We start from the raw sequence: 144,179 nt of genomic DNA, 5'->3' as shown, positions 1-144,179 counted from the left end.
CACCTGGGAGTGCTTTTGGAAGCAGGGTTCCAGGTTTGCAGGAACAACGTGGCATGGCTGAGTCCTGGAGACCATCCTGCTTTTGCTGAAGTGAAAAAAAAAAAAAAAGAAAATCTCGGAGAGAATATTGCCCAAGGGTCAGATAAAGGTGCAATTTAATTTTTTGGCAAAAGGAGGCACTGCAGTTTCTAGTTAACTCAAAATATCCAAATGTCCATTTCTCCCTGGAATTGGTTGGTTTTATTTATTCCGAGGTCTCCTTCCAGTCTTTCTTTTCTCTCCTAACATATTTGGCTGTGCCATGTTTGATGCTTGCACAGAAAAAACTTTGAACTTCAAGATGGGATGTCAAACAGTAGAGCAGCACCATCCCAACACTTTTCTTTTCTGTTCATCAAGAATTTTCTGTAATTTTTAACTGAGGACTGAAATCAAAATCTGAAGGAAATAAAATATGTTCTTGCCAAGGAGAAGAGTTGCATAAAATGGTTGGGTGTGTGTGTGTGAAAACAGAGCAGCATTTTTGGTCACCTTCTCCCCTCTTTCTCTGTTCCTTCCTCCCTCTACCCTCCCCCCCCACCTCTCAGTCTTTCAGCAGCAACTGAGGTCCAAGGCAATGTCCAAGAATACAGTGAATTCCCTGGAACCGCTGGTGTGCTGCCTGCAATGTCTGTTTGTCAACTTGGAAACTAGAGAACAGGCTGGAGGTAAACAAGATGAAACACAATCTACAGCACGAAAGGTGCCAATTGGCAGAAAATTACTGACAGTCAGTGAAACATATACACACACAAAAAACCCACAAACATCAAACAACAGCCAAAAAACCCCCAAAACAAAACACACACACATCACAAACAAAAAACAACAACACACTTACACACACATATTAAAAGACCTGAAATAGCATGCATGTAAAATATAAAAATAGTAACATAGTAAATGACGGCAGATAACGACCTGAACGGTCCACCCAGTCTGCCCAACAAGATAAACTCATTCTACATGGTATGTGATACTTTATACCCGAGTTTGATTTGTCCTTGTCATTCTCAGGGCACAGACAGTAGAAGTCTGCCCAGCACTGTTCTCATACTAAAAGTTCTGAAGCTAACATTGAAGCCCCTTAAAATTTACACTCCAGCACATCCATATCTATTCAGTCACGATGAAGGAGTAAACCGTAGAAGTCTGCCCAGCACCGGTTTCGCTTCCCAGTTACCAGTGTCGCCACCTAATAATTTCATGACAGGATCTTAGCTGGATTGAAATGTGTGTCCCACTTCTGTTTTAATATGATAAAGTTTATCCAAACACTGCTGGCTGAAGATGGCAGAGGGCTGATCCTTCGACCATCTGGTACAGAAGAACAGGCCAGTGTTTACTGTTCCCCTCACTTCAGACAGCAGGACGTGCTGTACCTCCAAACAGGCAGCAGGACAAACAGATAGGGACAGAGGGCTTTTTCCAGGGGTAAAGCACAACTTTTCCAACACACTGCCAATAGGGAGAGCAAAAAAAATATACATATATAGCAACGACATATCCCATATCATTGAATGCCGTTACTAAACAAAATCGAGCAGAAAGAAATAAGTATTGCCATACTTGGAAAGACCAAGGGTCCATCAAGCCCAGCATCCTGTTTCCAACAGTGGCTGATCCAGGTCACAAATACCTGGCAAGATCCCAAAAAAGTACAAAACATTCTATACTGCTTATCCCCAAAATAGTGGATTTTCCTCAAGTCCAGTTTAATAATGGTCTATGGATTTTTCCTTTAGGAAGCTATCCAGACCTTTTTAAAACCCCACTAAGCTAACCGCCTTTACCACATTCTCTGGCAACGAATTCCAGAGTTTAATTACACGTTGAGTGAAGAAAAATGTGACATTTCGGATTAGATTCAGTAAGCGATGCTCAAAAAACGGCTCTGAAAAGAATCCACGTGAAGCACTATAACTAGCGCTTAGAGCCGATTTCTGTGCCAAACTTTGGGCAAGTGGATTCACGCCAACCTAAAACTGGTGTAAATCCTGGTGCATAATTTAGACGTGGACCACCGGTATTCAGTAATACTGTGTGCATTTTTTAGTGAACGCTCCTCCTGTGCCCCTCCTGTGGCCACACACCCTTTTAAGTTGCTCGCTATAAGATTCGCACACGGATTGCTATAGAATAGTGCAAGCAAATCCAAACTGCTGCCAATTAAGGCCAATAACTAACTGTAAGCACCCAATTACTGGCACCAATTGGCTCGTTAGCTAATTTAGGGCTCTGTTTACTAAGGTGAGGTAGTGTTTTTAGCGTGCGCTAATCTTTAAGGCATCAGTTGCATGTGCAAGTCAGGATAACGGGCAATTTTGCGTGTGAAAATTTACGCCCAAATGACATGTGTGCTCACCCAATGTCAACTGTGGGGTCAGGATCACGGTATCTTTCTGTATGGGTCCCCTGAGAGAGAAGCTCCCTGCCTTTAAAACAGAGATGCCAAGTTATCCAGTTCCAGGCTGGAGATTTTGGGCACTCCTGGTTTTGAACTTGCATCCCAAAGCACTGTGGGATTTGTAGTGCCTGATCCTGCCCAATGAAATCATATAAGTACATAAGTGTTGCCATACTGGGACAGACCGAAGGTCCATCAAGCCCAGTATCCTGTTTCCAACAGTGGCCAATCCAGGTCACAAGAACCTGGCAGGATCCCAAAACACTACTCTACATTTTGTGCTGCTTAACCCAGAAATAAGCAATGGATTTTTCCCAAGTCCATTTTAATAATGGCTTATGGACTTTTCCTTTAGGAAGCCATCCAAACCTTTTTAAAACCCCACTAAGCTAACCACCTTTACCACATTCTCTGGCAATGAATTCCAGAGTTTAATTACACATTGAGTGAAGAAAGATTTTCTCCGATTCGTATTAAATTTACTACTTTGTAGCTTCATCTGTAGCTTCATCGCATGCCCCCTAGTCCTAGTATTTTTGGAAAGAGTAAACAAACGATTCACGTCTACTCATTCCACTCCACTCATTATTTTATGGACCTCCATCATATCTCCCCTCAGCCATCTTTTCTCCAAGCTGAAGAGCCCTAGATGCTTCAGGCTTTCCTCATAGGGAAGTCATCCCATCCCCTAGATCATTTTCATCCCATAATGCACCAGGATTGGTTGTTCAGAAATCCAGGACTGTCCAAAAACCTGGGTAACTTGGCATCTCTGTGAAAGGTGATAAATTGCAACTGGCTGTACTCTTGTCGTAAGGTTTCACAGCCTCCTTTTCCCCCAGGCTTCCTGCTGTCTTTTTTTCCTGCTGAACTGTTTGTGTCCTCATTACCTAGGGTGTGTCCCGGTTACTGGGACATCTGTGTGCCAGAGCCTAGAATGGGCTGAGCCGCAGGAGCAGACAAGCTTTCTGAAATGTGCCAGGGCTGGGATGGAGTCACAGCAAAGGAGACAGAAAAGATGATGGCAAAAAACTTCTACTGAACTCTACAAAGTTCACAGCATAAGTTTAATTCTAAAAATGTGGACTCGACACGAGTCGTGTTTCAGCCGCTCAGGCATGCCTCAGGAGTCCCTGTATGTTGTTGCTTAAATAATTCCTGGAAGACGTAACAATCTTCTGAAAAAAAATGAACTGGTAGCAAACCAGACTTGGCTGTGGAACTTCCTACCTCTGTGGTACGCTGTCTTAGAGAAGACACTTGTCCAGTAGCGACAGCATACCACAGAGGTAGGAAGTTCCACAGCCAAGTCTGGTTTGCTACCAGTTCATTTTTTTCAGAAGATTGTTACGTCTTCCAGGAATTATTTAAGCAACAACATACAGGGACTCCTGAGGGAGGCCTGAGTGTCCGAGTCCACATTTTTAGAATTAAACTTATGCTGTGAACTTTGTAGAATGCAGTAGAAGTTTTTTGCCATCATCTTTTCTGTCTCCTTCGCTGTGACTTTTTCCTTTGGCTTGACCAGTGCAGAGGATTGTTTTCTTCTGTTTTTGTCGCCCAAGGCTGGGATGCACATGCAGGAGCGTTATCCCATGGAAGAAGCCCTGGCACCCTGAAATATCCGCATGCCTGCTTTTGAAACGCTGGGGGGGGGGGGGGTCTATGGACATGCCCAGGCATGTGTCTGCTGCTGCAAATTTTGAAATGCAATTGCTGTGAGGCGGGATAGGCAGGGTCTATCTTTAGAGTAAGGTCAGTACAGTAGAAAGAAAGGCATGAGAATCAGCACCTGCACACATGCCGAGTTCTCAGTTCCAGACTGGAGGTGTTTCAGCCAATCCTGGTTTTGAATTTACATCCCAAAGCAACGTGGGATTTGTAGTATTAGCTCTCTCCTCAAGTCACTTCACTGGCTTCCTATCCGTTTCCGCATACAGTTCAAACTCCTCTTATTGACCTATAAGTGCATTCACTCTGCAGCTCCTCAGTACCTCTCCACTCTCATCTCTCCCTACATTCCTCCCCAGGAACTCCGTTCACTGGGTAAATCTCTCTTATCTGCACCCTTCTCCTCCACTGCTAACTCCAGACTCCGTTCCTTTTATCTTGCTGCACCATATGCCTGGAATAGACTTCCTGAGCCAGTACGTCAAGCTCCAATCTCTGGCCGTCTTCAAATCTAGGCTAAAAGCCCACCTTTTTGATGCTGCTTTTAACTCCTAATCCTTATTCACTTGTTCAGAACCCTTATTTTATCATCCTCACTTTAATATTCCCTTATCTCTTATTTGTCCTGTTTGTCTGTCCTAATTAGATTGTAAGCTCTGTCGAGCAGGGACTGTCTCTTCATGTTCAAGTGTACAGCGCTGCGTACTTCCAGTAGCGCTTTAGAAATGATAAGTAGTAGTAGTAAGTAGTAGTATCTGATCCTGCTCACTGAAGTCAGTGCTGCAAATCCCATAATGCACCGGGATGGGGCGGTCAGAAATCCGGGATTGTCCAAAAATCTCCAGTCTAGAACCGGGTAACTTGGTGTCTCTGAATCTGTAGCTCTTGCATATTCCAGCCAGGCGTAGCTGAGGCTACTGCAGATGACGGTGAAGAAATATCTGTAATTTATATGAAAACAGCGATTGAGAGCCAGGGTTCTCTCTCAGATGGATACAGTCGAGTCTCTGCAATCCTCTCTGACCTTGGATGAGATTGCTGACTGGCTACAGCCAACTGGAACTGAACTGGCCCTGTCAGACCACGCGGTGAAATGCTGGACCAGAAGAGGTAGAGCATTCTTCAGCTGCGAATGTTCAAACAGCACGCGTGACCCTTCATGTTATCTGAGGGTTCAAGGCTGGCCACATTTTCTGCAACCAAGAGATAGTATTGCCTCAGGGCTAAGCAGGTACAGTTCTGCCTAGTGGCAGATTGAGATTTATGGGTACAGATCTACCAATGCACCTCATTTCTGTCCTACATCACCCCCTTCCAGTACTGAGCATCCCCCCCCCCCCACACAGACAGCTGTCAATGCACCTCACTCCTGCCCTGCAGCACCCCCTGCTATTCCACTACTGAGACCCTCACACAGCTCTGCCAATGCACCTCACTCCTGCCTGCATCACCCCCTGCTATTCCAGTACCGAGACCCTTACACACAGCTCTGCTATTGCACCTCACTTCTGCCCTGCAGCACCCCCTGCTGTTCCAGTATGGAGATCCTCATTCACAGCTCTGCCATTGCACCTTACTCCTGCCCTGCAGCACCCCTCTGCTGTTCCAGTACTGAGACCCTCACACACAGCTCTGCCAATGCACCTCATTCCTGCCCTGCAGCACCCCTGCTATTCGAGTACTGAGACCCTCACACAGCTCTGCCAATGCACCTCACTCCTGCCTGCATCACCCCCTGCTATTCCAGTACCGAGACCCTTACACACACCTCTGCCATTGCACCTCACTTCTGCCCTGCAGCACCCCCTGCTGTTCCAGTATGGAGATCCTCATTCACAGCTCTGCCATTGCACCTCACTCCTGCCCTCCAGCACCCCTCTGCTGTTCCAGTACTGAGATCCTCATATACAGCTCTGCAACTGCCATAGTTTTCATGTGATATCCAGTTTCCCTGAGGGATAAAAACTAACCCTGGTGTTAACCCCTGGCAAGAACGGTTATATTTTCCTAGTTCAGCGCCTCTCTTGCAGTTTTCAAATGATCAGACCATCATTATTTCAAGCAGCTAGGTCCAAGGGAGGCTCTGAGGTGCATAATCGGCGCAACAGCTGGCCGGAACCATATTTTCGAAAAAGATGACCGGCCATCTTTTTTTTCCGATAATACGGTTTAGCCCAGCCAAATGCCAGAGTTCGCCGGGGTTGAGATCGCTGTTTTTTTTGTTTTTCAGTGATAATGGAAAAAACTGCCGGCCATCTCAACGGCGACATTTGGTCATGGGAGGAGCCAGCATTCGTAGTACACTGGCCCCCCTAACATGCCAGGACACCAACTGGGCACCCTAGGGGTCAGTGTGGTGGACTTCAGAAAAAGCTCCCACATGCATAGCTCCCTTACTTTGGGTGCTGAGCCCCCCACCCCCCCCCCAAAAAAAAAACCCACTACCCACAAATGTACAACACTACCGTAGCTCTTAGGGGTGAAGGGGGCAACTACATGTGGGTACAGTGGGTTTTGGAGGGCTCCCAGTTACAGGTAGGGGGGGATGGGCCTGGGTCCGCCTGCCTTAAGTGCACTGCGGTATCCACTAAAAGTGCTCCATGGACCTGCATACACGCAGGCCTCTAGGACTTGTTGCTGCTGTATAACCTTGGCACAGCAGTTCACACCTGAAGACTAATCTCTTTGAAAAAGTCCTTTATTTGAAAAAGTACGTTTACTTACAGTTAACTACAGATCCGAGGTTGTGCCCCACTGGCAAAGAGTCTCCCTGGTACTGAGATTAGCAGTAGGTCAGAGCTGGCAGAATGGTGTACAATGCCCTCTTTCAGCAACATTCAAGGTAATAACTAAGTTCTCTAACGTGGGTAACACATGAAAGGGAACTAAAACTGGCTTACAAAAATGGCCACTACCTCATGGACTACCGGAAACAAAACTGGACACAGTCTGACCCAGTTAGCAGGGGGAAAAGCACCATGGGAGTAGAGCCCACTACCCTACACCCACCACAATGCATTACTGATGTGACTCTGCAGTGCACCTAACAGAAAAGGTATCACACTCACTCGAGAGCCACATCACAACCAGGGAAAAGCTGTCAGAGGATAAAACACATTATGCTGTCATGGAGGTGGGTACGGCATTTGAGGCTGGCATACAGGCTGGCAAAAAAGGTTTTTAGTTTTATTGTTTTAGTGTGGGAGGGGGTTGGTGACCACTGGGGGAGTATGGGGAGGTCATCCCCCATTCCCTTCGGTGGCCATCAGGTCAGTTGGGACATCTTTTTGAGGCTTGGTCATGAAAATAAAAGGACCAAGTAAACCCGGCGAAATACTGCTGAACGCCGCTTTTTTTTTTCCATTATCTGCGAAAGCTGGCCATCTGGTAGCCACACCTATGCCCCGCCTTTGCTACTGACACGCCCCCTTGAAATTTCACCGGCGAGGCAACGGGAAAGCGGCGATGCTGTCAAAAAAGCCGCTTGTGATTATACCCATTTGGCCACTTTTGAGAGATCACCGGCCATCTCCCGATTTATGGCCGGCGATCACTTTCGAAAATAAGCTTGATAGTCACCTGTGAAAATACATTTTCAAATATAGATTGAGAACTGTATGTTAGGGGGAATAGAGAGGTGGATTTGAGGGAGTAAAGTAACAAAATTAGTGTTTTACATGCTTGTGCTCACTCTGCTTTGATCCGAGCAGCAGGCTGATGTGTTTTAGACAGGGATGGCTCAAGGGTATTGGATGCCTTACACAAACTTTCAGCCATGCAGCTCCCTCTCCCCCAGGGGGTGGCTCAAGGCCCTAAACCCATAGTTCCACATTTCCCATTCCCTCTCTATCCCTGCCAAAGGTGTTCAACATCTCTACTTTCCCAAAAGTGTCAAGCATCTCCCCTTCAATCTCTACCCCCTGCTCCCAAGGTGGCCAGCATCTTCCCTTCTCCCCACCACCCCCCCGTATGTGCACAGCATATCTCCTTCCCTCACTACCCCTCCCCCCCCCCCCCAAAGTAGTCAGCATATCTCCTTCTTCTCTAACTCACCATATGGCTTGCATCTCTCCTTCCACTCTCTAGCCCCATCCCAAAGTGGCCAGCATCTCTCCTTCCCCTCTCTACCCTCTCCTCAAGGTTGCCAGCATCTCTTCTTCCCCACTTATCACTTCCCCCAAGGTGGCTAGTATCTCCCCTTCCCCACTCTACTCTCCTTTAAGGTGGATAACATCTCCCCTTCCCCTCTCTATCAATACCAAGGTGGCCAACATTTCTCCTTCCCCTCTTACCTCCCATATAGCTTGAATTTTTCCTTCCCCTCTCTACCCCCACCCCCAAGTGGCCAGCATCTCTCCTTCCCCTCTCTACCCCTCCCCCACGGTGGCCAGCATCTCCCCTTCCCCTCTCTATCCCTCTCTTTCTAAGGTAAACATCCTTCCTTCCCCTCAACCCACCCCTCTCATCAGTTGGCCAACATCTCATCTCCCCATCCCTTCCCTAACCCCACCCATTGTCCAGCATCTCCCCCTACTTCCCTCCTTGCTTTGGGGTCTACCGCTGCTGGCACCCTCTATTTTCTCCAGGTACACACAGTGGATCCAAAAAGAGTCCTCTCTCATGTGATGTCTTCCCAAACAATGTCTTTATTAAAATCAATATTATCAATAGAAATCAAACAAAATAAAACATGGAAAAGAAAATAAGATGATACCTTTTTTATTGGACATAACTTAATACATTTCTTGATTAGCTTTCGAAGGTTGCCCTTCTTCCTCAGATCGGAAATAAGCAAATGTGCTAGCTGACAGTGAATATAAGTGAAAACATTCAAGCATTACTATGACAGTCTGACAGGGTGGGAGGATGGGGGTGGGTAGGAGGTATGCATGGGGACATCAAAGCATATCATTGATATTCTAACAGGATGGGTGTGGATAGGTGAGGGGTGGGGTGATCAACAGAGAAATACAGCTTTATGGTTTATAATGGGCTAGGAACCCCAGATCCTTGTTAAGTCCTTTCTGTTGGGTGTTAAAATATTCAATCATTCTGACTTCAAAGGTCTTACGTTCTTGTATGGTTTTAAAGTTACCTTTCACCACTCTATATAAAAAAGAACAGCTAGAAAGCCCGCAGAGGATTAGGAGATATTTGACACAAACAGGACTCCCTAGGCTGACAGCTGAGGAACAGCAAGCCCTAAACGCTCCTTTGACGGCAAAAGAATTGCAGGCAGTAATAAAAAAACTGAAGTCATACTCGGCGCCAGGGCCAGATGGATTTTCAGGCGAATTTTATAAGATGTTGCCACTGAAGGCAAGAGGGGCATTGATAGACTATTTTGAAGAGGTGATAGAAGGTGGCCAGTTGCCCCAGTACGCTAATACATCAACAATTACTTTAATACTAAAACCAGGTAAACCAAAAGAATTAGCAGAGTCGTATAGACCCATATCGTTATTGAATGTAGACATTAAAATACTAGCAAAAATTCTGGCGGAGCGCATGGCCGATGTTCTTCCAAGACTGATAGGACCGGACCAAGTGGGATTCGTTAGGAATAGGTCATCGGTTTTAAACGTACGAAAGGCCCTGGTAGCGATGGCTAGATGCCAGGAAAGGAGAGACCCCGCGATGCTCCTGAGTCTGGATGCTGAGAAAGCTTTTGATAAAGTGAGTTGGGATTTCCTCTTCCAGACTCTGGAGCATCTGGGATTTGGGGAATGGTTTGGAAAAGCAGTAAAAACCTTGTACAGCCAACCGAGGGCGGCAGTATTGGCAAACGGGACTTTAAGTGAAGAATTTCAAATAGAACGTGGCACGAGACAGGGGTGCCCCTTATCTCCGCTATTGTTTGTGCTCACTTTGGAACCATTACTGAGACAAATAAATGAAGTAGAAGCCATTAAAGGAGTGAGTTTCGATAAGTACCAACTAAAAGTGCTAGCATACGCCGATGACCTTTTGGTGATAATTACAGATGTTGGGCGCTCGCTTAACCCCCTTTTAGAGGTATTAGACAGGTACAAGAGGGTGGCCGGGTTCACCTTAAATCTGGACAAATCCATGGCTCTGTCAGTTTTCTCTACTTTGGCAGAAAGAGAGGGGCATGGGCTCCCCTTTAAACAAGCAGATGGGGTACTCAGGTATTTGGGGATATGGTTATCAGCAAATCTGGCACAGGTTTATACACTTAACATACAACGATTACTGAGGGACACCGAACAGAACCTAAGGGGGTGGGAATCATTGCCACTAAATCTATGGGGAAGAATAGCTCTGTTTAACATGTGCATTGTACCTAAATGGTTGTATGTATTTCAATTGTTGCCATTATTTTTGAGAAATAAAGAAGAACGCAGTCTGAATAAAATGTTAAGAAAGTTTTTGTGGAAAGGGAAAAGAGCTCGTCTATCTCTAGGCACTCTGTGTACCCCAGAAGAATATGGAGGTATGGGATTAATTAGTATTAAAAATATAACAGCTGCCAGCGGGATGCGTCACATCAACGATTGGTTCCGCCAGACCTCCTATTTCTCAAATACAGAGTTGGAACTCAGCTTGCTTCCACAGACTCATTTTAGTAACTGTCTACATTCAGGAGGAGGGGACATTCCAGAGATACTGAAAGTTACGGGGATCATGAGCTCAGCTAAGGCAAACTGGAGATGGATATGTCGGAAGTACCAGTTCTCGCCCAAAGTAACACCTTACCTTTCTATTGTGAACAACCCTAATTTCAGGCCAGGATGTATCTACCCAGCTTTTAGTAGATGGAAACTAAAAGGAATGACATATTTGTTACAAGTGTTGACGTTGGAAGGCAAGCTTAAGTCATTCTCAGAATTGAAGACAGAGTTTTTAATCCCTCCAAGAGATTATTTTCATTATGTACAGCTGCAACACTACATTAAAACACTGCCATGGACAGACTTGACGGAGGACGTACAAGAAGAATTGTCCTCAGCGTACTCTTTAAGAGTGCAGGATAAAGTACCGTTGGCATTCCATCATCGCCACATAAAGGATATGACTCCGGAGGTGGATTATGGGTGGTTGGCCGAAGTCTGGGGAAAAGATTTAGCCACAGACATTACTGAAGACCTGCTCAAAGACTATATTTTGTCAATTAAGAGACGCTCAAAATATGCAGTACACTGGGAAATACAGTATAAAACTGTGATGCGAATGTACGTGGCGCCTAGAAGGGCGTTTCATATGGGCATGTCCCCATGGGGGGAATGTCCAAAATGTGGAGTAGATGGAGTGACGTTGGGTCACATGCTGTGGACATGCACAGGAATACAAAAGTTCTGGAAAGACATTACATCCCATGTTTCTAAATTGTGGAAAGTGAAATGGCAGCTAGATGCGAGACTGTTGTTTAACCACTTCGGAGCACCGTGGCGCTCTGTGAAGGGGCTGAAAATATTCTTGGGAAAAACTGTCATAATAGCACAACAATGCATAATGGCCAATTGGATTACAAATAAATGTCCCACGTTGCAGGAATGGAGAGTGCGTATGATTACTCTGATGCGAATGGAGAAGACGGCAATCAGGGATATTTCGTCAAGACACGGGGAAAACTGGCAGAAATGTTGGTGTTTATTTTTGAGTACACTAACCCCAGCGGCGAGAAGCCGACTTTTGAACAGATAACTATAAAAAGTCTGAGTCTCATGTATGGAACCAAGTTGGTTTAAAGGGTTGGAGAACGAAAAGGGGAAGGGGGGGGAGCCAAAGGGAAGGGATAGGGGTGGTCGGGGAGAGGGAAGGGGGGGGGGGGGGAAAAAAGGAATTGGGAACTTGTTAGAAAGAATGATGTTAGCATGGTCATAATTGTACAAGGTTTAAATTATAACAAATGATTGGTTACCAATAATGTTAATGTCTAGTTCCATAATAAAAATGATTTAAATATAAAGTTACCTTTCAGGATTCTCACTGTGAAGTCACTGGTACAGTGTCCTGGTCCTGTAAAATGTTGACCAACAGGCGTGGGAACCCTACTGGCACCAGTATTGTTCATGTGATGTCTATGTAGATTGAATCTAACTATCTAGATTGAATCTAACTAACACGGCTACCACACTCCTCTACTTAAAATCAATAAAAACCCGACACGAATCGTGTTTCAGCCACACCGGCCTGCATCAGGGGTTTATCAGCTTTAGTTGAAACAGATGAAACAGCTGAATTACAATCAAATTGTAAAAGGCCAGGATGTCTTTTCCCCGGAAGCAGTTCTCCTCCAATCCGCCCACCGCGCGGCTTCTTTCGTACGCCGTCCAATTCATCTGTTTCAACTAAAGCTGATAAACCCCTGATGCGGGCCGGTGTGGCCAAAACACGATTCGTGTCGGGTTTTTATTGATTTTAATAAAGACATTGTTTGGGAAGACATCACATGAGAGAGGACTCTTTTTGGATCCACTGTGTGTACCTGGTGTTCTTCATTTCTCCTGTGGAGAGATCACCTTCTGTGGTTGTTTCACCCTCTATTTTCTCCCATGCCGGCCCAGAGCTTAAAGAAGATAAAGTGGCATTAAGGTTACGCTTGGTTCATGGAGAAAGGTGGGGTGGGGGTGGGAGTTTGGAACCCACAGACCCACTTCTCCTAAACCCTATGCCATCACCATAAGGTCACATCTTGGCCCCCCCCCCCCCCTCTCTCCACCCCAGTTATTCAAAACAGAAACTATGCTTCTTCTAATGACTGCTGAGACAGGAACTTCTCATCCAGGACCAGAAAGTAGGAAGGCAACCCATGGAGGTGGTATCGCAGAAAAGTAGTTCTGCATATTTAGATTGTAAGCTTTTTTGAGCAGGGACTGTCTCTTTGTGTCAGGTGTTCAGCGCTGCGTGCGTCTGATAGTGCTGTACAAATGCTAATAATAATAATGGCACTTTGGCCTCCTTGTTACATCTTTGATGTGCAGAAGCTCAGTGTAGTACAGTGGGGGTTAATAGCACCTGTACAAAGCAACAGACACAGTGGCTTTACCAGGCACCGCTCCCGGGAAAAGGTGTGTACGCACATGTTGGTGACTGCACGCTTCCAACACCGCCAACGCCCTTCTCCACACCCTCAACTGGTTTAAACTGCTTCCGTACTATATCTTTGATATACAGAAGCTGGGTGTAGCACCGTGGGAGTTAATTAATTGCAACTCTAATGCACTGAAGGGGTTCATAGTGATATGCATAAGCTCCATACCAAAGGAGTTAATTAACCTCCTTTTCAGGGGTTAATAGCACATGAGATAAACATAAACTCCACAGGGGTTAATGACCTTCATGGTAAAGGGAAGGGATTTGATATACTGCCTTTCTATGGTACAGAATCAAACTGGCTGACATATTAAATGTACAGGTACTTGTTCTGTCCCTAGCGGTCTCACAATCTTTTTTTGTTGGGATAACAGAGGGTTAAGTAATTTGTTTAGGCCATAGGGTCATAAAAAGCTGCAGTGGGAATCAAACCTAGTTCCCCTGGTTATCAGGCCACTGCACTAACCATTAGGCTACTCCTAGCACTGCAGAGGTTAATGACTGCCCTGGTACATTGTGATATACAGAAGCTCAGTGTAGCACTGAGGGGGTTAATAGAACCCGTGATATATCTGTAATATACATAAGCTGCACAGGAGCTCTGCGTGGTGCTGCGGGGGGGGGGGGGGTTCATGGCTGCCCAGGTACATCTCTGGCACAAAGGTGCTGTGCTAACCTTAATACCAGGCACCGCACCCAGGAAAAGATGAATGCGTACATGTCAGTGGTGGATCACTGCCAGCACCACCAGGCCAGCATCCTTCTCCACTCCCCTGAACCAGTTCAGATTGCTTCCACCTATCAGCTTCATCTGAGACATAAGTACATAAGTACTGCCATACTGGGACAGACCAAAGGTCCATCAAGCCCAGCATCCTGTTTCCAACAGTGGCCAATCCAGGTCACAAATACCTGGCAAGATCCCAGAAAAGCTCAATACATTTTATGCTGTTTATCCCAGAAATAGTGAATTTTCCCCAAGTCCAATTTAATAATGGTCTACGGACTTCTCCTTTAGGAAGCCGTCCAAACCTTTTTAAAACTCTGCTGAGCTAACCGCCTTTACCACATTCTCTGGCAACAAATTCCAGAGTTTAATTACACGTTGTGTGAAGAAAATTTTTATCCGATTCGTTTTAAATTTACTACTTTGCCCCCTAGTCCTAGTCTGTTTATGCTTTCCAAAAATACTATGACTAGGGGGCATGCGATGAAGCTAGTAAATTTAAAATTAATCGTGACTCCAAGTTATGGATGTACAGGCTAGCCAAAAATAACTTATTTTATTTCATCTGTGTAACACGCATAGGAAGAAAACACTAGCAAGGAATCCTACACTCCTTTTTTTATTCTTTACAACCAGGGGAGTCTCCAACATCCCCCTGCAGGTCCTTGTGCCCCTGGGCAGAGTCACTTTACCCTCCACTGCCCCAGCTGCAAACTCAGAGACAGAAAAATACCTACTGTACCAGAATGTACACCACCTTGATAACTTTCCAGAGCTGCCCAGTTCCAGGCTGTAGATTTTGAGCTCACATCCCAAAGCACTGTGGGATTTGTAGTCCCTGATCTTGCCCATTGAAATCAATGCTGCAAGGATGAGGTGATCAGAAAAAAACAGGCCTGTTCCAAAATCTCTTGCCTGGAACTGGGTAACTTATTGGCACCCCTGCAGGACCCAAGAAAGACAGGGAGAGGCAAAAAGTATCTAAAATGGCAAAGCTGGGGATCAACGTGGCTCTGCCATATGACAGCAGGAAAGGGGAAAAGGACAGCCTCAAAGGGCCTCAAAGTCATTATTTGCTGACATATTCTACATTTCTCAAAGTGCTTCCTACATTGTTGCTTCTGCTGGGTTTTGCCAGCAGACAACAGGTCTACAAATCAGCAGTCTAAAATCAATAATAATCTTTATTAATCTTAAAAATAAACATCCATCGTGGCTGTTTCATAAGAAGTGCATCAGGGGTGTAGGACAAAAGAATGCAAACCCTCCAACACTATTGCAGGCTTGAAAAGGCTGCACAGCTGTCTATATTTTGCAAGAGTATGTATGTGGGATAACTAATTCAATTACAGTTGCAAAAGTGAGAGACGATTCTAAAAGTGGTGTGATATAAACAGAGTATTTGTGTCCAGTGGCGTAGCTAGGTGGGGCCACGGGGGCCTGGGCCCCCCCAAATTTGATCTGGGCCCCTGAATGGCTGGCGGGGGTCCCCAACCCCCGCCAGCTGAAGACTTCGTTCAGCGCTGGTCTGCTGTACTGGCACTGCATTGCCCACCCTGCTCTCTCTTCCCCTCACATTGGGCATGCTACTTTTAGTGAAATTGAGTTTCACGGTGCATTATGGGATTTGCAGCATTGACCAAAATCTGCCCCCCCACCTTGGGCTCTGGTCCTCTCCCTGTGCCTAAACTGTTGTTGATTTCAGACTGCTGGTTTGCAGATTTGTTGGTTTACTGATTACTGACCTTGCCTCTTGTTTTCTGCTAGTTTTGGAGAGTAGTAGGGGGGTGTTGCTGTCCTGATCATCATCAGCAGCACCATAGCTTGTGACCTTCCTCATCTAAGAACTGTCGAAAGAAACCTTGGGTTGCAATTTCTAATTATATTCATGGGCTCAGCTCTCTCTGTGTGTGGCCAGGAGGGAGTCACTTTATCTTCCTGTGTCTAGCTTTTAATTATAGCATTCCCCTGACTCTATGTGTGACCCTGGGTAAGTCACTTTGGGGCTCCTTTACTAAAGCTTAGGGGCCCTTTCAGAAATGCACGCCAAAAAGTGGCCTGCGATAGTGTGGGAGTATGTATTGGGCGTGCACTGGACCATTTCTCCACCGCGTCTGGAAATAAAGGTGGCTTTTTTGGGGGGAGGGACATGGAAGTGCGGAAACAATTAAAACCAGCGCTCATCTATTTATGGCCTAAGCCTTTAACGCCACCCATTGGCTTAGCGGTAAGGGCTCACGTGTTACCCACGTGGTAACTGTCCAGGGCGCACCAACTGCCGATTACCGCCGGGAACAGCCCCCGTAGTAGAAAATTATGTTCTATCGCAGGTTTTTGCTGTGCACCGAACTCAGAATTACCGCCAGGCGCATACACTAGCAATTTGACACACATGGCCCCTTATATGCCATTATAAAAGGGTCCTTTAGTGCATGCCGCAGGCATTTTTAGTATGCCACTACCCGACTTGGCCAAGTTTCAAAACAATGCCTTAATCGGGGGTTCAGAAAGCTTTTTGATGCTGAAAGAAGCGAAATGTCAAATACGAACACACTCCTTGCATAACGTACTTTGATGATAGTGGGAGTTTTTGCAGCAAGTGGATTATCAAGGAGTGTGTTCATATTTCCATTTTGCTTGTTTCAACATCAGAGAGCTTGCTGACCCCCTGATGAAGGTGCTGGGTCGAAACGTGGTCGAGTCAGGTCGTGGCATAGTAAAATTGCATGTGGAAAAACCTACGTCTCTTCCCTCTCTGGACCACCTCTGCTCTTTACTGCTGCTTGTGTTGATTCTGCAGCAGAGGCGTAACCAGACTAAATATTTGGACATTTTTTTTATATCAATTTTTTATTGATAACACTTAAACACAATGCAGCAAATAAAGTGAACAGCACATAAGAGATGTCATCAGGCTTATAAATTTTCTCCCCTCTTCCCCTAACTCCCCCCCCCCTCAACTCTACCCCCCCTACCGGTTCTGTTAACAGTTCAATATCCTGCTTCTCGCAACAGGTGTCAGTGTCCCAAAATGGAAGCCAGACTTTACAGAACTGGTCTCCTTTTTTCGAGGCCAAGTCTCCCACTTTTTTTTTCCAACATGCAGCATTGCATCATGGCTCCTCGCCATTGTGGTATTCCAGGTGGTTCTGATTGCAGCCACAGTTGTAGTATAGTACGTTTGCCCATCAGGACCACTCTTTTCAAAAACGATTTGAGTCCCCCACGAACATTATAGACATCAAACAGTTGTCCCGACGTTGGTTGCCAGTGTATGTTCCACATTTGTGATATTTGTTGTCCCAGGTTTGTCCAGAAAGGGGTCACTTTTGTGCAGTACCAAAACATATGCCCTAGAGAAGCTCCCACAATTCCACATTTTGGGCAGTCGTCTGTTGTTCTCAGGGTCGCCTTATAAGCCCTGTGTGGTGATATATATACAGCCTCATAATAAATTTGTATTGCATTTCCTGCCATGCCACATTCTCTGACACCCGATACACACTCATCAAGCACAGTTTAATCTGTTCTGGGTCCGGTTTCCACCGCAACTCTTGGTGCCATTGTTGCGACACTTGTGTGTAGTCCAGTGTCCCCTGTAAGTCTCTGAGGTGATGGTGGAAGTACTTAAGTGGTACTTTTAATTGTGCTTCCAGACCCAGCATATCGCTCATGGATTCCCATATCTTTTGAGTGAGATCCGATGCAGGCAATGTTCGTAGGTAGTGCTTGAGTTGCATATATTGAAAATAGTCTTTCTGTCCGAGCCCAAATTCTGCACACAGGGCCTGGAATGTTTTAATGGTCCCTGTCTCAGATACTACTTGAAATAAGTATTTAATACCACAAATCTATTTGGACATTTTTAAAAAAACAGATTTTTTTTTTCACCGCATCTCTCCTCCTCTTCTCCGCGGCATCCCAGCATCTGTGTTTCTGTCTCAGAACCCCATCCTTCCCCGGTGAACCATAGAGGCATCCTCGGCGCCTGCAGAGATTCATTCTTGCTGCTTGCTCTGGCCCTGCAGGCTTCCATGTGTCATGTGCCCATGTCCTGCCTCACCGACGTCATTGCCTGTTTCCTCTCTGACAGGATGCGGCAGATGGAAGCCTGCAAGGCTGGTGCAAGCAGCAAGAATGAATTGCTGCAGGCAGCAAAGATGCCTGTATGCTACACCGGGGAAGGGTGGGGTTCAGAGACAGAAGCGCAGATGTCGGGGTGCTGCAGAGGAAAGAGGGGGGAGAGCAGTGTGCTGTTGGCGCTGGGTGGGCCTGAGCCACGAATGGGTGGGCCTGTGCCCACCCAGGCCCGCCCATAGCTACGCCACTGTGCAGTGTTTTTTTGCGTGGGTCTGTTCCGAGGACTGGGTTTAGAACCCCTGGATTAGAGCATTGGGCTAAGCACAATGAAAGCCAGGGTTCAAACCTCACTGACAAAAACCCTGGATAAGCTATTTTATCTCCCATAACCTCAGATTGATTGATTTATTCATACTTGTACCCCACAATTATCCCAAAATGAGTTTTGGTTCAATGTAGCTTACATTTAACAGGTGTTAGAGATTACATTGATTCAATTACATTTATAAGGTTGTATGATGCTGTGTTTTACAATGGTTGGCAAGATAACTATTAGTGCATATCCACTTTGGGGCTCTTTTACTAGCTACGTAATGTATATAATTAGGATCTGCCTCACCCATTTGCACAGCGGAAGCCATGGGCTCTCTGTACTATCCTAGAGAGAACTGCAAATCCCCTCAAGATGCTTAATTACCCCAACCTTAAATCTGCTCATGACAGGCTTACACCGTCAAGGCAGTATAGACCCTTGTAATTAGAAAGGAACCCAGTATGTAGTAGATATAATAAGATAGTTTATTACAATCTTACCAATGGTAATACAGGTAGGTTAAGCATTCACATAATGGGGCAGCATATCATGACACGTCCTCTCTCTCTCTAGCCTTCTGGAGTCTTCCTTCTCTGGTCTTCTTCTCCTCTCGTCTCCTCTAATACTCCTCAAACTGCTCCTTATATACAATTTTGGCCCTATTCATTTCAATGGACCCCAGCTGTCTCAACAGGGCTCCTAGCCCTTATGAGTTGATCAGAATGACTTCACATGTTCCCAAACCTTCCTGTAGCCCCCCCCCCCTTTGGATGTTCTCACCCGGGGTGCAGCTTACCCAGCACTATCTCTACATAACCATAGCAACTCTTGCTTATGAGGTCTTGCAGGTGCTAGTCTCAGGACTGTTTATAGATTGCCCCCACCCTTGCCAGTTCTCAATTACCTCATTTCAGCACTTGCCACAGTGAAATGTAACTGTGTCAAAGGTGATCTCTGATTTTTACAGGCTAGCTCTCTTTTGTATCAGAGATTATTTTGATTTTAAGAAGCCTAGCTATTATTATGAGCCATTGGCCTGTATTTTACTGAGAGCAAGGGCTAGCATAACTCTTCAGTAAATACATAAGTATTGCTACACTGGGACAGAGCAAAGGTCCATCAAGCCCAGCATCCTGTTTCCAACAGTGGGCAATCCAAGTCACAAATACCTGGCAAGATCCCTAAAAAGTTCAATACATTTAATGCAGCTTATCCCAGAAATAAGCAGTGGATTTTCCCCAAGTCAATTTAATAATGGTCTATGGATTTTTCCTTTAGGAAGCCATCCAGACCTTTTTAAAACCCTGCTAAGCTAACTGCCTTTACCACATTCTCTGGCAACGAATTCCAGAGTTTAATTAAACGTTGAGTGAAGAAAAATTTTCACCGATTCGTTTTAAATGTACTAGTTTGTAGTTTCATCGCATGCCCCCTAGTCCTAGTATTTTTGGAAAGAGTAAGCAAACAATTCACGTCCACCCATTCCACTCCACTCATTATTTTATAGACCTCCATCATATCTCCCCTCAGCCATCTTTTCTCTAAGCTGAAGAGCCCTAGCCGCTTCAGCCTTTCCTACTACTATTTAGCATTTCTATAGCGCTTCAAAGCATACGCAGCGCTGCACAAACATAGAAGAAAGACAGTCCCTGCTCAAAGAGCTTACAATCTAATAGACAAAAATAAAGCAAGCAAATCAATTAATGTGTAGAGGAAAGAGGAGAGGAGGGTAGGTGGGGCTGGTGGTTACAAGTCAAAAGCAAAATTGGCTACCCGCTCTATGAGATTGAGCGAGCACACCATGAACTCATGGGGAAGTCGTCCCATCCCCTTTATCATTTTCGTCGCCCTTCTCTGTACCTTTTCTAATTATTCTACTAGTACTGTACTAGAAAATAGGCTTAGCACTTTCCCTGCATGCTAAGCCTGTTTCTAGCAAGACCATAAATTAATCCTTTTTCAATTTCATTTTCTGGCCAAACATTAATGCACAGTCACTGAAAAAAAATTAATGAGGGAGACCTTACTGCGTCTTATTTCGGAGGTGCTGGGGGTTTCCACATGAAGTCTGTTTTATTCAGTTAGCACATGCTAATGTCGCCATGGAAGCTGAATAGCACTTCCACACCCGTTCCCTGCCCCTTCCTCTAAAAAAAATAAATATTGTGTGTTAGCGTGCGTAAATGCAAAGCTAACGCAAAACGCTTTTTGAGGATGAAAATGATAAAGGGGATGGGACGACTTCAGGGCCGCCGAGAGACTAGGCCGGGCCCGGGGCAAGGCCGACCCGCCTCCACCTCCCGTCGCTCCCCCTGCCGCCCCCGTCACTCCCTCCGCCGCTGCAGTCCGCTTGTTGAAGATCCCTAGTTGCTTTAGCCTTTCCTCATAGGGAAGTCGTCCAGGGCCGCCAAGAGGGGAGGCAGGGGGGCAAAATTCCCTGGGCCGCCGGCGCAGCAGTTCCCGGTCTCACCTGTCTGTCTCCATGGCTACGGGCCCCCTGCATTCAAGGCGGCAGTCGCAGATCGCCTCTCTTCGGGCCTTCCCTCCCTATGTCCCGCCCTTGTCTGATGTAACTTCCGGTTTCCGCGAGGGCGGGACACGGGGAGGGAAGGCCCGAAGGGAGGCGATCTGTGACTGCCGCTTCGAATGCAGGGGGCCCGGAGCCGAGGAGGCAGGCAGGTGAGACCGGGAACTGCAGCACCGGCGGCCTGACCCCGGCGCCGGGCCCCCCCTTAGAAGCCCGGGGAATTTTGTCCCCCCTGCCTCCCCTCTCGGCGGCCCTGGACGACTTCCCTATGAGGAAAGGCTAAAGCAACTAGGGATCTTGAACAAGCTGAATAGCACTTCCACACCCGTTCCCTGCCCCTTCCTCTAAAAAAATAAATATTGTGTGTTATCTATCTTTTCTCTTGGAGAAGAGATAGATGAGGGGAGCTATGATAAAGGTCTATAAAATACTGACTGGAGTGGAATGGGTAGACGTGAATCACTTGTTTACTCCTTCCAAAAATATTAGGACTAGGGGGCATGCAATGAAGTAAATTTAAACAAACCAGAGAAAATATTTCTTCACTCAATGCTGGAATTCATTACCGGAGAGTGTGGTAAAAGCAGTTAGTTTAGCAGGGTTTAAAAAAGGTTTAGATACTTTTCTGAAAGAAAAGTCCATAAAATGGACTTAGGAAAATTCACTGCTTATTCCTAGGATAAGCAACATAAATTCTGTTTTACTCTTCTGGGATCTTGCCAGGTGCTTGTGACATGGATTGGCCTTTGGTCTGTCCCAGTACGACAATGCTTTTGTTCTTATATAGTTTAGTAAACGAGCCCCTTTGACTGTTCCTAAATAATTATCACCACTGTACAGTAGTTATGATAAGCTGTAATAATATGTATGTGATCAGAGAGGTTTCTGGTTGGGAAAAGCTGAAAGTGTGAGGTCAGACAAAACTCAAGACTGTAAGACTACCAATTTTGAGCTTTTTGTTATGGTCGCACCGTTACTATATCGCCTTGGGCATAGCATAGGTGACAACCCCAATATTGCGCAAATGCCTTCATGTAGTCCAAGGAGGGATAATTTGTGATGGGTTTAGTTAGCATCCTGAACTCACTCAGACGAGTTGGCCCCTATGTCAAATAATAATAATAACTAGTAAAAAAGGCCCGTTTCTGACACATATGAAACGGGCGCTAGCAAGGTTTTCCTCATAATGTGTATGTTTTGGAGAGTGTATGTGAGAGTGACTGTGTGTGATAGAGAGAGTGAAAGTGTGAGTGTGTGTGTGTGAGAGAGAAAGTGAGTCTGTGTGTGAGCGTGTCTGTGAGAGAGTGTGTGTGTGAGAATGAGAGTGTGTGCAATTGCGTATGGGAGACACAGTGTGATAGAGAGAGAGAGAGTGTGTTTCACACAGATACAGTGTGTGCGTGAATGAGAGTGTGTGTGTGAGGCACAGATTGTCTGTGAGACTGAGTGTATGAGACCAAGCGAGTATGTAAGTGACTGTGTGACACATAGAGAGTGAATGTGATACAATGTGAGAGAGTGTATGAGAGTGAGAGACAGAAACACATTGTCTGTGAGAGAGAGAGTGTGTGTGTGTGTGACAGAGATACCTCCCTCCCTCCCTCCCTCTCTCTCTATAGTGTCAGGCCCCCCTCTTTCTCTGGTGTCTGAGATTGCTGCCACTGCACCTAAGCAATTGGTGTGCTGGACGAGAGGAAGAGAGAGAGAGAGTGTGTGTGTGGGGTGGGGGGGGATGTGTTGGAGGGGTTCAGCTTGGAAGAAGAGGGGTGTGGGGGATTCTGGATGCGCTGCCAGATGAAAGTAAGTGAGTATGTGTGTGTGTGTGGGGGGGGGGGGGTTCAGGAAGCAATGGCAGATGACAGAGTGAGGGAGTGTGTGTGTGTGGGGGGGGGGGGGGCAGGGGGTACAGGAAGCGCTGCCAGATGAGAGAGTGAGTGTGTGTGTATGGGGTTTCATGAAGCGCTCCCATCCTTGAACCCCCTCCCCACCTCAGTCCCCTTCTCTCATTCAAGAACCCCCTCCCCAGTTTTCCTCATAATGTGTATGTTTTGGAGAGTGTATGTGAGAGTGACTGTGTGTGATAGAGAGAGTGAAAGTGTGAGTGTGTGTGTGTGAGAGAGAAAGTGAGTCTGGGTGTGAGCGTGTCTGTGAGAGAGTGTGTGTGTGAGAATGAGAGTGTGTGCAATTGCGTATGGGAGACACAGTGTGATAGAGAGAGAGAGAGTGTGTTTCACACAGATACAGTGTGTGCGTGAATGAGAGTGTGTGTGAGGCACAGATTGTCTGTGAGACTGAGTGTATGAGACCAAGCGAGTATGTAAGTGACTGTGTGACACATAGAGAGTGAATGTGATACAATGTGAGAGAGTGTATGAGAGTGAGAGACAGAAACACATTGTCTGTGAGAGAGTGTGTGTGTGTGTGACAGAGATACCTCCCTCCCTCCCTCTCTCTCTCTCTATAGTGTCAGGCCCCCCTCTTTCTCTGGTGTCTGAGATTGCTGCCACTGCACCTAAGCAATTGGTGTGCTGGACGAGAGGAAGAGAGAGAGAGAGTGTGTGTGTGGGGTGGGGGGGATGTGTTGGAGGGGTTCAGCTTGGAAGAAGAGGGGTGTGGGGGATTCTGGATGCGCTGCCAGATGAAAGTAAGTGAGTATGTGTGTGTGTGTGTGTGTGTGGGGGGGGGGGGTTCAGGAAGCAATGGCAGATGACAGAGTGAGGGAGTGTGTGTGTGTGTGTGGGGGGGGGGCAGGGGGTACAGGAAGCGCTGCCAGATGAGAGAGTGAGTGTGTGTGTATGGGGTTTCATGAAGCGCTCCCATCCTTGAACCCCCTCCCCACCCCACCTCAGTCCCCTTCTCTCATTCAAGAACCCCCTCCCCAGTCTCTCCCATCCAAAAACCCCAGTCCCCTCCCCACCCGTCCCCTTCTCCAATCCGAGAACCCCCTCCCCAGTCTCTCCCATCCAAAAACCCCAGTGCCCTTCCCACCTGTCCCCTTCAAGCATCCAAGAACCCCCTCCCCCATCCTTGAACCCCCTCCCCACCTCAGTCTCCTTCTCCCATTCAAGAACCCCCTCCCCAGTCTCTCCCATCCAAAAACCCCAGTGCCCTTCCCACCCGTCCCCTTCAAGCATCCAAGAACCCCCTCCCCCATCCTTGAACCCCCTCCACACCTCAGTCCCCTTCTCCCATTCAAGAATCCCAGTCCTCTCCCCATCCGTCCCCTTCTCCCATCCGAGAACCCCCTCCCCAGTCTCTCCCATCCAAGAACCCCAGTCCCCTCCCCACCCGTCCCCTTCAACTATCCAAGAACCCCCTCCCCACCCCCTTCTGCTTCTCCCATCCATGAACCCCTCCCACCTGTCTCCTTCCCATTTGAGAACCCCCTTCCCCCCACCCTTCTCCCATCTGAGTCCCTCCCCACCTACCAGCTCCATTCTCCTGCCGCCCAGGCCCACCACCCTCACTGCCTTAAAAAAAAACCCAATTTGAAGCGCTGGAGTAACAGGCAGCAGCGCCTCGCGTCTGCCCTTCTACTAAAAATCTCTTCCACGACGTCATTGGGCCTTCCCACATTGAGTCCCACCCGCCCTCGCGGTAATTGGAAGTTACCTGAGAGGAGGGCGGGACTCAATGTGGGAAGGCCCAATGACGTCGTCGAAGAGATTTTTAGTAGAAGGGCAGACGCGAGGCGCTGCTGCCTGTTACTCCAGCGCTTCAAATTGGGTTTTAAAGGCAGGACAGCGCCGGGAGCGGACTCGCAGCACCCCCCACCCGCTGACATCAGGGGGCGGAGCGCCTCCACCACGTCGCCGTCGCGCGTTGCTGGGAGAGGACTCGGAGCACCCCCCACCCGCTGACATCTGGGGCGGAGCGCCCCCACCACGTCGCCGTCGCGCGTTGCTGAACTTGGGAGGGAGGGAGAGTGGTGCTCGGGCGGTCGGGGCGGGGCTACCTGAGGCGCGCGCGCGGCGCGGTTGGTAGCCAGCGTTTCCTTGGCAGGGGGAGGAGTAGGGAAACAGCGTGTTTCCCTACTCCTCCCCCTTCCTTGATGCGGTCCCTGCTTTCATTTTTCTGTTGGTTTTCCGCCCTCGACTTCATGACATTTGACGCGAGGGCGGGGCAGCAAGCCGTTCAGTGGCTTCACCACCACGAACTTACGAACCGGAACCGTTCTGGGAGTCTGAGTGACTTCAGAACGTTGTCCTCAGAACGTTGAGGGTGCCTTTTATTATATTAAATAATAATATTGTTATTTTAAACAGTCTTGTCTTAGAAACCCTGCCCCTACTCTCTCAGCCAATCAGCAGCGAGCTTGGGGATTTCCCAGCTCTCCCCCCTCCCTCTCGTCCCTTGGCTGATGCAACCGCAAGGCAATCGGAGACCCATCACAGCCAGTGCACCTCCGCCGAAGCAGGCGAAAAAAATAGCTCTGGCCAACCAAAACATGTCAAAGACCAGGATAACAAATTAAAAATAATAAATAGGCCAAAATAAATAAATGAGCCGCACGCGGCTCACTAACCTTAGAAAAATGAAGAGCAGTGGTGGGCAAAGTACGTTCCCCGCCCGCCTCCCTCCCTAAACTCGGAGCAATGGGCGAGGCCAAGCGGAAGGATCCACGACGTGTGGTCACGCCCCCTGGGGATGAGGTATACATTTCTTGCCCAGAGAGCGGCGTGAATTACATTTTGCTTTTTTTAACCGGAGAAATAAGAGGTGCACGTGTAACGAAGCAACTCTCCGGCTTTTCTAAGGGAAAGAGCGTTTTTCCGTGGGGTCTATTGTTTTTTATCATGGATATTTAAAGTGGCCGCTCTTTTGCACAAGTGTGCTACTGCACTTGTACTACGTACACCGATTAACTGCAACTATGGAGTAAGTACCCCTGCTGTGATCATTTTTTTTTGCATGTCTTTAGATAATGTTTTGTGAAAGCGGTGTTGCATGCTTGTAAACCGAGCCAGCCTTTTATTACAGCAATCCTGAGTGCGTGGAAAATCCCGCAGGACCTGTGTCACAAATAACTATGTTTTCTTCCTAGGTGCTATGATCAGTTTTTAGACAGATGTGGAACTACTACTTAGCATTTCTATAGCGCTGCCAGGGTTACGCAGCGCTGTACAAGTTTAACATGGGGAAGGATAGTCCCTACTCTAGAGAGCTTACAATCTAAACATCATTTTATTCTTTAATAGTAGTAGTAGATCAATTGATCGGTAATTAACGTCCCATGCCCATGAATGAAAAGTGTGGGATTGGTCCAAAACTTGTACTATACCATGAAGCAGCAAACCAGCAGCCCCCATCCAATACTGTACCTTTTGATTCGTTTACCCTGAATTAGTCATTTTTGGTTCTGTTTTAATTGGGCATCGCTTTCTTTCAAAGCACGCTGCCAGCGATCCCCTTGGGAATCCACTATCTAAACCTTGCGGCAGAACCAGTCCAGGTCATGCTTAGCACTTTAGAACAGGAAGCCTGCGCCCTCCCTAAATAAATACATACGTGTACCTGACAGTACTTAAGGCTTTTTTTTTTTTTTTTAATCTGAAGATCACGAGTGTTTTTTGGAGTGGAGCCAGAAAGAGAGTGTGTGTGTGTAATCGTAGTTGCAAGGCAGAAGTTAGCGAGATGACAGATGTGCAGCTTGTGCTGTTGTTTATAGGTTCTTGTTGGGGCTGGGGCATAAGGTAGATTGAGTATTGGTAAGAGAATATCAGAGGATACTGTGAATTTTCCAGGAAGAGGGTGGGGGAACTGGTCAGTTGGGAATAAAGGCAAATGTAGGAGGGAGTAGGGCAGTGATTGGAGCTGCTGCGGCTAGGCTAGTGCTTCTATTATAGTGAGAATGATTTCCATATGGAGTGGGAAGAGCATGGCAAGGAAGGGATGAGGTCAACAGCCCCAGGGGAGGGGAAGCCAGTAGTCTAAGGGGCTAGGTTGAGGTTAACAGCTACCCAGGAGAAAGGGCAGGGAGTGACATATCAGGTGGAGAGCAAGACTGAGGAGGGGTGGGAGTGAGGCAACAAGATTTGTGTGTGAATGGGGATGGATGGTATTTGGGAAGTCTGAAAATGGTAAATAGTGCTATGGATATGATAGATGAGCATTCAGTGGTCAAGTCAGCCCAGTCAAGGTGGATGTGATTGATGACCACACAGGTCTAATCAATGGGAACACAACTGGTACTTGCAGCAGCCCATGACTTCCTTTGCTTCCCCCCCCCCCCCCCCCCAAAAAAAAAATATATATATATATATATCTCCAGATAGCAGTCATAGGCCTGGCTATTGAGGAAGGGAACACTGGAACGGCTATTGAATGTGCAACTCTGACCCTAACTCAACAGTTGAGTGGCTCAATGGAGCAGACTATGATTGACCTAGCAGCTGAAAACAACCAAGAGGAACAGTTTCCAACAGCATGGCAGAAAATAAGTTATTTTTGTGGTTAGTTCTCAAGTTCTTACCTGGTAGCATTAACCCAGGTTCTATACTTACATTTACCTTGTGTGTCATCTTCCCCTTGCAGGTCCTTTACCACCACCTTTGCACCTTCCGCTGTCATCTCCAGCAGGAACAGTGTCCCCAGTTACTCATCCAATCCAACGCTGAATCAACCAGGCCATAATGTCTCTCCTCGCGGCCCTAAACCTAGACCTGGAGGTGGCTATGTTACCAGCTAGCGCTCTCCAGTGGTGGGCGGAGTTGTTGAAGATCCCTGCTCATGGAAGTCACTGTGAACACCTGGTCGGGCTCATGGAGGATGGGGGGAGTCCCCATGGGACAGAACCAGGCAGTTTGGCAGGTAATAGAAGGAAATGGTTTGAACAGGGTGGAGGGGCCTTGAGCGGGTGTCAAAGTAATGCTAAGACCATGGTTCATCTTTAACAGGCCATTCAGCGCCTCTTAATGGAGTGTGTTGATTTATTACATGGCTACTTGAGTGAGCAGGAAAGAGAATGCAAGAAGCTGTATTAGTCAAACCCAACCAATGATGGGCAAAGAATAAGACAACCAAGCATAAAACTTAAGGAGAGCAACTTGCCTCTCTTCTCTGTACCCTTAACATAGTGAAACTAAAGCTAGAAAAAACCTTTTAGAGACTATCATGCTTGCTGTGCCATTGATTTCTGGTTCATGATTAGCTTCCTTCTGTTAGCCAAGTAGGTCCCTCTGAAACCTTAAATAGAAAACCCTCTTATCTTAGGAAAAGTACCTTGACAAGTTGTAGAGGCACAATGGGTTCTAAACATAGGAGCTGTCTCTGTGGGTGCTTGAGCATCCCCAATATTGAGAACATTCCTTGTAAGTGGCCAAGGAAGTGTTATTCCACTGGGCTTAGCACCCCCCAATAAATTTTGAAAAGCTAGCTCCTATGGTTCTAGACTTTTTCTTTCAACATAAGATTCAGTGTATTAAGAGTGCTCTTTTGTACTTAACAAAATTCTTGCACACTGTTCTGTTCCACAGGTGATGGATTCACAGACTGGATGACAGAGAGGGTAGATTTCTCCTCTTATGTGCCTGTAGCAATGGATTCATCACTGTCTGCTCCTCCTGCTCCAGACCTGGAGACCATGGCCACGCTTCTGAAGAAGGAGCTAGAGCAGATGGAAGACTACTTCCTGGAAGACACACTCTCCCCTGGACTCCCACTGCCGCCTGACCAAGTAGCACCTAGCACCCCACCCTCCCAAGAGGCTCACTTCCACTTCACTGTGCCTGAACCAGCACTGGGAGGAAGGTTAGGGGAATTCCAGACCTTTGTTCCAGATGCAGTAAGCTCTGCTTCTGCTTCTCTGGAGACCCTGGATTCGGGAGGCCTGGAGCTCCTCAACCTCTACTGTGATGTGCCCCGGGAATACCCAAGAGAGGATCTGCAAAATCTTGGGATCAGCAATGTCTCCGACCCACCAGCCCAGTCAAAGAGGGGCAGTAGGCCCACACCTTATGAGCGCCCTACAAACGTGACCTTAGGTGGCCCAGCTGCCCCTCCCCAGCAGAAAAGCGACCGCAAGCAGAAGAAGAGGGATCAGAACAAGACAGCAGCACTCCGTTACAGGCAGAGGAAACGAGCAGAGTATGATGCCTTAGATGAAGAGTGCCAGAATTTGGAAGTTAGGAACCGAGAACTGAAAGAAAAATCAGACTCAATTGAGAGAGAGATTCAGTATGTCAAAGACCTTCTGATTGAGGTCTACAAAGCGCGGAGTCAAAGACTCCGAAACACTTAGTTATATGTGTTGGTGGAAGAAGAGGAAAAAAGTACTTTAGTACCACATCTTAGAAGCTTCTCCCTTCCATGAACAAGGGTGAGACTGAATAGGTGGAATTTGTTTTTACTTTGAGTGTAACTATACTTTTTAACCACTGTAAATGAACTGAAAACTGTTTGTTTTAATCTTTGTAAGATATACAAGGAAGTTTAAAAATTAGGATGGGAGCAAGGCCTAGCTCCCTTACCTGTTTGGTGACGGTCCAGGACCTGCTGTAGCAGGTGTAGAGTAACCATAGCTTGGTATGTAAATTTTGATTTATATTATGTCTGTTCCACTAAAACTTGTTAGTAGATGGATCATACCATGGTCAGTTCTGAATTGCTGCCCCTAGGCCTAGTGAAATGACAATAGAGGTTGGAATGGGGCTGTCATCCAGGGCCCGGGGGGGGGGGGAACTGCTTTTGGGTTTACTTTTATTATATGGATGGAGATGTCCAATATAAAAACTTGTATGGAGTACGCTTTGGTGTCCTTTCTATTTTTCTAGGCAAGCAGTGCATGGGTTTGAGTTGGCGTTCAATATCATCCTCCTTTAAACCTACTGTAAGCTACGACGACTAAGCTAGGTTAACTCTAGGGTGCCAGGCTCGACCCACAGCAACTTCACACACAACAGGGAATGATAGATTGAGGTCTAAAATACCCTTGTCCATGATAAGATGTCCATTACCAGCCAAACATTATGGCCACAGATACTACTGCTTCTGGGCATGAGCAACATTGAATGTAGTTCTCTAGCAGAGGCCTACATCCAAGTACCAGACTAAACACAAAAGGGGGAGAGAGGAGGGTGGTGTTCATGGCCCATAGGTCTGAGCCAACAGGGTCCTATGTACTACTACCCCTACAGCAATGGGGCTGATCAAGGATGAAACATGGGCTCACACACCTTAATGGTTATACAAAATCTCCCTAAATTCCACCCATCCCCCCTCTGCCCACATAGGTTCAAAACAGCAGGCAGGACTTCCTTGTCTTTCTACACTTGTACAACAAACCCAAGCATGGTGTACAGTATGAAGGTAATATGTTCCTACTGAATAACAGCCTTGTCCAAGAACTGCTCTCTAGGCTCAAGCCTCAGGTTCTAGGTTCTTTAAAGGACTGAAGCTCATTTGAGGAGATAGAGCCAGAGCACTAGGCCACAGTCGAGGCTGGCTTACTCCTACTCCACTATCTTAAGTTCTAGAACAGTAGTATAGTCTAGTTCAGTATTTTCTATGAGGCTGGAGGTGTTAGCCTAAAATTATTATGGGAAAATATTCAAGTTACACCATCCCTTTTCCCAATGGATGTGCCAGCTGCTGTATATTTGAGAAGACAACAACCGCACCTAGGTGCTTACTCCAATGGAGTAAAGCCCAGGCTAAACTTGTAACATGAAGGAAGACTGTGCTAAGTACACTAGATCCCTTGAACTGGTGCAGTTCTACCACAGGCATATCTTTCAGTAGGTGTCTGCAACTGGGGGAGTGAGCTGTTCACCATGCTTAAACAAAAAGTCTAAAAGCCTTCCTCGCATCCTTAGATCGTAGCAGGTCATGGCCTAACATGGTATCTGTATTCTGCACCTAAGACAGTAGAACCATTTTTCACAACCACAAGGATGATGTTGAGACATATAAGGTTTAAAATCATTGATGGAAGTTGTTCCAATTAGAAGAGGACCAGCTGCCATTGAACAACAGATGTCAAGTACAAGGAGAGGAGCACTAGTATGCTAAAGAAGCCATACTACAAAGGAACACTATTTACAATGTTTAGATTTAGCACATTTTTACAATAGTTCAAAGCTAGAAGGTAGGTAGTTCCCTGTCCCTGGAGTGGAGGGTAGAGTGATTTCGTTTAAGGTAGAGAGTGTTAATAGGATTTGAATGCTGGCTTCTCTTTCTACTACATGGATGCAGCATTGCACATAGTAAGGGCACCTGGGGTAATGGAGGGTAAGGTGACTTGCCCAAGGTCACAAGGAGCTGCAGTAGGAATCAAACCCTCAGTGCTGGGATCAAAGCCTACTGCACTAACCCATAGGCCACTCCTCTACTCTCAGCCCACTGTTCTCTTCAGCTTCTTCTCTCCAATGCTGGTTCCCTGCTGCACACGTGTATATTACACTGTTCAGGAAAAAGAGGGACACCCCCCCCCCCCCCCAAAAAAAAAAAAAAATATATATATTTTTAACAATCTCAAACTTCTGCATCAAATAAATTAAAATTTTATATACACAATATTAATTTGCATCGCTGACACCAACTTACATAGAAATCCTTCTTCCCATTGACGATTTTTTAATTTTTACACACTGCTATCCCAAATCTCAGCTTGTGACATGACTTAACTACCAACATTGTGCATGGTTAAAATGTAAAAAGAATATCACATTTTAATTAAAATACTAACAGCTGAAAGAATACAGCACTAAACAGATTTCGACATGCAGCCTGTTCAAATGTGCAAGAAAATAGGTGGTGGTATTTAAAATTTAACATCTCGGTTAACATTAAGGTGGATTTCTAAATTTTAATTAATTCAGTGCAGGTTTGCACTTGTTATTGCAAATGTTTTAGGGGGTTTACTTTTTTTGTGGATACTGTGTATATGTTTAGGGCTGTACCAAATATTCATATAAATAATTGGGAAATCATTAAATCAGGATTAAACCAAAAAGTAAAATATGGTATTTGGTTACAGCTCAAAAAATATATATGTAATTATTTTTAATGAGCACACAAGCCAGAGATACATGCAGACTATAGCACTTGTCCAAGACATTTAGAAAGTAGATTAGTAAGCAGTTAAACTATTAAAAAATAGCTTTTGCCACTTCAAAATACTATGTTACTGTTTTAGAAAGTGGAGGAGTAGCCTAGTGGTTAGTGCAGTGGACTTTGATCCTGGGGAACTGAGTTTGATTCCCACTGCAGCTCCTTGTGACTCTGGATAAGTCACTTAACCCTCCATTGCCCCTGGTACAAAATAAGTACCTGAATAATATGTAAACCGCTTTGAATGTAGTTGCAAAAACCTCAGAAAGGCGGAATATCAAGTCCCATTTCCCTTTTCTATTTCACAAGGTCTGTTCACAGGCTGGAGCTTTCCACCTAGGTCACTGTACACGTGATCTTTGCTCTCAACAGAGGTAGGCATAGCTGCAAAGAACATCAAAACAGGTCATGTGAAAAACAGATTCTAGTTGAAAGAAGAGATAAGATGTTAAACATTAAATTTTTAAATCAGTATCCACCAGGAGAGAGTATTCAGACAGAACATACACGTGATAGTCACTGAGAAAAGGGGACTAAAATCTCAGACGTTTTGCATGTTATGGGTTCATAAGCACTTTGAAAACGTTACATTTTGACCTTTTGTACCTTTTTTTTCCCCACAAAAAAGGATGGGGTTTGGACTGTTCAGTTACCAAATTCTCCGCGGTATCAGAAAATTAGGTTTGAATGAATTCTGTTTCTGGTAACTTTAGTCACCTTTGATGAAAGAGGGAACATGACACACCAATGCAGGAAGGCTGTTCCCGACAACAGATACCTGAAAGCCCCTTCTCATGTGCTTAGGAGAGACATTTAATATTTGACTTGATGGTGGTAGGGTAGATTTTATAAGGAGAAATTAGGTCATACCTGATACTTTTTGTTCCATTAGTCCAGAATCTAAGGAATAAATGTGTCCATCAATCAGCAGGTAGAGAGAGAACTGAAAACTTGAGCACTCTTGACATTCAAGTCCAGCTCCTCAGTATTAATATTAGAGAGCTGCACGGGAACGGGGACAGCGAGAATCCCACAGGGATTCCCTCCACGACTGCAGATCTGTAGGGTTCTTGTGGAACTGTAAAACTAAGGAGAAATTAGATCTTACCTGCTAATTTGCTTTCCTTTAGTCCCTCCGGACCGGACCAGGATTGCACTGATGGGTTGTGCTCGCCTACCAGCAGGTGGAGACTGAGAAAAAACTCTGACTCTAGAGAGCCAATCGGAGCCCTGGCCATGTGACCTTAGCCTCAGTATTTGAATAACAAAGCAGGAAAGAAAGAAAGACCTTCTGTGCCGTATGGAATCCTAGCAGCCACAAAGCACTCGGCAATGCCAAGTATCAGAGCTCACCAGCAACTCTCACCAGAGAAGTGGTATGGCCCAATATGTATTACAGCTCACCAGCAACTCTCACTAGAGAAGTGGTATGGCTCACTTGTACTATAGCTCACCAGCAACTCTCACCAGAGAAGCGATATGGCTCACATGTAATATAGCTCACCCGCAACTCTCACCAGAGAAGTGGTATGGCTCACTTGTCTTATAGCTCACCAGCAACTCTCACCAGAGAAGTGGTATGGCCCACTTAAGATTTTATATATATTCCATCAACTGAGCTTACCAGCAACTCTCACCAGAAAAGTGGTAAATCATATTTAAGGTTTTATAGATATTCCAGCAACTGAGCTCAGCCACAACTCTCACCAGAGAAGTGGTATGGCGTATTTAAGGTTTTATAGATAGATTCCAGCAATTGAGCTCACCAGCAACCACCAGAGAAGTGGTATAGACCACGTAAAGTTCTGTATATATATATAGTATTGTTCCACGAATCGTAAAGGAATGAATACACTTCCTACTGAATACACTTCCTACTTAATAAAAGAAGCTAAAGAGTAGAGAGAACATGGGAGGGGCCTGGTCCGGTCCGGAGGGACTAAAGGAAAGCAAATTAGCAGGTAAGATCTAATTTCTCCTTCCTTAGCGTCCCTCCGGACCGGACCAGGATTGGACTGATGGGAAGTACCAAAGCAGTAATCTGAAGGGAGGGACCCTATGAAAACTGCAGAGAAATGTTCATGCTGCATAGGCCACCTGGCGACAACTAACATGTAGTGTGTCCCAATGAGCAAAATAAAATGAAACTAGGACTAAGTTGCCAACTTACCAATGTGCACCGAGAGCACCAAAAATCGCCGTAGTAAGAATAGAGCCCGCTTCTGAAGTTGTGGAATATGTTGTAATACGCTGTGGAACTGCCCTCTCAGCGAGAAGAGAAATAGACATTCTCATTTCCTTGATCCTTCGCGATATAGCGGGTTAGAAACAATGAAAAACTTTTAAGCCTACTGGCTAGAAGGACAAAACCAATAAGAAAAAACCGATTGGGAAAGGTGAAAACTTTTGAACTACAGCAGACCGAAAAGAAGTTACCAACCGTAGAAGTATTCCACACATAGATCTACTTGCTGCAATGGCTACTGGGAAACACTGCTTGAAGAGGAAAACTTTATAGAAAAAGTTATGGCTACTAGAAAACAGAACTTTAAGAGTCTGTTCACCTAGTTCACCTAGCTGGTGGACGAAGCGGGAGGTACAGGTTCAGGACTCCTTTAAGAAACCGCTTTGACAGTGGATGCTGCATAAGCGTGCGGTTGTCAACAGTATCATGCATCACTGATAGAGCTGCCAAATGAACTCTAATGGATGAGTAAGACAGACAAGATTTCGCAAGATGCAGAAGATATTCCAAAACATGCAAAATGGATACTGTTTGTGGAATGAAGTGGCGAGAGGAGTACCACAGAGTGAACCGTCGCCACTTTGATTCATAGGACTTTAATGTAGATTTCTGTCTGGAAGCAATTAAAACTTGAAGTACTTCCTGCGAAAATATCAAAGATGTTGCAGACCCAGTAACCACGCCATAAGTTTGAGTGACTGGGGGTCCAGATGTAGAAGGGTGCCTTGGTTCTGCGTAAACACCTAGTGAGATGATGGAAGAAACGCATAAAGAAGGTTGAAAAACCCCTGCTGGACGTTGGCATCTGTCCCTGTCTCCGTCAAGACTGTTGCTGAACGGAAGAAGCAAAAAATGTTCGTGAGCCTGAAGGCAAAAAGAGATAGCCCTGAAGTGTCGCAGTGAGGCCGTAAGGCTGAAAAAAATGAGAGTCCATTCACCTAAACGCAGGGTGACACAACTAAGAAAAAATGAGTACAAACTCAAGAGTATACTCTTAACTCCTCCTTGGCGGATGACATAACCCATTGCCATGGCAAGGACCAACATAGCTCTCTCCGCCTTGTTTGTCAGTAGGGAAAACAAAATTCACCTGAAGGTAAAACGAATTGCTGAGGTCCCCCAGAAAAAAAATATATACAAACAAGCTTCTGCCAAAAAGTGTACTGCACGAAGCATCCCAATGACAGAACTAAGGTTCTTGAGATAACTAGATGACACTTAAATAGCGCGATTGATGACCCTGAGATTCGCAATAGGATGAAGGAAAATTCCTTCTTGGGCATTAGAAAGTAAAATTGCATTCTGCAGAATAGAGCGAGGAAATGGCCGAAGGCCCAAGGTCACCAAGAAAAATATAAACTGGGATGTTTGCAGAGGAGACAAAAGACTGTGCGCCAACCTGACTAAACAAAGAGAAAATCAGAGATATCTGATGAGAGATCAAATGAGAGATCAAATGAGAGGCCTGGCTACAATCACCACCCAACCTAGAGACTGTAAGAAATGCAACACCCGGTGCGTGACCTGAGAACTCTGCTGATAAGACTTTCTCCAATTAGGCAGTCGTCTAGGTAAGAATGAAATGACCCTAAGAGCGCAATGAACATCCTCTTAGATCTATAAAAGAACGGAAGAGAGAGTACTGCTGAAAATGACCGGTTAATGCATAAGCAAAAAACTAGCCATTCTCTGGATCCTGAGGAGAAGAGAAAGGGTGACCAAGGACACCAGTTAAATAGGGCTACAAACTCCAACCCTATCTCTATGGCGTTCCATAGTTGGGTAAGTTCTGAATATAGAAAGTTCTGAATATAGGAGTCCACCAGCTATGGTAGTACGCTCCGGACAGAAAAAAATTGTCCCAGTATGAACGTCTGATTCACCGGCCTGTAATTTCTTGGATCTCCCTAATCCACATACCACTAATCCACGTACCACGGTCATGCGTCCTCCCTCACTGAGATGTAGATTGTAAGCTCCTTTGAGCAGGGAACGTCCTTCTTTGTTAATTTGTACAGCGCTGCGTAACCCTAGTAGCGCTCTAGAAATGTTAAGTAGTAGTAGTACCAGACTCACACCCAATAGATATGAATGTTGAGCTTGTTTCAGGTTAAAACACCGAACCTAGGCCCAGGGTCCCCGGTGTTCCTAGTGGTGAACAGCCATGGCAAATATTGTATGCGTTAGTTTGCAGAATTACTGCAAAGCCTTGCTTTTGGAGCAGAGATTTCTGTTCGATACTCTCGTGAGAGGTTTTTTTTTTTTTTTTTCTTTAATGCTGTTCTGGCTATAGAAAGGTGGACATTTGAGCTTCCCCAGAATGGCAAAACTTATGTACCTATGCCCATTAGATATGAATGCTGGACTTGATGGACTTTAGGCCTTACCCAGCATAACCATACTTATGTACCTATGGTATAAATACACAGGAAGTGAGTGAATCCTCTTCCAATTGAAAGAACACTCTGGAGTGAAGGCGCATAGAATGAAAATGAAAAAGGACAAACTTGGAAATTACCTGTAACGAAAAAAGTGAAGTTGTGCCACAGCCACTTGGTGAAGGCAGTGTAGACAAGACTGTATCTGAATTCAAGAAAGCTTGATATAACATCAGGTCTCTAAGGAAGAGGAAGAGATAGCAGATGGTATGTATAGGCATACTGGACCAAACCAGGATGTTTATAATCTGCCAATGCTGAACTGATAGAGTAGAGACAAACACGAGTAGATGGTTTGAGGACCGTCCACTATCTTTAAGTGAAAGGATGACTTTATTCTCTAAGTGACCATATGTCCTGTAAAAACCAGAAGAAAGCTAAAATGAAATATGAGAGGCTTCAAGGCAGTTGGAAAAGAAGGGAAGACATGAATAAAGCATGCCTGCTAAGGCAGCTGAGTGACTGGGAGCTTGGTAGACAGGACTGTCCCTCAGAGAATATGAAAGAGCTGATATAACCCCATGGCATCTGAACAATATACTGTATGCCTCTAGAGAAGGCTTCTTAAAGTCGGAAAAAGAAAACACTGTATAACACTACAGCCATTGAGAGTGTCTGTTAAGTTCTTAAAACACTATATAACATCATAGGCATGGAGTAAAATGCTTGAAAGGAACTAAGATATTATGGTCAGAATTGCAAAGTACCAATCAATTGACTCTTAGACAATGTAGTCCTATTCACCAGGGAATGAGAAAGACAGAAATTTACTCTATGCCTATAGAGAAAGTTTCTAAAGTTCTTAAAACACTGTATAATACTACAGCTATTGAGGAAAATGCTTGAAATGAATTATGATATTATGATAAGATGTATATTTTCCACCAGGCAATGAAAAATGACTGAGCACCAGAAAAAACTATTGTTAACAGCCCCGTGATACATAGAAATTTAAAAGAAGAAAAGCTTGTTATATATCCATATATGAAAGGAGCCCCCTGTCAACCAAATATTGCCTGCTGATGTGAAGAGCATTTTAGAATACGCCGTTCAGCACATACAAAAGTGTACACATCTTGGAGCCGAACTGCTCTATGAACTGCAGCCTTACCTTCAGCAGAGAGATCCCCGACTGATAAGATGGAGGGAGAAACAAAATGGCCACCGTTCACGCCACTGGCCCTGTGGCGATCGTCGACAGCGCGCCCGACACCTCCGAACAAGCGGAGCCCAGTGGAACGGCGAAGAAACAACAGCCGGCGAAAAAGGCCCCGAAAAAACTGGAGGCAGCACCGGACCCGAAGAAACCTTGAAGGGAGAGCAAAATTTACACGTTCCGGCTGCGTGAACTGCGCAACGCTGACCGACAGCAGCTGTTTGAACTTTTAAGCCATATCGGAAAAAACAGGTGGCCACGCTTACGCGGTTCGCACCTTTCTTTTTCTTTTTTTTTTTTTTCATTTGTTTAAACTGCCGCCGCCAAAACGCAAGAAAATGGAGGAAATTAAATCTGACGAGAAAAATCGCTGTTTAAAGTCACAGATACTGAATTATTTTCTTCTGTTTTTTTTTTTTTTTTTTTATAACCCCTCAATCATAATAAAACACTGGAGCTGCCTGCTCGTTAGAAGTCTGGGGAAAGAAAGGCTGCTTCTTTGAATTTCCTTTTATTTGATTTAATTCTTTTAAAGCAGCTACCTGTTAAAAGTGGCTGCCTCTCCCAAAGACGGTACACCTTTCCAGAGAAAGGGACGGCCCTTCCCTGCTAAGCCAGGGAGATGGGGAGGAAGGGGGGTGGACTCGAGACACCCGAGTTTAACACCCCCGAGGCTGTCAAAGAAAGAAGAGAAAGGAAACCCTGTCAAGCCTCTAAATAAGATTCCAGGCACAGAAGAATTATCACAAATATCTGTAATATCTAAAGAGAAAAGGAGAGACTAATGGGCTCACTTCCTACCTGCTGGGAGACTGAGAAAATACTGAGGCTAAGGTCACATGGCCAGGGCTCCTATTGGCTCTCTAGAGTCAGAGTTTTTTCTCAGTCTCCACCTGCTGGTAGGCGAGCACAACCCATCAGTCCAATCCTGGTCCGGTCCGGAGGGACGCTAAGGAACACCACTTAACTGCCTCCGGAGTCGCCATTCACCCCGACTGTCACCAGCCCAACACGTGTCCCAAGCAGCGAATCAGAATCCCTCCCTTGCACCAAGTAGAACTTGCAGCCCCTCCAAGCCATTCTGAGTTAAACTTACCACTGCTAGCTGCTCCCCCCAAGCTCAGAGTCTCCACAAGTCTTATCACAGTTGAGAAAGGCTCTGTCCCATGCTCTCCAGAAAATGGTTTTCTTTTTTTTTTTGTTGTACTGTGAAGGGAGGGCAAGTAGTAAACTCATGGGGCATCACAGACAAGGATCTGAAGACCTCCATATATAACTGTGTGAACTTAATCCCACCAAGCTCAACTGGTGAGCAAATCACTCGGAACCAGAGGCTGAAAACTGTGTCCATTCACCTACTGGAAAGAGAGAACTCAAAACCGAGTTGTGACATGTCTCTTGGCATCCAGTCCAGCAACTCTGTAATCTTTTTTTTTTTTATTTCCATTTATCATCAAAAATAACATAAAATGTTAATTACAGAAAAAGAAGAAAAAAATGATATCAATTATACATAGGTAAATTTACATCTTTTAGACCACAACTTAAGGGCAAGATACAAGGTAAAGATTTCTGAATAAATTCATAGGGGAAAAAAAAGCAAACCAAAGGGCAGAGGCATGAGGAGCACCCACAGCCAGAGAACTCAGCACTTTCACTCTATTGGGCGTCCTGGGTTAATCACTACTTTCTTTGGCAGTTAATAATTCTCTCAATTTCTTGGGTTCTATAAATATATAATTAGCTGAGTCCAGGGATATTATACAACGACATGGAAATATTAACTTAAACAAGCCCCTTATAGCAAGGGTTCTAGCTTTTAAATTCAAAAACGTTCGCCGACAGGCTGGAGTCTTCGCCGACAGGCTTGAGTCTCCCTGGTTAAATCAGGAAATATACGCACAGTTTTCCCAAGAAATTTATCATTAAAATGGCGAAAATATAATTTAAAAGTATTCATCTTATCCATTTCAAGTGCAAAGGAAACTATAAGATTGTTCTCTCTGTTACCAGTTCTAGAGAGTTTTCTAAAAACTCTGTTAAGTTCATCTCTGGTTGTTGTGGTGAAAGATTCAAAGGATTAGATTTTCTTCCAGTTATGTATTGAAGCCGAACAATAGGGGGAAAACCCTCTGCTGGAAATCCAAGTATTTCTGTATAATATTTACGTAGCATCTCCATAGCTGGAATTAGAGGAGACTTGGGAAAATTGATAAACCGCAAATTATTCTTCCTCCCTTGATTTTCGAGAGATTCTAGTTTCCTAACTAGAACCTCTCTATCTTTAACCACCGTCCCTGCAAAATTCAGGAGTTCAATCTTTAAAGATTCCATTTGACCTTCTTGGATTTGCATTTTCTCTGTAAACTGTTTCTGAACTTGTTTCACATTATTGAGTAAAGGAATTGGTTACCTGGGAGAGTAGAGAATTCATACCCTGGATAACATGCCATATAGAGTCTAACGTTACCACTTGAGGTCTCTTCACCTCCCGAAACACTGGTGCAGCTCCCATTGGAGTGGGGGTAGACATGGACAAAACCCCCTGTTGTTCAATACCAATTGGGGAAAGACCACCGACTAGGCCTCCTGAAGGCGGTAGAATCTTCTCCACTCTGGGCGTTCCATCCGTCTTCTCCGTCGGGGTCATAATGCTTCCGGGTCGAGGAGGAATGGTACTCCCTGGCGGACTCAATGAGATTGCCTCCGCGCTGTTTTCCGTCGATGTCATCGCGGAAAGCTCCGAAGCGGGCGCTCGCATAGCCAACAGTTGAATCCCGAACTGCTCCAAGATTGCTTGGCGAGGAAGGGGGACATTCCCAGGTACCGAGGAGGCCAAGTCCTTGGGTTTTCCCTTCTGTTTCCCCATGACCAGCACAGGATATGTATCCAACTTCTCGTTTCACAGTCTAGTGAGTCGGGAGCTCAAACACGCATGTCTGCTCTATTCGGCCATCTTGTCCTCTCTCCAGCAACTCGGTATTCTATCTTCACCTGCTGGTTGATGGCCACAACTATCCCACAGGTTCTGCAATAGTGACAAGCTACATAATGGAATTATAGTTTGAGAATATTTTAAGTGATGTTAATTATACTAGATTAACAATCTAGCTTCTTTCATTTATAATCCACTTGTATGAGTAGCAGAGGGTTACACTTTATGTGGAAATCAATAGGCAACTGACATAGCAATACCAGGGTATTCAATTGTCACAATGTTATTGAAAGAAGGCAAGCAGCTGAATTTAAGAAAACTACAACAGAAAACAATCTACAAGCAGAACTGGACTATCACTGGGCTAAGCACTCTAGCCAGGCAGGGATGTCAGCCCAGGATTGAAGGCAGGGGTCCCTCCTTCGTGTACAAAATGTATAGGAGCATCTATTGCATTGCTATAAGGCACAGTGTCCTGCTCCTTCCCCAACAGCAATGGAGAATAGTCTAAGGAGGGAATGAGAGAATGGACAAAGGCCGTTTTCTTGTGTGTTCAGAAAGGGAAGGATTTTGGTGACGTTCTAAAGAAAGGACGCTTCTAATACTGTTCTAGATGGGTGCTAAAGAGATGGAGACTAAGGAACAGATAGGAATTAGAAGTCTTTTATTGTACAAATTATACCAACACTTTTACAAAAAGCTATGGAGGGCAGGGAAAATGACACTCAAACGGCAACTGCCTTAATATGACGAGCTCTCCCAAAAAAACAAACAAACAAAAAAACCCCCTCACCCAGAAGTCATTGGTGAGAGAGTAACACTTTTGCTCCCCCAAGGCCAGGGCCTAGCACAGTGTTTTCACAGGTAAAATGAAAGGCGGGGGAGCATCATGATGTCTTATTACACTGTTGCTGACAAGGAGAACTACCTGAGGGCTTAAAAAACGGTCCCAAATGTACCACAAACATGAACCTGTTTATCTACTCCACTAGTCACAGGTGTTAGTTCCCTTGTGAGGAGAAAGGAGGTGTTTGTAAATTAGTATTGCCTATCTGGCATCAAACCTTGCTCTAGCTTCCAATTTCAGATTTATATTATTAAAATAGTTTTTAAGATAAAAAAAAACACAAAAAAATTTCCAAATCCACCCCCAATTTCTCTACCCCTTCTCGAGTTTCCCTTCTTCACAGACGCTCTCCCAACACTCCTTTCTCCACGTATCCTGATCTCAAGAGGAATGAAGAAGAGCAAGCTGAGACCAGAACACACAAGGCAATTTCATAATCCTAGCCATTAGCTTTTGGAAATGAAGCACTTTTCCACAAGGTCTGGAAGCAACTCTCCTGGACACCTGCTCCTTGGAGTTAAGTGCTCAACAACGAATGATGTGGGTTTTTTTTCACCCATCATAACACGGGGAAGCTGAACAGTGAAGCTAGATCACAAAAAGGAACAAGGAGGGGGCAGGGGCTTAGAAAGAAGGCCTTTCTCCACTTCCCAAAGAGAGTGGAAAAGGCTTGGGCTGTGTTTCTTCCTGCTACACAGCACTGGTTTAGGCCACTTTCTAATAAGCCCCTACGGCACCAACCAAATTTGATGCCTGTGTGTAATTTTAGTATGACAAAGAATGCAGTTCACTGCAACTAAACCCTCCTCCGTCCTCTTGCATTCCAGGGCGAGTCATCACTAATAGAAATCTTCCGCTCCCTTCTCAGCTGACAAAGTATTCTGGATTTGCTGTTGCTTCTTGTACAGCTCAGCTACCTGCAGAGTAAATGAAATTTACGTTTATATAGATGTGCTTCAATTTCTTTATGACTGTGTTTATTTTAGTTTTGTTACCTACGGGACAGTTTAGATTTTTTCCTTTGACCAGAACAGTGGATGAACCGGTTGTGAGCGTTTTAAATAAACAAGACCTGCTTACACAGGCCCAGGAAAAGAAGTTGATCAATTTACTGGAAGCCACTGTTCTGTTTCTTAGTCACCCAAACACACCATTAAACACACCAAGTATTCTGGAACTCAGGATATGTGAAAAAATATTACATTGTAATGTTAAATGATATACACACTATCTTTTGTCTCATAAACCTTGTTAAGATTGGCAGTGGGTGGGGGAGGGGCAAAAGGGTAATGGGGATTTAATGTGCAAGAACAAAACTGGGATTTGAGTATTGCTGTTGTGGACATTAGGTTTATGAGACGAGAGTCTATACGTACAATAGGGAGGGGGAAAAATGGGGACATGGGTAAAAGTTTAATAAGATACTAGTGGCTTGATCTGCAGGAATACACAATGGATAATAAATAGGATATTAAGAAGTTTGCTCCTACAAGAGAAAATGACATGAGGATACAAAGGTACATTCTTCCACCCTCACACCCACACCCCCAGAAAGTCATGCCGATAAAAGCATCATATATGTATAGACTGGTCATTGCAATTATGGGCCCTTCATTTAGCCGTGAGTGATAGTGCCCACCCCATCTCATGAGGGTGCTGCAGAAAATGTGTCTGCTGCATGCCTGGCCCTATTATCTTTATGAGGTCTACCCTTGACCTTTGCCAGAGGGTACATTCTCCCCCATCAGGTACCAGAGCTGTCTTTGGTGTCTGAAAATGGCCTTGAAAAGCTAAAAAGAAGGCAGCAGTACCTGGAAGCTGCTGGTTGCCTCCTCTGGTTTCTTGTCATCTCTGATGTGCAGGAAGCGAGGAAAGCGTAAGGAGATCCCCTTCATGTCATCTATCTGATGGAACAGCAAGGACAAATAAAGATTTAAGCTTTTCATTACAAATCACTTCCTACCATTTGTTATGGCTTTGTTTTCATGACTTCATCTAAGCCCCACTGAACTTCCAGCCTCTATAGGAGGCTACAGTTCCCTATCAGTTCCTGAAGGACAGGGAGGAAGAGAAAGGGGGACCCTTCCCTCCCACCAAGCAGCCTGGCCATTAGTGTGCCAGCAAGTCATAAGAGGGCTATAGCTTGTGGCTTCCTCTGGGGCTGCCGAGGGGGGTGGTGTGGGGCAAAATTCCTCAGGCCCAGCAAGCTTCTTGCTGCCTGCTTCCGTGTCTATCTTCCCTTGCTCCTGCGTGCTGCCCAGGACCCAGATGATTGCATTAACGCAATATTGCGTTAATGCAATCATCCAGGTCCTGACTCCTAGCACAGACAGGAGCAGGAGAGGACAAGACCATGGGAGCAGGCATGAAGGGAAGCAGCTTGCCAGCACCAGGCCTCCCCTTGGAGGCGAAGACAGAAAGGTAAGGGGGTGGGGTTGGAGTGGCAGTGCTCGTCTACCCTGGGCTCCCTCTAGAGAATCCAGGGTTGGCCAGTAGGTGTATGTTCTGCTCCATAGCTGGGATTCCCTTCTTTCTCCGCCTCACATGAAAGGACAGGAGTTGGAGTGCAGGAATCAAATCCAGGGTCTCTTGCATCACTGAGCACATGATGGGTTTTCAGAATAAAGATTATACTTGAAACGCCAGCCCCCTAAACTATTGTTTTTTCTCTCAATATACTGCATCCAATGCTGGAATACCAGCTATATGATTGGTTTAGGTCTAGTGCAGCACCACAGCTCTGCTTTCTTGCCAAGCAAAGTACAGTATGGGTACTCAAGTGGCATAATTATCTGTAGTTCTCTGGGGAATCTTTGGCCCCCCTCCTCTGGATCAGAAGTTAGTGTGAAGTGTGTCAGGATGGACTTACCAATCCCTGGGCAGCCTTATGCACGGGAGAGATGGAGAGATCAGCACACTTCACTTCCCACACTTGTGCTGGCTCGAACCAGTGGTCTGGCTCTGTGACACTGTCCCACCGGTAGTATGGACGGGGCTTCTCAATGACATGATCCTGCAGGGTGCAGATGAACAGGCTCAGCAATAGTATAGCACTTTCTCTCTGAGGATAGAACTTCTCCCAACCTCCCCCCTTCCTAAGCTGCTGAGGGGTTCCTATCATAGCCTCGCTAAGCTTTAGGGTTTAGACTATATAGCTAAATCTCAACATATTCTCTAAAAGAGGTGATTATAGCATGTTGAGGATGATGCCATCCCTGCTGTACAGCCCACTACTAATCCCTCTGGAAGGGGGACACCAAGTCTCTGCCTGCATCCCAGTGATCTCCTCTTACCTTAAAAAAATTATAGTGCTTCTCCAGATCCTCATCTGTGAAACCCGTTCCTATCTGTGGAAGAGTGCAAGATTGAGGAGGCAAGGGAGGCATGCAGCACAGAAAGAAATAAGTTAGTTCACAGTATATCACATTTTCATCCTTCCCTTGCATCAAGTCTCCCGCTACCTCGGGAAGGAACACTGCTTCTCCCCCAGAGGCTTCCTCACACACCCAGCATAAACCGATGGCCAGAGACAATCTGCGGTGCACTTAGCAGGGCACCTTTCCCATGGGAGCTGTCATTTGACCCACTATGCGTGAAGCTGAAAAAGTCTCCCCTGCCAACTGCCGATGACTCCCCAATCAAAGTCCCGGGCAGAAACCCAAACTCCAGAGGAGCAGAAGAAGCCTTTTTAGCGAGTCGCCGGTTGCTCCATCCCGCCTGGGGGAGCCGTAAGAAAACCCTCTCTGCTCGGGAGAGGGGGTCGAGGCAGACTGAGACACTGAAATTTGGGAGGGACCCGCACCGTGAAAATGTGCACCTCTGAAGCCTTCAACTGACAAGGCTGGGCCCCACTGTAGACAGGCTAACCCCTGCTCACAGAACCTATACGTCCCTCCTCCTGATGTAATCGTTTTATTTTTGTTTTATTTTTTCTTTTTAGTAGGCACAGCTTCTCAATCTGATAGAGCACAAAAGACAGCAAAACAAAGACCACCCTGAACAGGCTGTTTTATTATTCTTTTTTTTTGGAAGGAAAACCTAGGCAAAGGTCCACTGGGACAGGACTGCACAGACACCTACCTACCATCTGCCGAGAAGACTGAGAAATACCGAGAAACTCGGCTCTACACCGAACTCAATAGAGTGACACCACTGGTAGCTCTCAGTCTCTCCAGCTGCTGGTAGGAGGGTACATACTCACTCATTGAGAATGGTCTGGACCATTTGCTAAGGAAGGAGCCTTTGGGGGATCCCTAAATGCTTAGCCATGGGATAAATGCAGCGTCCCCGAAGGCTCAAAGCAAATAGGCAGTTTTACGGAAGTTGGTCTTGACTCACAGTGTATTCAAGTAAACTGGCCTTTGAATGGTCCGACCCTCAGGAGTCACATAAATCCTCACCTTGCAAATGGTCTGGTACTCCTCATTGTCCTCGTCATATGCTCCCAGCAGGAAGCCACCATAAGTACCAGTGCGCTTCCCCTTCCCCAGGTAAGCACCCATCACCACCAGATCCAATGTGTCTCCTATACCCTCCAGGTAATCCTTCTTCAGCTACAGAGACACAGGGAAAGGGAGTCTGAGCCAGGAAGCAAGTATATGTGCACAGATGAAAAGCCACTTTAAGCTGCTCAAACGAAGCTCTGCTCACCTTCAACCAGTTGTGCGACCTCTTGGCGATCTCATATGTGGCGTCCTGTTCCAGGGTCTTTACCATCAGCCCCTCACAGGAGTCTGGGGCAAGGATGAAACGGAGAGTTAGCCAATTCCTGCAAACTCTTCCCGAGTTAAACTGACAAAGGAATGGTTATCAAAGGCCTAAATAAAAACATCTGACCAAGGCACTCAAGTAAAAGCTACTCAGTCACAAGAGATTTGTGTGACGGGGATAGAGGCAACCTGGACAGAGGCCAAGTAACAGAAAACTACCTTTGATGGAGTTGTCGAGGAACTCTGAAATCTCATCCACGCTGGATGTGTCCATGAAGGTGGAAAACAGGAACTCCCCATCTTTCTCCACAAAGGCTTCCCGTAAAAGCTGCCGCCTTCTTGCAAAGGGTTCTTTAACCAGCGACTGGGATAGGGGAGTACATGGAACAGAAATGTGGCAAGTTTACATGGGCAAAGTGGATAGGACCAAAGGAGGGGGAGAGATGTGTGCACCACAGAACACACACAAGCCTGAGCTGCCAGAGAACCAACACTAGGCCAGATGGGTTGGGAGGGTATATAAAGTGGGAAAAGGTGCCCGATGTGCTGTGCACCTTGGGTTTGTTTCAGTAGCAGCTCCAATTTTTATGGAACAGCATGCATTTAAACAGAGACAAAACATCCCATCTTCCAAAAGAATGATAATATGCAGATCAGATTATGGGCAGCCTTCGGTGGTTTTTGGCCAGGAGTTTGATAAAGAACTTGTGTGTGGGGCGGGGGGGGGAGGGGGTGGAATCCTTCTACTAATCATGTTTGGGTGAGCAGTACAAGTGATCTATGTAGTCTGTGCATACTGCAGGGATTTCTTCTCATTCACATATTCTAACATTATTTGAGATAATACATCTCTGGACAGGACACCCGCAGGAGCAGAGGACCGTATGTCACTACTTGGAGGGAAGCACCAAACGAAAGGAGTAGTGAAGGTAGCAGGGCTCTTCCATAAGACATCTCTAGCACATTTTTAAGGGTATCATCTTTGAAATATCTCTAAGTTAGTGGTGTGAGGATTATGTTAATAGTGACCTGTATGACTATCCTACCCTTGAAAGAGGGCTCAGTGATCCCCCCCCTGTTCTGTTCCCATTCTATTAGGCTTTCCTATTACTAATGGAGTTCTTCCCCTCCCCCCATGTTTTTAATGTGGGAACACTGCTTTGATTTCATTGTGAAAAGCAGTATATCTAGAGCCTGATAAAACATTGGTTTTGGTCTGTTCAGTTTTGTTTGAGGTTTATTGATTGATCTGCATTTCATAAAAGATAAAGAGGAGTACAAACAAAAAGGGTTAAAGTAGCTCATGCCATGTTGGTGGCCTTGGCAATCTGGCACTAGCACACACCACTTTGAGAAGGTGATCCTTGAGGAAAGCAATTACCCTCCCCCCCCCCCCCCATTTTAAATAAAATAAAAAGGTTTTACAGAATTGAGAAGGCCGACATGTCAAAGAGATAAAGTATTTGGGTTCCCTATGTTAATACTTACCTCCCCGTTCAAGTATAACATGTCAAAAGCATACACACACACTTGAACTTTGATATCTGCAGCATCCACATCCTGGAGTCAGGAGAGAAGAGAAAAAGGAAAGAAACAGAAAGGAAGGTTATTTCAGGGTCTCAGCAGGACAAGATTGTATATTTGTGTGTCGTATAAAGGTCGCTAGATTAACTTAAAATTCTTTGGGATGTCTGACAGACACAGATGCACACATCTGTACCCATCGTGCATATCTCTTACAGCCAGTTAGATTGAATTTCAACCTGCCCTTTCCATCTGCTCCTTGTCCTTATGGAGGTTTCTGTGTTGCAGGATATGAACCAACCAGTAGCATACAGGTGCTCTAAAAGATGCCTTTGATTGGAAGTGAATTAAAGGGTCATTCCATGCCAAGTGGTCTAAACCTTCCCACCATCATGTCTCCAATTTTGTTCACATTTTATCTGTTGCGCGAGTCAGGTGTTAAACGAAGTTTCCCAAAATTTGAGGTCTCTAACTGCAATAGTTGCAGATCTAGACCCCCTTTTCTGAAAGGTTGTCAGTCCATAAGCACGCGACATTTACCAAAATGCCATTTTGGGGGTCTAATAAAATCCAAACACATTTATAAGAATGGCTAAAAAATTCAAATTGGCGGAGGAAGTGACGTCACGGAGACAAATGGCTGCCTGAATCTTTAGCTCCGTACTTCCCTGCTTTTAATTTGCTTTAATAGCGGAACCTTGGTCTTGTTCTTGTACTGGAACGGCTCCTGGAGATTAACAGCGACTCAGGGAGCAAGATGAGCAAAATATCTGCGTCCCAGACGCGTGAGGGAGAGCGGAGCTCGACGAGACAGTCGATGAAGAATCGATCGAGACACATGTCACGGGCCCCGGATCACTCATCGGGATCCGAGTCGGCGGCATCGAGTGCTGGTGTGCGGAGAGCTTCCCCGAAAGCAGCCCTGTCTAAAGAATTGGCTAAATGCCTGAAGGAAATCAGGGCAGAGATCATGGCGTCCAAACAAGAAATTCTCGAGCACATGGACGCCATCAGCATTGACCTCCGCGAGCTGGGGGGTAGAGTTGAAACCCTAGAGGAACGGATGGACGAACACGCTGAAAGAGCGGAGGCAGCAGAGATCCGTTTTGTGCAGCTAAAAGAACAGACAGAGGAACTCCAATATAAAATTGATGATCTGGAAAATCGCGGAAGGCGACAAAACCTCAGATTTCGGGGAGTTCCTGAAAACGGAAACATGGAAGATGTGCCTGCAATTGTGAAATCATTGTGTGAGTCAATTACGGGAGAACCAATGGAGTCTGATAGTATTTTGTTTGATCGGGCTCACAGGGCACTTGGTAAGCCTAAAGACAACAAACCCAGAGACATAATTGTAAAATTTTCTTCCTATGCGCTTAAGGAAAAGGTCTGGCTAAAAGCGCGCCAAAATCCATCTGTGGAATACAAGAAAGAGCGAGTGTATGTGTACCAAGACCTATCATTATTTACATTAGCGCAGAGGCGTGTGATGAGACCTGTGCTGGAAATCCTGAGGAAGGAGAAGATCCCCTATAGGTGGATTTTCCCTTTTGCACTGAGCTTTGAGTTTAAGGGTAAGCAACTTCGCTTCCGCAGGCTTGCGGAGGTATGGAAGTTTCTGCAGGAGGCTGGTTTGACAACAATGGCGAGCCCTGTGGGAGATCTGGCTCCCTCTACCCGAGAAAAATTGCAGCAGTGGAAGAGTCCCCCAGAAAACTAAAAAGCAAGGCATCAAGACGTGACTTTGACTGTGATTCTGTTTGATATCCTTTTTGTTCCAATGTCTACTAATGGGGTGACATTCTATTTTTTTGACTCTGTGTGTTTATCTGTTCTCTGTTATTGGGACTCTGTGGAGGTTGTTTTGAAGTGCAAATGGTTTGAGTTTTGATGGTTGGGTGGAGAGACTGGGTGAATGTACTAATAGTGTAGGGGGGGGGGGTACAGGGGTGTGCACAAAGGTTCGGGGGACCGTTTGTTCTCCTGTAGGGCACTTCAGGGGGGATATTCCCAGTCCGGGCCCTGGGACCCGGATTGGTGGGGGTTATGTTTGTGAAGGATGTTTGGGGGTCGTGGGGAGGGTTCTGGGAATACCTGGGGTTTTTATCAATAATGCCTTCAGAAGACCAACACTGTCGCAACCAACTGAGGGGGCTCTAAACGGGGGAGTGCACTGCGAGCAAGGTAATGGTAACAGGAAATATATTTACATGTAGACATGAGTGCTGATCTGAAAGTAATATCATACAATGTGAGGGGGCTAAACATGCCTCAGAAGAGACAGAGGTTTTATAGAGAAATGCAGAGGCTCAAACCACACGTGGTCCTGCTCCAGGAAACGCACCTGAGGCGTAAATACGAGCGACTCCTCTCCTGTCCGGGCTTTACCGGGGCGTACTTTGCCTCTGCGGAGAGCTCCAAAAAACGAGGGGTGGCGATATTGCTGCATTCTTCTGTGGCGGCGCAGGTTGAGCAAGTCAGAAGGGATCCAGGGGGGGCGCTACATATTTGTACACATGATAGTGGACCAGGTGGCCTTAACAGTGGCCTCGATTTATGCCCCAAACAGTGGTCAGGCAGAATTCTTTGCGAGGGTCTGGAGCTCCTTGGCAACATTTGTTAAGGGGTCCCTGATAATGGGAGGGGACTTCAATGCGGTGATGCATACTCGCCTAGACCGATCGGGAGTCCCCAGGGCGGAAGGCAACAAGGAATCACAGGCTCTGGCATCCTTGGCTGCTTCCCTGGGCACACTGGACTTGTGGAGACTGACACATGGGACAGACAGGGACTATACGTTTTACTCCCCAGTTCATAAGTCATATTCGCGTATTGACTACATTTTCCTGGACACAAACTTGGTGGAGAGGGGACCTGAGGCTGGCATTGGAAGTGTGACACTATCAGATCATGCCCCAGTATGGGTCTCCCTCTCCACCATCAGGGCGGAATTGAAAGAAAAGAGATGGGTGTTAAATACTAGTTTACTACAGGAAGGGGAGGTGGTGGAAGGGTACAGGAACATGCTTAAGGAGTACCTTGAATTTAACATTGGCAAGGGACCTGGGATGCCCATAGTATGGGATGATATGAAGGCAGTGTCTAGAGGATATTTCCTACAACTAGCTAGCAGGCGCGCTAAGATACGTAGGGCGCAGATAGCAGCATGTTTGGAGAAAATTCATCAGCTAGAGGGGCAACACAAGAAAAATAGGTCACCGCAGGCTTGGCAGGAACTGAGGAGGGAGAGGCTGCTTTTAGACTCTATATACTCAGAACAACTTAGTCTGATGCAAGCAAAATACAAGGCGGGAACTTAAGAGTTTGCGAACAAAGCTGGACGTCTCCTCGCTACTAGGCTACGTAGGCAAAAAGTTGATCGTATGATTAAGCAGGTTCGGAATGGAAAGGAAGAGATGTTAGGAAAATCTGAACAAACACGTGAATGCTTTGGGAAATTCTACCAGACATTATACGCACAGGAGATTAACCCCTCCCCAGAGGATATTGGACAATATCTAGATGAAAGTGACATTTCCTCCTTAACCAGCCAGCAAAGGGCATTGCTGGATGCACCAGTAACTCCCATAGAAATTCAGAAGGCTATTAGTGGCATGCCCTCTTATAAGTCCCCCGGATTGGATGGGCTCCCTAGCGAATTCTACAAGCGGCTCGCCCCCGAACTGGCGCCACTGCTTGCAGACCTGTTTAATCAGGTGGGAGCGGGGGGGGGGGGGGGGGGGGGGGACGCTGCCTCCATCTATGATGGAGGCCTGGATTGCAGTCATTCCCAAGCCAGGTAAAGATCCTAATGAATGTGGTTCTTATAGACCAATATCGGTCTTAAATGCCGACGTTAAAATCTTAGCTAAAGTGCTGGCAAGTCGCCTGGCGCCCTTGCTTCCAGTCCTGATGCATCCAGACCAGGTGGGCTTTGTGTCCCATCGTAAGTCAATGGACAATATTAGGCGTACGCTTGACCTTATGTACCTTGCAAAGAGAAATCAAAAGCCACTCTGTCTGCTCAGTTTGGACGCTGAAAAAGCTTTTGATAGGGTCCACTGGCCCTACATGTATCGGGTACTGGAGGTCATGGGATTTGGGATGACTTTTCGGAGCTGGATACAGGCGTTTTATAACTCTCCACGAGCATGTGTACGGGTCAACGACAGTAATTCGGAGTTGTTTTCACTCCACAGAGGCACCCGACAGGGTTGCCCTTTATCCCCCCTCTTATTCGCTATGGTCATGGAACCTTTCGCCTCTCGGATACGTCTGGACCCGGAGATGTCGGGGGCTTGGGTGGAGGGTAGAATGCACAAAATGGCCCTTTTTGCGGACGACGTCCTGTTGTATGTGACCCGCCCACTTACCACGTTCCCCAGACTTAATTGTATTATAGATGAGTACGCAGCGGTTTCGGGATTTAAGGTGAACATGACAAAGTCCGAAGCTCTAAATGTAACGCTTCCTGAAGAGCTGGTGGTGTCTTTAAAAACGTCGTACTCTTTTAAGTGGGCTAATCGTCATGTTACTTATTTGGGAGTGAAATTGACCCCGAAACTTTCAGACTTGTTCCAGGCTAACTATAAAGACTTGGCTCGAGACATTGCAGTTGACCTGGAGAGATGGGGGGAATTAGGGGTTTCTTGGTTCGGCAGAATTGCAATCATTAAAATGAACATTCTACCGCGCCTGTTATATTTATTTCAGGTGCTGCCTGTGATGATGCCCAGGCGATTTATAGCTTCCTTGCAGGATCGTATAGTGAGGTTCATCTGGGCGGGTAAGCAGCCTAGGCTCTCACGCGCGCGCTCCTTTACCAGAGTAGGAGGAGGGGTGGGCTTGGTGTCCCTAATCTCACTTGGTACTACAGGACGGCACAGGGAAAGGCTGTGGTTGAATGGTTCCAAGAATACCCAGACAGGCAGTGGGTACAACTGGAACAGTACCGTTAGCAGCGCTTATGTGGCTTCCGCGGTCGTTTCGGGTGAAGGAGGAGGAGTCCTGCCCGTCGGTTGGAGTTACATTGCATTACTGGGATAGTTTGTTCCCCAATCATCAATGCGTTCTGTCGCGGTTATCACCAATAGCATACAATCCTCTCTTCCTGCCAGGGAACACAAAGGGGGTCTTCACTAGGTGGTACAAGGAGGGGGTCAAAACCTGGGGTCAAGTATTTGAAGAGGGTTCTCTGATATCACTTGACGAGCTGCAGGCAAGGTATCCGGGTATGCGGGTAGATGACTTTGGGTACACTCAATTATCTCACTTCTTTAGAACAAAGGCAGTTAGATTAGTTATGCAAAGGGATAAGTTACCACTGGATGATATTTGTGAAAAACTCCATACTTCCCGAGGACTGATTGGTTGTCTGTATAGAAGTGTTGGTGCCCAGGTCCAGTGTTACAGTCGTCACAGGAAAGGATGAGCTGGGTGTTAATCTCGGGGAGATGGAATGGGGGAAAATAGAACGGGCAGTGGCGAAGGTGTCCACTCATGTGCTGTCACAGGAGAATGCAGTGAAGGTCCTATATCGTTGGTATCTCACCCCAGATAGATTGCAGAAGATTTACCCGTCCTCGTCGGGATTGTGTTGGAGGGGATGCGGGCATCGTGGAACAATGGGCCACGTGTGGTGGAATTGCTTTAAAGCCAGAGCCTACTGGAAAGCGATACATAGTAGAATGCAGATCTGGCTGGGTTGCCGACTTCAGTGGGCCCCCGAGATTTTTCTCTTCTCTGTAAGGGCGGTGGGCCTAAATTCCTATCAGCAGGAATTGGTGCGTCATGCTGTTGGGGCAGCGAGAGTGGTACTTGCATCTCAATGGAAACAGAGGGGGGTCCCTTCTGTAACAAGGTGGTGCAATAAACTACGGCATGTGTGCGAGATGGAGCGACTCCGAGCGGAGCGAACACATCAGACAAGTAAATGGCACCTGACTTGGAACTCTTTTCTTGCCGCTACCAAAAGTGGTTAGGAGTAGCAACAGTGCTTGTATAGGTGTGGGAGTTGAGAGCTTCTTTGGGGATTGGTTTGATGGGGGAACTGATAAGGGGTGGGGATGGGGGTGGTAATTCAATAACTATATACTCTTTAAAGAAAAAAAAAAATTCATGAAGTTTACTGCGAAACAAATTTGGATGTCTTCAGAAAAGAAATGTGCGAGACTCCGGTGCTTTTGTTTGACTTGAAAGTTTTGTATTTGTACACTGTTGACCTGGTTTCAGAGTTCATTGTATTTTATTACTGTTTAATAAAGACTTCATATAAATAAAATAAAAAAAAATCAAATTGGCTACTTAATGGTGGCATTGCAAAACAAAAACATATCAGTGTTGTAGAGCACAATTTTCTCTTTCAGATGATACTGTTCACAAGCTGATTCAGGCAGACTCTTTTTTTTTAATAATTGGCTTTGAACTTTGCTACATTTTACTATTTGCGCTGACAATGCCAACTTTGAAGAGATCCTGCAGGGCGGTTATAGATGCTGGTTAGTTGCAAATCTGGCAGTATTATATCCAACACAAGCATAATGCTTGTTCAAAATTTCAAGTCCGTATCTTTGTCTGCATGGAAGTTGTTGCGGTCTGAATATTGGTCCAAATATGTTCCGATGAGTCGTGACCAATTTTGATGCACACTTTGAGTCAACTTGACTGGATTTTGCATCATAATGTTAAAATGTATTTCATTGGAATTAGCATCAAAAACTGTACAGGATTTTAAATTTTTAGCCATTCTTATAACTGTGTTTGGATTTTATTAGACCCCAAAAATGGCATTTTGGTAAATGTTGCGTGCTCATGGACTGACAACCTTTCAGAAAAGGGGGTCTAGATCTGCAACTATTGCAGTTAGAGACCTCAAATTTTGGGAAACTTCATTTAACACCTGACTCGCGCAACAGATAAAATTTGAACAAAATTGGAGAACATGATGGTGGGAACTTTTTTAAATTTTAGACCACTTGGCATGGAATGACCCTAAATCAAAATGATCCTTGTTCCTCTCCTTCCCCTCAGCAACACACAGAAATGTTTTTGCCCTCGGTTTCAGAAACCAGCCCAAAATTCAGGTTTTGATTTAGGCCAAAAATGACAGTGTATTTTTGGCTGAAACTGAAACTTCCCCCCCACCACCACCAGTCGATCACTTTCCACCTTCCTTGAGCTGCCCAACCACCTGAAGACCCTCCCCGGGCCTACCTTTAGTTGACCTGGTAGTTAATAGCCTCTTCCAGGCAAAAGTGATTCCCAGTCACTCTTGCTGGTTCCGCAGCCAAAATTATATTATTTATTACATTTGTATCCCACATTTTCCCACCTATTTGCAGGCTCAATGTGGCTTACATATTACCATAACGGCGTTAGCCAGTTCCGGTATAAACAAATACAAAGTGATATTGTGGTAGAATGAGGTTCATGTAAGGTAAATACATTAGGGGAACATAGAAAGGCAGAGGAGGAGTTAGACTATGTCCATTACGGTCTTTGGTTACGTTATGTCGCAGGTAGCCAGGTTTTTTATGTTGGGTTGGTGGGGTATGCCTTTTTGAACAGATTTGTTTTTAGTGCTTTCCGGAAATTTAGGTGGTCGAGCGTAGTTTTTACTGCTTTTGGCAATGCGTTCCATACTTGTGCGCTTAAGTAGGAAAAGCTGGATGCATAAGTAGATCTGTATTTGAGTCCTTTGCTGCGATCGTGATGATTTAGTACTGTTTCTGGTTGGCAGGTCAATGAGGTCTGTCATGTATCCCGGGGCTTCGCGTAAATAATTTTATGAACTGTCGTGCAGATTTTGAAAGCAATACGTTCTTTGATTGGAAGCCAGTGCAATTTTTCTCGGAGGGGTTTGGCACTGTCAAAATGCGTTTTTCCAAATATAAGCCTCGCTGCTGTGTTTTGGGCGATCAGAAGTTTCTTTATGATTTGTTCCTTGCATCCTGCATAAATTCAATTGCAATAGTCTGTGTGGCTTATTACCATTGACTGTATCAGGTTGTGAAATATTTCCCTCGGGAAGAATGGTTTCACACGTTTGAGTTTCCACATTGAGAAGAACATTTTCTTTATGGTGGATTCTGCTTGGGTCTCTCTAGTGAGAGGTTCCGGTCGATTGTTACTCCGAGAATTTTCAGGCTGTCTGAGATAGGGAGGGTGTAACCTGGGGTGTTAGTATTTGTGGGTTTGTATGTATTGTATTGGGATGAGATGATGAAACAGTGTGTCTTTTCTGTGTTGAGTTTTAGTTGGTATGCATTTGCCCATGAGTTCAAGATGTTTAAGCTGAGCTTGATTTTATTGGTGATTTCTGCCAGATCGTGTTTGTAGAGGATGCATATTGTAACGTCATCAGCGTAGATGAATGGGTTAAGGCCCTGGATGGATAAGGCCTTGGCTAGTGGGGTCATCATGAGGTTGAAAAGGATCGGTGATAGTGGTGATTCTTGCGGTACCCTGCAGTCTGGTTTCCAAGGTGATGATGTGTTTGTGCTCGATTTCCAAGGTAATAATGTGTTTGTGCTCGATTTCACTTGATATGTTCTGGTGGTTAGAAAACCCTTGATCCATTTGAGAATATTTCCACCGATTCTGAAGTAATCTAGGAGTCTTAGTAGTATATTACGATTGCCCATGTCGAACGCACGACATGTCAAACTGGAGGAGAAGAAAGCTTTTACCCATTGCTATTTCCTGCTTGAATTTAGTTAGGAGAGTAAGTAGTACTGTTTCGGTGCTGTGTAGGGGGCAAAATCCTGATTGTGACTCATGTAGTATTGTGAATTTGTTTATGTAATCATTAAGTTGTTTGGTTACCAATCCTTCCATTAGTTTGACTACTAGTGGGATAGATGCTACTGGGCGGTAGTTGGTGATGTCGTTTGTTTTTTTTCTTGGTGTCTTTTGGTATTGGGGTGAGTAGGATGTTGCCTTTTTCTTTAGGGAAGATACCTTGTTGAAACATGAAGTTTAAGTAGGATGTGAGATCTGTTATGAAGCAGTGGGGGGCGGATTTTATTAGGTAACTGGGGCAGGTGTCCAATTGACAGTGGCTGTTGGAGTATCTTTTAATTGCCTGGGTAACTGTCGGCGGTGAGGAGAGCAAAGTTTGACCAGATTCGGTCCGCTGGGTTTCACCAGGGGTTGGGTCTAGATCGTTGCTGAAGTTTTCTATATCTGTGTTGCCCTGAGGTATGGTTTTCCATAGGTTTACAATTTTTTCGTTGAAGTATTTAGCAAGGTTGTCTGCAGATGGGATGTCAGTGTTGGTTGTGGTGACCGGTGTTGTGTATAGTAGTTTGTTCAGGAGATGGTATAGTTTCTTTGTGTTTTTGAAATCCAGCCCAATTTTAGTTTTTTAGTTTTGTAGTATGACTTTTTGGTCTGTCTTATTGCATATTTGTATTTCCTTTGTATTTGTTTCCATGTGTTGAGTGTGTGTTCGTCTTTTATTTTTTTCCATGCGCGTTCTAGTTTCCTGGATTGTGTCTTTAATTTTTTCAGTTCTTCGTTGAACCACGGTATCAAGTTGTGTCTGCGTGAAGTTCTTGTTCGTAAGGGTGCTATTTCGTCTAATATGTCTACATCTTTTGTCCCATTCTGAGAGGTAGTATATGGAGTCCGTTTGTGCTGTCCAATCATTATTGCTAGAATGTATCTGAGTCTATCTGGCCTCTCGTGGTGTGGGTTGTATGTTCTCGTATGTGGAGAGAACTCCTTTTTCGCCATTTTAGGGATAGGTTTAGTTTGTAATGGTCAGTCCATGGCGTTTCTGCCCATCTAGTTTCTGTTATTATTAGGTTCTGGACAGTTTGTGTGAAATGAGGTTGAGTGTGTGCCCCTTCGCGTGGGTTGGTTGTATGTGTGGCCATTTAAGATCATATAAATGAAGGAAGTCCTTGCATTCTCGTGCGTTGGTGGAGTTTGGGTCTTCTAGGTGAAGGTTAATGTCTCCTAATAATAGTATATTGGAATTGGATACACATGTATTTGAGATGAAGTCCATGAAGTCTGACTGGCTTTCGTTCCAGTTGCATGGTGGTCTGTAAAACAGGACACAGTTTAGGTGGTCAAGCAGGGTTTTATGGTGGATTGTGATTGAGGCTATTTCGAGGTGGGTTGTTATAGATTTGGCAGTGGTTTCGATGGTGAGATGAGATCGGTATATAAGCGCTATGCCCCCTCCTCTTTTTTCTTTTCTGGTCCAGTGAATGAATTTATATCCTGGAGGACATAGGTTTAAGATGATGGGGTCCTCCTGATCATGGATCCAGGTTTCAGTAATGAAGAGTAGATCAAGTTTCGCTGACGTGATCCAGTCTGTTACTGTTGTTGTTTTGTTTAATATGGATCTGGCATTGACGTAGCCTACTTGAATTTTTTGGTATGGGTCTTCTGCGTTCGGAGTTATGTGGATTTTTGTCAGTTGTCGTTTCTTAGTTTGTGTGGATTTTTTATGACCTTTCTTTTCCTTTTGTTGAGGTTGTACACATGTTGGTGTTCTTCCTTTATTTTGGTTGTTGTCGGTTTGATGAGGTGTGGTGTATTTGGTCAGTACTTGGTGATTGAGTGGTATGGGTATAATGTTAATTTCTGCGAGTGGGGTGGTTAATGTTAGGTGGATCAGGGATAAGGAGCAGATTGCTAGAAGTAGTTTGACGGTGTTCATTATGGTTTCAATTCACTTGGGCTATTGATAGGTTGTTTGACAGGGCGCATAGTAGGATTTTGTTCTTTTGATTGCCAAGACTGCTGCAGGAGGTTCCAGTGGTTATTTTGAGACTGGAACCAGCCTAAGCAGGTGCAATCTCAAAGCTGTTGCCTAGACATCCCACAGCAGTCTCATGAGTCACTGGCTGCGCTCATATTTGACCGACAGGCAATACCAACTGATATGGCACAACGATCTTTCCACTCCCTTCAAACTTCCATTTGGTGTCCTCCAGGGATCCCTGCTTGCACCCCTTTTGTTTAATATCTTTGTTTCAATTGGCCTCATTGATACAAACACTGGGACGTGCCATATATTTTGATGCCTGTGGCTTTTGTAGATCCTTCATTGACCACAGCTGGAGCAAACTTACTCCAGAGGCTTGGCTTAAATCACAAATTAGTGCTTAATGTTCAGAAAACACACTTTAAAAACTTTAGTAGAGGTCAGAAGCCTTCCATCTTGCCAACACTGCAGTTGGGGATGACTACACTGCAGGTGAGCGATACTATGAAGGTCTCAGGGGTTGTACTGGATTCTAGTCTCTCACATCATATGCATTATGACGTATTAGGTCTGTTAAACATCTGCTTCATCAGTATGCTCTCTGCATCCTTCATGCGTTTGTAGTTACTCATTTAGATTACTGACTGTAATGTTATATTGCGAGGCATTGACCAGAGGGAAGTCAGGCAGCTACAGCTGGTTCAAAACACTGCGGTCAAAATACTGCATAACACCCGAAAGTTTGATCATGCAATGCCTTTGTTACATACTAAACAGTGGCTCCCTGTACAATATCGAATTGTTTACAAAATTCTATTGCTGATTTTTAAGATACTGCACTCTGGTTCCCCTATTTTTCTGGTTTCTTTTCCGACACCTTATGTATCTTCTAGAACCTTACTTTCTGGTCATCAACTGCTGGCTGTACCTTTGATCTGTGCCTTCGGGTACATTCAGGAAATTAATGTTTAGTGTTGTAGGGCCTCACTGTGGAAGGCTATTCCACTGTCATTGCAAATGGAGGTTATTTATTTTTATTTGTACCCCGCGCTTTCCCACTCATGGCAGGCTCAATGTGGCTTAGGTACTTATTTGTACCTGGGGCAATGGAGGGTTAAGTGACTTGCCCAGAGTCACAAGGAGCTGCCTGTGCCTATTAGTGGGAATCGAACCCAGTTCCCCAGGACCAAAGTCCACACTCTAACCACTAGGCCACTCCTTTCAAAATTTAAAGTTAGTCTGAAAACGCATCTGTTCTGATCAGCCTTTAGTGCATGAATTTGTTTTGGTTGGAACGCTTTTTATCCTCAGAGGCTGTAGGGTGCAAGTATCTTCTCTTTCTTTTTAGCTTTGTAATTTCTGTCACAGTTTTTGAAATGGAATTCTTTTCCTTCTATTGATTGTACTAAATATAATCCGCTCTGATGGCTTTGCTTTAGGTGGATAATCAGACACAACCTTAAACCATTATCAGGCCACAGAAGCACAAGACCCTTGAAGGTACGGGCTGATGTTTCTATTTACAGCCCATGACCCACAGTTTAGGAAACCCTGATATAAAGACAGTTGAGCAGCCAACGTTTATGTTATGTATGTTGCACCAGCTTTGTGTTTAACTGAGCCTGTCTTTTGTTCTGTTGAACAGGGCTAGGGGAAGGGAAAAGGGATGGGATTCGATATTTGTTATCAGTTATTGTTTTAAATGATACCAATATGCTAATAACCTACTACTACAATGTTTAATTATACTCTCTGAACCCTAGCCTACCCTGCGGTTTTGTGTAAGCCATATTAAGTCTGCAACTGGTGGGAAAATTTGGGGTATAACTGTATTAAATAAATAAATAAATATACTGCCTTTTAGTGATTACAAATCAAAAGTGGTTTATGTATCATATACATGTATTTATTTTGTACCTGGGGCAATGGAGGATGGTGGTCAATGCCTGGAATGCCCTCCCCAAGGTGGTAGAGACAAAGTGACGGAATTCAAAAACGCGTGGGATGAACACAGAGCAACCCTATTTAGAAAACAGATGGGTAGAAAACAAAAAATAAATAAATAAATAAAACCCCTCAAATAGCTGCAGGGGGTGGATGTGGAGTGACATTTGGACGGCTATGCCAGCTGTGAAGAACTAAGGCCAGTGCCAGACAAACTTTGTACATCTGTCTGTATCTGTATATGGCAATCCAGTTTAGGACAGGCTGGAAAGGGCTTCAACTGCAACTTCAGTAGCTGGAACCGAGGACAGTGCTGTGTAGACTTTTATGATATGGGTCCTGCAAATGACAAGACAGATTTGGATAGGCTGCACAGAGCTTTGACGGCAATTCCAGTAAGTGGAACATAAGGACTGTCAGGTCCTCGAGGCTGGACCGGAATTCGTGAGCCCTTGGACCACTGCTGAGGAGCGGCAGAGGCAGGCAAGACCACCCTGGAACTGGATACAAGGAAGAGCAGGACTGGAACTCGGGACAGGAGTAGTAACTAAGGCAGGCAACTAGAACAGGCAGAACAGAAACAGCTTCACCTGCGCCTGACCACCGTTCCTCCGGAGTTGAGCTCCGGAGTGCGGGTGGCCGGCAGGACTTGCAGGACAGAGCAGGAACTGAAGATCCAGAGGACCCACTCTGGGTCTGGGATACACGAGGGAGGCTAGGCACAGAACTAAACTAGACTAGGCCTGAAAGCTGCTATGCAGCCACTAGCAAGAAACACAAAACAGACTAAGCAGACAGGGCGTACACAAAGGCTAGCCGGAAACAGGGGCTTTGATATACAGACAAGCTTGATAGAAACGGGGTTCAGGATAGACATGCAAGCGTGGCAGAGGCCGGGGTTCAGGATATACACTCAGGATACACACCCTAGCTAGGCAGAAGCAGGATTCAGGATACACACTCAGGATATGCAGGATTCAGGATATACACACTAGCTAGGCAGTAGCAGGATTCAGGATAAACACACTAGCTAGGCAGCAACAGGTTCAGGGCAACACATAAGCTGGGCAGCAGACAGGAGAATAAACCAGGAACTAGCAGAGTCTTTGGGCAGGCTGCAAACAGAGAGAATAAACCAGGAACTAGCAGAGTCTTGGGGAAGGCTGCAGACAGAGAGAATAAACCAGGAACTAACAGGGTCTTGGGGAAGGCTGCAGACAGAGAGAATAAACCAGGAACTAGCAGAGTCTTTGGGCAGGCGGCAGACAATAGAATAAACCAGGAGCTAACAGAGTCTTGGGAAAGGCGACAGACAATAGAATAAACCAGGAGCTAACAGAGTCTTGGGGCTGGCAGCAGACAGAGGAATAAACCAGGGATAACAAGGCTGGAGCTTCAGCAGCTCCCAACACAGACAGGGAGTACACAAAGGCTGAAGCTTCAGACTTCAAACACAGAGCAAGGCAACAGAAGGACTAGCAGTCCACAGACACAAAGAACAGAAGGGCCAGAGCCCACATGGAACGACAGGCTTGTAGCAGCGCAACAGCACACTCACTAACCTGACGACCTTTTGGCATAACACACACACCATGCAAAGGCCCTGAATGCAAGCACAGCACTTCCTTAAGAAGCTCTCACTGATGATGTCACCTACTGCAGGACAGAAGCAGGAAACACACTGACACCAAGAAGAGGCTTGGAACACATAGGAAGGACAGGCAGGAGCCATCTTGGAAGCTGGAACAGAACAGACGAGAGCCATCTTAGATGCTGGCTCCCCAGAGAGGCAGCCCACACAGGTGCCCTCTAGTGAAGCAATCAGCCCACAAGGCAGAGACAGAACACAGAAGCAAACAAAGGCCACCAGAAAGGTAAGTCTGAGGTGGTCACGGCCAGACGTGACAAGGACAGAGACAATAGTCACTAAAGAAACTCCAGACCTCTCAAAACACGGCAGGTAGGCTTATATTCAGAAAAACACAATTTGAAAGCACAAAACCCCTCCGCGAAAAACTACACTGGCTCCCAATCAAAGAACACATTGCCTTCAAAATCTGCACCCTGGTCCACAAAATTATCTACGGTGAAGCACTGGGATACATGACAAGACTTGATCGACTTACCAACTAGAAACACATCAGAATCAACACGATCATATCTAAATCTACACTACCCAAGCTGCAAAGGACTTAAATACAAATCAACTTATGCATCCAGCTTTTCTTACATAAGCACACAATTGTGGAACGCACTACCAAAAGCCATGAAAACGACATACGACCACCTAAACTTCCGGAAATCACTAAAAACTAACCTGTTCAAAAAGGCATACCCCACCAATCCAACGTAAATGCCTGATCCCTGCAACACAACAAAACTAAAGTACGTAATGAACAAAACTCAACTCTTCCGATGTACGTTTCCCCAATGTGGCCGTGTCACATGAACTTTATCTTACCATAACATCACTTTGTATTTGTTCTCACCTGAGTCTGCAAACGCCTCTCCGGTAAGCCACATTGAGCCTACAAATAGGTGGGAAAATGTGGGATACAAATGTAATAAATAAATAGTCTCCTTCAGCCATCTAGCAAATTGTGGGCTGATACCATTTTCAGAAGAAAGGAAGGAACTGTTGGGGAGACCCCCAACTCTGAAAAGTGGAGAAAAGGATCCCAAGACAGCCCGACGCTCCAAAACCCGATATGCTGACGCAGCCGCCACCGAGAATGCTGCCTTCAGTGTTTGATCTTTTAAGACGACCTATCCGGAGTGGCTGAAAAAGAGGCTTCTAAAGAGCCTGAAGAACTCAATTAAGATTCCACTGTGGATATGGTGTACGAAAAGGAGGCTGTGCGCAAAAATCGAATGACATCTGGGTAAGCCGCAAGACACCTTCTCTAGTCAGCCCCTGAAACAGGCTAAAGCCACAACCTGAACTTTTAGAGAACTCAATGTCAATCATTTCTGAAGACCTGTCTGGAGAAACGCTAGGATGTATGCAATCTGAGCAGAGAAGGGAGAAAGTGCGTTCTAAGAACACCAGCCCTCGAACATACTCCACACCCTTGCATACTCCATGATGTATAGCATTTCCGAGCCTGAAGCAAGGTAGCAATGACCAAATCAGAATAACCTTTTCATCTGAACAGAGCCCTTTTAATGGCCAAGCTGTAAGATCAAAGGAGCACAGATCCTTCATGAACACTGGACCTTGCTTCAGTAGGCCATGTACCTGCAGAAGACGGAGAGGACATCTAGCAGTCATACCACGGCCTCCGCAGCCAATCCAGGGCTACGAGAATTATTTGACCCCATGCAATGCGATCATTTTCTACATGTGGCCTACCATGGGCCAAGGAGGGAAGACATACAGTAGATGTGTCTCCCGGCCAGGGCTGCAGTAAGGCATTGACCCCATTGAGCCTGGTTCTTTCCAACAGTTGAAAAACTTGGGCACTTTAGCTTTCCTTTTCATCACCATCAAATTTAAAAGTGGAGAACGTCATTGGTTCACTATCAGCTTCCTATTCTGTAGGTCCTTTTAGGGCAATGCCCCCTTCTCGTCTACGTCACCACCACCATAACAATGAGTCCACCTTGAGATGCTGCAATTTCTCTCTCTCCTCCGGAGCCAACGGGTAGAGATGAGTCATGGCTCCTCCCACTCTCAGCCCCACATCTAGTGAGACCCATTCTGCTGTCATCAGGTCCTGAATGTATGGATGCATCAGGAAGGAACCCCCTCATGATCAACAAAGATAGCACTCCTGACACCGAAGCAGAAGGCTTCTCAAAGGAAAACATCACCAGTGCCTCAAAAATAAGAGTACTGAGCTCCTCTTTATGAAACCACCTCAGTGCTTTCAGACCATCCTCCTCCTCAGGAGAAACCTCTCCCTCCTCCAATGGCTCCTTCGATGATAGCTCTTCTGAACAGACCGAGGCCACATCAGATAAGGAGGGAGAAGCAGAGATAGCCTCATCATCCGTCCACTCCTGGAAGTTTAAATGAGATCTCTTAGGAGCCGGAGGGGCAGCAGGGTGAGAAATTGAAGCATCTTGAAGCCAAACCCGAAGACATGCTGCTGCCATTTCCTGCAGGATTCCTGGCTTGCTTGAGCTGCAACACCCATAAGCTGGCAGTGGGTCCCACAGTGTGACCACCACTTAATTACCTCTGTGGGAGTTGCCATCCCCCCCCCCCCCCCAAATGTCACAAGCGCAGCACAACATGGTCCCAAGTGGTTCTGAGTCAAACATTTGTCAGATTTACCACTGCCGGCTGCTCCCGCCAAGCTCACAGTCTCCACAAGTCTTACCCAGATGAGAAAGACTCAGGCCTGATACTCTGACGCTCTCCAGTAAACCTCTTTCCTTCTCTCTCTCTTTTTTTTTTAAATTTTTTAAAAGGTTGTTGTGCTTGAAAGGAAGTTCCACAGAGAGGAATCTGAAGACCTCCAGATACAACTCTGCAGACTCAAGCCACCTGCAAACTGGGGGACCAGTTGACCAACTGGACCGGGAGCAAATCACTCCGAACCAGAGGCTGAAAACTGTGTCCATCCACCTGCTGGACAGGATGCTAAGAGAGATGTCTCAGTTATCTCCACCTGCTGGTTGATGGACACAACTATCTCATAGGTTCTGGAACAGTGGAAAGATACGTAATGGAAATACTTCAGTTCATCCAACAACATAATGCAAATATTCCAACACCTTCACAGATGTTCTCTTGAATGCATGTGGTGAAGAGAAACTTGAGAAGGGATGGAGAAATGGGGGTGAATATGGATTTTTTTTTAAATAATAAAAATCTGAAACTAGAAGCCAGAGCAAGGATTGATGCAAGGCAGCCTGTGCTAATTTACAAACAATTCACCTCTCTTCACAAGGGAATTAACACCCGTGACTAGTGAAGGAGATAAACAGGTTCTTGTTTATGGTACATTTGGGACCTTTAAGTCCTCAGGTGGTTCTCCTTCCAGCAGCAGTGTATCCAGATATCATGATGCCTTCTCCTCCCTCACCCCACCCTTTTTCCTTTTACCAGTGAAGACACTCTGCTAGGCCTTGGCTTTGGAGCAGTAGCACAGTTACTCTCACCAATGACTTATGGGTGCTTTTATTTTTTGTTCATTCGTTTGTTTTTTGGGGGGAGGGAGGGCTTGTCATAACAAGGCAGTTGCTGTTTGAGTGTTGAAGGCTGATGTTCCCTGCTCTCTCTCTCCCCGAGAGGCACTTAGTTTTGTGAGAAAGGCTCCAACAAATCTCCCTCCTTAGAAAAACTACTTTTAAAATTCCTGTTGCTCAGTTTCCGTGGGAAACTCTGTGGTTGGCTCAAAGTGCAGCGCCAGGAAAAGTAGTGCAATGACCTGCGTTACTCCAGTGACTGCTGCACTTGAGTGGAGCTTGGTGCGTTCTGCTGGGGGCCTCCATGAGTTGCTACATTGGAGCCTGTATCCAAGTGCCAACTGTCCTATACCTGAAACCACTCTCCTAGCTGCACAGCAAAACATTCCCTCAGCCTCATCAATATCTTTATGAACATGGATAGAACGTCCAACATCCTTGAAGTAACTGACCTTTTCCAAGCAATTTAACTATCATCCTACTGTTGAAGAAGTGGCTTTGCAGCTCAAGTATGAAGCACTTCCTTTTCTCTACAAGATCGCAACTTTAAAAAAAAAAACCTTTACATTTTACATCCTTTTAGTAGCACCAGAAGGCGAATTCTTCCTCTGCCCCGGCTCAACTGGGTATCAGTTCTCCGACCAACCCACTCCAAATGTCGCACAGTACGCCAGTCACCATTTGCTGAGACAGAGAAATCGTGAATTGCTCAGACAGCATGATGCTTTATGTGGTCTCCGTTTCTATCTGCTGACTGGTGAGCATAATTCATCGGTTCTGTACTGGTTTGGTGGGATATGGAGCTCAATTTTATAGACCTTCCACTTTCTACTGTATCATTACAGCTGGCCCAAAATGCTGCTGGCTTGAGATCTGATGGACCTCTCTAGCCCTCAAGATGTTGCATCATTTGCCTATAGTGATCATGATTTTTAGATCTAGACATGGCATGGAAGCTTCCTCGATGTTGACTCCATACACATGATCTAGGCCTGTATGTGCATATTTGCCTAATTCATATGTGGGTCCCAAGGTGCAGTGCTCAAGAAGGAGAAATCATGTTTTTTTTCCACGTTTGCTGCAAAGTTTTGGAATGAGCTTCCTGATGTATGTTTAATTTGTACACCGCTCTGGACAAGGGAGGTATACAAGTGCTAATAAATGAAATGAAAGGAGAAATTAGACCTTACCTGCTAATTTGCTTTCCTTTAATCCCTCCGGACCGGCCCAGGATTGGACTGATGGGTTGTGCACACCTTCCAGCAGGTTGGGAGACTGAGAAAAAAACTCTGACTCTAGCGAGCCAATAGGAGCCCTGGTCATGTGACCCTAGCCTCAGTATTTGATTAACAAAGCAGAAAAAAGGGAAGAAGACAGTCTGTGCCCCGAGGAATTCAAGCAACCAGGGAGCACATATTGGAAATGTGCTCTAACAAAGGCTCACCGACAACTCTCACCAGAGCAGCGGTATGGCCTTATCATCATGGCTCACCGAAAACCCTAACCAGAGAATCGGTATGGCCGAACTGTAATGGCTCACCACATACTCTAACCAGAGCAGCGGTATGGCCTGACTGCATTGGCTCACCACGTACCCTTACCAGAGCAGCGGTATGGCCTAACTGAAAAGGCTCACCACATACCCTTACCAGGGCAGCGGTATGGCCTGAACAGGAGAGCAATGATTTCTCAAATTTTTTTTTTTTTTATATCATTTATATTTTCAAACATATATGTAACCAGCAAAAAACAGCTCTGCAAACAAATAAACTGAACATCCAAATACAGACAGAAAGATAGCCCAAGGGAGGGACCTGGGCCGGTCCGGAGGGATTAAAGGAAAGCAAATTAGCAGGTAAGGTCTAATTTCTCCTTCCTTAGCATCCCTCCGGACCGGCCCAGGATTGGACTGATGGGACGTAACAAAGCAGTAGTCCTACGGGAGGGACCCCAGCAAGCCCGCTGAAAGTACCCGCGACGCCTCCTGTCGACACTGAACATCAAGCCTGTAATGTTTAGAAAAGGAATGGAGAGAAGACCAAGTCGCTGCCTTACAGATCTCTACCGGTGGAACCAAAGAGCACTCGGCCCAGGACGCTGCCTGCCCTCTAGTTGAATGAGCTTTAACAGAGTCCGGGACTGGTTTACCTGCCAAAAGGTAGGCTGACGCTATCATTTCTTTGATCCACCTAGACAATGTGGGCTTGGAAGCCGACAACCCCTTACGATGACCAGCCACCAGAAGAAAAAGACGGTCCGTGCGACGAAACTCCTCCGTAACAGCGAGATACCTTTTAAGCACTCTCCTAACATCCAGAGCATGCAACTGTCTCTGCTCCTGATTCCCTGCGGCTGACCCCAGAACAGGAAGAAAAACTGACTGGGCCAGATGGAAACGGGACACAACCTTAGGCAAAAAGGAAGGAACCGGACGAAGAACCACTCGCTCCTTAGAAAATTCCAGAAAAGGAGATCTACATGAAAAAGCTTGCAACTCCGAAACTCGTCGCGCAGAGGCAATAGCCACCAAAAACAGTCTTAAGCGTCAAATCCTTCAAAGAACATGATCGCAAAGGTTCAAATGGGGGTTTTGTCAGCGTGGTAAGAACCAGGTTAAGATCCCACGATGGGAAAAATGATCTGACCGGAGGGCGAAGAAGACTGACACCCTTCAAAAAACGGACCACATCGGGAAGACTAGTCCAAGACTTACCCCGAATCCTACCTCTGAAGCAGGAAAGAGCTGCTGCCTGCACCTTAAGAGAAGAAAGCGACAGCCCTTTATCAAATCCTCTCTGCAGGAAATCTAACATCTGAGCCACGGACGCCCGAAAAGGAAGAATACCAAACTCCGCACACCAGGCCTCAAAAATTCTCCAAGTGCGAATATAGTTGAGAGAGGTGGAACGCCGCCGACACCGAAGCATGGTGGAAATCACTGTCGCTGAAAAACCCCGCTTAGCTAGACGGGCTCGTTCAAGAGCCAAGCTGTAAGACAAAATCGAGCCGGATCTGGATGCGGAACTGGCCCTTGCTCCAGTAAAGTCTTGTGAAGTGGAAGCGGAAGGGGAGACGCCACCAACAGACGTTGCAGATCCGCGTACCAAGGCCGTCGAGGCCAGTCTGGTGCCACCAGAACTACCGGTCCCCCGTGTTCCTCTATCCTCTGTAGGAGACGACCTATCAGCGGCCACGGAGGAAACGCGTAAAGAAGGCCTGACAGCCACTGCTGTAAGAGAGCGTCTACTCCCTCTGCCCTTGCATCCTTTCGGCGACTGAAGAAGCGAGAGACCTTTGAGTTGAGACTGGTGGCAAAAAGATCCAGAACTGGAGTGCCCCAGCGGTCCACTATCAGCTGAAACGACTGATCGCTGAGAGCCCATTCTCCCGGGTCGAGAGTGTGACGACTGAGAAAATCGGCTTGAACGTTCTCCACTCCTGCTACATGCGATGCTGAGATGGCTGAGAGATGAACTTCCACCCAGGCTAGCAGACTCTCCGCCTCCCGACACAAGAGGCGACACCTCGTTCCTCCCTGGCGGTTAATATACGCCACTGCCGAGGCATTGTCTGACAGGACTCGTACTGCCTTGCCTGCCAGTAGAGAACTGAAATGCTGCAGTGCTAGCCTGATCGCCCTGGTCTCTAGAAAGTTGATGGACTGAACTGCTTCCAGCTGAGACCAGAGCCCCTGGGTCCATTTGCTTAGGCAATGCGCTCCCCAGCCTCGCAGACTAGCATCCGTCGTTAACTGTATCCAACGAGGAGGTTCTAAAGGCATTCCTACAGTGAGATTCTTCATCCTCAGCCACCAGAACAGAGAGCTGCGCTCCCTGTTGTGAAGAGGTAGCCGCATCTGTATCGAATCCCTCTGAGAGGACCACCGGGACAGAAGGGACCACTGAAGAGGACGCATGTGCAGCCTGGCCCAGGGAACTACCTCTATTGTGGCTGCCATGGAACCGAGGACCTGAAGATAATCCCGCACCGACGGACGGTGCTGGCGAAGTAAGTCCTGAATCTGAGACCGGAGCTTTACAATCCTGCCCTGTGGCAGAAAGACACGGCCCCGAGCCGTATTGAAAACGACCCCTAGATACTCCAGAGACTGAGAAGGAATTAACCGACTCTTGGGTACATTTATTACCCAACCTAGAGACTGTAAGAACCGCATCACCTGGTCTGTGACTCGGCAACTCTCCTGATAAGACTTTGCTCTGACTAACCAGTCGTCTAGGTATGGATGAATGATAATACCTTCCTTCCTGAGAGCCGCGGCCACCACGACCATGACCTTGGTAAAAATGCGCTGGGCCGTCGCAAGACCGAAAGGCAGGGCGTGAAACTGGTAATGCCGCCCCAGAATTGCAAAGCGCAAAAACCTGTGGTGGGCCGGCCGAATAGGAATATGCAAGTAGGCCTCTGTGAGATCCAAGGCTGTCAAGTATTCTCCCTGGCGCACCGCGACTATGACTGAGCGAAGAGTCTCCATACGAAAGCTTGAGACCCTGAGAGCTCGATTGACCGACTTGAGATCTAAAATAGGACGAAAAGAGTCTTCCTTCTTGGGAACTACAAAATAAATGGAATAGCGGCCTAGCCCGTACTCCGCAGGAGGAACTGGATAGATAGCCTGCAGATCTAAAAGCCTTCGTAGAGTGTCCCGAACCGCCCTCGCCTTGAGAGGAGAGCGACAGGGAGACATCAGAAAAGCGTCTGAAATAGGCCTTGCGAACTCTAAGGCATAACCGTCTCGAATAATCTCCAGGACCCACTGATCCGAAGTGATGTGGGCCCACCTCTGATAGAACTGAGAGAGACGAGCTCCGACAGGAACCAGAGGAGAGGCCCTCGCACCTTTATTGGGAAGAACGACTCTGGGCTCGAAAACCTGGATTGGAAAACCCTGCTCCTCTGCGAGGACCCCGAAAGGACTGAGTCCTATTGCCAAAACGAGTCCTAGGAGGCTGATAACCGCGACCAGCTGAAAATCTACGGAAGCCTCTCACTGAACTCCTACCAGAAAAAGAACCTCGGTTGGCTAGACGAGGCCTATCCTGCGGTAGACGAGGAACTTTGGCATCCCCTAAGGAATTAACCAGCTTATCCAATTCTTCTCCAAACAAGAAAGAACCTTTAAAGGGAAACTTGCTCAACTTTGACTTGGAGGCTGCATCCGCCGACCAACCCTTCAACCACAAAGACCGGCGAGCAGCGACCCCCAGAGCCAAGGACTTAGAAGATGCTCGCAGCAGATCATACAGAGCATCAGATAGAAAAGCTGCCCCCATCTCAATTCGAGCTACCTCCAAATCGATAGCTTGCAGATCATCCGACGTCCTGTCCAAGACTCTCTCGGCCCATCTAAAGCAGGCTCTAGCCACCAAAGAGCCACAAATGGCAGCCTGTACTGCCAATGAAGAAACGTCAAAACCTGACTTAAGCAGAGAATCTAGCCTTCTATCCTGGACATCCCACAGAGCCGTGCCTCCATCCACGGGCACCGTATTGCGCTTAGCCACCGCTGACACCACTGCATCCACCACCGGGACCTTAAGCATAGCTTTATCTGCTTCTGGAATCTGATAAAGACGAGACATAGATCTAGTCGGACGAAAAGCCGCATCTGGGATCTCCCATTGCGCTTTAATGACATCCCAGATGACCTGATGCATGGGAAACGTTTTAGCTGTGGATCTAGACCCCTTGATCAAAAAATCTACCTTACGGGTCTGAGGAACTGGAGGAAGATCGTCAAAATTCAAAGTAGAGGAGACCATAGCAATAAGCTCCTGCAAATCATCTCTGTGAAAAACTCTAGCTACAGAAGGGTCATCCCCCTGGACAAAAGAAGCAGCCTCAGGATCTGAGGAAGCCAAATCAGGATCATAGGAGGCATTGTCCATCAGATCCTCCTCCTCCTCTAAATAGAGCATCTCCTGATCCCAAAAAATCCCATGCAAATCACCTTCCCTCGATTTCTTAGAGGGAGGAGGAGCAGGACTGGTAGTATCTCCTGCTCCCATCCCTGCATCACCTTTGTGCATCAAAAACGCCTGATACATCTGAAGCACAAACTCAGGAGGAAAACCCCCTGCCTGAGCGGGCCCAGATTGTACCAGAGCTGAGGAATTCAAATTATCAACATTTGATACATGTAAAATCGCAGGCTGAGAACGCGAAGACGGTTCCGTAGCCGAATTCAAAATGGCCGCCGTTCGCACCAAATCCGAGGGAACGGCGTCCTGACGCGTGCCCGAATCCTCCGGTACCACAGAAATAGACCGCGACGGCGAGGAGCTCGGCCCCGGCAAAAGCGGACCCGAAGTCAAAGAAGAGGAACAATATTTACAAGAACCGGCGGATGAAACCCCCCGCCGCTGACAGACAGCGCAGCGCTTCAATTTCTCCGACATCACGGAGACGCGCGTGCACGCGCCGGAACGGTTCGCGCCAAAAACAAATAACAAAATTTAGCGATTAGCCAACTACACACCCGCGAAAAGAGATCTTAAAAGACTCCTGAAGAGCAACTAAAATTCTCAGAGTCTTTCTTTCCGTTCCTGTCTCTCTTTTTTTTTTTTTTTAATCCACTGCTGCTGATACTGAAACAGACACCATAGAAACAGACACCAGAGCTGTGTGCTCGTTAAGTCTATGGGGAAGCTCTGCTTAGCTCTGTCCCCCCTTTTTTTTTTTAACTTTAAAATTTTAACTGGCTGCCTCTCCCAAAGGCAACAGCCCCTTTGCTTGCCAAAAGGGGGCCCTTCCCTGAAAATTGTGATCTTTAGCAGGGAGATGGGGAGGAAAGAAAGGGGGAGGGACCCGGGACACCCGAGTATAACACCCCTGAGGCAAAAGATAAATGCTAACAAGCCTCCAAAGAATTCCTCTGGCACAGACTAAAATAAACACCAAATTTCAGAACAGACAGACAAAATAAAAAGTTTTGAAGATAACAAAGAGAGACTAAAGGGCTCACTTCCTACCTGCTGGGAGACTGAGAAAATACTGAGGCTAGGGTCACATGACCAGGGCTCCTATTGGCTCGCTAGAGTCAGAGTTTTTTTCTCAGTCTCCCAACCTGCTGGAAGGTGTGCACAACCCATCAGTCCAATCCTGGCCCGGTCCGCAGGGATGCTAAGGAATGAGCTATTAGTTACAGATTATTTTTCTTTCCATAATAAAGTAAAAATATTTTATTTAGACTTTTAATGTTTAATTTTAATTGCTGCATTGTTTTGTTTTATTGAATGTTTGTTGTAAACAGTTAAGAACATGGTGGATTAAGCAGGTTTTACAAATAGATTAAATAGAATAAAATAAATAACCATTCCCCCACCCCCCCACCATCTACACAAAGACATGAAACCACAAATGAACTTGCTCTCCCACACTGTTATGACTGCTCACCCATTATGCCTTAACACCCCCTGAGGTGGGAAACAGGATGCCATCTAAAGGTTTTCACAGCCAACAAGAGATTTTGGCAGCTCCTAAATTACTTGGCAAAAAAACATCACGGCAATTCTGTTTTTGTAGCATACCTTCACCAAGCTGGATAACAGCCAAAGGACAGGGTGTGAAGATCAGACACTGAAACAGAAGAGCATCTCATTTGCTAGCTTGGGGAAAGGGGGACCGAGGTAGTCACTTGGATAGGGAGCACAAACCTTTCGCTTGCGGGTGGTAAGGACCTGGAAGGGCTGAATCTGTTTTGTCGCGGGGTTCCAGGCAACAGCCTCTGTGTCAATGATACAGGACCTCACACTTTCCTTCTTCACCTTTGCCAGGAAAAAAAGAAAATAGAACTCAGTTTCGCTTCTGAGCTTTACTATTCTTCCCTTAATTTATAGGCCATTTTAATGCTTTACTTTGTCAATAAGCATGCAACTGTCATGCTGTAAAAATATTCCAGTCTCTAAAAAGGACGATAAGATGTCCCCCAACTCCTATGAATCTTAAATGTCTAAAAACTAAAAAATTAATGATAGCCAAATGGCCCCTTCCTCATTATAAAGGCTAATCTTAAAGTAGTGTTCTCTGGAGGCAAGACACAGCATATTTCATATTCTACAGTCAACACAAAAATCCTGGTTTGACTCACCAGTGGCACCTCACCTTTGGGATCCGGTTGATGATGTCTGGATATTTGCTGGTGTTATTCTCCTGATTTCGGCTGTATATAAACACCTCTCCACTCTCCAGGATATGTATCTATGAGTGAGAAGGAAACGTGCTAAGATCAGGGGAGAGTCTGAGGCCCTCCTTAAAAAGCCCCAGGTGAAAACATCGTGTTACTGAAATTCTCAGTGCAAGCTTTTCACAAAGTACCAAGGACAGCGACCTCAGTTTTCTGGCTAAGCTGCCTATCACACCACCCCTGTATGGGAAAAAATAAATCCTTGCTGTCTAATATAATCCCTTAAAATGGAGGTGGGCAGCCATGGTCTTCAAGGGCCATAACCCAGTAAAGTTTTCAAGATTTCCACAATGAATATGCAGGATATCTATTTACATACAATAGAAGAGGTACATGCAAATCAATCTCATGCATATTCATTATGGAAATCTTGAAAACCTGACTGGGTTATGGCTCTCGAGAACTGTGGTCACCCACCCCTGCCTTAAACATTGCAGAAAGTTATATAATCACACACAATTACCATAGCTGTCTGGGAGGATGGCATGACTGAAGAATTAACACAGGCAAAGCTTTCCAACTGTAGGTCACAAATGAGAAGACCTCATTTTGTCCAAAGGTTCAACACTGCAGAGCAAATCTTTTTCCACACACTGGGTACATTTTCCCTTGTGCACCTAACTGCAGATTTAGGGACACAATTTCAAGCAGCAGACAAACCAAACTATTTTCCAACAAAGTTATTTGCACTTTGAAAATCGAGGCTACTGTGCAACCAAACATACAGTTTTTAAATCACTGCAAAGAAAGAGGAGGAGGAAAAATTCTAGGTGTGTTCATCACGCCATTTACACACCTTTGTGAAAATTCATTTTCCATGCTGAAATCTTCTACATGTGTCCAAAATGCTCCATTTTTATCTGCTACAACAGGAATATTCATGCACATAGGAAAACCTCTTAAAACGCTTCCCTGAGCTATGGTAGAGAGCCTGGAACCATCAGGATATCACATCACCTATCAGCATACCTGCATTCCCCCTTGATGGAGACTGTCCATTTTCAAGCATGTGAATTTATCCACATAAACTTAAACGTTATTAAACATTTGCACTGTAGGCCCTAGGAAGATTTACCGCAGTGGTTCATCTGCCTATTCTTTAATGTAAAGGACATCAGGGAACAAATCGGCCTTGAGGGGGCGCACTAAACTGTGCTCTCTCTCATGGCCTCCCTTCTCCATTCTCATGGTAGGGGTTATCTGTACCTGGGCTCGCTCCCCATCATACTTGTACTCGCAGGTGAAAGCAGACTCATCAAACCTCTTCAGCACTTCCTCTATGCCCTTGGTGGGGTGTGCCAACATGGGCTTTAGAGGGATTCCTGCAAGCGAGATAAAAGGGACACACTGAGAATATCAACCTGGTCAAAACAGGTCCTGGGCACACAAGAAAAGCTTCAAATTAGTCAACAAAGCCCACCTCGCAACCAGTCTCTCCCAGCAGGAGGTGCTGTAGGAAAGCATGAAACTAATAAAGGGGGGAGAGGTGGATACACGGAAATATTACCTGGTGTAAGGTGACAATGCCGAGATAGGTTTTCAATCCCATGCTGCAGTAAGACAGGGATGATGGTGTTATAGTTTGGTAGCTCACTGAAAGAAAGTCATTAGAAATGAATATTTCTCTCTCTACAGATGAGCTCAATACAAATCTATTATGAAAGGATGCAATTCAACTGATGTAATAATTTTTGGCAAATCTGCATGAAAATAAAAAATAATTCCACAGCGAATACTGTACAAAAAAAACTACTTAGGTTATTTGATCATTAACTTTTGCCATAAGACCAGGCTTCCCAAACCTGTCCTCGGGATCCTACAACAAGTCAGGTTTTCAGGATATCCAAAATGCAAACACACCAACCTACAAATCCACTGTGGCTACAGCCAGTCACGTTTTGGGGCTAGGATCCCAAAAGCCAAAAGGCCTGAGGTTTCTTCCTCACTTTCTTGTAACTGCAGTCCCAAAACCATGGGCAAAAACATTACAACAGAGGCACAATCTCATAACTACTCCAAAAAAAAGCAACATGCAGGCTTTGTGCCTGATTTAGTGTCTCAAACTTCTAATGTGGCCCCTACAGCTGTTCCCACTAGTCTCACCCAAGTACAGTCCATTTTCAGAAAGAACCGATTGGACACATTGTGAATGTCTCCCTAATTGAGCACAGCTCCATCCTGCAGCAGGATGCTGTGGAAAGAAGACTCACCAGAATGTCTGTTTAAGAATCAGTGCTTGCTCTTCTATCCAGGCCTTGCGGGAGTCAGGAGACCTGCCCTTCCCAGCATCCACCACCTCTGGAGGGAACTCTGACAAACAAGGAGTGCAAAAAGGTGAGGCCCACTGATTGGATCAAAAGAAAAAAAAAATTGTCTTACCTGATCATTTTATTTCCTTTACTCACAGCAGACAAATCCAGACACTTGTGTGTTATGACCATCTACCAGCAGGTGAAGCTACAATTGAACTATGCCACATAGGGCAGTATGCTCCCTGGCCAGTCAGTATTTCTCATAAAGCAGAAGGATTAAGGCGGCAAACATTTCTCCCTCATTACAGAAATGAGGCATAAACCTGTCAAATAGCAGAACTATATACAGGCAACCACAGCAAGAAATGTAAGCAGAATGAACTGATAGTGTCAACCTTGTGAAAGGCTAGGACTCTGGATTCATCTGTTGTGACTAAAGGAAAGAAAAATTATCAGGTAAGAATTTTTTTCCTTCCTTGTCATCAGCAGCAGACAAATAAACAGACTTGTGGGATGTAGCAAAGCAGTCCATAAGTAGGGTGGTAAACACACAGCCGCAGAAAGACCCGACATCCCGAAGGATGCCTTAGACTTAGCTGAACCATCAACCGGACCCAGAACTGCAAAGCGCAAGAATTGCGATGGTCTGAATAGGAATGCGTAGATAAGCCTTTGACAGACCTAAAGAACTGCCCTTAATGAACTGCTACGACCATCAATAACGCCTCCGTAAGGAAAGAGACATTATTCCTAAGGCACTGTTGATCTTTCTGAGAACTAAGATGGGACTTCTTGGGGACCGTAAAATAAATCTACTACCTGCCAAAAAATCTCTTTGCACGGCAACAGAACTACAGCATCTAACTCCATCAACCAGTCCTGAGTGCCTTTTGTGGTAACTGGAAGTGGGACTCTAGGAATGCATCTGCCAGTGGATGATAAAATGAGGGCATAGTATCTGGGTCCATCACTTGTAAAAAAAAAAAAAAAAAAGAGTTGTACACATCCCCCAACGGGCACAACCAGAGAATGGAGTGGAGGAGTGGCCTAGTGGTTAGAGCACCGGTCTTGCAATCAAAAGGTGGCCACTTCAAATCCCACTGCTGCGCCTTGTGATCTTGGGCAAATCACTTAACCTTCCATTGCCTCAGGTACAAACTTAGATTGTGAGCCCTCCTGGGACACAGAAATATCCAGTGTACCTGAATGTAACTCACCTTGAGCTACTACTGAAAAAGGTGTGAGCAAAATCTAAATAAATAAATGGGTCCCAACACCTCAGAGAGGCACCTGCAGCTCCTTGATCCCACTTGCACCCTCCCTGCCTACCACCCTGAAAGGACCAGCCTCTATTCTAGAACCTAGTCCACTGGGTGCTGCTCTCTCTACCCAGGCAGTAGTTTATAGTTCATTTTGGTTTGCTAGATCACTTGGTGTATAGGCTAAAATAAAAATAATTGAAACAGGAAAGGAACTCCAATTAAAAATAGTGAAGGTTAACATTCACACCATATAGTTCAGATAGACAAGCAACGAGGACAGTAAAAGAAGGTCTCCATCTGGTTAATGCTCATGCCATCTGATCAGTCTGATCCTCCAAAAAGCCTGTCTAAAAAGCCAGGCCTTCAGGTTGGCCTTGAAAGTTTTAAAGGAAGGCCACTACGAAGGGGAAGTGGGAGACTGTTCCATATATGTGGTGATAGATAGAAAGCACTGTGCCTAGTAAATTCATAGTGGGCAGTTTTGGGGCCAAAGACAAGATGATGGTCACTGAGAGAGCAAAGAGTGCAAGCAGGTGAGTAAAGGATGGTACAGCATGCTAGGTAATCCGGAAGACCAAAACAAAGTGCCTTAAAAGGAAAAGGTTCCTATCATAAAGATTATACACTGGTCAACGGGTAACCAGTGGTGTTGTTTTAACAGAGGAGTGACATGATCTGAACAATAGGCATGACAGTACCATATAGCTTCTCTGAAACAACTTCTGGTGAGACTTATCTTCCATGAGCCTAGGGGCCTTAACCAGCTTCTCCAAATACTTAAGTATCCTTCAAGGGCTGGTTGTTTAAGACGCACATATCTGCAGTTCAACCTGTGAACCGTGGCAGCTCTACTCTGCAACCAGTAGTATGAAATTCTTTGCAGAAGGCCAAACCTGATCATATGTAGTACTTAAAGCGGCAGTACAAATTTTCAGGTTCATCACCTCCTTGGACACCTCTGCAAATCAGCACTAGGATTAAATGGCAAATGATCAGCCCACTGAAAAAGAGGTCCTAACCAACTATCACAAATGGCTGCCTGCAAGGCCAGATACCCCAAAAGGATCTTTCCAAAAGAGCTTCCATCTTGCTGTCCTATAGGGCCCTGGGCACTGATCCTCCTTCTACAGGAATCGTAGTCTTAACCACCACGACCAACACACGGAACCTCTCCTGGTCCAATAACGGAAACAAGTACAACCTAGCCACAGCTCTGCTGATCCTCTGACTGGTGTCAGCATCAACCATCTCTGTGAGATGTCATGCATTGGAACGGCCTTGCCAGCTTCCACACTCCAGCCAGAAGTGGATCACCTTTCCTAGCCAATGGAGTTTGTTCCTCGGCCCCTTCACCTCCCAGGCATTGGAGGCATCCCCCCCTGCACTGGCCCCAGTAAACTTTTAAGTAAAATGCCCGATGAAAAAGCAGCACAAATTCAGAGGAAAGGAAGACCTGCTTGTAGAGGGAGCGCTGCAGAATGAGCACAAGGGGGTTGGGGGTCCCTCGACAAGCATAGTGCTTACATAATTACATCCAAAATGGTGAACATCCCCCATCACCGGGTCTCTACTTGTATTCCTTGGGCCAGACTCTCCCATCACGGTTGGCTGCTCCAGAGCCACCCATGCTCCCATGCTGACTTACTCCTACAGCCAGAAGGCCTCAAAGATCCTAAGTACCCTTGCTCTGACTCCACATATATGCAGCAAAGGCTGCTGGAAAGTGCAACCGCTTGACAAAGTGCCACAGGTCGCACAACGCCATTCTCTCTCAGACAGAGCTGAGAAGGATGTCGGTGGGACTTTCAAGGGGTACCTGACTGTTCAGTGCCTCCCACCACACCAACAGGCAGCCTCTCCTCTCACAGCGCCAGGAGCTGGGCTTACAGTTTTTGCTTTTGTTTTTTTTCTTAATGCTGCTAACAGTTGTTTTGTTCTTCTCTAAGAGGGCACTCAAAGAACCCCTCCTGAGCCGAATCAAGGGAGATGGCCAAGGTACAACTCCAAATAGAGGAGAGAAGAGGGGAGGGACCCAAAGCTTCAAAATGTATACTCCTGGGCCAGTGGCAGAAGCTAAACAGTGCCCACAGTCAAAGGGCCCAAATTCAGAACACCAAATACTGTGTGTCCCCCCCCATGTTTCTATAAAGTTGTCTCATTTATTTTTTTTCACTGGGGGCTAAGGTCAGTGCACCTGAACAAGGATTATCTCTAAAGCAGCTAATGGGCTGCACAGAACTCACCTATCTTCTGCTGGAGACTGAGAAATACTGGCTGGTTCAGAGCTGCACAGGACCTTTAAAGGGTAATTCACACATCCCAGTAGGTGTCAGTCTCCATCTACTGGTAGGAAAGCATATACCAACTCATCTGGACTAGTCTGGAGAGAAGGAAGGAGACATTTCACATATCTGGGGTTATGAAAAACATTATTATCTAAAGGTTTGGACTATTATGGGTATATCCCAACTTGGCAAATTTATGAAAAAAAGAAAATCTTATCTTTTGATATCTACAACTCCATATAAATTACTGTGTAGGGAGGGCCAACCAACAAGGGACCTAGTTTCAAAAGTGAAGGCAAGAGCACACTCACCTTGCCCGGGTGGTGTCAGAGAAACTGCCTGTGCGATGGCAGATAGGACAGATTGTTCTGCTAGCCCGATGCGCAGCTTCCCTTCAAGAGACCTGCAACACAGGAGGCAGAGGATAAGAACCTTCACAAAGAGGGGAGGGGTGGGATAGAAACTAATGAAGCAAGACACTGACCGGATGATGTAACGGGCCTCAGAATTCCTGCAGGCAACAAACATGGCTTTAATGATATCAATTTTTTTGTTCATAGACTGCAAGAGAAGATATTGAAAGACAATTACCACAGAAGTGTTACTCAGGGCATAGGTACCATACCACATGCATGCACAGAGATTAACTGCCTTAACAGTGTGACACCCCCTCAGGACGGGAAGGAAAGCAAGTCTCAATTTTCTTTGCCCCAGTCTGATGTAGTAGAAAGGAAGGATAGGTATGTCTCTAATGGCTACCCTCCAACCCCACCTTCCTCATCCTATGGACACTTAATCCATTCCCTGGAGGGAACGAAGTACCTAATCTCAAGGCACCTTCTGCAATCTCAAGGAGAAATTTGACCTTACCTGCTAATTTGCTTTCCTTTAATCCCTCCGGACCGGCCCAGGATTGGACTGATGGGTTGTGCACGCCTACCAGCAGGTTGGAGACTGAGAAAAAAACTCTGACTCTAGCGAGCCAATAGGAGCCCTGGTCATGTGACCCTAGCCTCAGTATTTTCATAACAAAGCAGAAAGAACAAACAGTCTGTGCCTCAAGGAATTCAAGCAGCCAGAGAGCACTAGTAAGTACGTGCTCTAACAAAGGCTCACCGACAACTCTTCCCAGAGAAACGGTATGGCCTTATTATAATGGCTCACCGAGTACCCTAACCAGAGCAGCGGTATGGCCTTATCACAATGGCTCACCGAAAACCTTAACCAGAGAATCGGTATGGCCTTATCACAGCGGCTCACCGAATACCCTAACCAGAGCATCGGTATGGCCCAATCATTGTGGCTCACCACGTACTCTAACCAGAGCAGCGGTATGGCCTGCATAGAAAATGCATCATCTTTTTTTTTTTTTTTTTTTTTTTTTTTTAACTTGCAAACAAAACAGCTCTGCAACCAACAATTGAACATAGAAACTTAGACAGAAATATAGAACACGGGAGGGGCCTGGGCCGGTCCGGAGGGATTAAAGGAAAGCAAATTAGCAGGTAAGGTCTAATTTCTCCTTCCTTAGCATCCCTCCGGACCGGCCCAGGATTGGACTGATGGGACGTAACAAAGCAGTAGTCTTACGGGAGGGACCCCAGCAGACCCGCTGAAATCACTCGCGACGCAAAAATCGCCTCCTGCCGACACTGCACATCAAGCCTGTAATGCTTAGAAAACGAATGGAGAGAGGACCAAGTCGCTGCCTTACAAATCTCCGCTGGTGGAACCAATGAACACTCGGCCCAGGACGCAGCTTGCCCTCTAGTTGAATGAGCTTTAACAGAGTTCGGGACAGCTTTACCTGCCAAAAGGTAGGCTGACCCTATCATCTCCTTGATCCACCTAGACAATTTGGGCTTAGAAGCCGCCAACCCCTTACGGTGACCGGCCAACAGTAGAAAAAGACGGTCCGTGCGTCGAAAATCTTCAGTAACTGCGAGATACCGCTTAAGCACTCTTTTAACATCCAGAGTATGTAACTGTCGCTGTTCCTGCGTCCCTGAGGCCGATCCCAGAACAGGAAGAAACAATGACTGGGACAGATGAAAACGGGATACCACTTTAGGCAAAAAGGAGGGAACCGGACGAATAACCACACGCTCCTTGGAAAACTGCAGAAAAGGAGATCTGCATGAAAAAGCTTGCAACTCTGAGACTCTCCGAGCCGATGCAATAGCCACCAAAAACACTGTCTTAAGCGTCAGATCCTTCAAAGAACATGCTTGCAAAGGCTCAAAAGGTGGTTTCGTGAGAGTCGAAAGAACCAGATTAAGATCCCAAGATGGAAAGACTGATCTTACCGGAGGACGAAGAAGGCTGACTCCCTTTAAAAAACGAGCCACCTCTGGAAGACTGGAGAAAGATTTACCCCGAATCCGACCTCTAAAGCAGGAAAGAGCTGCCGCTTGCACCTTAAGAGAAGAAAGAGACAGCCCTTTATCCAACCCTCGCTGTAGAAAATCCAACATCTGAGGCACAGATGCTCGAAACGGAAGGATGTCAGCCTCTGCACACCAGGCCTCAAAAATTCTCCAAGTACGAATATAGTTTAGCGAAGTGGAACGCCGACGAGACCTAAGCATGGTGGAAATCACCGGTCCTGAAAAACCCCGTTTAGCTAAACGGGCTCGTTCAAGAGCCAAGCCGTAAGACAAAATCGACCCGGATCTGGATGTGGAACTGGCCCTTGAACCAGCAAAGTCCTGTGAACTGGTAGCCGAAGAGGAGGCGCCACCAATAGACGCTGTAGATCCGCGTACCAAGGACGCCACGGCCAATCCGGTGCTACCAAAATTACCGGTCTTCCGTGATCCTCGATCATCTGTAGGAGACGGCCTATTAGCGGCCACGGAGGGAACGCGTAAAGAAGGTCGGAGGGCCACTGTTGCAAGAGAGCGTCTACCCCTGCCGCTCTTACATCCTTTCGACGACTGAAGAAACGAGGGACTTTCGTGTTGAGATTGGATGCAAACAGATCTAGAACTGGAGTGCCCCAGCGCTCCACTATCAACCGAAACGCCTGATCGCTGAGAGACCACTCCCCGGGATCGAGAGTGTGGCGACTGAGAAAGTCGGCTTGAACGTTTTCCACTCCGGCCACATGCGATGCTGAAATGGCCGAGAGGTGAATCTCCGCCCAGGCGAGGAGACTCTCCGCCTCCCGACACAAGAGACGACATTTCGTTCCCCCCTGACGGTTGACATAGGCCACTGCCGAGGCATTGTCCGAAAGAACTCTGACCGCTTTGCTTATTAGTAGAGCCCTGAAGTGCTGCAGGGCCAACCGGATCGCTCTGGTCTCCAACAAATTGATTGATTGAACTGCTTCCATTTGAGACCAAAGACCCTGGGCCCACTGTCCCAGGCAATGCGCTCCCCAGCCTCGGAGACTGGCATCTGTTGTTAACGGTATCCAGCAAGGAGATTCCAAAGGCATGCCTACTGTGAGATTCTTCATCCGCAGCCACCAAAACAGCGAGCTGCGCTCTCTGTTGCGGAGAGGCAGACGCCTCCATAGTGACTCCCTCTGAGCGGACCAACGCGATAGAAGAGACCACTGAAGAGGCCTCATATGGAGTCTGGCCCAGGGTACTACTTCTATGGTGGCTGCCATGGATCCGAGAATCTGAAGATAATCTCGAGCACACGGACGCTGCTGTTGAAGAAAAGCCCGAATCTGAGACTGGAGTTTTAGAATCCTGGCCTGCGGTAGAAACACTCGGCCTTGTGTCGTGTCGAACGTGACGCCCAAATACTCCAGAGATTGAGAAGGAACCAACCGACTCTTTGACACATTTACTACCCAACCTAGAGACTGCAAGAACTGCATCACTCGTTCTGTGACACGACAACTCTCTTGATAAGACTTTGCTCTGATTAACCAGTCGTCTAGATATGGATGAACAAGAATCCCTTCCTTCCTGAGGGCCGCAGCCACCACGACCATAACTTTGGTGAAAGTGCGGGGAGCCGTCGCCAGACCGAAGGGCAGAGCGCGAAACTGGTAATGCTGCCCTAGAATTGCAAAGCGCAAGAACTTGTGGTGAGCCGGACGAATGGGAATATGCAATTAAGCCTCTGTGAGATCCAAGGCTGTCAAATACTCTCCCTGGCGCACTGCGACTATGACTGATCGCAGGGTCTCCATCTGAAAACTTGTGACTCTGAGAGCGCGATTGACCGGCTTGAGGTCCAATATAGGGCGAAAAGAGTCTTCCTTCTTGGGAACTACAAAATAAATGGAATACCGGCCTTGCCTGTACTCGGAAGGAGGGACTGGACAGATAGCGTGAAGATCTAACAGCCTCTGTAGAGTCTCCCGAACCGCCCTCACTTTGAGAGGAGAACGACAGGGAGACTCCAGAAAGGCGTCTGCAATAGGCCTTGCGAACTCTAAGGCATAACCGTCTCGTATAACTTCCAAGACCCACTGATCTGAAGTTATGTGGGCCCATCTCTGATAGAACTGAGAAAGACGAGCTCCGACAGGCACCAGAGGAGAGGCCCTCGCCCCTTCATTGGGAAGGACGGGTCTGTGATCTAAAACCTGGAGAGGAGAAACTCGCTCCTCTGCGAGTACCCCGAAAGGACTGTGTCCTATTGTAGAACCGAGATTTGTGAGGTTGAAAACCCCGACCAGTCTGAAATCTACGTAAACCTCTACCTGAACCTCTACCAGAGAAGGAACCTCGACCGGACAGGCAGGGTCTATCTTGCGGCAATCGAGGAACTTTAGCATCTCCTAAGGAATTAACCAACTTATCCAATTCTTCCCCAAACAAAAAGGAACCTTTAAATGGAAACTTGCTCAATTTGGATTTGGAGGCCGCATCCGCCGACCAACCTTTCAACCACAGCGATCGGCGAGCAGCGACTCCCAAAGCCAAAGACTTAAAAGATGCTCGCAACAAATCATATAAGGCATCTGCCAGAAACGCCGCTCCCGTTTCAGTCCTAGCCACCTCTAGATCAATAGCTTGAAGATCATCCGAAGTCCTGTCCAGAACTCTCTCTGCCCACCTCAAACAGGCCCTAGCCACTAAGGACCCACAAATGGCAGCCTGTACTGCCAAGGAAGAAACATCAAAATTATTCTTGAGCAGAGAATCCAGACGTCTGTCCTGAACATCCCGAAGAGCTGTTCCGCCATCTACGGGGACTGTATTCCGCTTATTCACCGCCGACACCACGGCATCCACGACCGGCACCTTAAGCAAAGACTTATCCGCTTCAGGAACCGGATAGAGACGAGACATAGATCTGGACTGCCGGAAAACCGCATCTGGGGACTCCCATTGCGCTTTAATAACATCCCAAATATCCTGGTGCATAGGAAAAGTCTTGGAAGCAGACCTAGAGCCTTTAATCAAGAAATCGACCTTACGGACTTCCGAAGCTGGCTGTAAGTCTTCAAAGTTCAAAGTAGAAGACACCATAGAAATTAGCTCCTGCAAATCATCCTTATGGAAAACTCTGGCTACAGAAGGATCTTCTCCTTGAGCAAAAGAACTAGCCTCAGGATCTGGAGAAGAAGATTCCTCCCAGATATGTTCCGCCAGATCTTCTTCTTCTAAGAAGGGCATTTCCTGATCATGAACTGACTCCAAATGCTCCCGCCAATCTCCCTCCCTAGATCTCTTAGAGGGAGGGGGAGCAGCCATACTCAAAGGCCCTGGCTCAGCTGAAGAATCCCCCTTCTGCAGCAAAAAAGCCTGATACATCTGGAGCATAAACTCAGGAGGAAATCCCCCTGCCTGAGTAGGCCCAGCCTGCATCAGTGCTCCTGCAGAAAAAACATCCAACGGAGGTACCGAAAGCCCTGCAGGCTGCGAGGGAGAAGGGGAGGACGAATTCAAAATGGCCGCCGTTCGCGCCAAAACCGGCGTTCCGGAGTCCGGGGGCGCGCCTGACCCTTCAGCAACCACGGGATCAGAGCGCACCGGTGAAGAGACCGAACCAGCTGACTGAACCGCTGCCGGCAAAACCGGACCCGACGCTCCCGCTAGCGCTGTACAATACTTACAAGCGCCTGAAGATGAAACACCCCGACGCTGACAAACGGAGCAGCGCTTAAGTTTTTCCGACATCGCTGATGCGTGCGCGCGCGTACCCAATTCGCGCCGAAACTGTACTTTTTTTTTTTTTTTTTTAATAGCGCTCAAATTAACCACACAAATCCCCCGAAAACAAACAGTGATGGGAGCCAGACCAGGCAAAGAAATCTGTGCTCTTTATGTTCCCCTGCTGTGGAAACGCTAATCAGCCACACCACACACACTTGACAGTAACAGAGCTGCCTGCTCGTTTAATCAAAGGGGACTGAAGAGGTCCGTGGCAGTAAAACAAATTTAGCTTCTTTTTACATCTGGCTGCCTCTCCCAAAGGTAAAATCCCCTTGCTAATCAAAGGGCAACCCTTCCCTTTGAAATTGAATTAAATAATAAGGGAGGTGGGGAGGAACAAGGGGGGAGGGACCCGGGACACCCGAGTTTTCACCCCGGAGGCTGAAAGTCAACCAAACTGAAAAGAACACCTAACAAGCCTCAAAGAATTCCTGTGGCACAGAATAAAGGCAGACTAAAGCCAACAATAAAGAAAAAGCTGAAAGACAATATAGAGAGACTAATGGGCTCACTCCTACCTGCTGGGAGACTGAGAAAATACTGAGGCTAGGGTCACATGACCAGGGTTCCTATTGGCTCGCTAGAGTCAGAGTTTTTTTTCTCAGTCTCCAACCTGCTGGTAGGCGTGCACAACCCATCAGTCCAATCCTGGGCCGGTCCGGAGGGATGCTAAGGAACATGGGTTGTTTTTTCTAACACCTGCCAAAGTTCAGGAAGATGACCAGTGCTGTATTTGATGGAAGGGCCCCCCTCCCCCACCTCTGAAAACTCACCGTGCTACCTGTCATCCTGGCTATTTCCTTCAGCCTGCCAAAGACACTGACAACGGTCAGTTTCGGTGGCGCAAACATGGTGCGCTGAGTGCTACGGCTGCTTTCTGCAACCAGGCCCAGGTCCCCCTTTTCCTGTGCTTCCACCTTTATCTTGTCCAGCTGACGGCCTGCAAGGGCGAAAAGGCAAGGAGATAGGTATTCACTTATGGGCTTTTGGCTCAGGGAACAATCTCAAAAAATAAAAAGAAGAGGCATGGGAATCTTAGCGTCGAGCCAATATTAATTTTATTTGTTACATTTATATCCCACATTTTCCCACCTATTTGTAGGCTCAATGTGGCTTACATAGTACCAGAGAGGCGTTACAGACTCCGGTGTAAACAAATACAAACTGATGCTGTGGTAAGATAAAGTTCATATGGCACAGCCACACTAGGGAATCGTACAACGGAAGAGTTGTGTTAAGTCCATTACGTTCTTTAGTTTTGTTGTGTTGCAGAGATCAGGCATTTATTTATGTTGGATCGGTAGGGTATGCCTTTTTAAACCGGTTAGTTTTTAGTGTTTTACGGAAGTTTAGGTGGTCGTTCGTAGTTTTCAAGGCTTTTAATAAAAATGATCAAGGTGCAAGTTATCAAGGATGCCAATGTGGAGGAGTAGACTAGTGGTTAGTGCAGCTGACTACTTTTATCCTGGGGAACTGGGTTCAATTCCCACTGGGCAAGTCACTTATCCCTCCATTGCCCCAGGTACAAATAAGCACCTGTATCTACTATGTAAACCACTTTGAATGTAGTTACAAAAACCACAGAAAGGGGGTATATCAAGTCCCATTTCCCTTAAGTCTGTAAAATACACAAGACTTTTTTTTTTAATTTACAGATTTACTGTCTATTACTAATAGTTCCCAATCCCCTTTCCACATTACCTGTAGCCTGGGCAACAGCTTTCATGATAATAGTCTCCCCAATGCCCAGCTCCAGTCCCTCAAAGGCAGGGCCCAACTGGTTCAGGCAGAGGTATATGCAGGGCAGGAGGTCATCTGGGGAAATGGCAATCACCGAACGAAGGAAGTTGCTTAGGGTCTCAATGTTCTTCAGCCTGGGATGCAACGAAGATGCACAGATTGGAATGTGAGAAGACATACTGAAGGAAAATCCGATATCAACGTCTACGATACTGAACCACAAGGGCATATGGCAGACTGAATGGGACATACAACCCTCTTCTGTCATCCTATTCTAAGATTCTATGTCAAGTAAAGCGAAAGCAAACAAAGCACACAACTCATAAGACAAGCCATCCTGCCTTACTGAGAGGATAAACTAAACTGAGGAGGCAGGGCATCAGTTGCTGGGGAGGGAGCATTCATACATGCCCAGAGAGTTTTCTCTAATTTTTTCTATTATTTGGGAGACAGAGCCCAGTCTGTAGCCGTCAAGATGATGTAACTGTATGTGTGGCTCATATCATCCTGCTTGTCCATGGAGAAAATGCAACTTCCTTTAAAGGCCAGCAGAAAAGGTTTGGGGTTGTTTTGTGAGAGCAAACAAATTTGTTCGAGTTAACAAGCAAGTGGTCAATGCTCAGTGGGGGTGGCCACTGCTTAGAGATGTCTGTATCTTTAACTATGTTTTCGGACACCTTATCTATTTATGGTCAGAATGCTGGGTATGCAGTCCTAAACGATTTCCATTTAGATTAAGAAAATTATTTAAGTGGTCCTACCAAACACAAAAATATGAAAGCACCAATATTCGGTGTTAATCTAGATAAATTTGACCCTGTTCTCAACATTCCCTAATGCTTGTCTGTCCCCTTCTCTCCATGTTCCCTAATGTTTGCCTGTCCCCTTCTCCCGTTCCCTAATGCTTCCCTGACCCCTTCTCCCCAACATATAAAGCTTTTCGCTCAACATTAAGTTGTCCAGACAATAGTTATACGGTAAGCAGTCCCACATTTGATCCTAGTCAACCATATAAATCATGTGTATCAACTTCCAGGTGCACAGAATAATGCCTCAATGACCGACGAGACACATAACATGTGACCAGATGACAAGCATGGGATTATCATTCATCTCGGGACCAAGAAGTTTGTGCCTGAAAAACCTGCTATCCCAACACTTGTCTCTGGGACCCAAGTCCACAGATTGGTTGAAATGAAATGCTGATACCATTTTCGGAAAAGAACCGTGTGCAGGGAGACCCCACCTCCGAAAAGCGAAGAAAGGGATCCCAACAAGAGAGCGTCTGAATCTCCAGAAGTGCTGACACAACAACCAGAAAGAATGTCATCTTTAGCGTAGGATCTTTCAAGGAGGCCTTCCCGAAGGACTAAATTAAGGTTCCACTCTGGACACAACGTATAAAAGGGAGGCCACAGGTAGGCAGCTCCCCACAAGAATCAAACAATTTCTGGGCGAGCTGCAAAAGATGTCCTCTGTAGTCGGCCTCTGAAACAGGCCAATGCCACAAACTGAACTTTTAGAGAAACCAAATGCCAATCGTTTCTGAAGACCAGCCTGGAGAAATGCTAGGATGTACGCGATCTGAGCAGAGAAGGGAGAAAGTCTGTGCTCAGTACACCAGCCCTCGAATGTCCTCCACACCTTTGGAAACAACATGGATGTAGAGTGTTTCTGAGCCTGAAGCTAAGTAGCAATGACTGAATCAGAATAACATTTTTGTCTCAAACAAAACCTTTCAATGGCCAAGCCATAAGACCAAAGGAGCAAGTATCCTCCAAGAGAACTGGACCTTGCTTCAGGCCTTGTACCTGCGGAAGACAGAGAAGACCCCCGTCCAGCAGCTGAATCAGGTTCATGTACCATGGCTCTGAGGCCAATCCAGAGCTATGAGAATTATTAGATCCCGGTGCAATGCGATCCTTTTCGACATGTGGAAACAGGATGCTGGGCTTGATGGACCTTCGGCCTGTCCCATTATGGCAATACTTATGTATTTATGACCTACCATAGGCTAAGGAGGGAAGACATACAGTAGATGCATCTCCAGCAACAGCATTGATCCCCACTGAGAATGGCTCTTTCCAACAGCTGAAAAACTTGATTTCGACGAAAAGGAATGCCAACGTGCCCAAGTCCAGAAACGGAGAACCCCATCAGTCCTCTATCAGCTGAATACCCTGGCTGGATAGTTCCTATTCTTCTGGGTCCAAGAGTGTCTGCTGAGAAAGTCCACTTCCAAATTCAAGGACGCTGCAATGTGAGCTGCCGACAAGCAGAGATTTTTCTTCACCCAACTCAATGAGAGAGGCATTCTCCACCGCCAACAGATGACTGCAGGTCCTGCCTTGCTTGTTGATATAAGCCGAAGACATTGCATTGTTGGGAAAGACTTAAGACCAGGGCCTCCACCAGAAAGGGAGTGAAGTCACATAAGGCATTCTGCAGTGCCCTGAAGACCAAGCAATTTATCGACCAATGAGATTCCTGTTCTGTCCAGGTGCTCTGTGCTAGACAGAACTTTATTTTTATTTTTGTTACATTTGTACCCCGCACTTTCCCACTCATGGCAGGCTCAATGCGGCTTACATATACAGGTACTTATTTGTACCTGGGGCAATGGAGGGTTAAGTGACTTGCCCAGAGTCACAAAGAGCTGCCTGTGCCTGAAGTGGGAATCGAACTCAGTTCCCCAGGACCAGAGTCCACCACCCTAACCACTAGGCTACTCCTCCACTTGTAGTGAGCTCCCCAACTGAACTTGCCGGTGTCCGTTGTCACCATCTTCCATTGTGTTATTGGAAAAGGATCTCAGACGGTCAAAATCCTGGACAACCACCACTGCATACTCCTTCTGGAAACCAGCATCCAAAGAAGATGAAGGCTGCACTTCTGACACCAGAGACCAGCGGCCGAGAAGAGATTCCTGTAATGGCCGCATATGAATCCTTGCCCATGGCACCACTTCCATCGATGAAGTCACTGAATCCAGAACCTGGACGTAGTCCCAGACCCTGGACCTGCCTTGACTGAGAAGAATCTGTTGAACCAGCTTCAACATACTGCGCTCCTTTTCCATGCCGTGTCAAAATTGATTGCCCTAGCCAACGACTGCAGAAAATAGACAACTTTGGACAGTGTGGCAGCATCTGACAAATAGGACAATGCACAAAGGAGCCAGTCATCGAAATACAGATGAACTCCGATTCCCTGGCACTGAAGGAAGGACGGCGACGCCACCACCACCATAACCTTGGTAAATGTTCTTGGAACTGTGGTGAAACCAAGGGCAAGACCTGAACTGGAAGCAATGGCCCAGCACCACAAAACATAGAAACCTCTGATGCAGCAGCCATATGGGTATATGCAAGTACACCACCTTGAGAGAGCAAGAGCGGTGAGAAATTCTCCCAATGGAACCAAGGCTATGATTGCTCTTAGTGTCACCATGTGAAAGTGGGACACTCAAGAGGCAGCGGTTTAGACTTTAGAGATCTAAGACTGGACAAAAGATGCCTTCCTGCTTTGGGTCAATGAAGTAGACAGAGTATCTGCCTCATCCTTGTTCGGCCTAGGAAACTGGAACAATGACCTAAAGCACCAGCAAGGAATCTGCAGTGGCCTGTACCTGCTTCAGTTCCCTTTTGACAAGGAGACTGCAAAAAGAGAGAAGCGACCAGGCGGGAGAACTCCAATATGTAACCTGTAAGGATATCCAGAACCCACTGGTTTGAAATGATTTTGGCCCACTCTTCCCGAAACTCTCAAAGATGTCCTCCCATTGGTGGATGAGAAGAGTGGACTAGCTTCGCATCATTGTGAAGCCCTGGAGACACTGGGCACTAGCTGAGAAGAGAACTTCCTGTCTGCATGAAAGGAAGATTAGCGTGCCTGAAAGCAGAACTGTCCATATTGCTGACTATCAGGCTGGTACCGTCTGCTGTCTCAAAATTGAGAGCCCCCTAAAGACAGACAACCAGTGGCTTTCAGCTTATCCTCCAGCAAGCGCTGTGGTTTAGTTTCCCCCAGTTCTTTCACTAAGATTACGGTAGTATGTAAGCCACATTGAGCCTGCAAATAGGTGGGAAAATGTGGGATACAAATGTAACAAATAAATAGTCACTTGCCCCAAAAGGGCAGTTTAATTGATGTGACTTTGATGCTGCATCTGTTGCCCAATGCCACAACTAGAATTGCCAGCGTGCCCTGCCAGCGAAAGACATACTTCGGACCATAACCTGTAACATGTCATCAATAGCATCAATCAAGCAGACCAACCCTACTTCCAGATCGGCATTACGGTGTCCATCTTGTGTTGCCAATTGCTGATGCCACTTCGGGAATGCTCTTGCCACAAACGAGCTGCATACTGTTGCTTGAAGGCCCAAAGAGGGCACTTCAAAGCTTTCAACAATCCTTCTAGTTTCCTATCGTGTACGACTTTTAGGGCAATGCCCCCTTCCACTGGCAAAGGTGGTCTTCTTAGTCACTGCCATAACCAGGGAGTCCACCTTGAGAAGCTGCAATTTATCTTTCTCCTCCAGAACTAATGGTAGAGGTGAGCCATTGTTCTTCCCACTCTCAGCCCCACGTCTGCCGAGACTCATTCTGCTGTAATCATGACCTGAATGCCTGGATGCATTGGGAAAGCCTTAGAAGGCACTCTAAGCCTCTTCATGATCGACGAAGATAGAACTCCTGACACCGAAGGCTCCTTAATGCAAGGCACTGCCAGTGCCTCAAAAATAAGAGCACTTTCAGATCATCCACTTCTTCAGAAGGGAGCTCTCCCTTCTTTAACGTCTCCTTCAACAATAGCTCATCTGAATAGACCAAGACCACATCAGATAAGGAGGAAGAAGCATAGATGGCCTCATCTGCCCATTTCTGGAGGTCTAAACAAGATCTCTTAGGAGCCAAGGGGCAGCAGAGTGAGAAACTGAAGCACTTTGCTGCAGCTTCGACTGTCCCTGCTTCAGTAAATAGATCTAGTGTAAGAGCAATAAAAAGTCCAGAGAAAACGAAGATCCTGATGTAGCCGAATGCTCTTTCAGGCCCTGAAGCTGTAAAATGGAGGCTGTGCTCTGTACATGATCAGACATTGGCTGCTCCTCACTGCCAGTCGGCCTCGACAAAATGATGCCCGTTCAAGTGCTCTCCTGCATCAAAATGCGCACCAGCCCTGCCAGAGAACCAGAAGACCTCAGCATATTCAGCTGCTGTGACAAATCTGAGGATGTTTATTTATTTGTTGCATTTGTATCCCACATTTTCCCACCTATTTGCAGGCTCAATGTGGCTTACATTATGCCGTAATGGCAATCACCATTTCCGGAACTGAAAAATACAAAGTGGTATTGCAGTAAAATTCATGAATGATAGAGTAGATTGCAAAGTGGTATTGCATTAAAGTTCACAGAAGATAGAGTAAAGTGAGTTACGACAGTCAAATACAGAAAGTTCATTTCCGGCATGGGAAATGGAGTGGTAGTGCATAACGCGCAACGCATGTTCGAGTAAATGAGGTAGTCAGGTGTAGGGAGTTCGGCTTTGTTTAGTTTTATTAGAGTTTCATTGTTTAGTATTTAGGATGGATAACTGTGGTATGCCTTTTCGAACAAGTTGGTTTTCACTAATTTTTGGAAGGTTGTTCAGTCATGTATTGTTTTTATGACCCTTGGTAGTGCGTTCCATAGTTGCGTGCTTATGTAGGAGAAGCTTGATGCATAAGCTGATTTATATTTGAGTCCTTTGCAACTGGGGTAATGGAGATTCAAGAATGTGCGTGCTGACCTTTTTGTGTTCCTGGTTGGTAGATCTAGGAGGTCTAACATGTAGATCAGGGCTTCACCGTAAACAATTTTGTGGACCAGGGTGCGGACTTTGAACGCAATACCTTCTTTTAGTGGGAGCCAGTGTAGTTTTTCTCTTAGGGGTTTGGCGCTTTCGTATTTCCAAATATGAGTCTGGCTGCTGTGTTTTGGGCAGTTTCTTAATGATTTTTTTCTTCGCATCCGGCGAAGATGGCATTGCAAAAGTCTAGGTGGCTTAGCACTATTGATTGTACTAGGCTGTGGAATATTTCCCTTGGGAAGAAAGGTTTTACTCTTTTGAGTTTCCACATTGAGTGGAACATTTTGTTGTATTTTTTGCATGGCTTTCTAGTGTGAGATTTCGGTCAAGAATTTTCAGACTGTCCAAGATAGGAAGGGTGTAGTTTGGGGTGTTTATAGTGGTGGATTTGTTCGTGTTATATTGTGAAGAGAGGATTAGACATTGTGTTTTCGTGTGTTGAGCTTTAGTTGGAATGCATCCGCCCATGAATTCATTATTTGAAGGCTGTGATTGATTTCAGCTGTGATTTCTGTTAGATTACGTTTGAACGGGATGTAGATCGTGACATCGTCCGCATAGATATAAGGATTGAGGCCTTGATTGGATAGCGATTTGGCTGTCATCATTAGGTTAAAGAGGGTCGGTGAGAGCGGTGATCCTTGGGGTACTCCGCATTCAGGTTTCCATGGTGATGATGTATTCGAATTTGATATCACTTGGTATGTTCTTGCAGTTAGGAAGCCATTGATCCATCTAAGTACATTTCCTCCAAAACCAAAGTATTCTAGTATTTTGCGGCTGACCATGTCAAACACACTGGACATGTCGAATTGTAGGAGAAGTACACTATTGCCAGTTGCAATTATTTGTTTGAATTTGGTTAGGAGAGTGATTGATTAGTACTATTTCGGTGCTGTGGTTGGATTGAAATCCTGATTGTGATTTGTGTAGTATTGAGAATTTATTTAAGCAGTTGGTAAGTTGCTTGGTTACCATACTTTCCATTAGTTTGACTGTCAGTGGGATGGATGCTACTGGGCGGTAGTTGGTAATGTCATTTGCTTTTTTCTTTGAGTCTTTAGGTATTGGGGTGAGTAATATATTTTCTTTATCCTTAGAGAAGAATCCCTGTTGTAACATGTAATTTAGATGTGACGTGAGGTCTGTTATGAAGCGTTGAGGGGCAGATTTTATTAGGTTATTAGGACTTATGTCCAGGTTGCAGTGGGATTTGGCGAATCTGTTGATTGCTTGGGCGATGGTTTCATCGGTTAATAGATCGAAGTTTGTCCAGATTCTGTCTGCTGGGTATTCATCGGGGAGTGGGTCCACACAATGAATTTTTCGTGGTCGGTGGTATTAAGTGATAGTGTGAGTCGTAATTTTATGATTTTTTCATTGAAGTATTTAGCAAGGTTGTCTGCTGATGGGGTGTCTGTATTGGTTGTTGTAACCGATGTGGTGTCTAATAGTTTGTTCACAAGTTGGAAACGTTTGTGTGTGTCTTTGGCCCCATTTTGGTTTTGTAGTATGACCTTTTGGTTTGTCTTATTGTGTATTTATATTTTCTTTGCATTTGTTTCAATGCATTAAGTGTGTATTCATCTTTCATTTTTTTCCATGCTTGTTCGAGTCTCCTAACTTGTGTTTTTAGTTTTTTCAGTTCTTCGTTAAACCATGGTATCGAGACGTGTCTTCGTGAGGTTCGTTTGTAATGGTGCAATTTTGGCTATTATGCTCCTGCATCTGTTGTCCCAGTTTAGGAGGTAGTGTTTGGAGTCTGTTTGAGCTGTCCATTCGTTCTTGTAGATCCGTTGCCAGAATGTTACAGGGTCAATTTGGCCTCTCGTGGTGTAAGTTGTGCGTTCTTGCTTGTGGTGTGAGCCTTTTTTTCGCCTATGTAGGGCTAAGTTTAATTTGTGGTGGTCTGACCATGGTATGTCTATCCATTTTGTATCTGTTAGTATTAGGTTTAAATCTGAGGACAGTTTGTGTATGATGAGGTCGAGTGTGTGTCCTTTAACATGGGTTGCTTGCATATTAGGCCAGTTGAGGTCCCATAGTTGGAGGAAGTCCTTGCATTCACGTGTATTGGTTGCGTTAGAGTCTTCTAGATGTAGGTTTATGTCCCCTATTATAAGTAGATTGGAGTTGGAAACACAGGTATTCGATATGAAATCGATGAAGTGTGGTTGGCATTCTTGCCAGTTACCTGGTGGTCTATAAAACAGGACGTTTAGATGGTCAAGCAGGGTGGTACAGTGGATTCTGAGGCGATTTCAAGTTTTGGTGTTATAGACTCGGCTGTTACAGTGAAGTGGGATCTATAGATTATTGCTATGCCTCCTCCTCTTTTTTCTTTTCTTGTCCAGTGAGTAATTTTGTAGCCTGGGGGGGCAAAGTTCTAGAATTATGGGGTCCTTAGGATCGTGGATCCAGGTTTCGTTGATGAATAGTAGATCAAGGTTGTCTGTTGTGATCCAGTCTGTTTATTATAGTTGTTTTTTTGACTACTGATCTAGTGTTTATGCATCCCATTTGAATTGTTTGGTAGGTGTCAGTTGGGTTCGTGGTTGTGTTAATTTTTGTTGTCTATTCTCCTGTAGTGTGGATTTGTTGTGTCCTTTCTTTCCTTTGTAATGAGTTTGTCCGCGTGTGGTAATTCTTCCTTTGTTTTGGTTGTTGTTGTTCTGGTGAGGTGTATTGTATTTGGGTATTCTGTTAAGCTTGTGTATTGTGGGTATGTTGTTGGTGTCTGTGATGGGGGTAGTTAGTGTGTGGTGAATTAGGGATAGTGAGTAGATTATTAGGAGTAATTTGGTGGTGTTCATTTTGGTGATATTTCCCTTTGGGTTGTTAGTTGATCGGGTATGATGGTTGTGGTGTTGGTCCTTGTGCAGAAGGTGGTGTTTGTATGGACTGGGGTGGGTTTGTTGCTCTGTGGTAGTGTTGAGCGGGTTTGGTTGGTATGAATGAGTTACTTACAGTTAGATATGTGGTCCTGAAGATGTATCAATGGTCAAGTGTAGTGGTCTGCCACTGTTTCCTCCACATCCTGTGGGATTCCCAGCTCTCTGGCACCGCAACACCCCAATGCTAGTTGGTAGGTCCCACAGCAGGAACACCGCTTAACTGCCTCCACGGGAGTCGCCATTCACCCCAACTGTCACAAGTGCAGCATAAATGTGTCCCAAATGGTGAGTCAGGATCCACCCCCTGCATCAAGTAGAACTTGCAGCCCTACAAGTGGTTCCGAGTCGGACTTTCCACTACTGACTGCTCCCCCCACCCCAATACTCTCCAGCAAACCTCTTTGCTATTTTCTTTTTTAAGTCTGTTGTGCTGGAAAAGAAGACCTCCACAGGAAACAGGGGAGAGGTGAAGGGAGGGAAGAAGTAAATTTACAGGGCACCAGAGACAGGTATCAAGACCTCCAGATACAACTCTGCAGACTCACGCCACCTGCACAAAACTCAACTGGGGACCCCAGTTGACCAACTGGACCAGGAGCAAAGCACTGAGAACCAAAGGCTGAAAAGTGTGTCCATCCACGTGCTGAAGTGTCACGTCCGTGGTCGTGACTCCTCTTTTGCTCACCTGATTCCCTGAAGTGCAGCTTCCGGGATGGCTCCTGCCTGGCCAGCTTCCAAGATGGCTCCTGCCTGGCCAGCATCTAAGATGGCTTCCGCCTGTTCTGTTCCAGCTTCCAAGATGACTCCTGTCTGTCCTTCCTGTGTGCTCACTTCTTATGTTTCAAGCCTCTCTTTGGTGTGTTCCCTGCTTCTGTCCTGCTGTAGGTGACATCATCAGTGAGAGCCTTCATAAGGAATTGCTGTACTGGCATTCAGGGCCTTTGCATTGCCAAAAGGTCATCAGGATAGTCAGTACTGTTGCGCTGCTACATAGCCTTGCTTTGGGCTCTTGCCCTTCTGTTTGTTGTGTCTGTGGACTGCTAGTCCCTTCTGGTGCTTTACTCAGTGTTTGGAGCTATTGAGCTTCAAGCCTTTGTTTGTTCCCTGTCTGTGGTTGTTAGCTACTGAAGCTTCAGCCATTGCTGTGCTCTCAGTCTGTCTTTTAGCTACTGGAGCTTCCGCCTTTGCCCTGACCTCTGCTAGTTCCTGGTTTCTTCTCTGCCTGCTGCCTGTCTCTGACTACTGCCTGAACCCGGATATTCTCCGCTTGCTGCCTGTCTCTGACTACTGCTTGAACCCGGATATTCTCTGCCTGCTGCCTATCGCTGACTATTGCCTGAACCCGGATACTCTCTGTGTGCTTCTGCCTAGCTTGTATGTAAATCCTGAATCCTGCTTCTGACCAGCTTATTATGTCTTTGTCCTGAGTCCTGCTTCTACCTAGCTTGTACGTATATCCTGAACCCTGTGCTTCTGCCCAGCTTGTGTGTATAGCCTGAGCCCTGCTTTGCCCAGCTTGTGTGCATATCCTGAATCCTGCTTCTGCCCAGCTTATGTGTATATCCTGTCCCATGTTTCTGCCCAGCTTGTGTGCTTATCCTGAACCCTGCTTCTGCCCAGCTTGTGTGCTTATCCTGAACCCTGCTTCTGCCAAGCCAAGCTTGTCTGCATATCCTGAACTCGCTTCAGCCAAGCTTGTATGTACCTCCTAACCTCTGCTTCTGCCAAGCTTGTATGTACCTCCTAACCTCTGCTTCTGCCAAGCTTGTATGTATATCCGAGCCCCTGCTTCCGCCTAGCCTTTGTGTTTACCCTGTCTGCTTAGTCTGTCTTGTGTTCTTGCCCAGTGGCAGCCTTCAGTCCTAGTCTAGTGCCTAGCCAAGCCTCCCTCATGTATCCTAGACCCAGAGGGGGGCCTTCAGTTCCTGCCCTGTCCTGCCGGCCACCTGCACTCAGGGGCTCAACTCCAGAGGAACGGTGGTCAAGCGTAGGTGAAGCTGTTCCTGTTCTGCCTGTTCTAGGTTGCCCGCCTCAGTTGCTACTCCAGTCTGGAGTTCCAGTCCTGCTCTTCCTTGTATCCGGTTCCAGGGTGGTCTTGCCTGGTCCAAGGGCTCACAAATTCCGGTTTTGCCTTGAGAACCCGACATGAAGACAGAGAACTGAAAACTGAACTGACATCTCTCTTGGCACCCAGTCCAGCTCCTCAGTATTTTCTACCTGTACCTACTGGCTGATGGACACAACTATCCCACAAGTTCTGGAATAGTGGGAAGCTACGTAACGGAAATACAGATTTTTAAAACTCCCTACTGAAAATAGCTAGCCTATTTTTTAAGTTAATTTATGACAGAGAATTGATCGCCCTCAACAATCATTAGCCACAAAGGAGAACTGTATTTATGACACTCACTGCCCACAGTAGAGCTGATAATTTATCTTAAAAGGTACCAATTCAAAGCTATGTACCTGGCCGACTCCTCTTCAATTCTCTCAAAGGTGCGGGCTACTGCAAGGTAGGGAACCCTAGAAAGAAGGAGAGATAGAAAGGTTAAAGAGAAAGGGAAAATACCACTCATTTCTATACACAACTCAGGCATCCTGTGCACTGAAGAAATCACTAGCTTGCTCAATGAACTGGGTTTCTGCCAGGTACTTGTGACCTTACTTGACCACGTGTTTGGAAAATAGGATACTGGGCTAGACCCAGTATGGTCACTCTTATGTATGACAGAAAAACAGATTGTGAGAACAGGTTCCTTCGACTCCTTTTGTATCAAGGGAAGCCTGAATAGAGATCAGGGGCAGGATGGGAAAAAAAATTGCACGTATGTTAGAATGGGAGACAGTGACAGAGGGCCACCAGCTGTTTTCTCTGCTTAGCATTCATTAAATTTCACTTAGTCGTTTATTTTAGTAAAATGGATACAGAGAACGTTATAGTAAAGAAGCAGAGCAGCAGGAAGGCAGATTATTATTTTTATAGTATTTGGAGGGCTGTATCCTATAGTCCCCCACCTCCCTGACTGTGTGCACAGCCATTAGGACATGCCCAAGGGCTCTTTCCCTCCTCCAATCACTGTGTGGTCATCTTGGTAAATGGTAGTTCTGTGGCATACAGACCCCCCCCCCCCCCCCACTGAGCCTTCACACTGTCCTGAAAGACACACCCTTCCCTCAAGGCACTCACTTCTGACCACGGCTCCAACAGGCATCCTTTAGGGGATGATAATGGCTCTTGGAGGGGTTGTACTCCACGGGGTCCTGGGTTGCTTCTAGCTTGTCAATCTCAGAGATACTGAAGGCAATGCAAGAGCAGCAAATATACAGAAAGGTGGATATCAGTGACTGGTAAAGCAACACTGTCATGACTACTTACAAAATCCCTCCCCAAAAATATATGTAAGTTGAAACTGGGTACTTATACTTAAGCACACACACAGACACTTATGCGCATCCACGAAATCTTCAGTCTGATTAGCATCCGTCACTAGCTCTACCCTCCTGCACATCAATTATTTGTTTTCTTTATGGGACACAGTTTTTGATATCTATACCCCACATTATCACAAGCTGGCTTGGGTTCAATGTGGCTTACAAGCAATAAACAGCATTGACTAACAATAGAAGGTTAACAGTAAGCATAGACTATTAAATCATGCCAAAAGACATAGATTATTACTATCAGATTAGTGAAGACAGTTACCAGCACCAAACCTTTTTGCTGGTCTGCTTACAAGGATATGAGTATGAATTTTATTCTTCTTGACTGCTGAATGCCCCTTCACAGGGTTCAGTGCAGTTTACAAAAATCTAAGCCAAAAAGCTGACATAGAATATATAATGTAACAATACATCACTATAAAACACTAAAATAAAACATACATTGAAATCATGATTATCCATCAGAGTAATCCTCAGGGAATAGATATATCTTTAACTTCCTTCTACACATAATGTAATTTGTATCCATTCATTCTAATAAAAGATATTCCATAATGATACCACTAACTAAAAATATGGTATTAGCCGTTAAAAAAAAAAAATTACACACTCTTAATAAAGGGAGGACTTAAGAATGTTTTTTTGCAATTTAGATGATAACCAGAATAAAGGTACAGAAACCATATTAACCAGTAAATCAAATTTAAGACCGTACAAATTCTGGAAAAAAAAAAACAAGCAGCAAATATAATTCTTTCGTTGATGGGAAGCCAATGCAATTTACAAACTACTGTATTTACTAAGTTTAAAAAATTACTCACTACCGTATTCTCAATAAGTTATAATTTTTTTGTATATTTTGAACATAAACCCAAGAAAAGAACGTTACAGTAATCTGAGGCATAATCAACATTTGAACCATCAATGCAAAAACCTGCTGATTAAAAAAAGATCTATGTAGCTGCTGCAATTTAGAAAGTCTTACACCATAGTCAATTCATATAAGGACTGTAAGATAAAGAGGAATAAAGTACTACACCCAGAACTTTTGATTGTGATTCTACTGGAAAAACTTTATCGTTGAATAATGTAAAACCAAAAAATTACAGATTAACAGCAGACCAGCAATGGTCCATGGGAGGAGAAAAATGGTTCTTCCCTCAAGTCGTTTTGACTATTAACCCTCTGTACTGAGGTAGAAGGCTTAAACAAGGACACCACCACATGATCTGGATTTTGTACAGCAATTGGTTAGCACACAACCTTCTCCAGTAGAGTTTTGTGATGTGCATGTAAACGTGTCATTTGGCCAGCTTCCCTTTTGAAAATTAGCCCACAGGTTGTTTCTCTCTGAAAGCTGCCAATAAGGTCTTTCTGAATGTGACGCATTGGAGGAAAAACTCAGATTTTAAAAAGATAATTTGCACATACAGCTGAAAATTTATCTTTACATATTTGAAGTGAAAAGCCAGGCGTACTTTTTGCACCTCTGAGAAGGTTAACATTCACCTACAACACTGGTAAAATCACCCTATAAAGTGTCCTCGTAACTAGCCGAGAGCACAAAGGGATTTAACTATGAAGGCACATGCACTCACTCGCCACCGCCAGCTCCTCACAGAGCGAGCACACACCTGCTGCTTGGTGCCACCTTGCTCTTGTCCTCTGTCCCAGGGGATTTTGGATCGACTGTTTTTAATGAGGCATGCTCTTCTTTGTTCTCTGCCCTTACTGCAGGCTTCCTTGGAGCTAAACAAAGAGAGCGAGATATCAACAACACTAACAGATGTTTCCTTTGGCTCAATGTAAGTAAGTCTAAAAAAAAACAAAAAACCCCAAAACAACAACAAAAAAAGACAGGGCTGCTAGAATGATTGCTACACACTAGGCAATCTAGGGACTGTCTGCTACCTGTGAAGTACCTGTCCAACACACACCACTTTGTTAACCACTGATATAGTGAAGGTTATGGACAGAGAGAGACTCATTGTAGTGTCTGTCCTGTACAAATGATAATAGCTGAATGAGGGAGATGTATATTCACGAGACGTATAAACAGATGTGAATAATAATCTCTCCTCACGTGGGAGATAGGAAGAAGAGAGGCGAGGAATACAGGCTTCGCTCCCTGGAGTTTTCAGCACAATCTTAAATAATTAAAAAAAAATGCTGAAATTGTAATACCTGTTTTGCAATGTCTCCTCTATATTAGAAGCCACCCAGCTCTTCTGCAGAGTCCCTGCTGCCTCAGAGCAGGGGGCACTAAAACAACACTGAACACAAACTAATAATTATCCTTATTTTTTGATTTCCTATCTACCCTCTACAAACAGCTGGTCCCATCTGCATCCCCCTCCCCCTATGCACTGTTCTGCAGAGGAGGTGGTTTATTCCCAGAAAGCCAAACAGCCCAGAATTCCCCAGATCCGGTCATGGTGAGGCAAAGCCAGCTTGCAAGAAAATGCTACCCCAATGTCCAACAAGGCCACTGCACAGTGGGATATCAGCCCATAGGACAAACGTATTTCCTCATTTTCCACTTGTGTATGGCAGGCTACAAACCATAAAAACAAGTACCTGGCAAGATCCCAAAACAGTACACTTGATGCTGCTTATCCTAGAAATAATCAGTGGATTTTCCCCAAGTCCATTTTAATAATGGATTATGGACTTTTCTTTTAGGAAGCTATCCAACTCTTTTTTAAACCCTGCTAACTGCTTTTACTACATTCTCTGGCAAAGAATTCAAGAGTTTAATTACACACTGAGTGAAGAAATATTTTCTCCGATTTGTTTTAAATTTACTACTTTGTAGTTTCATTGCATGCCCCCAGTCCTAATATTTTTGGAAACAGTAAAGTGATTCCCGTCTACCCATTCCACTCCACTCATTTTATAGACCTCTATCATATCTCCCTTCAGCCATCTTTTCTCTAAGCTGAACAGCCCTGGCTGCTTTATCCTTTCCTCACAGGAAGTCGTCCCATCCCCTTTATCATTTTTGTCGCCCTTCTCTGCACCTTTTTATAATTCCACTATATCTTTTTTGAGATGCGATGACTAGAATTGCACACAATATTTGAGGTGCGGTCGCACCATGGAGTGATACAAAGGCATTATAACTTCATTTTTGTTTTCCATTTCTTTTCTAATAATACCTAGCATTCTATTTGCTTTCTTAGCCGCCACTGCACATTGAGCAGAGGGTTTCAATTATAAAAGATGACACCTAGGTCCCTTTCCTGGTTGGTGACTCCTAATGTGGAACTTTGCATTACATAGCTATAGTCGGGTTCCTCTTTCCCACATGCATCGCTTTGCACTTGCTCACATTAAACACCATTAGATTCCTCTGTGTAATTTGTGATCTTAATAAAGAGTGATGTTTATTTTCTTCCTTCTTACTGTCATGACTCTGTTTTACGAGGGGCTGGCATTGCTGAAGGTACAGCAAACTACATGCTGTGATATAAGGGAGTGTCACCACTGCTACCCTATTCCCCACCAATGACACATTCCCACATAATCTCTTTCAACGTGCTATATAAAAAAAAAAAAAAATTTCCAAGAAAGAAACATTTTCCTCATTCAGATAATACTTAAATGAGGTGGGTGCTCTGCAATTCTCAATTCTGATCAGCTTATTTGGTTTAAAAAATAAACAGCAGAGAGGCTGCCACTGAGTACCTATTGAATACATACTCAGCCTGTGTTCTATACTGAGCAAGATCACCTGACAATCACAGGGCTCCTCACCCCCGAGCACTGTCTGAGCAGGTCGCAGATGTACTGTAGCCAATTAACTTCAGTGTGATTTGTACGTTTTTTCACTCACACGGTCCTTAACATTTCCCAATTCTTAATATTAAGAAAGTCCCTTTCGTCCCAATTCCGGCACCTGTCCGAGGAGACTCTTGGTATGTGGGCTCCTGTTAGACATGCCAATTAGAGTGACACGGGGACAAAGCAGGGCTCTGTTTCTGTCCCTGTGGGCTCTGTCCCCATCTGCACAACCCTTGAACACGTATGATTTTATGTTTAAACAAAGTATAAAAAGGAACAATATTCTGTACAGCTGTTTACAAATCACAAATAGAAAACAACAACGAGCAACTACAATAAACCCCCCCTCCCCGCCACTGCTTGCCCAGGGATTGGTAGCATGGAATGGTGCTATTAATTGCTACTGTTGGAAGCAGGGTACTGGGCTAGATGGACCATTGGTCTGACCCAATATGGCTATTCTTATGTTCCCTTCCAACACCCAACAGCTTACGTCTAGTACCACAGGGAACCCTAATTCACCCTGTTAAAATGTCCAGGGATACAAAGTACAACCCACTTTTTATGCTCTAGTGGGGAGAAATATGTCCTACGAAGCACTTATGATTTTTTAATCTGTGGATGAATAAGTCATCAAGGTGAAATTAGGCCTTACCTGCTATTTTCTTTCCTCTAGACCCTCCCAGACTGGTCAAGACGCTTGGGTTATGCACTCCTACCAGCAGAGGGAGACTGAGAACACTAAAACTGTAACAATGTATAAGCCACCTGCCAACCCCCAAGCAGCCAGTAAATCAGTAACAAAGCAGAAAAGAACAAACACATAAAACGAATACCTAGAACCCTGTACTCAGAACTCAAAATAGACATGAATGTGCTTCTGTCGACCAAACGCCCCTGACAATGCAGAGGCTACTACCGCTGAACTTCAGAAAACGAGAAGTCCAGAACTAAAGACCTATCAGCCATAGCAACCCTGAGGCACAAAACCAAAATCAGTCTAAAGACCACACTAGACTAAAACATACCGGATGGGTTCTTGACCGGTCTGGAGGGTCTAGAGGAAAGAAAATTAGCAGGTAAGGCCTAATTTCACCTTCCTCAGCGACCCTCCAGACCGGTCAAGATGCTTGGGAAGTACCAAAGCAGTAAATAATCTAAGGGCAGGAACCCCGAAAATCAGAAGTCAGAACTGCCGCACCAAAACTCGCATCCTCTCTAACCTGCAGATCAATCCTATAATGCTTCACAAAAGAATGCAGAGAGGACCAGACAGACAGCCGCTCTGCAAATATCTTGAGGAGGAATCAAACTACTTTCAGCCCAGGAGGAAGCCCCCCCCCCCCCCCCCCCCCCCGAGTATAATGTGCCTTAAGAACCGAAAGCACCTCACGCCCCTTGAGCAGGTATGCCGAAGAAACTGCCTCTTTCAACCATCCAGATATCGTTGCTTTACAAGCTGTAGCACCCTTCTTAGGTCGCCCATACAACACAAACAACCTATCAGAGGCCCAAAACACTTGTGTCCTTGTCAAGTAAGAACGCAAAGCTCAATGAACATCCAATTTTGCTAAATGGTGTTGAGTCGAATCTCCCGACCTATCACCCAAAACCGGCAAAGAAATGTCCTGATTCACATGAAAAGAGGAAACCACCTTAGGCAAAAAGGATGGAACGGGCTTCAGGGACACCTTTTCCTTAGAAAAAGTCAAAAAAGGAGCACGACAAGACAAAGCCTGCAACTCCAAAATCCGCTGAGCCAAAGCAATAGCCACTAAAAACACCATCTTCTGAGTGAGATCCTTAAAAGTACTCGAAACCCCCCTCCGAAGGGACACCACCTTGTAGAGGTGGAGGGGCTTGTGTGTTTCAATGACTTAGAGGGCTATGCTGAAGGGTTAGCCGTATCAGACAGGCCTCTGAGGAGAAACCAGACAAAGAGTGTCCCAAACTGGGAGAGTGGTAAGATGGTGACCTGAAGTTTGTATGCCCAATGACCCAGCTGTCCTCTGAAGTTTCGTCTTCGTTACGTAAATTTCCTCTCTGTAACTGCAGTTACCTTAACTGAGAGGAAGAGGACTACTACTACTACCACTTGACATTTCTAAAACGCTACTAGGGTTATGCAGCGCTGTACAATTTAACATAGAAGGACAAATGTACAGTCAGTCAAATAGGGGCAGTCTAGATTTCCTGAAAGGTATAAAGGTTAGGTGCCGAAAGCAACATTGAAGAGGTGGGCTTTGAGAAAGGATTTGAAGATGGGTAGGGAGGGGGCTTGGCGAAAGGGCTCAGGAAGTTTATTCCAAGCATAGGGTGAGGCGAGGCAGAATGAGCGGAGCCTGGAGTTGGCGGTGGTGGAGAAGGGTACTGAGAGGAGGGATTTGTCCTGTGAGCGGAGGTTACGGGCGGGAATGTAAGGGGAAATGAGGGTAGAGAGGTAATGAGGGGCTGAAGACTGAGTGCATTTGTAGGTAAGGAGGAGAAGCTTGAACTGTATGCGGTATCTGATTGGAAGCCAGTGAAGTGACCTGAGAAGAGGGGTGATATGAGTATATTGGTTCAGGCGGAATATAAGACGTGCAGCAGAGTTCTGAACAGATTGAAGGGGGGGTAGATGGCTAAGTGGGAGGCCAGTAAGGAATAGGTTGCAGTAGTCAAGGCGAGAGGTAATGAGAGCGTGGACGAGAGTACGGGTGGTGTGCTCAGAGAGGAAAGGGCGAATTTTGCTGATGTTAAAGAGAAAGAAGCGACAGGTCTTGGCTATCTGCTGGATATGCGCAGAGAAGGAGAGGGAGGAGTCGAAGAGGACTCCGAGGTTGCAGGCAAATGAAACAGGGAGGATGAGGGTGCCATCAACTGAGATACAGAGTGGAGGAAGAGGAGAAGTGGGTTTTGGTGGAAAGACGATAAGCTCGGTCTTGGACATGTTCAGTTTCAGGTGGCGGTTGGACATCCATGCAGCAATGTCGGGACATGCGGCAGTCAGCCGCCGATGGCCAGCGTTTTATCCCCAGAGCAGCAAGTGCGGGATTCGTTGCGTGACGAACTGCCCACAGATGAAAGGGTTGTTGAGTCCTTTGATTAGCGCCGGCGAAGGAGCGTCAACGCTCTTGGACCTGGAAAAAACAACTCCATCGCTCCCGAATTATTCAACCACCATGTCCAAAGGAGTGGAGGAGTGAGTTAGAGGTATATGTTGAAACGGAGGACGTTTACAGCAGAACCCGAATTGGCAGAACCACTCCTAAACACCTATGAGAAATCAACTTGAGTTTTTGGCTCCCGTGGAGATTACATTGAATACCATCTGGAAGGCGCTTCGGGACCTAACGGTGGCAGTAAATAATTTTGTTTCAGATATAATTTTATTAGAGAGTTACATGGACAATTCAACTGAACCCTTTGAGAGTAAAAAATTGATTCTACATGAGCAAGAAGTGGTTATGATAATAGACCAGAAATTTTGAATAATAAAATGAATATTATTATAGATTCATATCGAGATTATTGTTTTTCCCAGAGTTCCGGGTATGACTCCTAAAGTTTTCCTCAGAAATATTTCCTCAAAAAGGAGTGAAGCCTGTGAAAACTGGGATTACTTTAATCAGTGGGATTTGAATTAGAGACTAAGTATATGCATTGTTAAATAACTCCTGGTTTTTAAAAGAGAAAGAATGTAATCAGATGTATTATTTCTAATATTGGACAATAAGTATGTTTTTCAATGAAATGATTTGACTATACACCTTATTGGCCTTGAAGAAGCCAACCAGATGATCAATGTGGAATAATAAATTAGACGAGTAATATCTGGGGATAATCAGGTTAATACCACGGTTTTTTTTTTCTGTTTACTGTTTAATTGATCTCCTTATCTTGTTTCACTCTCCCTATTTAGTGATCTAAGGAAGAGAATAGAATTACCTGACTGAAATAATTCCTACATATTACTTTCTCTGTATTTCCAGCAAGTTGTTTTATCGCTTGTAAAAATTTAAATGGTTATAAATAAAAAAAAATTTTTTTTAAAAAGTACTCGAAACCAACAGCTCAAAGGGGGAACCCACCAACACCAGATTCAAATCCCACGGAGGAACCACCTGACGCTGCGGCGGACAAATTTATTTATTGCATTTGTATCCCACATTTTCCCACCTATTTGCAGGCTCAATGTGGCTTACAATGTATCGTTATTGGTAGATAATAGATTGGAAGATAATTTGCATTACATAGAGAAAATGGATGACATGATAGTAATTAAACAAGCAGGTATAAGAAAAATAGAAAGGAACAGTTCTGATTATAGGTAGTGTGGAGATGTGTCTTCTTTATAATTAAACAAGCAGGTATAAGAAAAATAGAAAGGAACAGTTCTGATTATAGGTAGTGTGGAGATGTGTCTTCTTTATAATTGTTGATCTTTGTGGTATGCCTTGTTGAAGAGGTGGGTCTTCAGAGACTTACGAAAGTTAGTTAGTTCGTATATTGTTTTTAAATTGAGCGGTAATGCGTTCCATAGTTGTGTACTCAGGTAAGAAAAGTTTTGACGCATGTGTTAGTTTGTATTTTAGACTTTTACAGCTGGGTAAGTGGAGATTAAGGAATGTGCGAGATGATCTTTTAGCATTCCTGGGTGGCAGATCTATCAGGTCTGACATGTAGGCTGGGGCATCTCTGTGAATGATTTTGTGAACTAGAGAGCATACAATGAACGCGATACGTTCTCTAAGTGGAAGTCAGTGTAGCTTTTCAATCAATTTCACGCCCCGCAAAAAACGAACCACGTCCGGAGAAGAGGCCAAGGATACACCCTGTACCTTCCCCCAGAAACAAGCCAAAGCCGCCATCTGTACCTTCAAAGAGTTAACAGCGAGACCTCTATCCACACCATCTTGCAAAAATTCTAGCACTTCCGGAAACAAAATGCACCAAGGAGAATAAGAACGCTCCTGACACCAATTTTCAAAAATTCACCACACGTGACATAAGCGATGGAGGTGGACCGTTTATGGGACTGTAACATAGTATCAATTACTCTGGATGAAAACCCTTTCTTCCGCAACCTGTTCCTCTCAAGAGCCAAGCCGTAAGCGAGAACGGAGATGCATCAGGCATCACTACGGGGCCTTACACTAACAACACCGATTCCTCCAGAGACAGCGGACCGCGAACTGCCAGACGCACTAGATCTCCGTACCACGGCCGATGAGGCCAATTCGGAGCTACCAGAATCACACCATGCCTAAGTGCCGCTCTATTCTCTGAACTACACAACCTACCAGAGCCCAAAGAGGAAACACGTACAACAGCTGTTGAGGAGGCCATGGAAGCACCAGGGCTTCGATTCCCTCAGACCGCAGATCCCAACAACTGAAAAACCAGGGCACCTGAGCACTGGCGGGTGTTGCCATGAGGTCCATCACAGGCAGATCCCACTCCATCACCAGACGATGAAACAGCGAACGATGAAGCGACCACTCTCCGGGGTCTAATGTGTGTCTGCTCAGAAAATCCGCACTCACGTTGTCCACACCAGCCACGTGACCTGCTGAGACACACTGCAGATGAACTTCCACCCAACGCATTTGCTCCTCTGTCTCCTTGGCAACCACCCGACTGTTCGTGCCCCCTTGACGATTGACATATGCAACGGCTGTGGCATTGTTGGACATAACCCAGACCGCCTTGCCGCCTAGAAGATACTGAAGAGCCTGAAGAGCCAAACGGATCGCCCGCGTTTCCAGATGATTGATGGACCATCCGGCCTCCTCCGACGACCAACGGCCCTGGACCACCTGTCCGAGGGAATGGACCCCCCTCAACCTCCCAGACTGGCATCCGTGGTGAGAACAATCCAGTCCGGAGGATCCAAGGGCATGCCCTTCTCTAGATTTGGCGTGTGAAGCCACCACTGAAGGCTGAGGCGGGGAGTATCAGGCAAAAAAAGTCTCTCCTCCAAGTCCTGAGTCTGAGGAGACCAGCGATCCAGCAGGGACGACTGTAACTGCCGCATGTGAGCCTGGGCCCATGGAACTTCTTCTGTCGACGCTGCAAAGACCCAATACCTGCAGATAAGAGCGAGCTGAAGGAAGTCTCTTGGAGCAAAGCAGACGAATCAGAGCCTGCATCTTGACAATCCAAGCTGACGGTAGGAACACTCGCCCCTTCAACGTGTCGAAACGAACTCCCAGATACTCCAGGGACTGCAACGGAACTAGACGACTTGTCAACGTTCATTACCCAACCGTGCGACTTCAATAAACTCACCACTCTCGCGGTCGCCTATACACTCTCCTGCCTTGACTTGGCTCGAATCAGCCAATCTTCGAGATACGGATGGACCAAGATTCCTTGCTTCCTCAATGCTGCCGCTACGACCACCATAACCTTGGAAAAGGTACGAGGCACCGTCGCAAGACCGAACGGCAGAGCACAGAATTGAAAATGCTTTCCTAAGACCACAAAACGAAGAAAACGCTGGTGCGCCGCCCAGATGGGAATATGTAGATAGGCTTCTGTCAGATCCAACGAAGTGAGAAACTCCCCCGACTAAACCGCTACGATGACTGAATGCAAAGTCTCCATCCGGAAGGAGGGAACCTTCAGCGCCCCGTTGACCCTTTTCAGATCTAAAATAGGCCAGAAGGCATCCTCCTTCTTGGGAACCATGAAATAAATCAAGTAACAACCCGCCCCCCCCCCCTCTTTGAGGTGGGTATGGGAACCACAGCCCCCAGATCGATCAACTGAAGGAGGGTTTGGCGAGTTGCCCTGGCCTCAAGACGAGAGCGACACGGAGATCCCAGAAAAAAAAAAAAAATCGGGAAGAGGGCCATCGAACTCTAGGGCATATCTGTCGCGCACCACTTTGAAAACTCACTGATCCGACGTGATGTGGGTCCACCTCTGGTAAAACTGACGCAGACGAGCACCCATGCGAACTAGAGGCTGGACCCGCACACCTTCATTGCGAGGTACGCAAGGCGGAACCCACCGAAGATGCATCCCAACCTCCCCGGCAGCCTCCATGAAGGGCTACGTACGCTGAAAAAAAAATTGCCCACTAGGCGCACCATTGAACCCACCTGGCCTGTACCGCCAAGCATCTCGCAGACGACCCACGGCCCGATAGCCATATTTTTTGACGACGCTCGCGGCAAATCATAAAGAGCATCTGCTAAGAAAGAAGAGCACATCTCCAGCTTGGCTAGTTCCTGCACCCAGGAAGATCTATCCACCGCCGGATCATCTAAGAGTTTTTCAGCCCAGCGGAAGCAAGCTTGAGCTACTAAACCTCCACACACCGAGGCCTGCAGCGACAAGGCGGACAGATCAAAACTACGCCTAATAAAGGATTCCAACTTCCTATCTTGAGGATCCCTGAGAGCAGCCCCCCCATCAACAGGAATAGCACTGGTTTTAGTGACCGCCGTCACCACCGCATATAATGAAGATCAGTTGTACATATGAAGTATCACATCATAGTTTACGCTATGGGTTTCTCTTTTTGGGCAGACTGGATAGACCAAACAGGTCTTTATCTGCCGTCATCTACTATGTTATTATGTAACTGTAGGAGACTTTAAAGAGTCCCTATCCTCTTGTGGAAAAGGATAAAGCCTCGTCATAGCTCTAGCCACCCTACAAGCAGAATCTGGGGAAGACCACATCTCTGGGGTCTTTATTCATGGGAAAAGAACGGGAAGACCAGCGAATACCCTTAACCAACGGGTCTACCTGCTTTACCTCCACCACCGTGGTCTCAGGAGAATCAAATTTAAGTGTAGCAACCACCTGATCAATCAATTCAGCCAGCTCATCTCTATGAAAGATCCTCACTACCGAGTGATCTTCACCTGGCAAGGACCCCTCCTCCTCAGGACAGGTGTCCAAAAGAACGTCATCTCCAAGATCACTGCACTCCTCTTCTGAGTGTTGTAAGGACAAAAACTCAGGGTCTTCTGACCAATCCAGACCTACCCCCTTCTGAAGGTCTGCCTGCTGGAATTCTGATTTCCACACCTGGAACATCGACCAAATAAAATCAGGTGGGAAATCCCATGCCCCCTGAGCACTCAGGAGACCAGCCTATGTTCTGCCCCTGAAATTCCTGCAACGTCTGAGGCGAAACCGCAGGGCTGGAGGAATCCAATATGGCGGTGGTTCCTGCCAAAACCGCTGCTACAGCACCTGGGAGCAAGGACGTATCAACAGAGCCCGAGCCGACCCCGGAAACCTCTGCGGACAATAACGGAGGCAAAGAAAGAGGCGGATTCGGCTACCCACAGAGTCTGCATTGTGCCCCCGGCGCATCCACACCTTGGTGCGCACAGAACCAGTAACAAGAGGGTTTTCCCTGCCGACATCCCTCAGGGAAGAAAGGAGGTAAGCAACCCAACAGGCAGCAGCGCCCAGACTCACTCTCTCTCACAAACGCACTGCAGCTCTCCCGGTCAGCCCCAAAACAAACAAGCAGAGCTTTTCCTTTTTTTTTTTTTTCAACTGGCTTCTTACTTCCCAGCCCGGTTGCTAAAAGCTGACAAGGGCTATGGCTCTCAAGGTTCCTGCAATCACACAGGAACCGAGGCACAGGGCTGACTGCTCAGGAGAGCACAGCGGGGGAGGGACCCGATCACCAGGTGACACCTCAGGGGAAAAACGGAGCCCCACCGGACCCACTTCCCCGAACACACAGATTCTAAGTACAGGGTGCTAACCAACAAAAGGCCTAAAACAAATCCCAGGCCTACCAGACCAGATTGACTGCTCAGGCTGCACGTCTACCCTCTGCTGGAGACTGAGATTTACTGGCTGCTTGGGGGTTGGCAGGTGGCTTATACATTGTTACAGTTTTAGTGTTCTCAGTCTCCCTCTGCTGGTAGGAGTGCATAACCCAAGCGTCTTGACCGGTCTGGAGGGTCGCTGAGGAATCTCCGGATTCAGTCTAGCTCTCCTGACTTTCACAGTTCTTCCCACAATAGCAAATGTCCTCACTGAAGATGTGCTGGTAGCAGGAATGCAAAGGATTCCCAGTTTTGGCCAGCACTTTTGCTTGTTTTTCCAAAAAAATCAAAACATCATCTGCATCACTCAAACATAAATGGCATGGGCACAAAGCTTGATCCCATCTCCGCGGGCTCTGTCCCTGTCCCATTCTCTAATGCCAGTAACTCCCTTTACAACTTACCAAAAAAGCTGCTGATGAATTTTGTAGACTTTGTTGGCTCAGCCTCCTTTGCCTGCTCCTTGACACTTTCCTGCTCCAATCGGCCGTGGGTCGTAGGTTTTCCTGCACAAGAACTTTGAACTTTGTCCTCCTCCGCAAGCTCCACCTCTGAACTCAGAACTTTCTCCTCTTCTGTTTTCATGACCTTCCGTTTCTTTTCTGACACTGCCTCTGCGTCATCTGCGACAACAGAAGCAAAGCTCATCAAAATTCAGTTAATCATACTTCCCACGGTATCACTGGCACATGGCGAGAGAGGAGGCTTCAACACCCAACTAGAAAGGTGTTGGTTGGACAAAAGTCTTATTACTAGAATAGTGGGGGAGGGGAGTGAGAGGGGCTGACAAAGGTGAAATTAGATCTTACCTGCTAATTTTCTTTCCTCTAGACCCTCCAGACCGGTCAAGACGCGTGGTTATGTACTCCTACCAGCAGAGGGAGACTGAGAAAACACTGAGCTTTGAACACTGACTATATAACCTGTGCAGTCCCTACAGTAGCCAGTATAACACTCACAAAGCAGAGTAACAAAAACACAACTATAACTTTAACCAGCAACCCTGTACATGGCTTCCGCCAACTGTAAGAACATTCACTGTTTCTTTTATTTGCATTGTAGAGACTGTTAATTCGTGCTTCCACAGGTGGACTGTCTGCCACGCCACACCTGCACCAGACCCACACCAACCAAAAACTGGTAATAAGAGTCTGAAATTATAACAATCATCAGCTGCCAAGAGATGCCCACCGAAAAACTACCTCCTGGCCTACAGTATACCTGGGCGGGTCCTTGACCGGTCTGGAGGGTCTAGAGGAAAGAAAATTAGCAGGTAAGATCTAATTTCACCTTCCTCAGCGACCCTCCAGACCGGTCAAGACGCGTGGGACGTACCAAAGCAGTAAATACCTTATGGGCGGGATCTACGAAGGCCAGAGGTCAACACTGCTGCTCCAAAACTTGCCTCTTCCTTCGCATGCACATCAATCCTATAATGCTTCACAAACGAATGCAACGAAGACCAAACCGCCGCCCGACAAATATCTGACGGAGGAATCATACTATTCTCCGCCCAAGAGGCCGCAACCGCTCTGGTAGAATGAGCAGAAAACACCTTAGGAACCTCACGGCCCTTCACCAAATAGGCCGACGCAATCGCCTCCTTCAACCATCTAGCTATAGTCGCCTTGGATGCCGCTGCGCCCTTTTTAGGGCCACCATGAAGCACGAACAAACGATCCGACACTCTTAATTCCTGAGTTCTAGACAGATAACACCGCAAGATGCGTCGAACATCTAACTTCGCCAGCCGACGCTGTTCCGAATCTCCCGCCAAGTTACCTAAAACAGGCAACGAAATGACCTGATTAACATGAAAGTCTGACACCACCTTTGGCAAAAAGGAGGGCACCGGCCTCAAAGACACCTTTTCCTTGGAAAAAGACAGAAAGGGCTCTCTACACGACAAAGCCTGCAATTCCGAGACTCTCCGAGCTGAGGTAATAGCTACCAGAAAGACCGCCTTCAAAGAAAGATCTTTGCAGGAAGCCGCAACCAAAGGTTCAAATGGAGGTCTGACTAAGGCATCTAAAACGAGATTCAAATCCCACGGGGGAACCAACCGCCGACGAGGCGGCCTCAACAACTTCACACCCTTCAAAAAACGAACAACCTCCGGAATAGAAGCAATGGACTTCCCCTGAACCTTCCCCCGAAAACATGACAACGCTGCCACCTGAACCTTCAAGGTAGCCAAGGCCAGACCCCTGTCCAAACCATCCTGCAAAAATTCCAACACCTCTGCCACCGAGGAATGAAAAGGCATCACCGTCCGCTCTGCACACCAGTGCTCAAACAATCTCCAAACTCGAACATACGCCAATGAAGTGGAGGTTCTGCGGGACTTCAACATTGTATCAATGACTCTGGCAGAAAACCCTTTCTTCCTCAACCTGTGCCTCTCAAGAGCCAAGCCATAAGCGAGAACCGAGCCGGGTCTGGCATAACTATCGGGCCTTGACACAAGAGTACCGTTTCCGACAACTGAAGGGGCTTCGCGACCGCCAACCGCACCAGATCTCCGTACCACGGTCGACGCGGCCAGTTTGGAGCTATCAAAATCACCCGGCCTGCGTGCCGCTCGATGCGCTGAATTACTCGACCTACTAACGGCCACGGAGGAAACACATACAGCAATCCCTGCGGCCAGGGTAACAGCAGAGCGTCGAGACCCTCCGCACGCGGATCTCTCCAACGACTGAAAAACCTTGGGACTTGGGCATTGCGCGCTGTGGCCATCAGATCTATAACTGGCATCCCCCCGACCGACACAATTCGGCCGAACACCGCCTGATGCAGAGACCACTCTCCGGGATCCAGAGTATGCCGGCTCAAAAAATCTGCGTCCACGTTGTCCACCCCGGCCACATGAGCCGCCGAGAGCGCCTGAAGATGACCTTCCGCCCATTGGCATAACAGTGCCGTCTCCTCCGCTACCGCTTGACTCTTTGTGCCCCCTTGACGATTGACATAGGCCACGGCTGTGGCGTTGTCGCAGAGCACTCTGACTGCCTTGTGGAGAAGCATTGACTGAAAACTCTGAAGTGCCAGCCGAATGGCCCGAGTCTCCAACCGGTTGATGGACCACCTTGCTTCCGCCTGGGACCACCGCCCCTGCGCTACCTGACCGAGACAATGCGCTCCCCATCCTAGCAGGCTTGCGTCTGTGACAAGAACCACCCACTGAGGGGACTCCAACGGCATTCCCTTCTCCAGATTGCAAGTGCTGAGCCACCAACGGAGGCTGCGGCGGACAACCGGCGACATCGGCAGACGTACCTCCAACTCCTGCGACAGGGGAGCCCACCGACTGAGGAGAGAGGACTGAAGCTGACGCATGTGCGCCCGGGCCCAAGGAACTACCTCTATGGTTGCCGCCATCATCCCCAGAACTTGCAGGTAAGCCCGGGCCGTCGGTGACGACAGTGCAAGAAACCGCCGAATCAGGTCCTGCAACTTGCTGATTCTCGGGGGAGGCAAAAACACTCGACCCGACCTGGTATCGAAGAGAACGCCCAGATACTCCAGAGCCTGCGACGGTACCAACTGACTCTTGCTGAAATTCACCACCCAGCCCAGCGACTGGAGAAACTGTACCACACGCGACGTCGCCCCCTCGCTCTCCGCCCGGGACTTGGCCCGAATCAACCAATCGTCTAGATACGGGTGCACCAAAATGCCCTGCCGGCGCAAAGCTGCCGCCACCACCACCATGACCTTGGAAAAGGTGCGGGGAGCTGTTGCCAGACCGAAGGGCAGGGCACAAAACTGAAAGTGCTTCCCCAAAACTGCAAAGCGAAGAAAACGCTGGTGCGCCGCTCGAATGGGAATGTGAAGATAAGCCTCTGTCAAGTCCAGAGAAGTTAGAAACTCTCCCTGCCGGACTGCAACAATTACCGACCGCAACGTCTCCATGTGAAAAGAGGGAACTTTGAGCGCTGCATTGACTCTCTTTAGATCTAAAATAGGACGAAAGGCATCCTCCTTCTTTGGCACCACAAAGTAAATTGAGTAACACCCCAAGCGTTGCTGAGCGGGCGGAACAGAAACTACTGCTCCCAGACTGAGAAGACGACGCAACGTGTCTCGTACTGCTGCTCTCTTGAGCCTCGAGTGACAAGGGGACTCCAGAAACCGTTCGGGCGGAGAGGTCTCGAACTCCAGGGCATAACCATCTCGAACCACTTCGAGAACCCACTGATCTGATGTGACGTGGACCCAGTTCTGGTAAAACTGACTCAGCCGAGCCCCTACACGCACCAGAACCTGGGTCCGCACACCTTCATTGGGCAAGCCGCCCCGAGGTCTGACCTCCCCCGAACGAACCCCGGCCTCCGCGACGACTCCCGCGAAAGGACTGGGTGCGCTGGAAGAACCTACCTCTAGAGGCCCCACTAAACCTACCAGGCCTATACCGTCGAGCCTCACTAAGCCGACCTCGAGAGGAATTACCCCTAACTCCCAGCTTGGGACGAAAATCCGGGAGTCGAGGCACCTTGGCCTCACTAAGGCCTTTCACTAACTTATCCAACTCTTCGCCAAAAAGCCTAGAACCCTTGAAGGGGAGAGAACACAACTTAGCCTTAGAGGCCGCATCCGCGACCCAACCTCTTAACCAGAGAGCCCTACGCGCTCCCACTATCATAGCCATATTTTTAGCCGACGCACGCAACAAATCATACAGCGCGTCAGACAAAAAAGACGAACCCATCTCCAACTTGGCTAAATCCTGTAACCCCGAGGTCCCAACCTCCCCGGGATCATCCAGGAGCTTCTCGGCCCAGCGAAAACACGCCCGCGCCACCAGGCCCCCACACACCGAGGCCTGGAGAGCTAGCGCCGACAAGTCGAAGCTTCGCTTAAGAAATGCTTCCAATCTCCTATCCTGGGGTTCACGGAGTGCGGCCCCACCATCTACTGGAATAGCTGTCGCTTTAGTAACCGCTGTAACCACTGCATCTACCGTAGGAGCCTTAAGGGAATCCCTATCCTCCTGCGGCAGGGGATAAAGCCTCGCCATTGCCTTAGAAACCTTACACGGCGAGTCTGGCGAATCCCATTCCTGGTTAATCATCTCCCTGAGATCCTTGTTCATAGGGAAGGTCCGTGCTCTACGCTGAATTCCCTTCACCAAGGGATCCTGCCCAGATTCACCTGAAGCCACCTCAGGATTAAATTTAAGGGTAGCTGTGACCTGATCAATGAGCTCCGAAAGCTCATCCCTATGAAAAATCCTAACTACTGAGGGATCTTCCCCAGGAAGGGAGTCCACCGGATCTACCGGACCCTCAAACCCCTCAGACTCTCCCCCATCACTAAATGGGCCTTCCGTGCCCACCTGAGACAGATATTCCTCATCCTCTGTCCACTCTATCCGGGGTCTTTTAGGCAGCATGGGACTAACCCCCTCCACTCCCTTGGGGGGGCCCGATTTCCAAGCCTGGAAAAGAGTCCATACAAACTCTGGAGGAAAGCTAACCCCTCCTGGACCCTCCATAGGTACTTTGTGTGTGTCCACGGGGGCAACTGGCTCAACCACAGAAGCCTCTGCAGAACGCGCTAAATTCAAAATGGCGGCCGTTCCCGCCGAAACAAAGCGCCGCTTCCGGACCCGCCTGAGTTGCCGCTGCTAAAGGGGCCGCCGATACCGCCGGGACTTCCGCGGTTAACTGCGGGGGAACTGCCTCCAAACGTTTGGGCTCACCGCACAGCCGACACTGACCGCCCGGCGATTCGATGCCCCGGCGCGAGCACGCGCAACAACGGAGTAGTTTGGCCGCCATAACTGTAAAAGTAAAGGCAGCGCTTCCCCGTACCGGCCCCAAGGTCAGGCAAGCCCCAAAAGCACTGCTCTCTCGCTCCTAGGACGGAAAAGAACTCCCGTTCGCTCCGTACCAAATAAATAAATATATCTCCCTTAAAGAGACAGAAGACAATTCTGGCAGCTGAAAATTGAAAGGCTCTCAAGGCTGCAGTACACAGAAAGTAGCCGAGGCACAAAGCTGCCAGTAACACAGTACTGGAGAGCAGCACAGGGGGAGGGACCCGACAAAGCAGGTGTGACACCCCAGGGGGAACTACTGGGCCCCACCGGACCCAGGGCCCCGAAGCACTTTTTTTTTTTTTTTGGCAAACCACGTACAGGGTACTTAAAGGATAGAAATCTCCTGAAGATAACCCAAAATCCTTTATCCCTAAAATCAAAACTACCTCACCAGACTATTGAAGACTGCACAGGCTGTCCTTCTACCTCTGCTGAGACTGAGAAAATACTGGCTACTGTAGGGACTGCACAGGTTATATAGTCAGTGTTCAAAGCTCAGTGTTTTCTCAGTCTCCCTCTGCTGGTAGGAGTACATAACCACGCGTCTTGACCGGTCTGGAGGGTCGCTGAGGAAGATGCGTTTGCCAGGGGCTGGGGAGGTATCACTACTGAAATACCAGAGGGCAGGCCATCACAAAGGGCATGTGAGATGGGTGACAACCCCCACCCCCCCACCCCCCCCCACAAAAGTCACTGCTAATACCAGGGAAGAACTAGCTCTAAAGCTGATGTACAACCCTTATGCCAGTGGCTGCATCATCAGCATGAGCCTCCTCCCTCTCGCCCACATCAGTGGAGAGAGAGAGAACATCCTGTCCCCATCAATTCATTCTATGAAGGTCCTGGCAGGAAGGTTCTACAGGGTCCTCACACCATCTTGTCTTTCCCTCACCTCTCTCTTTCTTCTGCCTTTTGGAGCTGGACTCCATCACATCCAGATCTTCCTTTGTCTCTTCCTCTCCATGAGAAGATTCTAGTAGTCGTTTCGGGAGCTGCTTGCGAGCTGATAAAAATAGACAAATAGAAGGGACCTAAGTACAGGCTCTAGGCTGCTCTTCCACGTAGGTCAAGAGACTTGGAGAATCAATACAGCACAAGCTGACCATCCTTACAACATAAGCCAAAGCACTGCTATGGTGCACAGAACCAAGCATGCAAAAATACTGCTTCTAATATCTGGTCCCTTGTCCAAGGACTGCACACCCCCTTCTGGATTTACTTCTCATGCTGGAGTCTCCCACTGTGGTCCTATGTCAATGCTAGGGCTGAATGGAAGCAAAGCTGAGATAGGAAAGCTACAAGAGGATTCTTAGCAGTATATCAAATAAAATTAACGTGAAGGCAGTAAGAAGCACTGAATGTGTTGCCCACAAAAGAAGCCAAAACTACATTCATCTCCGGGAAACCAAGAACCTCAAGCTGACCTCCCAAAGCAGGCTTTGCTTCTCACCTGTTCTGCGTTTTGGGATGCCTGAGGGTGAGATGAGGGCCGAGTCAGGGGTAAGAGGACTGCTCCCCGATAGGCTACTGCAAGGAGAAGCTGCATCATGGGTGGAATCTGTCTGAGGCGTGCTCGATGTGGAGAAAGGCTCCTGAAATAAAAAGGATCATGCAGAAACATTAGAAGAGCAAGCAGTGTGGGGAAAAGGAGGCAGCAAGTCCCAGGGCAGCAGAAAATTTCTTGGCTGGGAGCTGAGGGCAAACAAATCAACTTCCATCTCTGCCCACCAAGCTGCCTAGTTGGGGGCAGTAAGGTTGGTCAGCCTCAGTGACTCACCCCTACTAGTTCACCAGACTGAAAAACCCTACCTCCATCTCAAGAGCAGCAACCACTGTGGCTAATGGACTGTAAACCATGGCCCCCTGCAATCAAGTGGCTTCACTCCGAGTCTGGTGGGTAAAATAAAGGAGAGGCGATACCTTCCTTCCAGTGATCCTTTGTGGCGTCTCAGTGACAGACTGCACATCCTGGCTCCCTGCTGCCTCCTCATCTTCACTATCGTTGTCTAGGACCTGAATAGACTTCTTGGTGGTGCGTTTGATAGGGGAGTTCACCTCCCTGCAATGTGCTGTGCCATTCCTCTCCTTCAGGGGGTGTTCTACCACCCTGGAGCTACAGAAACAGAACTGTGTTAGGAAAAGCACGCTGGTATCAACTGAACAGCAGCAAAAATACTATCATTTCCAATTTGCTATAGATCTACATCTAATATTATTCCATATTCTCCTCTCCTTTTTATGCCACAATGCTTAGTTCTTCTATTGCTACTAGAGAATGACACGGGAATAAAATCTGTCCCTGTCCCGTTCCCACCCTGTCCCCATCCCCGTGGGCTGTTCTCATCTGCAGAAGCCTCAAACACTTATGATTTTATATTTAAATCTTTTTATTAAAGTATAAAAAGGAATATGCTGTGCAACTGTTGTGTATAAATGACAAATAGAAAACAACAACAATGAGCAGTTAAAATAAACCCTCCAACCACCAGCACCCTCTACCTTTCCAACCTCAAGAATAGCTGACTTGTGCTGGTAGCAGGATGTACAGGTTCCCCCACGCAAATTTTGCTAGCTGTGGCCAGCATGTTTGCTTGTTTTTCCAAAAAATAAAAATATTGTCATCTGCATCAAACATAAATAACAGTCCAGTTCATTAACAGACTTCAAAGTAGAAAGTGACAAAGGGGACAAAATTTGTCCCCATCCACTCCCCCGTGGGATGTCTCCATCTCTGGTCTGTCCCTGTGTCATTCTCTAATTGCTAGGTGTCAACCTCATATTTTAAGAGTTTTGCTCACAGTTTGCAAGGCTACAGCACCACCTAGTGACTACCAGGTGACAGGACCTTTAAACTCACAGGACTTTTAATAGTAAATGTGGCTTAATTGAGGGCATAAGCTTCCCTCCTAGACTTCCAAATTGTTGATTTTTCAAGTAACATGCATTCAGCTTAATTGGCAGTCTGAAACCTGCCCATCCATCACTTAAGGAAAAGCCCCTTCCTAGCACTAGTAAAGAGAAATTTCCCTTAATCTGGGTAGCAAAAACTGCCTCTTACATCAAGCACATTTGATGCAGTATTATCATCCACAAACAAATAAAACCAAGTGCTTCTAGCTGCCCCAACTGGAGTGCGCCCCTCATACAGAAAACAGATCTTTCACAGGACAAAGCCAGGCTCATTGAGAGTTTCTGTCCCTGGTAGTGCTGGAAGGATGTGTTACCTTTTAGTGGACTCCTCAGTCCTTTCTGTTCTGCTTTTCACTGCCTCTGAACACTCCTCTTTCTTCACCTTTGTCACCTCCTTGGGCTGGAAAAACGACCTGATCTCCCAAGACACAAAAGAAAATGGGGAAAGGAAAAGGGATTTTGGTTTCAGTTCATGCCTTTTTCAGCTACAGCTCAAGGTGAGTGAGTTACATTCAGGTATTTCCTATCCCCAGAGAACTTACAATCTAATGTAGTGCTGTACAAAATATTCATATTCGATTCAATCCCAAATATACTTGTATTCGGCCGAATAGCAGTTTAAGAATCCAGGCTTCTGTGCTAAATCCTACTGAAATTATTTTGATCTCCGATTTCACTTTGCTTCTTTTATTATTTATGTTAAAGCTCAATGCCCATTGTTCATATTTGGCTGAATAGTAAAATAGCCTGTAAACTGTATTAAATCATTTCTTGAAGTGTATTTCTCTAGTATGGCCAGTAAATGGTGCACGTTTATGTTTAAAGCTGTTACAGAGAAACGACTGTTCCTTCTTTAGTTAACATAGAGAAGAAGTAACCTGCAGCGATGTGGCCAGTTATTTTTAAAACTTGTTGTTCTGGGCTCTGATTGGCCCAGGAGCTCAAATTTATCTAGGAAATACTAGATTTTTCTCCAGTCTCAGTTTGGGAGAAGAGAGAGAAAGATCTTCTTGCTGAGGCCCTGTGAACAGTTATATTTGATAACCTGTGTGCAGCCAGGGCCGGTCTTAGGCAGAGGCGGCCGCATAGGGCCTCACGCTTAAAGGGGGCCCAGCCTCCTCTGCTCAATCCCAGTGCTCCGGTGGTATTTAAATTTACCTCACTCCAACATCGCAACTGTGCAGCGTCAGTGAAAGCGCTTCCCGACGTCTCTCCACCAACCTTCCCTTTGCTCGTTCGTTCCCTCTCAGCGTCCCGCCCTCGAGGAAATGATGTCAGAAGGCGGGGCACTGAAGGAACGAACGAGCGAAGGGAAGGCTGGTGGAGAGACGTCAGACAGCTCTTTCACTTACACTGCGCAGCTGCTGAAACGGAGGTATATTTAAATAGTATAGAAGAGAGAAGAGGGCGGGCAGGTGGACATGGGAGCAGGAGGGATGGGGAAAGCGGAGCATTGATCGATGGACATGGATGGGAGGGCAGGGCCCAGGGAGAGAGGAGAAATTGCTGGACATGGAAGGGAGGGAGGAGAATTGCTGGATATGGATGGATGGAGGAGGGAAGGGGAGAGAGGCACATCGATGGACAAGGATGGACATGGATGGGAGGACAGGGCCCAGGGAGAAATTGCTGGACATGGAGGGGAAGGCAGGGGAGAGAGGAGAAATGTTGGGCAGGAATGGAGGGAAGGAAAGACAAAGGAAGGAGATGCACAAGGATGGAGGGGAAGGGAGAGAGGAGAAATGCTGGACATGGATGTAGGGGAGGGGAGGAAAGTAGATGCTGGATATGGATGGAGGGAAAATTGCTGAATTTAAGGGCTGGATCGGAACACTTTGAAGGCAGATGCTGAAACTACAGAAAGGATAGGGACAGGGCTACAGATGGTAGACAGGACACATAAGGATGGTGGACATGGGGAGAGAAAAAATATCAAATGGAAAGAAGACACTGCATAAAACAGAAGACACTGGGACCAAATCGAATAGAAAAACTAAATGATCAGACAACAAAGGTAGAAAAAAGTATTTTATTCAGAATTAATTGGAATATGTCAGCTTTTGGAAATGTGTATCTGTGTCCCGTCTTCCGCCGGGACTAACACTCACCTGCTTGCCACCAGTGCCACTGGGCCATGGGATCCGGGCCCGCCATGGATGGCCGGCCTTCACCGCAGGTCCTCCGGTGGCCGGCTATCGCCGGCCAGTGGGGAGAGGCAGCCATTGTCTTCAGTCTGGCGACAAAGGATCGCAGGTTGTTCTCACCTCGGTTCCGCCGATGGCCGGCTTCCCACGTCCGGGATGGAACCCCTGCAACATGGTGCCGGCGGAGGATAGCCGGCGTCTCTTCCGGTTGCGGGAGCAAGCAGGGGAAGCGATGACTAGCGTCACCTAGGATTGGTTGCCGGAGACGCAATCGCAGGAAGCACCAGCTGGGGCCCCGCGCTGAGGAGGGCTACTTAAGGAGCACCACTTCCCCTAGCCAGTGCTTCGGCTTCTCGTTCCTGAAGCTCCGCATCGTTGGATGGATCTCTGTACCTTGCTATCGGATACTGCCTGCCTTGACCATTGCCTGCTATCGACTCTTCTTGACCGCTGCCTGCCTTGACCATTGCCTGCTACTGACTCTTCTTGACCACTGCCTGCCTTGACCTGTGCCTGCTACTGAATCGTCTAGTCCGCTGCCTGCCTCTACCTCTGCCGCCGTGGTCCTCCACGCCGGCGTGCCAGTTCCCCGGGACCTCGGCCCAGCTGTCCTCCGGGGATCCAGAGCCACGCTGTCCGCGGGGCCTGTCCGCCCCCTGTTCCAGAAGCCCTGTAGGCTGCCCGCACCTGGAGGCTCAACTTCCAGGGAACGGCGGCCTTCCCAGGCGAAGAGTGGGGGTGGGTCGGATGTCCTCTGGAGAAGGAGGGGTTCACTCCGCCGTCTCCAGCCGGATCACACCAGCAAGCTGCTCGTCCTTTGGCGGAGCAAGACAATCTGTGATATTTTGCATGTAAGTTTCAATTTTTCTAGTATTGCTGCATGCTGAGTCTGACTTCTTCAGGTAACTTTCCAGTTCAGTATTTTGCTTTCATATCTGTTGTGTCATGTGTTTTTCATGCTAGCATGTAGTATTTGCAGCCCTTTTTGTTTTGTTCACGAAGTAGTGTATTGGTGTTTTAGAGCCTGATGTAATTACAGTTCTGCCTTTCCACGCATAAGGTTGTAGCTCGTCCTGTCCTTGGAATTAGTGCTGTTATGGTTTGGTAAGGTTATGAGTGTGTTTTTGCACAAGTTTGTGTATAGTGTTTTGCAGTGGAGAGATTGTGTGTCCACAACTCTGACCCCCACCCCCCGGGATTATGAGAATTGGAACTACTAATTGTAGTGGACTTGAATTGAATAATTTCTGGGGAGGGGGGGTTTCATGATAGCATTGTGTATTAGAAAAAAGGGAAAAAAGACTAAACGTCAGCCGGCGTGGCTAAACAGTAAGATAAAGGAAATCATTAGAGCCAAAAAACAATCCTTCAGAAAGTGGAGAAGAGAACCAACTGAAAGTAACAGGATAGATCATAAGGAATGCCAAGCCAAATGCAAAGCGGAGATAAGGAGGGCAAAAAAGGACTTTGAGAAGAAATTAGCGTTGGAAGCAAAAATACATAGTAAAAAATTTTTTAGATACATTAAAAGCAGGAAACCGGCCAAAGAGTCGGTTGGGCCGCTGGACGAAAATGGTGTTAAAGGGGCGATCAAGGAGGACAAAGCCGTAGCGGAGAAATTAAATGAATTCTTTGCTTCGGTGAAGACACCGAGGAGGATTTGGGGGGGACACCGGTGCCGGAAAGAATATTTGAAGCGGGGGAGTCGGAGAAACTAAACAAATTCTCTGTAACCTTGGAGGATGTAATGGGTCAGTTCAGCAAGCTGAAGAGTAGTAAATCACCGGGACCTGATGGTATTCATCCCAGAGTATTAATAGAACTAAAAAATGAACTTGCGGAGCTCCTGTTAGAAATATGCAATCTGTCCCTAAAATCGAGTGTAGTACCGGAAGACTGGAGGGTAGCCAATGTTACTCCGATTTTTAAGAAGGGTTCCAGAGGAGATCCGGGAAATTATAGACCGGTGAGTCTGACGTCGGTGCCGGGCAAGATGGTGGAGGCTATTATTAAGAATAAAATTGCAGAGCATATACAAAAACATGGACTGATGAGACAAAGTCAGCACGGATTTAGTGAAGGGAAGTCTTGCCTCACCAATCTAATGCATTTTTTTGAGGGGGTAAGCAAACATGTGGACAATGGGGAGCCGGTTGATATTGTATATCTGGATTTTCAGAAGGCGTTTGACAAAGTGCCGCACGAAAGACTCCTGAAGAAATTGCAGAGTCATGGAATCGGAGGTAGGGTATTATTATGGATTAAGAACTGGTTGAAAGATAGGAAGCAGAGAGTAGGATTGCGTGGCCAGTATTCTCAGTGGAGGAGGGTAGTTAGTGGGGTCCCGCAGGGGTCTGTGCTGGGTCCGTTGCTTTTTAATGTATTTATAAATGACCTAGAGATGGGAATAACTAGTGAGGTAATTAAATTCGCCGATGACACAAAATTATTCAGGGTCGTCAAGTCGCAGGAGGAATGTGAACGATTACAGGAGGACCTTGCGAGACTGGGAGAATGGGCGTGCAAGTGGCAGATGAAGTTCAATGTTGACAAGTGCCAAGTGATGCATGTGGGTAAGAGGAACCCGAATTATAGCTACGTCTTGCAAGGTTCCGCGTTAGGAGTTACGGATCAAGAAAGGGATCTGGGTGTCGTCGTCGATGATACGCTGAAACCTTCTGCTCAGTGTGCTGCTGCGGCTAGGAAAGCAAATAGAATGTTGGGTGTTATTAGGAAGGGTATGGAGTCCAGGTGTGCGGATGTTATAATGCCGTTGTATCGCTCCATGGTGCGACTGCACCTGGAGTATTGTGTTCAGTACTGGTCTCCATATCTCAAAAAAGATATAGTAGAATTGGAAAAGGTACAGCGAAGGGCGACGAAAATGATAGTGGGGATGGGACGACTTTCCTATGAAGAGAGGCTGAGAAGGCTAGGGCTTTTCAGCTTGGAGAAGAGACGGCTGAGGGGAGATATGATAGAAGTGTATAAAATAATGAGTGGAATGGATCGGGTGGATGTGAAGCGACTGTTCACGCTATCCAAAAATAATAGGACTAGAGGGCATGAGTTGAAGCTACAGTGTGGTAAATTTAAAACGAATCGGAGAAAAGTTTTCTTCACCCAACGTGTAATTAGACTCTGGAATTCGTTGCCGGAGAACGTGGTACGGGCGGTTAGCTTGACGGAGTTTAAAAAGGGGTTAGATAGATTCCTAAAGGACAAGTCCATAGACCGCTATTAAATGGACTTGGAAAAATTCCGCATTTTTAGGTATAACTTGTCTGGAATGTTTTTACGTTTGGGGAGCGTGCCAGGTGCCCTTGACCTGGATTGGCCACTGTCGGTGACAGGATGCTGGGCTAGATGGACCTTTGGTCTTTCCCAGTATGGCACTACTTATGTACTTATGTTTTTCTGTACAAGTTTAGCTTCATTTGTCTTTATTTGAAATAAAAAAATGTTCTAAAAATTGAATAATCTTATCAATGGGGCAGCGCTGGGGCAGGGGCCCCATCAAATTGGTCTGCACAGGGGCCCCGCATTTGCTAAGACCGGCCCTGTGTGCAGCTATATTACCTGTACTCTCCAGGCACTATTCAGGTAGTGAACAAAGGTTTAGATAGTTTTATAATGGAACAAAACAGCACATAACAGGTAACTGAATATGGATCAAATTTTTATGGTTTTCTGTTCAATATTTTTATGACAAACATTTTCATGTTTATTGCCTCTGCTTGCCTGAACTGACTAAGAATCCTGGTGGTTTGTGTGCTGGGTCTGTGGGACCACTAGGAGTGTGGCCCCAGTTAACCTAGGAATCACTGGGGATAATCTGAGAGCGGGAGAATCGTCCAAAGGCTGTTGGGACTCAGTCGATGGGAGAAGGGTGCTAGTGTAGAGCACAAGCGGCAGGTGGACCTGAGCTGTGCTGAAGATAAACCCTTTGAGTGGCTGCAGGTAGCCAGTCATTTTGTGACAATACAGCTCCAATCTAATGTCATAATTTCAGAAGAGATTCAGGTTTTGAAGTACAAATCAGGCTAAAATAAATCACATGCATTTCTCATCATACAGCCCACTGCTGAAAAACTTGGATGCCTCTGCCTGATAGTACCTTATTGAAAAAAGAAGAATTAATGCTTTCATCCATTACTAGCATCAGAGCAATCATGGCCAGACAGCAGAAGACAAACAAGGTGCTGAACCACAACAGGACATTATCAAAACAAAAGCAGCACCAGTAAGACGTGTCCAATATCAAAACCTTAATAAACAGCTTTAAAGACAGATGCTAAAACTTGACACGGCTATGTTTTGTTTCACCCACAGGATGCACCAAGAATAAAAACACACAACACCAGCAGATGATGTAAAGAATGTCAAAACATGAGGAACACCAAATTCTAGGACAGGCAAGTGGTAACAAAATGCAGCGTCCATACTAACCTTTAAAAGAGAAAGCATCCAACAATTGTGGCTAAGGCAGACTGACTCAAAAGGATGATGCAGCATCCCCCCCCCCCCCCAACCAAGTATGCAGGGCAGTTTAAGTCACCATTTATTATCCAACTTCAAGAAGAGATTCACTCAAGGCAATGCAGTACAGGCGTAGCTTAACAGAAGCAATTTACATTACACTAATTGTATACCTATTGTAAAATGACCAAATGTCAATACAGTGCTCTCCCCAAGACCTTCTGAATAACAGAAAATTAGTTAATACTATGCAGGCCCCCGCCCCTCCTTCATGCCATCCAGCTAGAAAAAAATTCTTGGAAGGCCACTGTCAATATAAAGCTAATTTAAAGTTGTTACATAACAACATAGTAGATGACGGCAGATAAAGACCTGTTTGGTCCATCCAGTCTGCCCAAAAAGAGAAACCCATAGCGTAAGATTTTTATTTATTACATTTGTATCCCGCACAATTCCCACTCATCGCAAGCTCTATGCGGCTTACATAATAACAAATCACAAAATCATGAAGTTAACAATGATTTAAAGTATTATATAAAAATAAAACATAATTAGACTAAGGTAGGTAATAAGGAGTAGAGAGACAGTAGAGGTCTGCCCGACACTGTCCTTGTTCTCAATCTTCCAAGGCTGTCACTGAAGCCCTTGAAAAGCCCATTCCAGCCCACCCAAATCTGTTCAGCCACGATCAGGGCACAGACTGTAGAAGTCTGTCCAGCACTGGCCTTGCTCTCCAACTTATATAATCAAATGTGATTCAAGTGTACTATTTAATTTTATCAAGCTCCATTATTGGTCTCCAATTTAAACAATAGCATAAACGGTGCAGATGGGAGGGTGATATGAAGATGAACCCCATAACCTTTAGACCCCCTCTGCTCACCCCAGCATGTGCCTATATATTCAGACCTCCTTCCAATCCACCATGAACCCCATAACCTTTATAACCCTCTTCCGGTCAATCTGCACCATGTTTGTTTACAAGTGTAAACCACTTTGCTCTGCTTGCCAGTTAAAGCGGTATTGTTTGCTTTTGTATGAATGAATCTGGCCTATCAAATGATGACATTCCTTTCTGTTGTAATAATATTTTTATTGTGAACTGCTGCAATCTTTTTTGTAAAAGCAGCAATATATTAAAAGTTTTAATAAAAACATAAATAAGATGAAGAAATCCCTCTCCAATCTGCATCATGAACCCCATAACTTTTAGACCCCCTCCAATCCAGCATGTCTCTCCAGATTCAGACCCCCCCCCCCTCCAATCGGCACCATGGACCCCATAACTTTATAACCCCCCCCCAGTATTCAGATCCCTCTCCAATCTGTACCATGAACCCCAAAACCTTTAGACCCCCCCTCCAATCCCCATGTCTCTCCAGATTCAGACCCCCCCTCCAATCTGCACCATGGGCCCCATAACTTTTAGACCCGCCCCCGGGATTCAGATCTCTCTCTCCAATCTGCACCATGAACCCCAAAACCTTTAGACCCCCCTCTAATCCCCATGTCTCTCCATACTCAAGCACCCACACAGCTGACACTTATGCCCCGAGCTACAGCTCCTCCCTCACCTGATAGTGCGCTGCATGACTGACCTCCAGCTCCCTTCTCCGCTCTTCACCCAGCAGCTCGCCCGACCTGAAACGAAGAGGAAAGGGATCAGCGTGGGCCCGCCGCATTCGCACAAGCAAAGGCCAGAAAAGTCCGGGCCTCGACCCGCCATGGAATGAAGCAAAATAAGCGTCACTCAGCTTACCCCCTCGCTCATACTACCGTGGAGCCTCCCTTTTTCTTTTTCCTACGTAAAGAAAGAAAGTACAAAGCTCTTTTTTTTTTTTTTTTTAACGCTGCAGCGAGAGAGTCTCTCGGGAATCAAACGTCACATTCCACCCCCTTTTTTCCCGCCAAATCGAACTCGCGCGGTGGGCGCGCACGCGACACACTCTCCCCCCCCCCCCGCGACACACTCTCCCCCCCCCCCCCGCGACGTTCAACCGTCTCCGCCCACGAGTACAGCACGCGCAAACACACACTGACACTTCGCTCCCCAAAGAGCGTCACCTCCCACCAAGGAGGTTTAATAGACAGGAGTGGAAGTGAGCCTATCTAGTCCATTGTAAGCAAGGAAGCCAATTTAATCTCTGTTTCCACTTCCCCACGCAGCCGTCATTGCCATACACTCAAAACAAAGCAAGCAAACCTATGGGATGCTGCGAGGAGGTTTAATAGACAGGAGTTGAAGTGAGCCAATTTAGTCCACTGTAAGCAAGGAAGCCCATTTGGTTAATCTCTGTTTCCACTCCCCCGCGCAGCCGTCATCTGTAGTACACTCAAAACAAAGCAAGCAAACCTATGATCTGCTGCATCCACGTTGTCGTTTTTTCACTGTTGGTCCATCTGTACCAAATCTAAAGGTATTTCAATTGCGCGACGCGGCTTTCGGGTCTTCTGGGCCGCCGCGCATGCTCCTTTCCCTGGCCTTGGCGCGCCCACCCGCGGCGTTGAAAGCTAATCCTGGACCGTGCGCTTGGCACACACACGTACACACCCCTTCCTCGGCTCGCGCGCTCGTCTTGATACGTCACTAGAGCTCGCGGCTGATGATTATTTTTAGGCACGACACGTCCTCTTTGGGCGGGAAGATACTCTACTACTGACAGGGTTAGCCGTTTCCCCCCTTCGCCATAAATGTGGCTTTTTTTTTTTTTTTTTTTAAATGGTAGCTGCAAGTTGACTTACTGCAGCCCATTCAAGTGGACAAACGAAAGTTGTTGTCTGTAAGGAAAGTCCATTTAGGTAGGAAAAGTTATATTTTAGGTTCAAATTCTGGTAAGTTTTTGAGGTGCTTTTGTAAGTACTAACGCTTGCTTGGTGTAGCATATAATGCCTTACTGCAGGGCATGCTCTGGGGTTCTGTGGTAATTTTTGCATGTGTGTTTGCATCTCTGGGATGGAGAGTAGGCATGTTCTGTGCTAATCGGTTAGGGCATGTGTCCTTACCATCTATGTAACGGGTGGTAGTAATAATGGCCACACACTAATGGGAAAATAAGCATGTGGCTGTTGATAGGGAAAATACAAAAAGCAGCCATTTTACACCAGTAAAAGTGCAGAGGAACGACCTGCATAAGGATGTGCTTATGCCACTTTTTACCGCAGTTTGGTGAAAGGGCCCCCTTTATTTGATAAAGGAAGAAACAGGAGCGTGTGTAAATGCTGAGAAAAGCAAGTGAAAGTGTAAGCAAAGGAGTCTGATACCTGCATAAATCATCCCGTAAGAAGTCGTCTTGCCCAAAGTTTAGAGCAGGCTTGTCCAATCTATGGCAGAATCCAACCTACCAAGCTCTTCTTTCTGACCCTCGGAAGCTTGACGGCTCTTGTGATGCTTACAGCGAGATTCCAGCTTCCGCGCCGCGACCTGGCTCTCTGTAAGCCTGAGCCACATCAGGCCAGATGTTCCAGTTGGTCTTGTTTCAAGTCTCATAAGACCAACCCCGACTTCCAGCACCACGAGGCGCAAGCTTGCAGGGAGCCGTGTCGCATGGTGAAGCAAGAATCCCACTGTTTCTTCTGCACCTGAAGCCAGGTGAGGGTAAAGAGACTGGGCCAGGGGGGTACATGAGAGAGAGGGGTGAAAGCTAAAGGGGGTGGGGGTACCTGAGAGAGAGACTGGGGGAAGGGGACAATACACCGTTGTGTTTTGCCACTATTTGACGAAACGTGCAGCAAAATCCGACGGTGCGTGTTTGGCCCTCCAAATGTTATAACATATAAAATGTGGGCCCCAATAGAAAAAGGTTGGACATGCCTGGTTTAGAGTGAGAGAGTCTCTGAAGTTGTGAGAGACCAGTGAATAAAATTGAATTGAAAACTTGTTATAACTGAGGGATACATATATAACCCCACATACTGAAATCTGGTGATTTAAAGCCAGAAGGAAACTGCAGTTGAAATCTCTGAAGCTGTGGGCTATGGGAGGTGGGGGTGAGAAGGGTGGAAAGATATGGGGGAGAGAGGTGAGAAGGGTAGGAGAGATGGTGAGCTATGGAGGAAGGAGATGGAAGGGGCAGGATATATAAGAACACTAGTATAAAAGGCCCGTTTCTGGTTGTAATGAAACGGGCGCTAGCAAGGTTTTCCACTGAGTGTGTATGTTTGAGAGAGTGTCTGTGAGAGAGAGAGTGAATGTGCAAGTGTGTGTGTGTGACAGAGTGAGGGTGGTTGCGACTGTGTCTGTGAGAGTGGGTGTGAGTGTGTATGTGAGATAGTGAGTGTCCTCCCCTCTCCCCCCTCTCATGTCTCAGGACCCCCTCCCCTTTGGTTTGAGGATTCCCTCCCCCTCTGTGTTCTTGTGGACCCCCCCTTCCTCCCTCTCTGGTCTTAGGGACCCCCCTCCTCTCTCCATAGTTTACCTTTCAAGTTGTAAGGTGCCCCCTTACCTTCCTTTCCTCCCTCCCTCCCAGTTTCAGGGTTTGTCTGATTCCCCTTTCTTTTGTAGCAGCAGCAGCTCCTATGTTTTTTTTTTTTTTTTTTGTGTACTGGAATGACGGTTGCGTTTTGGAGTGGAAACTGAGATTAACCAAAAAGGGCTTCCTTGCTTAGTGTGGTGTTGCGTGGCTCTCTTCCACTCTTGTGGGTTATACTCCTGAGGCATGTCATAGGCTTGTTTGCTGGCAGCGCTGGAGTCTGACCCACTGCTCTTTCCCTCCCTACTACTACTATTTAACATTCCTAGAGCGCTACAAAGTGTACGCAGCGCTGTACAAACACAGAAGAAAGACAGTCCCTGCTCAAAGAGCTTACAATCTAAATAGACAAAAAGTAAAGCATTTAATATTTAAGCAGTCAAGCACAAGAGAACAGTCACAGAAGGACTGAAGATGTTGAAGGGTGGTCAGTATGATTAGGTGTAACTCTGGTTGGAGAAGGTGATAGAAGAATAGAAATGGGTGAGGTAAAAGTAATGAGTGGGTTGATAGGGAGGTTATATAAGACATGTCACTCTAGGGGTGGGTGGGTAGAGGGGTAGGGTGGGCGGGACTAAGTCTAAAGCAGGAGAAGGTATTCTCTGCAGCCTATCTGTGAGATGGAAAATGCTCTCTGAAGCTGCTGTTGCGAGTCGCCAGTGGACCCTGTCCGTGACCCCCGGCCTGAGCCCTCATCTGCTGGCACCCTCCCTCTTTTTCCTGTCTGTGAGTCGTTCCGTTTTTGCGGATGTGTGGGGGGGGGGGCGGGGTTTTGTCTCTGAGGCAACATTCCATGTAGAACCCCAAAGAATAGCAAGATTCTGGAATCCTGAAGAGTGACAAGATTCCATGTAGAACCCCAAAGAATAGCAAGATTCTGGAATCCTAAAGAGTGACAAAAAGAGTAGCAACATTCCATACTACAAATCCCAGGGCAAGCAGTTGCTTCCCTGTGTGTCTGTCTCAATAGCAGACTATGGACACTTCCTCCAGGAATGGTGGGCTATGAGGGAGAGAGGTGGATAGGGCGGGAAGAAAATGTCAGGTTTGCCTATGACACGCATAACAAGTTTAAAATGAGGTTGGATAGACTCCTAGAGGAAAGCCCACAAACAGCCAAGTCAGTTTCCTTGGGAGTAAGCAACGAATTGCTGATAGCTTGGACTGGCCACAGAGATAGGATGTTCAGTTTGATAGATCTGTGGTCTGATTCAACAGGGCACTTCTTGTGTTCCTATATATAAAAGGCCCCTTTGGTAAGGGGGGGGAGAGTAGCATGAGGGATGAGAGAAAGTAAGACAAAGAATGGGATGAGGAACGATGAACAAAAAAAGTGAAATGAAGAAAGGAAAGAAGTAAAGACAAGAAAGGTTCAAGATACCAACAGCAAAGTTGGGAAAAGTACTGTTATTTTATTTTTGAAAGGAACAGTTTAATACCTGAAAGATATACAGAAGAAATGATTATGTATAAAACTACATGCAAACTGGCTGCAGATTTTTCAACACTTTGCCACTGAAAGTTTATAGCCGGTGGGGGGAGGCAGGCTAGTGGTTGGGAGGAGGGGCTAGTGCTGGGCAGACTTCTACGGTCTGTGCCCTGAAAATGGCAGATACAAATCAGTCAGGTATACACATAAAGTAGCACATATGAGTTTATCCTGTTGGGCAGACTGGATGGACCGTACAGGTCTTTCTCTGCCATCATCTACTATGTTACTAGTTATTTAGCATTGGCCACCAGGGCATCCCTAAACTACAACAGCTTGAAACTGGGAGGCTGTGATTAGGGAGATGGTCCACTCAACACTTTTCTTGTACACTTTTCCTGAGACCTCACTTCACCGCCCTCAGAGACAGGATACAGAGTGAAATGGAACTTTTTTCTGATCCGGTGGCCTCTAATGTTAGGTGCTCTCAGGTACGGGTTGTATCTTAGAAGCACCTTCATGCTCGACCTCAATACATTAAGAGCTAGATTTTATTTACAACGCCTAAAAAATCAGGTGCTGAAAAAAATACACCTAGGCGTATTCTATAAACTATGCCTAAAGTAAGGCACAGTTTATAGAATACGCCTAAATTTAGGCGTCGTTTATAGAATACGCCCAGACCCCGTCTCCTATTATATTTACTTGAGGCCATTTACGGCAACTAAAACCTGGTGCAAATGGCAACGCCTAGGGTACACGCGGAATGGGTATATTCTATAACACTGCACGTAAATTTTAGGAACGCCCATGACCCGTCCATACCCCTCCAATGGCCACGCCCCCTTTTCAGATCTGGATCTTACAATTTACGCGCATCACTTTACAGAATACGTTTAGAAAATTGTGTGTGTACATTCTAATTAAAGCCAATTAGTGTCCATAATTACTTGTTAAGTGGCAATTATCGACACTGGCTTGTTACATTTTTTTAGGATTCTGAGATGGGGAATAATGCAAAATTTATTCTAAAATCTCTTCTAAGGACCAGCTCTCTGAAGGCAAATAGAGATTTTCTGTGTCAGATTCAAGATGATACTTCCCTATTTTGTGTATAGATTTAACTGTCTTGCTATGCTTTACCTTGGAAAATAAGAAAAGCTTTGAAGTCACTACAAGCAGCAGGACAAATTCAGAGTTGCCTCATGTCTGTTTACGATGGATTGGAACAAGTTTGCAAATCTGTGGAATGGATAAACATCCCACAGTGACTGGCAGAACTGGAAGCCTCTGACTAACACCTCAAGAGTCCATAGCCCTGCACAAAATCACCACTGATGACAGCAGTCACTGAGAATAGAGGGATGCTACGTACAGAACATCATCACAGACAAACGGCTCCTTTCAGCTATAATGCCATGACAGACTGATCCAAGTTAGATGCCCTTCAGAGTGTATATAATTTGACAACGTTATAAAGATTGCTCACAGGAAATTGCAAAACTTTTAATAAAAACTTGAAAGTACAAAATAAAAAAATGTGAATGAAACATAATAATGGTGACATTTCTCTTTAAAGTGGCTCATTGCTTTGACTGAGCTTGTAATAGATATAGCCATGAATTTTCCCACACCTATTACAAAAAGCTTTCACTAGCTTTCGATCAGCTCATTCTTGCTCCCTTTAAAGTAGCTGTGCACAGATTTCTGGTAGTCTCAGCCACTTAAAGGATAACATGCTGGAATTGCACGAGGGAACTCCATGCCATGTGCCACCTTTGCATTTAACACATTGACTTACACAGTAAGTTCATGTTGATGCCTAAAAACAGGTGGCAGGGAGGGAGAAGTAGTAGTGAACAGTTTTCTCCAACTGTTATGATATTGTCATCAGTGCTGTTTTGTTTTTCTGAAGGAGGGAGATATCAAATAGAGGTTCTCCAGTCTGTAGGCGGGTAGCAAAAAGATGCCGGCAAGGCAGAAGGCTGGAGGTGTAGATGGAGCAGCTGCAAGTGGTCAGGCCCCAGTTCATGCAGAACTCTGAGACTTCGTCATTAAGGATGAAACCCTCAGCAGTCTCCCTGATGTTATAGGTTCCGTGCTTGGCAAAGCTCAGCTCCTCCTCAATGAGGCTGGCCTGCTCTGTGTTGCAGATGCTGTGATATCGTGTGGCCACCTCGTCCTCGTTGAGGCTCTTCAGGTCCTCCTTAGGTGTCTGAATGATGACTAGATTCAGGATACATTGGGCCAATGTCCGAGAGGGATTGAAATCAGAAAGCACTTTCTGTTTATGTTGTTTGATGAGTTCACTGGTGTCAAAGTCCCGTGTTGGCTGAAAGGATGCTACCCACATCTCAGCACGTGGGTGCCAGTGCTCTTGATAGTATTTCATAAAGTCCTGGGGTAGGAGAGAGTCCATCCTCCTCACTGCCCGTCTGTAAGCCATAAGAGAGCCAGCTTCAGCTACCTTACAGAGAAGGGGCCAAACCTTCTCGGCATCTGGTGTTCCCATCTCCTGGGCTTTACTGTACAAGATCTCCAGGACTTGAGTGTGACAGATCTGGACCCTGGCATGTGGTAGCAGCTCATTCACCACCTCCAGTTCTTCAATCTCTATGCCCAGTGTTATGCACTGCACTTTGACCTTCATGTCTGGTACACTCTGGAGAAGCGAGGCCAAAGTGAAGCGCAGCATGTTCGGTGTCCCTTTCTGTGCTAGACAGTAGCCACATTCCCGTCCTTGGCTATTGGCATCCACGCACAGGACTGTGTAGAGGTCAAACTCCTCATTGAAACCCTCCACGCGGTCAAAGAAGAGGGCCAATGGGAAACGTTGGCAGAGGGACCTCATCATGGACGTGAGCAAGAAAACTGTCTTGATAATCACTTTGTTTTCCACAAATACAAGCTTGAGTTTAGCTCCGGGGTCATTGGTAAAGAGGCTGTTGAGTGCATTGAGGGTGTCTTGAACCCCGTTGTCCCGGGTTTTGCAGTATCTCAGCAGGTACCGGATGTCATGAGCCCCCACAAACTGCTTGGAAATCTTGTTAGTGGTACGTACAGGTAGGCATGAGTTGTCCATCAGGAAACCTCTTTTGAAGTAGTAGGCAAACTCAATGGGACACAGAGGGTGGTTGTGGGTCAGTTGACACTCGGTGACCACCAGGCGGTCCATCTTCTCATTCATCTTCAGGATGATTCTGGCAGAACAACCTACAGGTACTTTATCCTCTTCTGCATTTTGCATTTTCTGTGCCCTGTAAGAGAAGTCATTGAACATAAACAGTTAACAATTTAAATAATATATTGTCATTCATCCCCGGATTCTGTACAGGTTGCCCAAATTTGGGTGCAGATTCCAGATCTGCATGTAAACTAGGTCAATTAGGTGTTAATTATTAGAATTAACAAGCACTTAATTGGCAGTAATTAGGAATTAAGCATGGTTCTGCCCTATTCTATAAGTCTAAATTTCATAGCATGCAACTTAAAAGGGGGTATGGCCATGGGCGGGTCGGGGGCCTTCCCAGAAATTAGGCGCAGAGCAGATGAAGGTATTGACTTCAAAAGCAAGTCAAAAAATGTGTTGTCCAATAAAAAAGTCATTGTTTTAATCTTTTTTTTTGTTTTGTTTTGTTTCTATTTATTATCTTTAAAAGTGGACTAACATGGCTACCACACCAATTTATCTAAGAAACAGGGAAAAATGTTTCTACATAAGGCTTTGCTCCTTGCGCAAAAGAGCATTTTACTGAATTGAGGCATGCAGATTCAGTATGAAGTACCACAGCAAACATTAGCAGTACATTCAAGAGACTAAAGATCATACGCCACGTATCCTGGCTTAGAAGTGAAATCATTTGCCATGGTATATGCAAAACTTAACTCTTTTGTAGATAGTTCCCTGGAAAGAACTTATTGTACAATTTAATGCTGATAGAGCAATTGAAGGCAGGGAGAGAGGACTCATGACGCTGGGCTGTATTCCAGAAAATGGGAGGTGCTCAGGATTCCTCTATCACATTGGGTGGATAGTCTATTGCTAAACTGTTAGGCTATGAATGAATTTTTGGACTGAATGTGGGAGCGTATGAAGGCTACAGGGAAGGGAGCAGGGATGAATGAGTTTATCAGTTAAGTGAGGCTGCCCTTTGTGGATCTGTATTAACAGCACACAAGGGCTAATGGGTAAGAAGTTTAGATGAGGTGTGGTTAGAGTGGGGATAAGAAAAAGTGGTTAATATTCAGCTGGCAGTGCTCAGCTCTATGCCTGGAAATTCAATGCCGGGCCATGTCTGGGCCTCGGCATTGAATTTCTGGGTTTTCAGAGCCAGCTACGCCATAACTGGTTAGGTACGATATTCAGCACTTAACTGGCTATGGAATACTATATAAAGGTAGGACTGACTTTTATGTGGTCCTGTTTATGAAGTGACCTTGGCCAGTTAAATGCTGAATAACCTTGTCCTTGGAACACCTGCAAAATAGCCGGTTTTACTGTAAGTGCTAACCGGTCATTTTCAGCACTAACCAGTTAAGTGCTGCTGAAAATGACTGGTTATCCCCCCACTGAATATTCCTGGTTAGCGCCTGGGAGTTAACCAGCTATGCCATGTTACCCAATGCCATGAGCAAGAACCCCTTGTCGGTTATACGGGATAAGAAAGAGCCAAACAACGCCCTATCACCCTCAAGGTAATGGGCAGTGTGAGCGCTTCAATCGAACCCTACAAGAGATGCTGAGAGCGCTACCACCCTCCAAGAAGAGACATTGGGGTGACTACCTACCTGAACTGATGCTGGCCTACAACAGTCAGGTTCACCAATCAACAGATTGTAAGCTCTTTGAGCAGGGACTGTCTTCTATGTTTGTGCAGCGCTGCGTATGCCTTGTAGCGCTATAGAAATGCTAAATAGTAGTAGTAGTAGTAGTAGACTACACCCCATTCTACCTCATGTTTGGGAGAGATCCATGAATGTTCTCAGATGTGTTCGCCAGACAGGTGGCTGAGAAGGGACAGACCCAGAAGAGGTGCTACAATTGGAGAGGGAAGGGGGCCCTACTGAAGAAAGGAGACAGGGTGTTGCTGCGAGTCCAGAGGTTTGTCGGCCGCCACAAGATTCAGGACCTGTGGGATGACAGAATATACGTGATAGACCAAGTGAACGAACCTGGGGAAAGTAGCCTCAAAGTTGTCCCTGAGGAAGGTGGTCCTGTCAAAGTAGTGCACAGAAACCATGTGAAGGTGTTACCCAATGCTATGTTTGATTTAGGGTGCACCTTGGGGTTACCTGAGATACCAGATATTGCAGATAGTGAGAATGGTGACGATGAAAATGACTGTACTGTATTTATTGTTGGGAGAGCCTGGTACTTATGTTGCAGGGGAAGATGTGGTCCCAAGCAGGGAAATGCCAGATTTAGGGATGGAGCCTGATGTAGAGGGGGGTGCCTCATGCGGAAGTAGAACCCGAAGTAATAGGAGAGGAGGCCAGTGTTGGCCCTCATGAATACCTGTATCCCCCCAGGAGGTCCTCTCGATCAAATAAAGGGAACCCTTCCGGGTATCTGTCAGAAAATTACTACCTGTATTGAGACAGGCATAGAAACGGGAGGGGGGGAAGAAGTATTACTGTGGTGGGCCTAAGCTAACTGTGAATGTGATGTTATCTTTATCTTACCACAACATCACTTTATATTTGTTTACAGCGGAGTCTGCAAACACCTCTCCGGTACTATGTAAGCCACATTGAGCCTACAAATAGGTGGGAAAATGTGGGATACAAATGGAAATATAGCTGGCTATCCTCTGATATTCAATCCATATCCAGCTGCTGTAAGCAGCCACATCGGGCTGCTTAAATAGCTGCTCCTTGTGACCTTGGGCAAGTCACTTAACCCTCCATTGCATCAGGTACAAACTTAGATTGTGAGTCCTCCTGGGACAGAGAAATATCCAGAGTACCTGAATGTAACTCACCTTGAGCTACTACTGAAAAAGGTGTGAGCAAAATCTATATAAATAAATAAAAATAAATTTATTTAGCTGGTTTAAAGTTAACCAACTATCTTCGACTATCAACATAGCCAGGTAACTCTAAACCGGCTAAAAACGAACCGGATGTTCAATGCTGGTCACCAGAAACGGCCCTGCATTGAATATCTGGGCTGACCAACCGCTGGAGTTAGCCAGGCTCCCTTCCGTAATCTGAATATCGGCCCCTTTGTGTCTTATTCAGTGAAGATTATAGGAATGGCCTGTTATTGTTAAGACTAGGAAATTGGTGTTGTAATTAAAGACATTCTGGCTGATATTCAAAACTATTTAACTGGCCAGGAGCTGTTTAAATAGCAGTTTAGCACCTAACCATGGATATTCAGCGGCAGATAACCGGTTATCTCCAGTGAATATTTGCGGTTAGGATTAAATATCCAGTCTGACTGCCAGTGTCGGGCAGTCACTGTGCAGCCCAACATTGGCTGAATAACAGGGGGGAGCCTGTTTGAGTTGTCTTCAATAAAGACATTTTTTAAAAAAGGGCTGCTGAAAATAAATAGACTTTTAACTTTTTCTGGAAACTGAAGGAAATTTTCTTTGAGTTGAATCTTCCTCTGCCAGTGCATTCCAGGTTTCTGCTAGATGATACAATTTTAAAGCAGGAATATTTAATAGAACCCCAATACTACCCAAGGCCTTGTTAGTCTGTCACTGGCTTGTCCCATGGCATGGCCTGAACTTGGTTTTCTTAAGAGATGTAGGATTAGCTCAGACAGACTTTGATGATATTAATCCCTGGTAGTGGTCGCTGTCATACCTTAGCTCCATTTTGTTGATGGAGACCCTCACTTCCTTGCATACAAGACGGACGAACCTATACTTGAGGGTGTCAACCACTTCTGGCCGAGGGGGCTCACCAGCCCACTTACACTTGCTGAGGGGCATGGATTTCTTCATGAAAAAGAGAGCTTTCCGTTGCTCACGCCAACTGTCGAAGAACAAGCTAAACTCCTCCCAGGAGAAGAATTCTTTCCCATAAAGCTCTTTCTCATCCATCATGGTGCTTGACTTGGAAACAAAGCAGACAGCAGAAAATAAAACAGTTAAGTGTGTCTCCATATGTATTTTGTACCCACAGAAACAACATTTACCCATCGGATTCTAGAAACACAATCTTGTGTTTAGTGCGCAAGTTACAGAATAGTGCCTGTTATGCATTTAACGTAGGGGCCGTTTTACTAAAGTGTGCTAAGCCCTGATGTGGTGTTAGCTGTAATTTCTCTGTTTGTCATGGTATCAGACTACACCACCTTAGTGACCTTTAATTGTACCTTCAGCTTTTGCACTCTCTGGACACTTGTGCAATGCACTAGTTTAAAGTTATAATCTTGATTAAGGTCGTACTTTTGTAGTCTGGGTATTTGTTAACATTTTATATGTTTCCAGTTGCTACCCTTGAATAGTCCTATTTTGTTCTCCTTTTTGGGGTGGAGATTGTTCTAATAGTTTCATATGCTATGCAGTTTTGTATTGCATTATTAAAAATAAAGGTTAAAAAAAGAAATGCCAGGTTTAAATTTGAATGTTTTACTTCTTGGCCTATGTCCAATTTTTCCCTGCCTTGACTACTGACTTGTCGCACGGTCCCAGAAATAAACCACACACTGTAAGGATTACCGGACAAACATCAACAACAAGAAGAATCTAACTTAACTCCTATCCAGGCCTTGGAATTCATCGGAGCATGACTGGAGACTGCTCAGACTAAAACATTTCTGCTGAGCCCCCGTTTCCAAGCAATATTGGTACTCAGTGTTTCTCCATTCTGTCAACCCCAGTCAGAAGTACCCTCAGGTTATTGGGGTGCATGCTGGCCATAGCGTGATCCCCTTTTCAAGGGTGCACATGACACCACTATAATAGCTTCATATGTTCCAATGGAACCAATACAAACAACTGCTACCATTGAAAGTCTTGGTCAGTCCATGAATGGTGCACCTTAGCTTCTTGGCAGGTATCTTCCAGCACCATGCGGTGCCTCAGAACCAAATCAGACCGCTCAAAACACGTCAGCTAGGCTTATCTTCGGAAAAACATGATTTGAAAGCGCAAAACCCCTCCGCGAAAAACTACACTGGCTCCCAATCAAAGAACGCATTGCTTTCAAAATCTGCACTCTGGTTCACAAAATTATCTATGGTGAAGCCCTGGGATACATGACAGACTTGATCAACCTACCAACTAGAAACACATCCGAATCAACACGAACGTACCTAAATCTGCACTACCCAAGCTGCAAAAGACTCAAATACAAATCAACCTACGCATCCAGTTTTTCCTACATTAGCACGCAACTGTGGAACGCATTACCAAAAGCCTTGAAAACTACGTACGATCACCTAAACTTCCGGAAAACACTAAAAACTAACCTGTTTAAAAAGGCATACCCTGCCGATCCAACATAAATGCCTGATATCTGCAACACAACAAAACTAAAGTACGTAATGGTCATAACACAACTCTTCCGTTATACGATGCCCCTAATGTGGCTGTGCCACATGAACTTTAACTTACCACAACATCACTTTGTATTTGTTCACACCGGAGTCTGCAAACGCCTCTCCGGTACTACGGTATGTAAGCCACATTGAGCCTATAAATAGGTGTGAAAATGTGGGAACAAATGTAACAAATAAATTGATTAAAAGGAATGCCTGACATGTCTCTGTTTCATCTGGCAAAGGGCTAAAATGTACTGTTAACAAAGAAAACCAATACATGAATAAGACCATACCAAACTGTAAAACCACATTAGTGTAATAGAAAATCATAATAAATGCTACAAAAATGAATGTATTTATTAGTATGTTTGAAGCCTATGTTTTTATGGCATATGTGTTTATTGTTTTACTTTATCTAATTGTTATTTTCCATAATATCTTTTTATGTTTAGTTTTAGTATTTAATTTATTATGATTTTATATTACGTTAGTACATGATTTTATGGTTTGGTATAGTCTTATTCCTATATTGGTTTTGTTTATTTTAACATTACATTTTAGGCCCTGAAACAGCCATATAGGGCATTCCTTTTAACCAATTTGTTTGTTAATAAAGTCTCCTGTTTTTTAATCACCTGTGTCTGTTCCTACTTCATTCCTTTTGGTACTTGCAGACTGCTTGCCAGTTTATTCTTTTCAGCACCAAATAATCCTCACCACAAATGGATCCCCCAGGGGGTGAGGAGCCCACCATTTTCATCTACACACTGAAGGAATATGGGCATGCATTTAGTAAAAGGCACCCAAAATTAGGTACTAGAACGATTCGCATTAAACTGGTATTCTGTAAAGGGCACAGCACCAATCCCTGCACCCAACTTTGAGCATGATGTAAATTCTGGCACACAACCCATGAATTCTATTACACTTCACCTACATTGTTGGAAAGCCTGTGACTTGCTCATGCCCTTCCCATGGCCCCTTTTGGGTTCTGCACGAGACACTTTGGGCATGCTGCATTATAGAATAGCACATAGGCAGATGCATGTGTAAATCCAAATTAGTGTCAATGCTATTAATTAACAGCTTGCTAACTAATTTACACACACATTTGTCCAGTGCGCTCAAATTTGGATGACCTATATAGAATCCAGAAGAACCCATTTACCCCTCTGGAGAATTCCTCTTGTCTGCAACCAGCTAAGAACAAGATGCTTCACAAACCCAGCAGATAAAATAAAGGGCTTTTCCTATTTCATATGTCTAGGTAAAATGTTTAGCACATAGGTCCCAAAGCTTCTGCCCTAACAAGTTGAGGTTTTACTGTTATTCTCTCTACTCCTCTGATAATGCAGGAAAGGAAGAGAGGAATCCAGGAAGTCCCTTTGCCGTCTGTAGAAATGCAGGATTAAAAAAAAAATAAAATCCCTCTCTGCTGTTTAAAACCCTCCAACACATCCTTCTGATTTCAAGTTATTTATTTTGCATTGAAAAAAATAAACATAAGCACACAGGGCACTTTGTAAGCAAAGAGGGAGTTGTTGACAGAGCTGAAAGGCAGAAGCAAACTGCAAATAAACAGCAGCTAAAAAGATGGAGTCTTCTGATTACTGCATTAGAAGGGAGAGGACACTGCTAAGCAGAGCCTGTTATATCGGAAGGATCTCAAGCTGGGATGAACACAGCCCCAATACCTCCCATCCCCAAGTCTCTCTCTCCACTTACCCACATCTCCAAACTGCAGCACCTTCCTTCTCATAGCCAGACAAACAATCCCATAATGCAGCAGGGGCTGCAGAGAGGAACTGGAAGAGGAAGCTCAACCCTCTCCCATCCCACTCTAAAGAGCTCCCAGTTAACCCCCTCTCTACTGCCTCCACACCGAGAGAAGCTCATACACAAAGAGTTTGCATATATAAGGGGGTGTGTGTGTATATATATATATATTTTTTTTTTTCATGTAGAATTAGCTGGTATACACCTTTAACAGGGGTCCTCAAATCCAGTCCTTCAGGTCAACAACCCAGCCTTGTTTTCAGGATATCCACAATGAATATGTATGAGATCTATTTGCATTCACTGCTTCCATTGCATATCCTGATTCGGTTAGGGGCACTGAATATCCTAAGTCAGTTCAGCCTGTGGCTCAGATGCTGCTTAGTGACCAGTATCTGAGTTTAATTCATTAGGAATCTAAGAGTTGCCTTACTGGATCAGACAAAGGGTCCATCTAGCCAAATATCCTGTTTTTTTTAGCTTCAATCATGCCC

The 144,179-nt window shown here is 46.1% G+C and overlaps 3 protein-coding genes across 6 annotated transcripts; 1 reads left to right on the top strand and 2 right to left on the bottom strand.

Moving 5' to 3' along the window:
• Positions 1–25,413: 25,413 nt before the first annotated feature.
• Positions 25,414–29,493, top strand: ATF5 (activating transcription factor 5). The gene is made up of 4 exons (XM_030197729.1): positions 25,414–25,699; positions 27,356–27,631; positions 28,297–29,059; positions 29,099–29,493. Coding segments are annotated over exons 2-4 (942 nt in total). The 5' UTR covers positions 25,414–25,699; positions 27,356–27,453; the 3' UTR covers positions 29,100–29,493.
• Positions 29,494–41,291: 11,798 nt separating this feature from the next.
• On the bottom strand, positions 41,292–130,034 carry LIG1 (DNA ligase 1). Of its 3 annotated transcripts, XM_030197689.1 has the most exons (28): positions 129,865–130,034; positions 129,271–129,312; positions 129,086–129,152; positions 121,203–121,301; positions 119,899–120,091; positions 119,429–119,570; positions 118,871–118,981; positions 112,559–112,777; positions 101,220–101,334; positions 99,332–99,439; positions 98,611–98,667; positions 87,359–87,531; positions 86,431–86,597; positions 80,014–80,090; positions 79,841–79,932; positions 75,941–76,040; positions 75,238–75,323; positions 74,937–75,052; positions 73,649–73,744; positions 73,201–73,311; positions 47,689–47,760; positions 46,420–46,564; positions 46,142–46,224; positions 45,892–46,044; positions 44,785–44,838; positions 44,361–44,504; positions 43,303–43,395; positions 41,292–42,408 (listed from the first exon to the last, which is right to left on the bottom strand). In XM_030197689.1, the coding sequence occupies exons 3-28, from the start codon at positions 129,100–129,102 to the stop codon at positions 42,331–42,333; spliced, it is 2,901 nt and encodes a 966-aa protein (XP_030053549.1). In that variant the 5' UTR covers positions 129,103–129,152; positions 129,271–129,312; positions 129,865–130,034; the 3' UTR covers positions 41,292–42,330. The 3 variants fall into 3 exon arrangements, with proteins under 3 accessions (XP_030053549.1, XP_030053547.1, XP_030053548.1); XM_030197687.1 differs by lacking the exon at positions 129,271–129,312; XM_030197688.1 differs by lacking the exon at positions 129,865–130,034 and having other exon boundaries at positions 129,271–129,451.
• Positions 130,035–134,389: 4,355 nt separating this feature from the next.
• On the bottom strand, positions 134,390–143,675 carry LOC115466466 (uncharacterized protein ZSWIM9-like). 2 transcript variants are annotated; one of them, XM_030197708.1, is made up of 3 exons: positions 143,635–143,675; positions 140,226–140,476; positions 134,390–136,666 (listed from the first exon to the last, which is right to left on the bottom strand). In XM_030197708.1, the coding sequence occupies exons 1-3, from the start codon at positions 143,638–143,640 to the stop codon at positions 135,286–135,288; spliced, it is 1,638 nt and encodes a 545-aa protein (XP_030053568.1). In that variant the 5' UTR covers positions 143,641–143,675; the 3' UTR covers positions 134,390–135,285. The 2 variants fall into 2 exon arrangements, with proteins under 2 accessions (XP_030053568.1, XP_030053567.1); XM_030197707.1 differs by lacking the exon at positions 143,635–143,675 and having other exon boundaries at positions 140,226–141,379.
• Positions 143,676–144,179: the final 504 nt, after the last annotated feature.

This window comes from Microcaecilia unicolor, chromosome 3 (genome assembly GCF_901765095.1).
Source record: "Microcaecilia unicolor chromosome 3, aMicUni1.1, whole genome shotgun sequence".
NCBI classification, from domain to species: domain Eukaryota; kingdom Metazoa; phylum Chordata; class Amphibia; order Gymnophiona; family Siphonopidae; genus Microcaecilia; species Microcaecilia unicolor.
This window is presented reverse-complemented; position numbering and strand designations above follow the sequence as displayed.

Coding starts and splice junctions, on each gene's coding strand:
- ATF5 (XM_030197729.1), top strand. CDS start 27,454: ATGTCTCTCCTCGCGGCCCTAAACCTAGACCTGGAGGTGGCTATGTTA. Junction 27,632..28,296: donor AGAACCAGGCAGTTTGGCAG/GTAATAGAAGGA, acceptor TCTGTTCCACAG/GTGATGGATTCACAGACTGG.
- LIG1 (XM_030197687.1), bottom strand. Junction 112,778..118,870: donor AAGGCAGAAGAAAGAGAGAG/GTGAGGGAAAGA, acceptor CTGTTGTCGCAG/ATGACGCAGAGGCAGTGTCA. Junction 75,053..75,237: donor GCATTGTCACCTTACACCAG/GTAATATTTCCG, acceptor TCTCGCTTGCAG/GAATCCCTCTAAAGCCCATG.
- LOC115466466 (XM_030197707.1), bottom strand. CDS start 140,563: ATGGGTAAATGTTGTTTCTGTGGGTACAAAATACATATGGAGACACAC. Junction 136,667..140,225: donor ATCAACAAAATGGAGCTAAG/GTATGACAGCGA, acceptor CTTCTCTTACAG/GGCACAGAAAATGCAAAATG.